Source organism: Aythya fuligula, chromosome 18, assembly GCF_009819795.1.
Source record: "Aythya fuligula isolate bAytFul2 chromosome 18, bAytFul2.pri, whole genome shotgun sequence".
Classification (NCBI taxonomy): Eukaryota; Metazoa; Chordata; class Aves; order Anseriformes; family Anatidae; genus Aythya; species Aythya fuligula.
Genome location: NC_045576.1, coordinates 3,214,367 through 3,356,429, shown reverse-complemented (window position 1 = coordinate 3,356,429; position 142,063 = coordinate 3,214,367). Strand labels below are relative to the sequence as shown.

The following is a 142,063-nucleotide window of genomic DNA, read 5'->3' as shown; positions in this document are numbered from 1 at the left end:
GAGGTATCCAAGAAATAAATGTGCTTTTAAACAAGTGGAAAAAAGTGGTGGCAGAGCCCAGGGAGCTGCCTCACCGATGCGCAGACTGACAAGGGACATGTGGTGAGCATGGCGCTCTGCCTGCATCCAGTCTCAGTTGCCTCCTTTGGCTGAAGAGACTGCGTACGTGTCCTGTGTGCATCAGCTGAAGTTGCAGCCAGGTACCTAAGAGCAGTGTGATGGGGTAAAGGATCATGGAGAAAGGCATTAGCGTGATGCTGTGCTTGCTAAACAGGCTTTGGTGTTCTTTCTTCTGCTGCTCTACCCCTCTGCTCTTTCTCTCTGTAGTTCTGTTTCTCAGTCTTGGTTGAAAAAAAGCAGTATTGGAAAAGAAACAGCATCTCACAAGCATCTCATCTGATTGCTTATAGACACTTCTGGCTGTAAACAAAACTTTGCTGAGGAAGACTTGCAGAGTGTGTGCCATCCCTGTTGGAGTGTGGAATAACTCTAAAGTCCCCACTCAGTGCAGACATTGTGGAAAAAGAGGCCAGAGTCTTGAAGAAATAGTGCTGGTCAGAGTCCTTTGGGACAAAAGAGTCAATACCCCTTTCAGGGCTTGCTGTGTACATTTTCCCTCTCCCCATGCCCCTTACATTCCTATGCCACATACTGTCCTCAAGACAGGTTGACAGAGGAGATTTTTATTCCCAGGTAGGTTGCCTTTTCCTTTGGTTTCCTTTGTTCTCCTGACAAGCAAAGCCAGTAATCTCTGCAGCGTTTGCTCTTTTGAGTTGGGAAACAGTGAGTTGGAGCAGATCCCTCTTATCTTGTCGTAATTAATCTGCTGCTGTCTTCTGCCCTAGTTGTCAGGTATTAAACAGCAGCATGGCTGTGACTGTGGATTAGGTGAGCAAGCTGACTGCAACCGCATCTCCTGCTCCTGCTGGTGCTCCAGTGAAATTCCAGGTGCTCTTGCCATGGCCTGGCTCATCTCGCAGGGAGTGAACATCAGCCTTCAGAGAGCCTGTCCTACTGGCATCCTGTTCAGGCACCTTGACATCTCTTAAAAGACCCACACCCAGAGGGGTAAGTTTTCTTCTGCCAACATGAAATATGTGCATTTCTCATCTGCCTCCCCACCATGGGGCACCCCCAGGTCTCCCCTGGGGGACAAGCTCCCACTGCTTTGCAGCTGGGGTGCTGCTGCCCTTGGGGAGAGGAAGGTTATTGCCTGTCTCAGGGATGTAGGTTTCTGGGTTGCAGTTCAGTGCTATGTTATCCCCTCAGCACATGCCCTGGGTCTGCCTGCCTCTTGTGACCCTCTGGGTCTGTCACACAAGTACTGCTTGTTACGTCCCCAGGCTGTGGGTTGTCACACACTGACTGACATCCAGGTACTCCAGGAGTTACTCTGGTTACCCTGTGTGTGTAATGCTATAAAATACAGCCTGTCTGGGCCCCGACTTTACCTTGGGTTCCTTTTCCCAATGTCTCACATTTTTATAGTTTTTAGAAACGTTAGGCTGGGGAGGGGTCCTCTCATTAACCCCACACCCCACACTGAGACATGTTCGCATATAACCACTACTAGGCTCTGCTTTAGGGAGAATTCAGCTCAACCCCCCAACGTGAAGCAGATCAAACCTCTGAATTTCGGTTATGTTAGCCAGAACCCTACCCCAAAGAGGGCAATAACAGTGAATCTGCCTTTACATGCCTTGGGAGCATCCCTAACCGGGATGGCAGAGCTGTCGACCAGCCAAGAGAGGGTTAAGGGGCAGCTTGGCCCCCACAAGGGTTTGGGGTTTAAAGGCAGGGGCGGGCAATATTTCCTTTCTCCCAGGTGGAGGGGAAGGCTGGGAGGTGTCCGAGGCTGCGCAGGGCTGGAGGGAAGCCATGTTTTTTTTTTTTTTTTTTTACCTCCATGCTGAAGTTCAAGCAAACTGCAGTCAGGAGAGCTGTGAAGCCCTGGTTTGAGGCCCAGGTAGTGCTCCCGTCCTTGTCTCTTTTCCTGGAAGATCAAGCTTGCAAAAAGCTTGTTTTTCTCTCCTTTTTCTGCCCCGGGAAGGCTGGTTTCAAGTAGATAAGGTGATGGTGACTGTTTGGGGTAAATATGCATATGTATGCCACGTGCAAACTGCCTGCTCTTCTTCAAGGCCCAGGGGAGCTGCTGATGTAGGCTGGGAGGTTTGGGAATAGGTCTGGCTGAAAATTCGTTTCAATTTTGTCTTTTTTTTTCTCTTTTTTGTACATGTGTGTAAGTGGCTGATACCTATGCCTAGGAGTGGGCTGACTTTACTGTTGGTGTAAAAGGGAGGAAAAAAAGCTTCTCTGGAGACCGTGCAGTAACTCCACTTAGACTAGCAGCAAATTGGATCTTTCAAGACTTGCTATCTGCCTTTCAGCTTTACACCTTTATGTGTTTTGTTTCATTTTCTGTTGAAAATCTCAGTTCAGTGAATTTGGGTAGAAAATCGTGCTTTTTCTTCTCTATAATAGCTTGCAAAGCATAAAAATCCTCAAATGCCAGCAGTGTTGGAGCCCCACTCAATTATTGCACATCTCCTGAAGTGATTTCCTCCTCCAAAGAACTCTTCTGCTCTCAAGTATGATTATGTGGTGTCACATTAGTGAGAGCTTTGCAGCTGTGACTCCAGCTGCTCTTTCCTGGGCTGTGTCCTGTCTGAATAATTAAAAAAATATATGGAGCAACAAGCAGATTTGTTCACAGATATGTGGTATCCCCATCCAACAGATTGAGAGGTGGAGAAGGCTTTACAGGGAGCATTTTAGAACGTGTTTCAAGGATCTGTGGAAACTGATGAAAGAGAATTATATTCATACGCTGTCGTAAAATGTTGTATATCATTTTAAAATGCAAAACCAAACAAACTAATAATCCCTTGAAATGTTTCAAGTTTTATAACTACATGTTGTCATTTTGCTTCCAGGTCTGGTTCGAGGCTGAGACTTTCCTCTCTGAAGCTCTGGATGACCTGGGACCCAAGGTAGGCTTGTGAAGGGGTTAGGTTTTTCTTTCAATTTGTGCTGGTACTGACAACTTGTAAATCATGGCTCAGTGCAGTCATGGTTAATTAAAGGCAGTCACTTAATGAGGAAATAGGAAACACCATTGTCTCAGAGTGTGGGGATTACCGTGCTTGTTTCTGTTTTACACTGCTTCCCTACACCTCAAATTTTGAAGAAAAGAGCAGTGTTTCATGCCATTTTGAGTCAAAGCTTTGTCTGGGCTTGGAAGTAGGTAGCATAGTCTGGATGGTGTGGTGTCTTGCATGCGTCTTTGGGCTGTCACAGGGTGCAGGCTCTCACCTCTTAGCTGCCTCAACTTGTGGCATGTGGACATAAAGGAGGGATGATGTCTGAGTACAGGATGGTGTATTATTGCTGCTCTGGCTGAATGAATGGAAAACTTGTAGGGTACCCAGTGGAAGCCGGCACTTGCAATCCAGCAGTCTTGTTATTCCTTGTGTGGATATGCTTGGGTGTTTCAAAACCCCCCCAAGGGCTTATTGCAGTTATGGATGTCCCAGTTCTCACAGGTGATGGATATGATGGCAACACAAACCACAGAATGAGGACCATGTGTCTAAAGCCTGTTTTACCTTGCAGTTGCCCCTCAACCAGAAGAGACAGATTCTGATACTCCATTGACGCAGTTTTCCTTTCGAATGAATATTTATCTGCGTCTAATCTGCCTGTTAAGAGGTTGGAAGTTCTGGAGAGGTTGTGTTGTAATTGTTTTGGTATTGCTTAAAACAGAACAGGGTGAGGCTCACTCATTCACCCCATCAGTCACACCCAGATTTTGGAACAGCTGTACTGGGATTAGAAGGTGCTAGAGATTACGAAGGCACTGCAGGGTTTAGTTCAGGGCTGCTGACCTAGAATGTCTCCTGTGTTGGTGAGAAGGCTTACTGGATAGCTAACGTTGGTGAAATAAGTGCACAGAGAACTGAGTGACTGAGAGCTTTGAAATGTTATTTCCTTTGCAGAGGACTAGGGAGTTGTACTTTGAGAGACCACATGTGCTTTGTGCCATGGGACTGGTCCTGGGGACCTGTGGCTTCAGGCTGTTTCAGTTACTGTTTTTTTTTTTTTTTTTTTTTTTTTTTTTTTTTTTTTTTTTTTTTCCTGCATTTTGTCAGTGCTATGTATTTTCCCTCCCTCCCCAATTTGTTACTCCTTTTCTTTGTCACCTCCCACCATGCAGATTCTCTTCACACTAAGCATCCTCTGTGTAATATATCCTCCTGAAGAGCTTGAAGGTATTAGGGCAGTTTGACCAGAGAGATGTAAAACTTTTGATACAAGTTGACTCAGCAGAATAGTTTCAGGTATCAAATTAGTTGAATTAGTTAATGAAAAGCTACCTGTGCCATTGCAATTTAGTCAGAATGCTGTATTTGAGCATTGAATTCAGCAGCTTTGATGGTGAAAATGTTGGCAAGATACTGCTGAGTATTCAAAGTAGAACAGAGACAAATTTAGAAGTCTTGTTTCACTGAGGATGATAGTTTTTTTCATCAGTTATGAGCTATCCAAGTTTTTGCCAGATTTACTTTCTGGTTGAAGTGAGATGCTCTAGTAAATGAATACTGTATGTAAATGAATATAGTATATTACTGAAGTTTGCAAAATCAGAGTTGTTACATTTAAATTAATTTAAGGGAAGGCCTTGGTCATAAAATCCAGTCAAATTAACAAAAAGAATTGAAATCTTACTCATTCCCTGAATGCTGCTGCCAATTCCCTGCATGTTTGCAGATATAATTTCTTAAAAATATTTTTTTCTCCTTGGAAGAGGCATACAATTTTTATCAGTTAAGGAAGTTGAAATTACCTCTTTGGAAAGCATTCTCTAATGGATTTTCATAGCATGCTGTTCTTCCTTTCTCTGATTCTTTTCAGTTGCAAAAATATTTTAACAGTTGTCTCTGACAATTGTGGGCAAATATTTGCAGATCTGCATGCTATCTATGGTGGATGGTCTTTCTAATCCTAAACAAAGCTCTTAAGACTCCGGGCTTTGGGCTTTCATGAAAGTTACTGTTCATTGTATTTTATTTCTCTTTAATTTAAGAGCAAGCCCTGTTAATCCATACTTAAGAAGCTGATGCTCTATCTTTTAAGAAATACGTGATGGCTGTGATAGATCAACCTGTGTAATTAAGCAACAGCGGCAGAATGATGCTGGGCTCTGCTCTGGGTTCCCAAAGTATAACCTTGTACAGCAGAGCACTTAAGCATGTGCTTAAATTTAAACACATGAATAGTTGGGCTGAATTCAATACATCTACTGTGGGTTTGAAGTAAAGCACTTGCTTAAGTGCTTTGTGTGGCTGGAGCTTATAAGATTTCCATAAATCAGAAATGTCTGCATTCCACCTTTCAGCCCTGCAGAAATCCATTTTAAGTCCTCTAACGTATGCGTTTTGCTACATCATATGTGCCACTGAGCTGTCCTGAAGGCACGCTTGCTGAGGTTGTCTCGTAATCATCCTCAGCAGACCACGGGGATGGTGAAGAAGTTGAGATTTAAATTAGTTATCTATGCTGCTTCTGTGTGCAGTTGTATGTGAACCCTCAATAAGGACTGCCAATTAGGGAAGCAAGGAAATTGTCTGTGAAGCCCTTTTCTGGGAAAAGCGTGTTCTGCCTCAAAGCAGCATTGCGCTATACTGCTTTATAAATGTTTATAAAAACATCTTTCACATATTCCTGCATGTTGCGCTGGGAGATGTGAAATCCTTTTCCTTTCATGAAAAGAAATGGTGCAGGGGGAGCGGGAGGTAACTGGTTAGCTTTGCAGCTCAGCTGGTAGACTGCCTGGAAAGGAGCCAAGGGGCCTGGGTTCAGTCCTCTGATAAGTCATCAATTTCTTTCTCACCAAAAACATCTGGTTTTGGATGCTGAGTTATGAGCTAATATTAAATACAAAAGTTTATAGCATCACATATATAATATTGTTGATTAGAAGCATCAAGTAAAGTAATTGACCAGAGGGGACTTGGTGTGAGCAGCTGGTAGAGCATCTGGAGGGGAGCCAAGGGGCCTGGGTTTAATTCTCAGGTCATCTATTTCTTTCTCACCAGAAACATCTGGATTTGGATGCTGCAAAGCTACAGACTATTGTCTCATGCAAATGTTTCTGGGATCACACGTTTTCATGGAAATGTGATTCCAGGAACATTTCCATTAAGTGTTTACACCCAGGGAATCCTGTAAGGCTGATAAGACAAAAGGCGCGTTTCTGCATCCCGTTAAAATCAAAAGCAAAGCGCAGTCCTGTGATGGGTGCCTGGGCTCTGTACAGACACAATTTCGAGCAGCCTGAAGCTTGCATCTGACATCTACAGGGGTGACTCTGGGAAAGTGGCACTGCTCCAGAGCCCAGAATTTGGGTGCAGGGGGTGCCCGTGGCGGTCACAGTGCCCCGTAAGGGGTGTGGGGCTGGAGGTGTCCCAGCCTGGTGCTGCTAGGGGCTGGCCCAGGCTCTGAGCTCTCTGGGCACTAGGTGTCAGAAGAGGCTCATGCTTGTGCTGCCTGAAGCCTGGTGGCGGTCTCGAAGCCCACCGAGCTGTCAGCGGCCCCAGGGGCTGCAGGAGACCGCAGCCTGCAGCACAGGGTGCGGGGATCCCCCAGTGCGGGGACTTGCTTTCGGTGCTGTTCGCAGGAGATGCATTTCTCAGCTCTTTGAAGATGCTTCAGTAGAGTCTGTCGTGCTGGATGAGCAAAACGTGAGCTTGGGATTAGAGCAGGCTTTCACTGCTTGTTCTCTGCTCCTTTCCTCATGTTTGCTCTGTGACAGCGGGAGGAGGGAGGTCCTGATCACTCTGGGGAACAGAGGGTGAACCCCCCGAAGGGAAAGGGGGCCAGTTCCTAAAAACAGCCCTTTACCTGTACTGCAAATCTTTGAGCAGGTTTCCCAGACTGTTGTTGCTGTTGGCAGGCGGTGGTTTGGACCTCACCTGAGGCAGGTTTGATCCCATCTGCTCACCGCAGCCAAGTGACACTGCAGAGTGTGAGCTGAAGGCGTGGGCTCTGGATTAAATCAAGCAGTTATCGATAGCTCAGCAGCGAGTGGCAGGTGATCCACCAGAACGGTGGCACTGTGTGCAGCTCTGAAAACAGCGATTGTCCACTGTTCTGCGGCCGGTCAGCCTCTGGAGACGGTTTCTGGTGACTGTATCCCTGCGTGAGCTGCCAAGGTGCCTCTGAAGCCTGTCTCTCCAGCCATCCAAAAATGTCTCTGGGCTGATCTGTTCCTTGGAGGTGCTCATGGCTGAGAACTATTTTTTGGCTTGCTCATACTGGAGTTCAGGTCATCTCTTGTTTGGCTGCCCTTCTTTAGCTGTTTAGTACTAAAGTGAAAAGACATGGAGGGTTGGAAATGCTCCAGTCCTTTGGCATTTTGGCCTCTTAATTTATGGTGAAGAGGCACAGCCATCTCTAATTATTTTGCCAGAATTCTCACAAGAGTCTCATCTTAGTTTTGGTTAAAGGAATTAAGTGGCCAAATGGAAATAAAATATTAGCCTACTTGAGTTTACCAGCTGAAATGGTTTAGAACATCGTTACTAGGCTAATTCCACCATTCCTGCCCTGTCCCCTGAATAAAATACCATTAAAAAGAGGGAACAGAATGGTACATTTCCAGAGGAATATTACATTTCCTAGTTATGGATTTTAACAGCCAATCTCAACCAAACAATGCACTATATAGTGCCAGAAATAATAAATCAGCGTAGCCCTCAGGACTGAAACGGAGAATTCCCTCTCCCCTTGTAGCTCCTTGGAACTTTAATCTGAAATATGCCACGAATCAAAGGCAAACTTATTGGTACACAGGAATTCCCATGCTTGGTCAAACCTGATTTCCACAGAGTCTAGCACTTTGCTGCTGGCGGTGGCCAGAACCAGATGCTAGGGAAAAGGCTGAAAAGAGTTGTTGGGGGGAGAAATGTTTGCAGTAACATGTCAGCAGAGAGCACTTGATTTTGTTAGCTTCCTTTATTTGCAAAGGATGTCAGAGCACCTGACCCCAGCCAGCAGAAATTACGCTCTGGTCCTGTAGACATCCTTGTTAGTGGAGAGATGTGGGAGTCTCCAGAAGGTAATTCACCCTGTTAAGATGTATTAAGACCTGTTATTGCTTTGATTATGGAGAAACCTTTAGAGAGCATGAAGGCTAAGTGCCTAAGCTAAGGCAAAGTTGGTTGAGAAGAGTCATGGTGAATGTTTTCTGCCCAGGAATGTGGACACTTCTGTTGTAGTGTCCTTTAGAGGTCCTGCCTATGGTGGGACATACTCACCTGCAGGTGGTTTCATTGTACCGTGAGGGCTTAAGGGAAGTGATCCAGTGGCTACTGCCCCGGACTGGCAATGTTTGTGATCCCTTTTGTAACAGAAGGGAGGTGATGAAAAGGGTTGCACACGAAGCACTTCTTTGTCATGAAGATTCTGCAGGAGGGGCAATACCCTTCTCCTGTCCGGTCCACCTGCCTGCCCCATGAAAGGATGTTCTAAGGGCTTTTCCCCTAGCAATTTACCTGGTATCCCCTGATCCAACCCTGGCTGTGGTTCTGAGGTTGAGCAGTGGAGGTAGCCAGTGAATTTGGTCTCGGGGCTGCTCTTTCAGGTGTGCCATGTCTCGGTTCCTCTAAAAGACCCATTTTCTGCCTGATGAGAAAATTCAGATAGGATGGTGGAATTAATCTTTGCTCTGTATCATTCTGTGTACAGCTTTTAAGGTGTTTTATAACCACGAGATCTTGAAATGAAAGAATTGTTACTTTTTGGATCTGTCCTTATGTGGTGATCCAGCCAGAACTGAAGGCAGTCGTGCTGTCGGTTACCTCTGAGCCTGTTCCCTTTCAGCCTTGGCTGAACCAGGGCAGACAGGGTGCTGCAGGGCAGGGGGTGCACAGAGTGCATCTCAGACTTCGTGCTGCTCACTCAGATGGCATGGAATTCATGTAGTTTGCTGATTTTTGACCACTGGGCAGTAATTTTTTAGAGCTGCCTGCAACAACTGCAGGTTTTCTGTCACATATAATTCACCCAGGACTACTTTACTTCCTATTTTTTTTCTCCTGTGCTGTATTTGTCAGAGTGAAATTTGTTCTTTGTGAAAGAGGGAGGTTATTTTCTCCTGACTCACCTTCCTGTATAATTATCTAGCTTTGATGTGCCCCAGGCCATGTAGGATCTCAATATTATTGTTATTAATAGCACTCCCCCATCCCGAGCATGTGCATTTGCAGGAACTTCCCAGCATATGTGAGCAAGGCCAACCACAGAGTCAACAGGAGGACTCTATTATACATGTGCTTAAGTGTTTGCAGGCACCGAAGCTTAGATTTTCACAAGCAATTAGTGATGTTGTGTGCCTCAGCTTTGATGCCTCATTCAACACATTTTAGAGGGGGCTGTTTATTGCAGCGCGCTGAGCTCTTGCCCTTTGAATATCGGGCCCCTTTCAGGTGTCTGGCTGGGCAGGCAGAAGTGGAGGAGCCTGCTGGTCAGTCAGCTCTTGGATTAAGAGCTCCGGCGGGCAGCTTGTCAAATGCCTTGGATGGATGGAATGCTAAATGAATTATTATCCACGCTCTCCCCCTCCCTTTTCCCACAGTACGCATCCTCAGTCCTTCTCTCTGCCCTAATGCAGGCTGTTCTATGCTCCCGTTTGCTTCCATGGGAAAGAGTTCTCAGCATATGCAGTGGGCTGTTAGCCTGTTCCTGTCTGTACAATACAGTGCGTGGCTGTAGATATCTATCCCTATTTAATATATATATATATATATACTTTAAAAGCAGTCATGTGGAAATAAAATATGGAGTTTATTCTTTTTCTTTTATAGCATAGAAGTATCACCTAATTTATCTTAGCAAAACGCTGCTTGCTGGCTGGCCTGGAGAGAATAACTGTTTAGACAAATAAATAAAATACCTTTCCTTTCAGTGTATATCCTGCAGGTACGTCTTAACAGGAATTTCTGTGATAGCATTGCCAGGCTTGTCTAAGCTCATGTTTGGGGCAAGATGCCCGAACGGTTTTGAAATAAGCATATCCTTGTTCAGTTAGTATGAGTTTTAAACTTAGTTCTTTGTTCTTTTAAGTGAAGTCTTGGGTTAAGCTTAGAGTTGGAGAATAAAATTGGCTTTTGAAGAGGGGAGTGGCAGCCTGCTGGGAAAGGCAGCATAAAAGCAAGGCATGGGCTTGAGTTCTGTTTTGGTCAAGAGCCAGTTTCAGGTGCTGGTGAATAGGATTTGAAAATGGAGCTGGTACAGCTGATTGCATGGTCTGCGCAGCTGAAGCTAAAATAAAGCCCAGGATCATGCAAGGATTTCAGTGGGAGCTGGAAATCTGAGCTGGGTCTAGGTCCTGAGCTGGGGCTGGGAGCTGGGGCTGCCTTGTAGGCAAATGCCGGGAGCCCATCAGGGAGCTGCGTTAGAAATATAATGAGCTTTGTTTGGTTCTGGATTACCCTGGGCTGGCAGTTAACACGTGAGGCATTTTGGCAAGGTGAATTCCGATCCTTTTCTGCAGCCCCTCTCCTTAGGGCAGGTTTCAACAAAAAGTGAATTCTTTGGATTAGCTGAACTCTCTGGAAGAGTTAAGGGCCTGTGGTTCAGACGCAACTTTCCCATCAGTGCCCAACAGATGTGCTATGAAGTGCTCATGAAATACGTAGGAGTGCTGCTGTTCTGAACCCCTGCAAACAGTCAACAGATTCACATGGGAAATTAGATGAGTGTAATTTTGTGGAGAGATGCTGAATGCGGCTGCTAAATGAGCACCATGAAAATAAAACAAACCCAACAAGGGGTGTTTGCCGGAGCAGCTGGGAAGGGGCATAAATGACAACTGAAGGATGTGATGACTTGTAAACTGGCTATTCTGATTGCTAAAAACTTGTCTTCATTTTACAGAAGCCTTGGTATGTAGTGGAGGGCTGCGGGGAAGCCTTTGGGGTGTGGAGTCATGGGGAGAAAACCCTACAGAGAGAGAGGCTGTATGAAGGACTGGTGAAGGAATAGCACGGGCCAGGGAGATGTGAAGGGAATAAAAATCTAGAGGCTTGGGAGGGCTGAGGCATGCTGCAGGGAGGCAGGGGGGCTGTGTAATTGAATGTGATATCCAGAGCTACTGCTGTTGGTGCATGGCTATGTCTCTAGGTCATGGCATCTGTTAGGGCCCCAGCCAGCATATGTATACATCCAGCCACGTCCTTTACTGCTTCTCACTGTGGAAGGGTGCCAAATGGTTCCCACTATGAACTCTCAGAGTTTTGTGGCATCGTTGTGGTACTGCAGGAAGCACAGGCAGTGTCCAAGGTTGTATAGCCTCAGCCTCTGCCTGGTTTTGAACCTCGTCTTCATCTATAATGCCCAATTAATCTTCTGAATTTCTTAATGTTCTAGGGGGCAGGGACTTCCAGGCTGTTGAAAAATACCTTTTAAAAAAAGGTATTTATCTTTTCAAGATATCTTTTTAAAATACCTTTTTAAAAAATACTGTTTACAGATGTTTCATCTGGAAGTCCATTTAAACTTGAAAAAAACAATCTGCATCTGAACCAACTAAACAGTATTGAAACGACTATTCACCTGTAATGAGACCAAATCAGTCTTTGATCCTCTCAATATCAGTTTTTTTATCAGCAATTTTAATAAATACTGAAAGTTAAGAAATAAGAACACCTGGGGAAAGAAGTGAAATGGCACTGCTTACAATATACTGACATGAAAACAGTTTTGAAGGCAATTTGGACTTCAGTTTTGGCTGTTCATGGTCCACCCCTGTTTTTTGAAAGGGCAAGTCAACATTTGACGTAGGGCTCCAAAGCTCAGATGTATTTGTGCCACCGACACTTCAGTCACAATCTTTTATTCCCCTCTAACAGTTAACACAACCACAAATTTCTGTGGCTTCCAGTACAGCTACTCCTGGCCTTTCTTCATGTGTAAGAGAAGAGCTGTGTCCACAGAGCACAGGGCATTCCCTGAAGACACAAACAATTGCTGCCCTTTGTTATACGGGCTCCTTTTCATCCACATCACATAGAAACGTGTTTTCTACCTTGCTGGGAAGACCCGCATGACCATCTGGTTTCTTTGCTTTCCTCCTGCCGACAAGGAGAGCGTTTTGGGAGGGCTGTGGAGCTGGCAGGGTCTTGCAGGAGCCCTGTTCCTCAGGTAAGTGGAGCCCACTCAGCAGCACCCGGGGTCCTGGGGGTGCTTCACTAACCTCGCGTGGCCTCTCCTTGCAGGAGCGATGCAGCAGCCACAGCATGAAGGACCGCGGTACGCACCGGCCGAACATCTGCTGGCGGTATGGGCTGTGTCACGACAAGGAGCGCTTTAATCACGTAATGAAAGCCACATTCCTGTAATTGTGTAATATATGGACACAGCTCCATAACATCACTTGTCTGAATGCGGTACAAATTGGATGCAGAAGCGTGGTCTCTTTGGGAACAGCTCGTTGGAGGATTATTATTTTTATTTATAATACAACTTCAGTTGACTCCCTCCTCACTTTATGTCCATGTATTTTACCTTGACGTTGCCTTGGGATGAACCCCCCCAAAGCTCTGCTTAGTTTGACCCTCTCTAGCATCCAGGTGATGGCACAGCTTGTGGGCTGGCTGAGTCTTGATTCAATGGTATCCACAACTGGGTGGGGAATAACCAGCTGCAGCAGTTTCAGATGGCACAAACCCTTGTTCTTCAGAGCGTGAAGCAACCACGGGTTGATATGGATTAAAAAAGGGTAGCACAGATCTTGTAACATTTCCAGAAATAAATACTGCTGGTCAGAAAAACGAAATGGGCAGTGGATGTGTGGAGGACCTGCTCCCTGGCAGCAGAGCTCACCGGGAATCGGAGGCCCAACCTGCTGCTTTGTCTTTACCTGGCTGCCAGATCAGGAGGAGCTTTGGGGTGTGCTTTTCTCCAGGAGGAAAACAGCCAGTCCTGCCACAGCATGACCCAGCTGAAGCCTCATCCAAGCCAAAGCAACAGCAGCTTTCCTTCTTAGCACTGTTGTGGAACAAAATTGGGTAAAAGTCTTTAAGTAGCAGCTGATGCTCAGACTCCAGTGTTGCAATATTGAATTGTTTTGAAGCTCCTTTTTTTTCTTTTTTAGGATGCAGGGTTTGGTTTCAAACCAATTCTTTCTTTGCCTTCTATGAAATGTCTTTCCTTGCTAGCAGCCTTAATTGAAATGGGATGGTATGAACTAGGTCTGCTGTGAGGCTTTTGTTTTCAAGCTGTGGTGAACTTGAACTGCAGTAAGATTCATATCTGAGGAGAGAAGTGAAGGAAGACCCTTGATTACAACAAGAATCAATTTCCTCTACTTGCATTCCTGGCTATTTTTTCTCTCCCCTGATGGTTACAGGTGCTGTGTTTCTAGTTTAATTGGGGATTTTCCCACCCCGTGTTGAAGCAGAGTGAAGTTGTGCAACCTTTTCCCCTCATGTAATCACCATTGGGATTTTCCAAGGCATTTTGGCTGACTTCTCCTTGCATCATCATCTCATTTGAGGTGTAAGAAGATATTAATTTCTTGAAGTTCACCAAGGTGTCTGCTTGAGTTTCCTATTCCTCAGCTGAAGCCCTGTCTTCAGATGGGCCCCATCTTTGACCTTTTGAATTTGTAGGCTCGAGCAGCTCTTAACTTCCCACCAAAGATTTTAGAAATGCAAAGCTGCATGTCCTGCGGTGTTTGGTTTGTGCTGGTGGTGATACTTCAAGACAGCCTTTCCGTGGAGATCTCAAAAAATGAAGCAAACGCTGAAGGATCTATTTCATAGTCATGATTTTAAGGCATAGAGAGGTACCTTGCAGAGGGTCTTAAGCTAGAAAGTGAGTCCCATAACAACAGAAATGATCAGCAAGTGCCCTAAATGAGTGGTGTGTGTTAGAGATGGGTGCCTCCTCTACCAAAAAGTCTTCTCTGAGGGGGACCAGAGGAAGCGGGAGGGCTTAGCTGGCCCACCAGACTGGTACAGCTGAAAGCAGGTGACTCTAACGCCTTTATGATGTAATTGTAGGACTACCTGCGTGCCTGGTTGCACGTCCACATGCTGTGTGCACCTGTGCCAGAGTGCATGGGTGTACACCCAGACACGTGTATGTATAGCTGCAGACTTCTTCAGAGTCATTTCCAGGAAGCAAGGGTGGCTAGATGGGGGAGAGAAAACATGCTGAGGAGTACGGAAGTGATAAGAGGCAGACTGCATGAGAGGTAAGTGGCCTGAATATGAGATTTCACCCTTCAGGAAAGCTGTGGACAGGTGAGAAACAGGATTGCCGTAGGGAATACTTCCAGTGCAGGTCCTGTTGAAGTCAGGGGGCTCAGAAGCCCCTGACTGCGATGCCTGTCTTGTGACAGAGTCTTCCTGACGTCTGCAGGATCCCCCTGGAAGCCAGATGCCTTCACTGCTGCTGTCTGCCTGGTATGGCACAAGTAGCATCTGCTGGCAGTCCCGTAGCACATCTGCCTGTGGGTACAGCCCTGCCACCAGTGCAGCTGAGACCAAGTGAGGACCCCTGTGAGCCATGGGAAGCATTTGTCCTAGGGGAGGTGGGGCTGATGTGTTGCCTTGTGCCCAGCTGGAAGCTGTGGCTGGCACATTTTGCAGCTGACAGCCCCTCAGAAAGCGTAGCCTAAGAGGGCGAGACTGCATTTTGGGGTGCATTAATGACTTCTGCTCTCTGGTAACTGAGGACAGGACATGCAGAAACAGCACAGAGCTGTGCCGGGGAGGTTCAGGCTGGACACTATGAAAAATGCTTGCTGTGAGGGTGGTCAAATGCTGGAAAAGGCATCCTAGAGAGGCATACGATGCCCTGTGCCTGTCAGTGTTGAAGAGGCACTTGGATGATGCTCTTAGCAATATGCTTTCCCTTTTTGAAGTGGTCAGGCAGTCAGATTTGGTCTTTATAGGCTTCTTCCCACTGCACTATTCTATCGTTACCTATAGCATCAGTCGAGCCTGAACAGATTCCCATTGGTAATGATGTCAATTAGCGAGAGAGCTCAGCTGCTGCTGCACAGTGGCTTCAGCAGGAAGCTCCACCTGATCTCCCTCTGGTTCCTGCGTGGGCCTTGCAGATGTTTGAAGGTGATGGAGATAAGTGGGGGGCTCCAGGCAGAGCCCAGCCTGCTCCCTGCTGGGGGCTGAGCGTCCGGTGAGCTCCCTGAGGGCAGGGAGGGAGCAGTGGCTGCGTGGTGGCAGCTTGTGCCTGCTGCAGCCGTGGTGTCTTGTGTGTGGGAAGGTGATGCCATGGGTGTGAGGACTCCTCCGCCCACCTCCTGCTGCTCACCTTCACCCTGTTGTTTCTTCCTTTGGGAGCTGGAGCAATTCAACGTGCTCAAGTAACAGATCCCACCGGCAGATGAAGTTTCTTGCCTGGTTTGCAGCAGCAGCTGTCGTGCAAGCAGCCTTGCTCCACGTCAACGCCTCGCGTGCTGCTCTGCTCAGTCTCACATCTTGTTTGTTGGTGTGTGGTGTGGGGTCCTCACAGTTCCTCATTAAAGGTCTGTTCGTCTCCATCTACTTCCCTCTTGTGCCAAGGACTCCTGGATGCATCCTGGAGGAGGCATGTTGTTCCTCCTGCATGCCAGAAGGGAGATGAGCTGGGGTATGTCTGAGAGGAGGGGTGTGGATGTACACAGGGACAGTGCCTTTCTGTGTAAGTGGCTGGGGATGTGGTTTGTGATTTGCAAAATTGATTTTCTTGTCAGTTGTGGTGCAGAAACACGGAGGAAACCCTTTGTTTTGGTGTGGCCCATAGTGCTTTTTATCCTTATCAAAAAAGTAAATAAATATTTTTGCCAACTATGCTTCAACTCTTGGATAAACACTCTGGTTTAAAAAATATATTAAAAAAAGTTCTTGTGAAAATTTAGCATGGCTCCACTTGGCACCTGTTCCTCATCTAGAAACGAATTATTCAGAGTTTAACTTCATTTTCTTCCCTTGATGGAACTGTTAGAGGCATTTGACCTGAACTTGTGAAGGGCTTAAATGAACCTGAAACACCAAACTGCTCAGAAGCAGGATTTCATCCCGAGCCAATACTTGCTTGGCCGCTGTAGCAGCCTGTCCAGCAATGTAGCAAAAGGTCTGAGTCTGGACCAGGAACCAGTTGTATTCAGGTAAAAACTCAATTTTCCCTCAAGATAATCTCTTCTTTTGTGTCGTTCTCCCAGCCTTTGAGGATGCTGTGGGAAGGAGGCATGCTGTGCCTGGCTGGCCCTCCCACACTGCGACCATCGTGCTCCCAAATTACACAGACGTTGGCATAGCCTCCATGTGGAGCATGGCTTTGGAGGTGCTGCAAATAATCCCAGCTAGTATGTGGAGATCCCTATCTTATTCTTAGCCCCTAAGGGTGTGTTAAATCTCAGCCCAAGTTTACTTTCTTGCTCCTGAAATCATTTCTATTGTTCCTGCTGGGGAAAAGCAAAAGGGAGGAGGGGGAGAAGAGGAGGCCAGTTGCAAACACTTGTGAAGATGGAGATAACGTGAATTTGTATTCTAATCGGGGGAATTTGGCTGTGGGACGTCTGAACGAATACAATCTGATGAGTTTCATTAAGGCTACACCTCATTCTTTTAATTAACTTCTTGTTCTTGTCCTTGGTGAAGTAGTAATTATTTTTTAATTAGCCCAACACTGCATTGCAGAGCTAGCCAACCCTAGCCTCATCTCACTGAGAGGTGTCATAAGAATTAAGTTAATTAGCTTGTCACCATCCCTGTAAAATATGGCTGTGTTTGGCAAAAAGAAAAAAAAAAAAAGCCCCCTTTGCTGTTCCAAGGTTAATTAAAAACAGGGAGCACAAGGGTGTCAGATCGTCTGCGGAGAGGCAGGTCCTGAGCTCTGGCTGCTGCTGCAGTTTGCATCAGGAGAGGGCTTGGGGGCAGAAAACCAGCATATCACTGGCATTGCTCACCGGTTCCTCGTGGACCCAGCTCAGCAGTGAGGCCTTGGGGGCACGCGGTGTGCGGCGTGGTGTTTGCTGCTGCTGGTGGTGGTGAGTGTGTGCAGAAGCTGAAGGCGGCCAAACCCCAGTCGCTGTGGTTCTGGAGGTTGAAAGGGACCTGAGGCTCTCACTGTATTCTTTTCTGTGCAATTTCTGCTGTTTTGACTGGTAAACAAACACTTTCCTGACGTTAGCATCTCACGCAGTTTGAGTTTTAGACCGGTGGGGAAAAAAACATTTCAGAACTTGTAACTGCTAGAACCGATTCATTCCCCCAGTTGTTTTGATTAAACTGAAAAGAGTTCTGTGAAAATGAACTTCAGGGGTTGAACGCTTCTATTTGGAAAGCTATTTCCTCTGTCAAAATCCATCTCCGAGAGATTTTCCACCACCTCCAAGAGCAGCACGCCCTGGCTGAGCCCCGTGTCTGCACGCGGCGGGTCCAGGCGCTGCGGCTGCTCTTCCCTTCGTGGTGAGCCCGGAGAAACGAGGCTTTTTATTCAGCCTCATCGCGTGTTTATTTGACAGCTCAGCATTAATTTTTTTTTTTTTTTTCAAAGGCAATTTCTAGCTCTCTTGATTGAAGAGATGAACTTGAATATATGAGCCCCGTGGGACTTGGAGCTGTCTCCTAAATCTCCCCAGATGCTGATGGCGGCTCCGCTCTTTGCTCCCAGGGATTTCTCTTCTCTGGCTGCTGCCTCTCCTGGCTGCACTCAGGCTGCTCACTGATATGCTCCTGTGTGCTGTCCTGGGACAGGAGAGGTGGTGCTGACCCCTGGCAGCAATGGGCAGAGGTTAAGGCCGTGCAGCTGGTTGTGAAGTTGGTTGATAAGTGATTTTTCTGTCTGCACGGTGCCCTACCCATGGTGAAGCAACTCTGGCAGCTGGGGGAAGAGGCATGAGGCAGCTGGTTCAGAGTGGTGTGGCTGATGCTGCAGCAGCTGATTGTGACTTACATTGGCGTAAAGGACACCGGGTATTTGACCAGCTTGAGTCCAGATCTGGTGTCGCAGAAGTTGCCCGTTAACAGAGGGAAGGAAGGGCAGGAAGCTCTGAGGAGTTCTTGGTGTGGGGTAGAAGTACCCATGGACAGGAAGGCCTCAGAACAGCAGCTCCCTGGTTTCAGTGGGACTTTGATGTCATAGACCAGTGTCACAGTGTCATAGATGCAAAGTGTGGGGCTGAACAGAGCAGGACACAATGTGGGATTAAGGAACATCGGTCCTGGCATGTGCAGTGATGGGGAAAGAAAGCGTGAGAAGAGAGCTGGGCACCTGGAGCTGCCTGGGAGAGCTCGGTAACTCCCTCTTGGTGTTCGTGGGCTCCTCCAAAACTGCCTGTCGGGTGGCAGAGAGGTGAGCCTTATGCTCAGCCATCCCCACCAGGACCCCACCAACAGCCCCTGTTGGGTCCTGAGGGTGGTGGGGTGGGAAGCGCTCCCCCAGAGCATCGCCTGGGCTGGTAGCGCTCGGTTTGGGGCAGGCCGTGGGCAGAACTCGTGCTGAGAGCTCTGTGTTTGTCCCACGATTACATCTTTGTCTTTGAGTCAGTTTAGAAAAGGCTAATAACGCACAAAAATTCATTCTTCCATATAGTGTAGTCATTTGTTTTCTAGGGGTTAGAAGAAACACTGTGGAGAAAATTGCACCATAACTTTCTATTTGACAATTCTTGAAGCTTTCTCCAGATCAGAGTTGACGATATTTTGGGAATTTTTTGTGCAAATCATTCAGGTTAGAGAGCTCTGTTATTTCATTGCGGAATCACCATTTTCTGTAGGAAGCTGGCTGCTTTTTTTGTGAAGAATGTTATGTGCTGAAAAAAAAAATGCATCAGTGACATTTTGACAGAAAACTTATGACCAGTCCTACTCCAGAGCAGCTGGCCACCATCAGAGACAGGATACCGAGTAGACAAGCCTCTGTTCTGATCCAGCAGAGTAATTTTTATATTCCAATGTAAATAATCATTTAAGAGTTAACTGTTTGGGGCTCCCTTAAGCTTTCAGCTGGGGGTCTGCAGGGTCTGTGTTTCTAACTTAGCAGAAAAGGCTCTTGGTTTAAAAAAAAAAATAAAAGAAGGGGGAAAAATAATTCTAACAACCCCAGTGGCCTCCTTCAGAGAATAAGGATATTAACTTCGGCTTTAATAAAAACATAATGTTAACTAATCTACTGTGAAGAGCTTCAACTGCAAACTGTAGCAATTTACCAGTGAAAAATTGGAAGTGGACTGAGAATTGGAAGGAACCTGTGGTCATTAGCTGCAGATTAAAGATGAATTAAATCCTTTCTGATTGTGTCAATCCATCCGTCGTGAGGATTGTGCCTTTCCAGCATTCCTCCGCTGAAGGGAGGAGGAAGACCTTTTGGCAGGATTTGATGCCTTGCCGTGGTGGCGATGATGTGTGGAGGTGGGACGTGGGGTGCTGGCTGTGTGCAGGTATTCTGCAGTGATCTTCTGGTGTCTCCAGTGCTGCTTTGCAAAAAGAGCTTTTAAAATGACACTTATTTTTGGATCCCAAGGTACCTGCTGTGGCTGCGTATCTCCAGGGTACGTATGATGTGGGAAGTGTTTCTGGCAGTAAGGTGGGATAATGCTGTGTCCCCAGGCTGGGGGGCAGAGGCATCTGTTCCAGCTGTGCTTCCAGAATGAGATGAATATCAGCCACGGGACTGTGTTTGGGATCTGTTCTGCTCAAGGCATGTGGATTTGTATACTTCTTTTCCATGCCTGTGCCCTGGTGTGGAGCTGTCTGAGTCCTGTGGATGCCTTGGTGGTGTGTTGGGGAACGGCTGCTTGTGGCTTGCTCAAGTCTGCTCATGGAAGAGTCACAGCCCCCTGAAAAAGACCTGTTCCTCTGGCATCTCGTAAAATACATGCATTTATTTGGTACAACCGGTCACATTTATTAACCACATGGATCCTGTTGCAATGCAGAGGAACACATAATCAGAAATGACTAGAGAGGTGAACTAAATGCCTGTGTCCCAGTTCTGAGGGAATCTGGACCTTTTGAATGGTCTTTGCCTGGAACTGTGTTAGTTATGGATAACCCAATTCTGAATTTTTTTCACTGCTGAAATTGGAGGGAGGTTTGGATTCAGCATCTATTCCACTCAAATCTAAGGCTTTCTTTCTCCCTCCGGGTTGTTTACTCATAATCTTGCAGTCTTGCCTGAAGATTCAGAAAAATGTCAGCAACCTGCAAGCACCCAGAAGACCATTCCAAATTGTGTGAACAATAAGCAGAAATGAAATCCAAATTGCGTGGCATATGGCTCATCCCTACAAACCTTTGCATTCAAAAGGCTGGGGGGTAGTAACGATTCAAACAAAGTGGAGGACGTGTTAAGGCGATGCCTGTCGGAGCTATCAAGCCTTATTGCTTGCGAGAAACACATAATCCCTTTTAATCTCATTCCTTGCATTCCATGTAGCTGTAAGGCTGCGTTTCAGTAAAACTGATTTTCTAGTTGATGAGCAAAATTGTTGAGGAGCTCTGAAGATGCTCACAGCTCACTGCAGGGCACGGCAGCCTTGCTGCGGTGGCTGCTGCAGGAGCAGGGAGGAGGAGGAGCAGTGTTACAGCCCAGGTCCAGCCCGCTGGTGTAGTTTTAGTGGGCAGGAGCGGCTGTGTCCAGGCTTACCTTGTTAAAAAGCTGAATTTAAAGCTGGAGGCTTTTTAACAGAAGGAAGTGGGAGTTGTCTTCTCCCTGTGGGTTTAGACCAAGGTGCTGCCTGTGGCATGTGGCCAGGTGAAATGGGTGGTGGTTTGTGTAACTGCAAACTGTGTGCTCACTCCACATCCCCCCTGTATTTCTTAAAATCCTCTGGCAGGTTTGCTAACACTTCCCTCTGTTCCTCTGGCTTTCAGACTGGTCAGTGCGCTGAAGGCACGTCTGATACGGAGGAGTAGGAGTCCATATGAAAAGTGTATTTTAGTGTGGTAAGGCATAAAGCTTTTTCTCTGGGAAGTGCGTATCACACTGTATGACATAAGGAGCCAACTGGGGCAGTGGGGGGAAGAAAAACTAGAAATTGGGATGTACCTTTCAGAATGCTGTGCTATTCCCTAAGACCTAGAGCAATGAGCAGTGTGGACTCTGCTGGGGAGGTGGCTGTGTTGCTGGATTAGCCTAGATTTGACTGGGGAATACACTGAATCCTGCCACATCAGTGTTAGCATCCATGTTTGTTTTCATCCAGGAGGTGCTGAGGCTGCGGACGAGGCTGTCCTGGTGAGCAGAACCCGCTCCCAAGTGCAGCTTTGGCCTGCTTGGGGTGAGCACATGGAAGCCAACTGCTGCCTCCATCCAGACTTGATGGGTCACCCTGTGTGAATGCTTTAAAGACAGCAATTGTAATACTTTTTTGCTAAAATTTGATCATTTTGGTCTGTCCCAGCCCATCCACCGCTGAGCCCTGCAGATGGGATCCAGCTGAGTCAACCCACGGGGCTGTCACAGAGATCCCGTGCACACTGACGGGCTCGGCTTAATGACACTGCTCTGGGGAGGGCCACGTCTGGTGGAGTCTCCAGCTACTGACTGCAGTTGTTGGAGGTTTCTCTTGGTGGGCTTTGCACCCTGTGAGACAAAGCTGAAGAGGGGAAGCAGCCTGGGGCAGAAGCTGAGGGTTTGGGTAGTGGAGGGCTGGCCTTTGGCTGTGGCGGGGCTGCAGCGCTGGTCCCCGCTGGCACACGTCGTCTTCGGGCTCTGCCCCAGTGTACCTTCAGCTGTGCTTTGGTCTCCAGGTCCCTGTAAAGGGGACCACCTGTTTCAAGCTTCAGTGAAGGCTTTTCTTTGCCTTGGGCAGTGGATTGGAACAAGGAGCAGAGGCCAGAGGAGCAGACAGTGACCTCTGCTTGGAGGGAGCCGCAGAGCCAGGTGAGCAATTTCCTGTTGTAGAAGCGAACGGAGCTGGGTCTCCGGTGGGGATAATCCCACTGCTTTCACCCCAGGAGCTGGCTCTGCAGTGGTGGCTAGCGTGCCTTTAGATGGAGTGAAGTCTGGGAAGTGTAAATCACAGCTGTGGAATATTGCTTTAACAAGTCCCCTGCTCTGTTTTCATGGATGGGGGGAGGAAAAGGGGAGCGTTCCCCCTCCTCATCATAGGATATTGCAGCAGACATCACTGACGGTCTGGATGGAGAGAACAATATGAAGATAACGATACCTCTCTCCCCCATCAGCACCTCCCTCCTTTTTTTGTCTCTTCCCCCCTTTGTCTCATGTTTCCGTGTTAAGAGGATTTTTTCGGCACAGTAACGAGCTCTTGCTTTGAACTTGGAATATGTATGCTGCAAAGAAAGCCCCTGGACTGTCCTTACTTAATATGCCCAAATATGATTAGTGTCAGACTGTGAAATATCACTTCCTTATCTCTAGGAGCCAGCAGACAGGAACATTTCAAGGGATCAGGGTCTTTTTTGGCAAAACAGACTTTGAGAAGGAGATGGTTTGTGTGTACAGTCTCTTCGCTGGCGTGATTCTCGTAAGCCTCCGGAGAATCTCCTCTTCTTCCTCTCTGCTTCCTTCCCTCCCTCCCTCCCTCCCTGCTCTTCTGCTCATTCATTCTTTGCTTCATCCCTCGTCTGTATTGACATTAATTCATGATCAAGGGACATCACTTGCACAATGGCAGAGGACTTAAAGTCAAGTTTCCTTCTCAGCCGTGTCAGTGCCGTGCCCGCAGCGGAGGAGCGGCACCTTCTCCCTTGAGTGGTGTCCAAGTTAGACCTCAAGGATAGTGTTTCAAAAGGATGATCTGGTTGCAGGAATTAATAATTTGGGCCATCTCATAGGCCACATTGCTGCTGTTTCTGTTGAGCAATACTGCTCTGGCAGGAAAAAAAAAGGCCACCCCAGTTTATTTACATATGAAGGGTCTTGCGTGTCAACAACTGCAAGCTGTGGATAAAGGATTTGTATCTCCTGTAATTTCATGGATCTATTCAGTGCTTTTTGAGCAGAAAGGGGAAGAGAGGGAAGGAAACTACTATTAAAATGTCTTTCCATTCTCAGTTCTTAACTGGCTGCCAAAATCTTCCTTCCTCCCCCCCTGAAAAATCCCAGCCAGTGTGGAATAATAGAAGAAACTCATTGCAAATGTATCACTTCAATGCCTTGGAATGCTTTTGTTTCTAATTCTCTTTGATCTTCAGATGGGCTAAAGATAAGGACTGAAGTTGCTATTCAACATCTCCAGTCTAGATCTGGAACTCATGATCTCTGGAAAGGAGCTGTGCTGAAATCAGACCCTGGATTTTGAGCTCATTTAAGTAAGCATATTTGAATTGTGGGCTTTGATTGTGATCTATTTCTGCTTGCAACTTGGAAATGTTTAGGATTTAATGTATACCGAGTTTAATACTCTTACATGCACCATTGGCCTCTACTGGAAAGGATTAGAGCTCCTCAGCTCTAAGACCTAAACCTTAATACCGCTCTGAAAGAGACTTCCATTTAAGTATTGGCGTACAGCACGGAGCCATAAGCTGCAGGCTCACTGATCCCGCTGCCATAGTTCCAGGCCTGGATGGTTTTGTGCTGACCAAAGTTTTATGCAAACACATGAAACATTTAGACTGTATCAGAAACGTCCTTGCTATTTTAGATGAAATCATGAAACTGCGGGTTCCAGGCTAAACAGGCCCATTTTTGCTGAGACAGTTTAAATTGCAGAAGATACTGAGATTTGTTTTGAGAGGGGTCATGCACAGACTTGAGCTCAATGAACCCTGGAAATCAAGAGGAATGCTGGTGTTGGGAGTTTGGAATTGCCTGGCTTTGAACACTGAGGTCTACGTCCGTGCAAGTGTTGATGGTCAGGACTTCAGGGAAGGTTTGGTCCTACAGAAGGGTCTGCAGCTGAGCCCTTAGACCTGGAAAAAAGGGGCATAAAAGAAAAGAAATTCTCGTGTTTTAATTTAGAGATGAGAAGATTGAGAGGAAGGCAGGCGGAACAGGCTTCATGAGTGCAAAAGCTATTGTAAAGAGGAGCAGGAGGACTTCTGAACTGACATCCTAGGCTTGTAGGCAGGAGCAGCCATACCTGTCAGCACAGAGGAGAGGAGAGGAGCGTCCCCCTGCCCCTCTGATGGTAGCAAAGCTCTGGAGAGGTTCCACTGGAAGAGGCTTGGAAGGTGTTTAACAGTGGCTTGGGGCACATCTAGCAGGAAGGATTGATCCTGCTTTGGGGTACAGGGTGGAGATAACAGCCTTATGCTGTCCTATTCATCACTGTTCTTCTGTAGATATTCAGAAATACTGCTTTAATTCTTGGTTCACTTAACAGGCGCCTTAAACCATCCGAATTTCATCACAACAAACTGCCACAGGCTGTAGGGAACATGTTACATTATAGTATTATTGTTAGTTTTTTCTTTGGGGATCATTTACCAGCCTGCTCTGTTCATAGTGGGTCTCTTGTTTGACGTATTCATTGATAACTCAAGTGCTATTTTCTTGGCTGGAAAATATTGACTTTGAGGTTAGGGTCTTCAAATGTGTTCAGCATTTGCCAGCCCTTCTGTCGAAGCCTGTGGCAATAATCCTATTGATCGCAGTGGGAGTGGAATTCATGAGAACAGAAAATAAAGGGAAGGCTTGGAAATCCTGCTCTGAGCATTTTGTGACTCAGATGTCAGAGGAAACATGATGTAATCCAGTGTCAAAGGCACTCTGAAACCTTTCATAAAGAATTTTTTAAAATAAATTGACCTTTTAAATAGATTAACATTTTTTGAAGCAAAAAAAATCTATTACCATGAAAATGTGGGGAGTTGAATCGCTCCTCCAAGGTGTTGAAACAAACCCCAGAATGTTTTCTTTTCTTGCTGGGGGTAAAAAAAAGACTTCTCTAAAGCGAATTGTGAAATACGGAACAGCCTTCTTGTTACCTTTGTTACCATCAGCAGGGAAGGAAACTTGCAGTGGAGAACAGGAGGAACAGGGTGAGCTTGAGCAGAAAGTTTTCCACCGTGGAGCGGTACCGATGGTGTCAGAGGAGCATCTCCTGCACAGTGCTCTTGGCTTTGTGTCCTTGCCTGCCCGGGGTGGGGATGTTCCACAGTCCTGGCCCTGCTGGTTTCCCGGTCCTCGGGCACTCATGGCCCTGATGGGTTCCTCCTGCAGCTCCATGGCCTCGTCTACCCCTGGAGGTGGTGGCCAGGTGCTGAGATAACAAGTGGCTTTCTTTGCATTCAGATGTATCAATGGGAAGAATTGCTTACCTGGAGGACATCGCCAATGTAAGCGTCCAGTAGTCTTATTGTGAGATCTGACCTTTTTAATCGTGAAGCTGAAAGATGCCCCTCTCAGGGGAAAAGGAAGCTGTTTCCTGGTCTCTGTGTGAAGGAGAATCCTATGGATCCTCTGGGTTCACAGCCCTTCTTCAGTATTCCCCTCCCGTTGTAAAATGCCTGGCTGGGTAAAATCACAGACTAAAAGATCCCTACTGTGCCTTGGGTCAGCATATATCCAAAGAATTTATTTCTATTCACAAAACTTGCTCTGTATTTTTTTTTTTAATTTTATAGTAAAACTTTCTGTGGAAATCTTCAAAGATTTTACTTCTCCCTGCTTGATCTATGACCACAAAAAAAGCTACTTATAAATTCAAATGCTTGGATTTGTGGCTGCAATTAATTCTGGTATGTATACTTCGCTCTTAGATTTCTGGCTTGCAAAACACCAACTGGAATCATATCCCTGATGTGATTTCTGTAATCTTCCACTTGTGTTTATGGGCAGCAATCTCTGGATGTATCGGAGCTGCTCCTGTTTAAGTACAGCAGAAGGCAGTAGCTCTCCCCTCTGCTTTTAGCTCTGTGGTTCAGCTCTCACCTCCAGCCTGGGTTTTGCTTGTGTCGGGGCAGGTTTGCACCACTGTGTGCAGGGCTTTTGGGTTCTGTGCTTGGCTTCGCAACAGCCTCTGGTGCTGCCTGAGGCTGAAAGGAGACAAAGACAATAAGCTGTGCTGGGCCATAGATGGGCTTTTTTTTATCCAGAGGGCTGCATGCTGGGACTTTTCTTTTTTTTTTTTTTTTCTTTCTTTGAGAGCTGCCTGGAACTGGAAGAGTCATATATCAAATAGGGTCAGTGCTTCTGGTCCCATGGCTGGGATCAAGAATCCTGTGGTTAAGGGATCCTGTGTAAGGCTTCCAGCCCAGAGCTGCTTTGTGCAAATGGATGCTCGTGGTCTGTTCTCAGCCTCCCCATAGATTCACCCTGGCCTTTCTGCCACCTTTCTGCCACATTGGAGCATTTCCTTTTATACCCAGCATCTGTGAAGTTCAGAGAGGCTTCCTTTATCCATTTCTCCACCCAAGGGGACTCAGCCCATCTCTTCCACAGCCAGGGCAAGCCCCAAGTGCTGCAATATTTAAGTGACTGCATTGGATCCAAGTTGTTCAGAGAACTTGGAAAGTCTTATCAGCATTTTCTTAAATTTAACTTTGTACTGAAGAAAGAGGTATGTATCCAGGGATGTAGGCAGGTGTCCTTGCAGTAATTTACACCAAAAATGTGAAGCGCTCTGCAAGTGCTAAGTAGATGTTCTTGTCTCCTGCTTAGACTTGCTATAGCAGTGCAAAGCTTTACAGTCTAAAAACAAAGAAAAGCTTACTTGGGATCTTAGAAATGTTTCTCTCCTGAAGGCAGATGGGTGTGAAGGATGAAGTCTTCATGGGAACAAAGGACAGAGTGGCAGAGTGAAAGGTTTCCATGTAGGCAGGTGTGAAGAGAGAAAATCCTATGGATGCTTCCCAAAAATCTAATATAGAATTGGGGAAGTCTTTGCTTTGCCAGTGAATGGATCCCACGAAGGCAATGATTAGGATTTTATGTGCAGGAAATATTATGAGCTACCATTCTTGGGTTGTTTTCTGACAGCAGAAACAATTAAAAACTGCAACACACTGCATGCTTTCCATTTCCAGCTGTCTCGCTGCACTAACTGCTCCCTTCATGCCCTGCTAAATTCCTGCCTTAGCTTCAAGCGAATTTGCCAGTGTGTCCAAGGAGACAAAAGAGCAAGCAGAGTGGTGAGAATCATTGTTCGAGGCTCAACCCAAAATTGCTTTCACCAAAGCCAAATGTCAGGATAAAGGTGATGGCTTGCAGGGAAGCCTCCCCCTTCCCCTAGAAACAGGCAAGCAAATAAAATAGTAAGCACACAGCTCCCTGTATGTGTGAGTGCAGCACATTGTAGGGAAGCCTCATGCTGCATCGAGCTCGTGCCGCAGCTTGGGGCGATCTGGCCTGTGCTGCACTGATCAGTGCCCGTTTGCCCCTGACGTGGTGATGTGAGGCTCCTGCTTGGGTCTCCTGTAAGGAATTATAGTGGCTTTGTACAGAGTTATTACCTGGGTTTATCCACAGTTTCCAGTCAAAATGGTGAGGTGTTAACACAGGAGCAGTGTGTGGTTCCTGTGGTGTTCTTCAGCTGTCGTGTAAGTAACGTGTGCTGCTGGGATCCAAGCGTTTCTCCTGGCTAATTCTCCTGGATAACAGCTGGGATGGGGTTTGCTCAGCGCTGGAATCGTGTCCTGGGCCTGATCTGTGCTGGGGACTTGTGGTGGTGGTTGTCTTATGGGAATGGCAAGGAGTTGTAATCCTCTCCAGTCTGGGGCTGAATTACTTTTGTTTGTTGTGTTTCTGAGCTTTCCTGTCTTCAAGACAGAGACTTAGCTGCGGTCAGTGTTAGGGCTTTTATTACAGGTGGCAAAACAGCTCCGGTGCGTCGCTGCTGCAGGAGCCTGGGCTGTGGCAGGGGAGCCCGGCCACTGCACCGGTTGGTCGGGGATGCTGGCCCAGCACAGGTGAAACCCAACAACTTATTTTTTCTCATCTGTAGCTGGCCTGTGCACCTCCAGCTGAGTGGGCCTGTCCGTGGGAGGTAGGAGCAGCTTGGCCGGAGACAGATGAACAAGGGAGGGAGCAGGGAGGCTGCGCCTGCTTGCCTGGACAGCCCGTGTCACTCTGCACTCATGTCTGTCACTTTGGGTTAGTAAAGAGGAGAATTAAGATTCTTTGGAATCGACAGAATTTACACAAAAACAGTGGGTTCTGCTACTTGTCTTTTAGATGTCAAATGTTCTTTGTGTTTGCTTCGAAACCAAGAGAACAAAACTTTAATTCTTAAAGTGAATATTAGTGAGTTCTCACAGCCTGTTCCAGCCCTCCCAGATACTGTGAGTTTTTGGGTTTGGACAGATACTTTGCCATCAGTACCTCACAGCATTCCTGTACTGGAAGCCCTCTGTGCTTTGGCAGTGTTGGATTTCTGGGTACCCAGGTGTTTGTGCCTCGTGGTGGCCGAATTGGGAAGGCTGTGGGTTAACCCTACAGGTACGCAGGGAGATCACCTCCCTGCATGGCGAGGGACGGGCAGGTAACAGCAGGACCAGACAAATGATGCAACTGCAGAGGCTTGCTACCAAAACCTGCATGAAGGGCCACATTTGTCATTAACAGTTTCTAATCTGTCTTCTCTTTCTCTGCTTGTTAATTTAGAAATACCAAACCGAAAGCCCCTTTATAGCTCTAGGGCAGGTGGCTAGCTTAAATCCACCTCATTACTTTTAATGAATAAGATTTTTTTTCACTTTTCTGGACAGGTGGCTAGTACGAGAGTCTATAGTTGTATTTTGAGGCCAGGAATGTGCTCTGGCTGAGTGTCAAACCAGCAACCCTTTGTGCCAAAGGGCTCTAAATTCACCGATGTGACATTGCAATAGATGAAGAAAACAAAACCACAAATGATGACAAACCGGGTGCTGTGTAATGGGCACTGACAGCGTTTGCAGCATGTAGCATGAGCTGTCCCTTCTATGTTATCTAGCATGTTAAAGGGGAGGTGAGAAATTAAATGCAAGGGGTGGTTGTGAAGTGTTAGAATTTCTTCAGCAGGATATTTCAGTTTGTTGTTCCAGTTAATGTGATTAAAAATGATGGCCTGATGCTAAACTGTCCCAGACAGATGCTATGTAGAGCAGTCTGTGTACACAACAAATGAAGGAATTTAAGAACCCATATGATGCTCTCCTGCTTCCTCACCGAGTAGCAAGGTTTCAGAATCTTTGAGAGATGCTGGAAGACCCCTTATTTACCAGAATTGCAGGTAAGAGGGGTCTTCTTGCTATGAAAACCTACTTGTATGAGCCCATGAGACTGACCTGACTCGCTTAGTGTGAGCCTGAATTCAGCCTTTTACAATGTTCAAAAAATGTTGTTAGCTCTCCTCTTTCATTGCCTTTGGCCTTCCTGGGTTTGACCATACTGGAAATTGCAACGCCAAATAGCGGCAATAAAACTAAGCCCTCTTGTGATACTTCCAAGCAGAACAGGAACTTCCAGAAATCTCCCGAGAAGGGTTTAACTCCTGAGGTCTGTAGCCCTGTTCAGCCTGAATTGAGGAGCTTGGAGAAAGTTCAGAGAAACACCCAAGCTTTTGAGCACTTCATCATACTGAGCCCTCGTAGGCTGTGCCATTACCCACGTCTGGTTACACAGTGTTCCTCATCAGAGGCTCAGTGTGTCTCTGTCCCAAATGAGCAGTGTTCAGCCCTCCTTCTCTGTCGCATGCTCTTCTCCAAGCTGTTTCCTTTTAATTGTCTCTGAAGAAAAGTTACTTGCAGACATAATTTTCTCCTGGAATGATATTACAGCTTCTAAACCAAGCCTGGGTCAGCAGTATCACATGGATAAGAGGCTCTTTCCCTCTCATGTGATACCGTTTTAGCAGAAGATTAAGCTTTTAACCCTGAAATAAAAGCAGCTTTCCCTCTTCTCCCTCCCTCTCTTGTTATCGCTCCTGCTCTTTTTTTCCTCACTCCCATCATCTCGATACGACATCAATTCTGGCTGCTGGTCTAGTGAGCAATCCATCCTGAGACTTGATCCGGGGACTTAATTAAGTGTGAAATTGAAGGGAGAATCGGATGGGGTCCTGCGAGGCAGAAATTTTATAAGTCGCTGGAAAGCAAAGTGCAGATGGATATTCTCCAAGATGCCGGCAAGTTATTGACTGTTATTGCTCAACACCACGATGATGAAAGATAGTTAGGTACCTAGAGAATGCTGTCAGGGACTAGATATTTTCCAGTGGGCTCCTGCGTTTAAGTGAATACCACTGCTGGCTTTATGCCTGGGTGGACACAGCCACCTACCTGTGGCCTCAGATTTCTGGCTCCTCTTGCGTAAGGCTTCACAAGGCAAGAATCAGCCCCAGAAATGAATGCTGTGGTTTGAGCTGATGCTCAAAGCTGCACAAAGACAATGCTTTGTGGCAGGGGGGACTGGCTGGTCCCTCCCTCTCTGTCCCCAGAAGGATGTGAGCTCAGAGCATCGTGTCCTGGGGTGCTGCAGTGCTGGTCCTGATGCTGCAGTGCTGAGGGCTCCTCTCTGTGCCTTTGCTCTCCTGGGCTGGCCCTTGCTCTGTGTTTGCACCAGGACATAGGGATGCTCGGCAGGGCTGTAGTGACTTGCTCCTGTGGTGTTGGAGCCCTGCAGCGCTCTGGCAGCTCTCTGGCTTCGGGGCTTTCTCAGGGGAGATTTATTGAAAGAAATTTTGTTGTAGGTGGGTTTTGGCCTCTCCTGGCTTCTGGACCCAGGCACTTGTGTTTATGTTTGGAAAGTTGGATGCTTGAGGGTTTTATTGTTGCATGAGCTGTTACTGGGGGCCTTTGAGGACTGGGAAAATGAGCAGGGGTTGAGCATCAGCTGCCATATTCAGGAGGTGATGAACACCACAGGCAGTAACAGTGCTCCTCTACTCTAATCTTTCAGAGAGCTGTGCCAGTGATCTCCAGCCCCCTTCACGCTGCTGGCAGGGTTGCAGAGGAAAAAAGGGGTTTAGTATTGAATAGTGGCCAGAGTTCATACCTGAGTGAGGTCCTCAGTGGGGTCTGGAGAGCCAAGTGACATTTGCACTCCAGCAGCAGATCCCCAGTGCTTGCAGGGAAGCACGGTCAGTCTGTTTTCCCTGTGTGCTTGGTCTGGAGGAGCCCAGAGCTCAAGGAAAGCTGTCAGTCTTTCTGTGGAAGAGAGTTACAGCCCTGCCCTGGGGTGTTTTCTGTTCTGCCTGCAGGGCTTGGCTTCGGGTCATGTGTGGTGAGATGCTCCTGCAAAAAGTGGCTCTGGGGATGCTGCTCAGTGCTCTGGAGATGCTGAAGTGTTTTTAAGGTGAAAATCTCCTAGGAGAGGCCATCCTGTAGATGCAGATTGAGCTCATGAGAGCAGGTCAGAGCCTTGCAGCCATGCCTTGGGCATAATTTCCTTTTTGTTGATTGAAAATTGGCTAAAGAGTAATAACGGCAGTCAGTGAAATCACTGGTGCTCTGGTATTTTACATCACTCGAGGATCTAGCCTCAAGCACTGATGATAATTGCCTTCTGAGATGACACAGCAGTAAATATTAAGCCTCAATTTAATGTTGTATTTATGTACAATAGAAGCTAACAAAGCTTCCCTTCAATAAATCGCTTTTCTTATAAGCTCTCTAGAAACGCTGCGGTCTATCTACCCTCCTCAGCAAAGATTTAGTAACAGATGCTATAGCCATGTCTAATGTTAGCAAGATTTCATTAGCTATATATAGCATGCTCCTCTCGTCTCGGTGCACCATGATACTTGCTCAGAGATCGCTATTTGAAATTCAAAAGGAGAGCGTTCTGCGATGCGTTTATTTGTAGTTAACTTACTCACTTCACTCTGAAATAGTCGATGTGGTTTCCTCACCCTTAGCGTGAATTAGGGAGGTATTGTTGTATTAATCTCCTCTGGGCTCGATTCCAGCTTTCTTATTTGCACCAGCAAGGATCTGACTCCAAATGTGGCTTCCACAGGACCATTTGTGGATTAAGATACTGTTCCGCATAAGCGTGCTGTAATCCAGCTTTAATTGTGTTTTTATAGCGACCGTAACAAAAGCCTTAGTGGTAATGGGTAGCTACAGACCTTTGAATTTGACCTGAATAGCAGGAAAAGCCTTACAATGAATCTTGGGGAAAAGATCATTAATGACACAGGGTAGAGAAAGCAGGATGGGATACAACTTCAATTTAGGTGTATTGGATTGGTTAAACATTATTACTTTGTAAGCTATCTGCCTTTTTTGTTTGGAGATGGGGAAGTAGCATTAGTGCACCCCAGGCAATCATTAGCTTAGCTGTAGAAGGTAGGCATTAAGGGAAGGTTTTTGTGTTGGTCTAAAAGAAACTGCTTAAAGGGCATGTGACAGATCTTGATAGAGGAGCTGTCAGGACCAAAGATGTTGTGAGGTGGTGTCCTATAGAGTGGTCGTATGGCTACTTTTATTAAATATTGCCTTTTCAGAGTAGGCACGTGCTGCTGGTGCACTGCTGGGAGGCGTCGATAGGAGGAGAACTGGAGAAGCTGTACGATAGGAGTGATTTGACATTTAAGTGCAAGGTGATGAATTTATGGGTTACGATGAGGAAATTTTAATATAAATTGGAGGCTCACTCGCTGCCAGGTAAGTAAGTGAACAAACTGTGCATGTGAATCATCCGGGTGCCCTCAAGACATGAACATAACAGGAGATGTACCGTGCAGGCTGTCACCAGCAGGGGTAGGGAAGCACTGGTGTCACAGTACACGGTGGCCATGCAATTGGGGAATCCCACATGCAGTCCTGCTTGCAGACTTTACAAAAAGAAAAGCTCCCAGTGGAGCAGCTGCAGGGATGCTGGGCGAGGTTAGGAGCAGGGTTATTGTGTGCATGGCAGGGAGCTGCGTTCTTTCATGCCACAGGATTTTGACCCCAAGTTTGTGTCATGCCTGGGCTAGTCTGCACTGTAAATATTCAACTGTCTGCCCTGCTGTTATGGATAAGGGCTGTGCATTGTGAGTTATGTTTGTATTTGAGCCTAAAAGGGGAAATATTACAGCTTGATAAGAGGTAGAGGAGCGGATATGTTTTAAATTTGATAACTATCCCCAACAGGCTTCCTTGTAGCTTCCAGTGAAGCATCTGGATGTGGTTACGATGGGAGCAACTGGACAAGGTGTGCTGCTGATTTATCTGGTTGCCTTTTCTTTTTGTTTGGTGGGGCAACCTGCAGGTGAGGGAGGGAATGGGGTTACACAGCCCCACAGGAGTGGGGAGAAGAGTCAAAGCAGACCTCAGGGCCATCAAATCAGCATCAACCTTCTGAAGAGGAGCACAAAATGTAGATGAGGTGCTGTGCAAGATCCCTATCCCCTGCCTGCTGAGGAGCAGGGTGGGCAGTGACACCAGAGGCATTTACGAAGCAAGCAGAGCTGGAGGTGGGCCAGCAAGGACCTGCCCTGGCACAGAGGATCCAGTCAAGTCAGCTTCTTTGAGCTTTGTGGTTTTGCTATTAAATTTGCAGGAGGAAGGACCAAACACCTGGTGTCTTTTCCACATCAGTTTTCTACATCTTTGTACCCAGATAACAAATCCCTCAAACTTGGAGGCGTGACAGTATCGCACCTCATCCTCAGTTCCTCGAGCTTGGACCAGTTCTGTGCGAGCAAACAGTGCTTGCTGGGCCAAAACAAGAAGTGCAGAGGGAAACCAGAGGCTGAGCTTGATCTGAAAGACAGCCGGTGCCAGGAGTTTCATGCTCTTTCACAGAGCACCCAGGCTGCTGCAGGGGCTGCCTGCTCGGAGGCTTCAGCATCTGTGTGCTCACTGACACGGGTGGTGGCGAGGAGATGGGATGGAGCTCTCCTGCAGGGCTTATCCTCCTGGGCTCGAGATGAGTCTGTGTACGGAGAGGGGTTTGTGGTGCAGGGCTATGCCTGCATGGGAAATGCCATACAGGAGCAGTTGTTCGCTTGTACAGCCCTTGGAAGTCACCAGAGTAGCCCCAGATGTGTGTTGGGTGTTTCTTCCTCAGAAGGGCTCTCCTCAGCTCACTGTGTGTGTGTGTCAGTGGCTGTGCCGAGGAGTGAGGCAGTTGGGGTTTATACCTGTGTCTGTGGAGTGGTGTACATCACCGCTGAGCCTCTGCTCCGTGTAATCTGTTCTCCTGCCAGTTGGGAGGGGAAAATCCAGGGAAAGGTGATGGCAACCAGCAAGAACTTGAAGGAGTATGAAAGGGAGGAACTCTCCCTGGGTGAGTAGTGTCTGCTTCTTCCCGATGCGTTGGTCAGAGGTTCTCAGCACGCCATCCAAACTATTTCTTGTAAAACTAAGTGGGTTTTGATCAAAAACATTTAGCATGTATCAACATCAGGGATTTTTTTTAATTGCCAATCCAAGAAGAGAGGTAAGTCCCACCAAGGTGTGAGATTGGTGACTGTAGCCAAGGCAGCGAAAGCTTTGCTGTTCAAAGAGCCAAGTTAAACAAGACACAATTAGGACTAACGTGCCCCCCACAGCTCCCAGAGGCGGCTTTATGGATCCTGAGGGGGCCACAACTGGATCTTGCTGTGTCTTGTTTGCCTTGGCTACGTAACACAGCAAACCCATGTGCCTCTTGCTTGGCGTCCTAGGCACAAATCACACCTGCAGGAGGCTCATGCACCAAGTCTTTCTTTTTTTTCCTTTCTGCTTCTCTAAGTTGTTTAGCTCTGATAAAATGCAACGTAAATCTGATGGCATTGTGCTGGCTTTTCCGAGGAAGAAGGCTGTGTGACTGATAATGACATGGGCTCCAACTTCTTACAAGCAGCTTTTAGGATTTGCCCATGTTTTGTGTATCGTCTGTGGCTGGCAGTTCGCTTTGCTCTGGTTAGAAATTGAGAAGCGTGCAGATTGCATAGGTGGCTAAAAAGGATCCTGAAATGCTTCTTTCAAATACTTGACCATGGCAAATACTGGAAATGGAGCAGTAGGTTACAGCTGCATTTCCATATCAGAGGATCAGTCAAACCATTTGGTGCTGCAGATCCTGCTCTCCTGAGCTCAGGGGAATTTTTGGTCCATTACAGTCTTCCCTGGGAAGTCACAGTTCCAGCTCTGTTGCTCATGTGTTTAAACTTAGACAGCATCCTGCTCGAGACAGAGGGTTTTTGAGGAACATGCTGCTGTAAATGCTGGTTTTCCAAGGCTTCTTGGGACACATGTCGTGCACAGACTCATTTATGGGTTTTGGCTGCAGAAGATTGTTTCCTATTGGAAACCCCTTTCTGCATGCACAGAGATGTTCTCCAGCCACTACAGGAAGAGGATGGAGAAGGAGGTAGGCAGGAAGAAGCCTCCTGACCTACTGGTGAGGCTGAGCTCAGGCTGGAGACACAGGCAATACTGTATTTGTCCAGCTGATGTGGCTGGAGAATGCGACCAAGTTTTCATCCATGTGAACCCTCCTGCAGAGATGCTGCTTGCCTTGCTTGTGTCTTGAGGCCATATGGTTACAACCTCACTATGTTAAGAAAAGATGCCAGTCCCCATAAAGGCAGTGATGTGTGGCTGCAGAGGTCTCTACATCAAGCAGTCGTGGTTGCTTTAGTCCTGGAAAGAGCTTGGAGGGGCCAAGGAGCCTCTGGTCTCAGTATTTCGTAAGCTGAGCCTGCAGGCAGCCTTCAGTGGGACTGAGACAATCCTAAGTTGAGGAAGTTTGTGTAAGCCTTATGTTAGCTCACTGTTCTCCAGCTTCTTGTTTGGCATCTGTACCGTGTTGGCTCGGGGACAGCTCTGAGGGTGTTCATGTCCTGGGGACCCGGAGGCAGTGGCGGGGCAGTGGCCGGGTGTTTGCGTGGCTGAGCGGGACACGGAGCGCTGACCGATGCGATTTCAAGGAGGTGCCTCCCTGCAGCCAGCTCTTCACGAGGCCATTATATCACCCAGAAATTAAAAAAGCAGCAGCAAGAGGCATTTAACAGCTCCCTGGTGAGGGTGAGCGGGAGGGAGGGGCACTGCTCTGCTTTCCCACCGTTTTGATGTGTGCTGCTGTCCCGAGGGACGTGCCCTGGGTGCCTGCTCGTTTCAAAGGCGCAGACGGGGCCTGTCGGAGGAGATCTTAGCCCAGTTACAGCCCCTCTGGGGGCAGTTGTGTATTTCTCACACTTCCACGCTGAGCGAGGTTTCCCATAGACTGAGATGCAGGGATGATGGCAAAGGCACAGATCGTTTCTTGGTGTCCCTTTGCTCCATCACTGGCTCATCCAAGGCCGGGCAGGGCCGTGTAGTGAGCGCTGCCCTTCCCCTCCCAGGGAGGTGAGGGGATGGGGGCAGTACAGGTTCAGCCCCCTCCTGCAGTGAATGAACCCATTATGTTTTCACGGCCTTCAATAAAAAAACGAAGTTGTGAATCTTAATTAAAAGCACAATTGTCTGCATTTATGGCGACATTGTTTTGGGCTGTTTCTTTAGCTGTTAACAGGTTGTAAAACACTTAAAAGTCTGGATTTTTGGGGGGGATTACTATGTAGGCTGTTCAAAAAGGAAAAGGCTTTTTACACAAAAACTGAAGGAAGATTTAGTGGTTGCAATTGCTGGGACTTGAACAGACTGAAGTGAGGAACACAACAGCAGTGAACGGAGTTTGCACGCAGCAGCTTTGACCATGGACGAGGCTGGTGGCACCCCGTGTTCTGCGCTCACCCCGGGCTGTGACTTCCCTCTGCTCCTTGTGCAGACCCCCTGCCAGTGCTCCCAGCATCTTCCTGCTCCGTGTGCGTGGCTCTGGGTCCTCACTGACAGCACGGGTCAGGGAACTGCTGCTGGACCTGCTCGTCCAGCCCTGGCAGGAGATGCCACTCGCAGTGTCTCTCACAAGTGACTGCTGTCTCAGGGCTTCCACCTCCAGCACCTGGAAAGCAGGTGGCTTCAATATTTGGGGTTATGGAAATGGGACTTAGAAGTGCACATATAGTCAAAGCAGTGTGTAGGGGGTGGCCTGATTTTAATTTTCCCCCATAGTGGTTTTCCCATGTCAAGTTGCTTCCTTACCTGAGGGAGAAGTGGTCATTATGCCAGGAGTTCTGCGCAGTGCCCTGAAGTCTGCAAAAGGCAGCAGGTTGCAGAGCCTCAGACCTATGAAGTCTTCATGTGCATCACTCCTCTGTTGTAACACATCTGTAGGGATGAAATCCCTGCTGGATTCCTTTTCTCAGAGGAAGAGGCAGAAATCTCATGTCAGCCAGGGGCTTTGCGAGTGAGCATTTTTGCAAGGAACATAGAAGTTGTTAGGTGGTTGTGTGTGTGAAATTCAGAGAAGATGACAAGCTTTCTCTTTTTTTAAATTATATACAAAGTTTTTACATTGTTTAAAAAAAAAAATCCCTCTCTTCTACCTATATTGAACTGCACATTTGTGCTGCTTTTGATTCCCTATTGGAAACATGAAGTTTGTTCATGAAAATGGATATGAGAAGAGCAATCCTGTTCATTGAAAGCTGTCCTATCTGTTGCAAAAATATTTTGATAAGCTTTCCCCCCACCCTCCCGTCATAGTATCATTAACCACGATGAACAAAACCCTGTTGTTGTGTGCAGGTTTCCTGTGGAATGACCTTGCTCAAGTCTGCAGCCTCAACGTGTTACAGTGGAGCAGCGCAACGATATGATCTTATAACAACTGAATGTTCACTCGGGGTGAAATTTCATGGCAGGTGATATTTCCCCCACAACAATACCATCTGCAATTATTTCCCTACATCCAGTGTCACTGAGAGGTCTGTCCCAGTGAAAGGCTCTCAATGGTCTGTTTTCACTTTCAACACTCAAACTTTCACTTGGAGGTGAAAGTTCGCTTGAACCACGTCTTGGTGAAATACCATAATATCCAATTCCACAGCAGGTTCAGAGAGTGTTTCATAACATTTTTGAACCAGATGTCAAGCTGATCTAAGAGGAAAAATGGGGGCATCTTTAATGTGTCACCGTGCTTTATTTTAGAACAAATAAACCTTCTAATTTGGCGAGGGGAGGTCGTGGTGAGGAAAGGAACTCAACCCCTTGTTTTAGCGTGCCAATGACATCAGTCTGCCAGGGAAGTCAAAACATCTGGAGCCCAATCCTGTAGTTGTTACTTGGGCAACACTCCCAGTGATGCTGGGGTATTCTTGTCTGAATTACTCCAGGATTGGGGCTCTATTTGGAGAAGGATCCTATCTCTGCAAGATCAGCGTTTAAAAATAAAAAGGATGTTTTGCTTTTGCTTGTAAGGTGCATGTTTAGGTATTGGGGTGATGGGGAGTGACAGCTGTGGTCCACTAGCAGCCTCTCGCCTCTGGTCTCGAGGTCTGTGGTGCTCCTGTGGGGTCAGAGTACCCAGCTCCTCGTGCAGGACCTCCAGGTCTGTGGGCTCGTCATCTGACGGCTGCTTTGGGGCTCACTGGGGACAGAGCCGCTACGCTTTCTGCTTTCATCTTCTGCTGTTCTTTTTGTTCGTCCCCAAAGGAAACAGAGGTGATGTCGTCGCATGTCTGCAGCTCTGCTGCTATCTACTCACAGCTCTTTAAAACAGCCCTTGAGCTGCAGACCAATTGCAGCAAGACTTGACAAGGAAAGAGATCCCAAAGCTGCTCACCTCGTGGCACTTTGACCACAGCAGGTGACGGGGCAGTAGAAAGACATGGCTGCAAGAAGATGTGATGTGTGTTCAGGCTTCAGTAGGCATCAGAGAATATACAGGGGAGAGCAGGTCTGTGGGCAGGTAGGACTAACTGGGTACGAAGCAGTGCTCGGAGAGCTGAGGCAGCTGTGCAGGCAGACTTGGCAGCAGGGAGTGCAGCGTCGTGCCTTAGGGCATCTCTGCTCAGGTTTGTGGTCTGACATCTCTGCTCTCCGTGCCATTTGCTGCTTGAACATCTCCGGGGCCCAGCCATGCATGCTGCCAACCCTACTGTCCTCTGTCCCTCCATCACAGCTCTTCAGGGCCGAGGCATCCTCACTGCTGCTTGCCCTGCCCATCCCCAGTCCCCTCCAGCTTCTGCAGCCTTGGTGCTCAGGGTGTTTTCCCCAGCCATGTGAAGAGCAGCATCCTGTGCTCTGGCTGATCAACCCCCAATCCCTCCCCTTCCTCACCCCCAAGATGGAGCTGCTCCAGCTGCGATTAAGACAATCAAGCACATTGTAGGACAAATAAGGGATGCTTTGGGTGCGAGGCTGCGGTGCTCAGGTTAGCTGGAAGCCCTGGCCTGTGCCCCGGTGGAGGAGGTGGGGGCCTTTCCCTGCTGTCAGTTTAAAGCAATTTTTCCTAATCCGATTAGTGGCTAATTCAGTGCCAGTCTGCATTAAAGTGGCCTGGCTTGTGGGGGCGAAGGAGCTGGTGCTCACACTTCAAGTGCGGGGTCTTTGTCCTCTCGAGGGGGCCGGCTCCAGGAAGCCGACAGCGGCTTTGTGCCCGCGTGTGCGGGATTATAAATAATAATAACGCCGGTTCAAAGCGCTCGGGATGGAGGCGGGGGCTCTGGGTTGTGCTGCCTCACGGCTTTGTCTGAGCTCTCGGCTCCTCTGGCAGCAGCAGACGAGCCCGGGGGGCTGCTTCCCTTCAGTGGAGCTGGGGGGGGTTAGGGCTGAGTGAATGCCTTGTTTCGTTTGGATGTCCCCCTTCGGAGACCTTCTACGTGAATAAATTTGTTGCCCTCTCTTTAACCCCTTTTTGAGCCCAGCCCTTCTTTTTGAAATGTCCCCAGGGATTCGCCTGGCTTTCCAGGTTGTTTGCTTGCAGGGAGAACGCTGAGCTGACCTGATGGACCACGGGCTGTATCCGCTTACCTTCCAGCTGGGGAGCTGCCCCTGGCCCCCAGTACCAGCAGCTGCAGATCCCAGTGGTGGTGGAGCTGCCTCGTGCCCATCACGGGCACTGGGGGGCCCAGCTCAGCAGCTGGGCTTGTGCTGAGCTGTGGGATGCAGGACACCAAGCACTGTACGCATGCAAAGCTCATCGCATCCCTGCCAGTGTGATGTCTGCTTTAGGCAAATGCCCTTTGATCCCCTGCTGTGTGTGGTTTTTTTTTTTTTTTTTTTTTTTTTTTTTTTTTTTTCTTTTTGCACGGGCTGGTAACACTCAGCAGGGCATTGGGAAAGACTTCAGGGTGCTCCAGGGCCTGTCGCCGGGGTGTGAGCCTGTGCAGGCAGATCCATCCCCTCGCGTGCTGTCGCCTGCGAAGGGCAGAGCTTGATCCTTGCTGAGACAGGTGACTGCTTCCACCTGGTAGCAAACACACATGCAAACCCCGGTGGAGGCAGGGCACCATGCATGTTTCACTCCTGTTAAATGAATTTTAGGTTTCCTATGAAGGCTGTTATGACCTCAGCTTGCCCAGTCTGCCCCAAAATCTTCCCCTGACCGTCCTCTTAGCCCTCACACCCATGGAAGGTGCCTGTTTCCCTGCTGGGGGCAGGACCCCCGGCTCTGCTCCTCACCCAGCACTTCAGGAGCTTTGTGCTCGTGTTCTGCGAAGTGTCTGGCACGGGGGCAGGTCTGCCACAATCTGGCCACCCAGGATATGCTGATGTACAGGCGTGGGGTTTGGACCTTGTGAAGTATCCCTGTCCAGCAGTTTGAGTGCGCCTAGACTTCAGGAATGCTTGTAGCAGAACAATTTACTGCTGGGTTCGGATCTAATGGGTCGGTTTCCTTCCTTCTTGTGCTGGTGAAACCCTGGAGGTTGTTCTTAGAAGCTGGTTGCGTAATAAAGAGGTAAGTGTAGGATCAGGTCTGCTATTTCGAGGTTTGATAGGAATGATTTTGTCTTTTTGAGCCTTCAGGTGCGTTTGTACCAATGAAGTTAGCATTTTTTTTCTGTAGTCCTTTAAAAAGTGACAGATCTTTACTATATTCAGTTTCCCATTTTTCTTAATGTAACAAATGTTCATCGATTTTAGAGATGAGGTCAGGTGGAAGAAGGAGCTCTCAGGCCGGGAAGCTTGCTTAGCACAGTAAATTTGATGACCTTTAGATGTCAGTATAATCAAGGAAGAACGGAAAACGTGGGGCAGATTTGGAAATCCTGCGGGTGGAATTTGGGTAGAGCCTTTCCTTGCACTGATTTGTTGGGCAGTGGCTCCTGTTTGTCCCATGTGCTGCTAACAAAGGGTCGGTGTGTGCGAGGCTTAGCGCCACGAGGCCTCGCTCAGAGCTTCCCCGAGGCTGCTGCCGGCGGATTTTCGGCTCTGCTGTCCTGTGGAGCCGCCGAGCTCCGGGTCGGTCGCTCAAAGGGGAGGGGGTGGGAAATGACTTCACTGGTGTTCTGTTCTCTGCCAAATCCCTGTAATAATACGGGCCCATCAAAGTGGTATTTTGCAGTAACAATCGAGGTAAATGCTTGTTGGGGAACGAACTGTGCAATTTTCTCTCTCTGTATTGCTCCACCAGTGCTGGGACTTCCCAAAGCCCTTGGACGCTGAGCGGGGTTCTGTTCCTGCGGGTTATTTTCCTCGGGGGCTTGCTTTATTGCTGCTGCCGCGCTGGGTGTGCTACTCTGCTGTTCCACATTCGTACTGAAGTGTTGAGTTGTGTGCAGCTCAGTATCGGTGTACTCACCCATGGGTGCTGGGCTATGCGTGCTGTGCTGCTTCGGCCCTGTGCCTTGGGGCACCCCGCTCCTGGTGGACAGAGCTGCCGGAGTCCGGGTGGTGGCTACATATGGGTTATTCCCGAGATGACATCTGCACAGGAGGCTTTTGTATTTTCATTTACTTTTCGTATTTTAAAAGCTTAATTAAAAAAAAAATAAAAATTGCAAAAAGCCAGAACTGGAGACCATTTCACCGCTCTCTCCTATCTACTCTAATGCCTGTCCTATTGTTTTGAAACACTTCAATTGCAATCTTCCAAGGCATTATTTCAAGGAACTGACAGGACCCCATTAATTCAAACTTGGCCCCTAAATTATATTCTGTATAAAAAAAAATAAAAATCCAGCACCCCCTCTACTTGTACAAAACCAAAGAACAACAGAATGTTTCCATTAAAAGGAAATCCAAATGGAAACAGCTTTTAAATCTATCAAATATGTTCCTTTTTCTTTATTTCCCTGTCAGACTTTGTATGTGCATGAAGGCCAGACAGTGAATTGACTTGAAACGTATTATTACCTAAAACGATATTGACATCAGAAATGCAAAAGCACTGGTGCAATAAGGTGGCCAGAGCTGGAAAATCCAGCTCCGGGCTTGGGTCCAGCTTTTGAAAACCTGCTGCCTGTGTTTTAGGCTGGGGCTTGGGATACAGGGCTTGCATGTGAGCCTGGCTTGGGCCATAAACAGTGAGATTTCACTGCTGAAGAGCCCCGAGCTGCCTGGTCTGTGGCTCACGAGCTGCATCTGGCTCTCCAGGACGGTTCTGCTGCCACAGCCCCTTCCCAGCTCCTGCATCCCTGGGGTCTCTCCTCCACGGGTAGGGAGCGGGCTGCAAACACCCTATGGGCTGGCCTCTGCTAATTCGTAGCTGCCTTTCTCATGACATCCTCCTTTTCCCTGTCATCAGGCTGGGAATGGGCCCCTTGTGTAGAAGAGCAGAGCTCAGCACCGCTTCTGCAGTCAGCGTGTGGGCACGGGGTGACCCTGCTGGGGGGGGACAACGACGGCTGTGTTTTTGGCTGTGCTGAGGGAGGTGGGCTTCCAAACCAGCAGCGGGGTCGATAACTTCAGCTCAAGGAGGGGGACGTGTCAGGCAGCAGGGTCTTCAAGCTCCCCAAGTCCCCATTTTTGAAGGCTTTCAGACTTTGACTGAGCAGGGCTGTGAGCAGCATTGCCTGCTTTTGGAAACAGCCCTGCTTGGGTTCAGGCTTGAGATCTTCGGGGGTCCCTCCTGGCTTAATTTTTTCTTTGCTTTATCTGATTGTAAGGACCGGCTGATTTGTATATCTGGACGTGCAGTGCCAAGCACGTGGCACCCGAGTCCTCGCTTGGGTGGCACAGCAGCGGTGACCGCGATGCTGGAACCCTTGTGCTGGGTATGGAGTGGGTGGGGGGTGGTGGGCCAGCCAGCGTGAGCCACCTCCTCCAGCTCAAAGCCAGGCCGTGACAGATTGAGCACTCATTAAGGTTCAGTACGGCCCCGGGAGGAAGCCTTGCCCGGTGTGAAGGTATCCATCGAGGGTTTGGAAGGTCAGCATTCAAGATGTTGGTTTGTGTTGAGCACACATTCTTCTTGTCTCAGTTCCCTCATCAGAGCAGTGGGGATAACAGCTCTTACCTGTCTCCCAGGGTTATTGATGGTGTTGATATATGAAAGGTTACAAGGTGCACAGAAATTTTAAGTGAGAACCACCTAATCCATGTGGATCAATGTCCCCTTGAGTTTTGCCTTTTTTTTTTTTTTTTTGGAGGCTTTCTGAAATGTCTGATTTATTCTCCCTTGAACACAGTGAGCGCACTGTCTGCCAGGCAGCGCGGATGTTCTTGTTTATAACTATAATATCCCTTACTCAAATTCCTGAGAACATGTTCCAGAAACATATGCAATTTGCCAGGTGAGGGTCTATAAAGATGGGATGGGTGAAAGAATACAGATGGAAGAGCAGCGCTCCTACCTCCCTGAAGAGTCTTTGAGAAAACCTAAGTGCAAAAAAAAAGTTTGCTCTTCTCATTACTTCCTCTATAATTCCAAGTTCCAGGCCAAAAGCAAAATGAGTGACATGGCCCATTGTCATCAGAATATATCATTATGCTCTTGTGCTCTCTCTTATTGGTCCAGAAGCAGGAAATTCCAGAAATCTCCCAAGCAAGCCCTCTCCTCTGGGATTCGCAGTCAGTGCTGGCATCCCCGTCAGGTTTGGATCAGTTTTCATTTAAAAAATGATTACACTTCTAATTGTTGCTCTACCAAAGAGTCTTCCTACTGTAAATCAGTGCGCAGCTGTCCCGCGGAGCGGCCCTGCTGGGATCTCTGCAGCAGGAGTGCAGCGAGGGGAGATGGAGTCACCGTCCTGGGGCACGGGGCTGGGCTCGGTGGAGCTGGAGAAGTCCCAGGACCAGCTCCAGGCTGCTGCGGGGCTCGGTTGAGTTTGTTCCTTCTCCGTGTGCTTTCAAAGACATCTCAGCATGTGCTGGCAGAGCTGCTTGGCCCTGTCACCTCTGTCTCTACAGAAAAGCAGTAAGGAAAGAGTAAATCAGTCCGAGAAGCAGAGTGCTCCTATTCTGCCCAGCTGCATCTTGGGTTCTTTGCTGTCTAATGCAGGAAATGTTTCCTGTTGGGAATATTCAAAATCCTACTGTAGTTGGATTCCTGGGTGCCTGTTAACGATAGGCTGTATACAGCATAAGCCCATTCTCCTGGGGTTTCCCACGCCTCTTTTCATGTCTGTGGTGCTTTTTAAGGCTCTGCCCTGCTGTTGGGTCTGGGGGGATCAGGCTGCAGGGCTCAGACGTTACTGGGCTGTGTGGCACAGGGCTGTGATCCTGCAGCAAGGTCCTGTGAGCTGCATAAGCTAGGTCATTGTTAGTACTCTGACTTCATGCTGAAGACCAAGCGATTCCCCAGAGTAATTCTGCTCCATGCACTGGCATTCTCCTTTCAGTGACTGTGTGTGTTTAGTTATTACTCTTTGAAGTGTTTTCAAGTGTTAAGGGACACTACAAGTAACAGTTGTTATAGGACTGAGATTTTTGCACATTTTATATTCACAATCTTTGACAGCATTAAAAAAAAAGCACAAGTATACTTCCAGTAATAGCACTCTTTTCCAAAGGCCTCTTTGTAGAGGCAGCAAAAGACTTGGAGGAAACAACACAGCAATAATTTCCAGTGATTCCAGCGGCAATGGTACGTTTTTGTTCTGATTTACAGCAACCTCCTTCCCCTTATCAAAAGGTTTTCCCACTCTGAACATCACTGTCTGACATGGTCCTTGCACCCTGAAAATCACTTCCCCAGTGAAGGAAATCTGATTGAATTAAACCACATGTGTATCAGAGCAGGGGCTGGGGGTTTAAAGACTAGTCACAGAATACCAAATGTAAGATAATGCATGCAGAGCTCTTTCCAGATGGTACACGTTTCTCATAGCTTCTGGGCTGATCGATCTGTCGGTCTCTACAGGAAAGTTTTGTAGCCTCATCACCATCATATTCAAGCCTGGCAGTCTCAAGAGGAGCTTAAAAGAGTTAATCCCTCCAAGCCAGTGGGATACAAGCTCCTTATTCTCTTAATATCCCACTTGTCCACAAACTCTGAGTTGGTGTTTGCTTTGCTGGATTCCTCCGACATTGTCTTAACAAAGTAGTTAAACCTGGCTTAAATTCATTGCCAACTGCTGGGCACATTCCTGTCCTTGTCAGCCAACTTGAGTGCCAAGGAAGGCAACAGCGAGAGCTCCCAGAAAGCTGTGTTTAGGCAGGGGTTGATCTGCATTCATCAGGACACAGCTTTGTTGGTGTGTGCCTGCTGCTGGCGGTGCAGACAGGACCCAGGAGGCTGAATGCAAGGGCCACGGGAAGGGGAATACCCTACTGCAGGGTGAGTCTCTAACTACAGTGTTAGAGTGGAATCACGTCTGGAATCTTTTCCTTCCTTGAAGGATGTGTGTAGCCAGGGTATTGATGAAGCTCTGTCTGTAGGGTGTTGGGTGCGTATCTAAATACAGCTGCAGATTACACAGTAATGAACAGAGGCATTCAGCTGGTCAAAAAGAGGGGTTTCAATGTCTTTGACTGTGTAGTCATTAAAAGTGAATGTCATCTCTTGCAGTGTCATTAACCTACGTGATGAAAGTGGGAATTTTTTTCTAACAGGCTTCTGGGAATGATTATTCAGTGGGGAAAAATATATAATTCCTTGGTAATCTAGAGCTGTTGGAGCTTTCAGTGAAATCTCTGAAGTATTGGCACAATGATGAATTGCCTCTTCTGGAATACAGAAATGTATGAGACACGAAATAAATCCTTCATGCATTGCAGGGCTTTGCCAAAGTGCTGCTTATCGTAAGGGTATTATGCAAATCTGGGGCCTATTTAAATCTTGCTGCTCTCATCTGGAGCAGGTGTATTAGAAACTCACTTTTCTCTGAGAAGGTTAATTTGTCAAATATTGACTGCTGGGTACATCTCAAATAACTCATGGCTCCCATGAGTTACAGTCTGGTTTCTGGCTGGGGTTCCTTCTAGCTCTGCTGTAGGTCCCCAGGATTGGTGTTTTAACGTCAGGTTTCAAATCATGAGCCCTTCTAGGTGGTGATGGGAGATTCAGCTTTTGATACCTGGAAGCTGACAAAGATGACACTTCCCAAGGACAGAAAATCCAGTAAGAGAGCTGTTGGGGACAAACATATGAGTGCCAAGAGCTGTTGAAATCCTTGCAATGGGACGAGCTCAGAGGATGCTCTTTGGCTTGCAGCAGGGAAATACAAAAGGTGCATCCTGTATTAAACCCCCTGGGTTAAAGATCCTGCCTAGCTGTTGAGTGTTTGGGGTGATAATCTGATGTTAACGACTGTGTACACTGTATCTTGGGCATTTTCATGGTAGTGTTGGAGTCCTTTCACCTTGGGTGTTCCATGTTGGATACCTTGGGCTGTTTGTGTTGTATTTAGGTGAGTTTCTCACTGTCACAAGGCAGTGTTGATGACTGCATCTCCCTTCTCCAGTAATGACATCAGTTGTGCTGCCTAGGGCTGATCCTGCTAATTTTCTGTGGCCATTCAAGCAGCCTGAGAATGTTTTCCTATTTGTATGCCTTGTTTGAAGAGGGGCTTTGTTCTTCTCATCCTCTGAAAGGACAAGAGCACTTGTGCGTGAACAGAAGGATTCTGTTTCCTCCCTTCTGCCTCCACAAAGTTTGTTATCCACAGAGGAGGTAGAAATGACATTGTGCAACTTGTGCGAGCGGTCTCACACCATGGGTAATGAAGAGCAAACACTGCAGCCGACAGTCCATGGGATGAAAATAATTCATTCCAGCTCGGGGGTGAACAGCTTTGAGTAATGAAGTCATGGGTTGGCTCACAAAACTCATGGACTGCTTCGCAGATGAAGATTGAAGCCACAGACTGCTACTTGCAGTTAATTGTTTAACAAATCTAGGGGATAAAGTGAGGAATGGTGATGGAGTTTGTGTTCTTCCATTGGTGCTCGTGAAGAAAAGGATAGTCAGTTTGATTTGATGGCTGCTCTTCAAATACCTTCTGTCAGATGTTTTAAATGGGTAGATAGGGCTGACAGCACTGTCCTTTAAAGCTGCTGCTCAGTAGAAGGTTGGTTGTGCTGAACTAAAATTTTGCTGGGACATGTTAGCTTTCTATTGCAAAAACTTATTTTTCCTTGGAAAATTGGATCTTTTTTTTTTTTCCATACTACTTTAACTTCCATCCATGTCCTCCCAGTGATGCCTTCTCCCCATTGTGCCTCTGGATCTTTCCCCACAGCTGGATGTGGAGTGATGCTCTTTCCTGGCTGCCCTGCTTTGGGGTGGGCACCCCCAGCCCTCTGCCAGCGACCGAATGTCCTCTGCAGGACGTGGTCATGGAATCCTAGAATCATTAAGGTTGGAGAAGACCTTCAAGATCATCTGGTCCAACCATCACCCTGCTACCAATGTCTCTCACTAAACCATGTCCCCAGGCACCATAGCACTCCCCAGGGCTTTGGTTCCCAGCTCTTTGGAAGGACAGAGCTCTGAGAGCTCAGCCCCTGTCCCAAGCTGTGCCTCCAGGCACCACATCCCTTGCGGATGGATGCTCAGTGGCAGCAGTGCCAGATCCTTCCCTGGCCAGCACGCTGAAGTGCTGAGGAAGCAGTGATTATTTTCTAGTGATGCTTCATAGCGACAGGGAGCGGTGGTGGGGTGTGTGTGCTGCCATAACCCATCCTGGTGGCTGGTCCCTGGCACGCAGCGGCTGTTCCCCAGCTCTCCTTGGCTGCTGGAGGCTGCACCGCTGTGTGCTGTGATCCTGGGGGCTTTGTCCTGGCTGCTCATGCCTCAGGCTGAGTGCTGAAATGACAAAGCGGGATTTCTGCCCGGGGAGTCGCTGGGGATCTCTGTGAGCCAGGAAAACGAGCCCCACGTTGCCAAGATGACCCAGCGTAACCCGCGGCCCGGGACGTCAGCTGCCTCGGACCCCTGGTTTGGTGCAGCGCAGCTGCGTGGCCTTGGCTCAGTTCTGCTGAGAAAATTGCCTCTGAGCTGTGAGAAAGTCCGTCAGCTCAGGGCGTGCGAGATAGGAAAAGAAAAAGCAGAGTGTAATTGTTGAGATAATGACTGGAGGGTTCAGGAGGGAAACTGCTGACATGGAAAGGTGTAAAGCTCGAAGGGAAATGCAGAAAAATGAGACAGCTCTCAGGATTGAGAACCAGCCCGTTCCAAGAAGGCCAGCACATCCCAACGTAACCGATGATTGCTTGGCTTGCTGGATGTGCTAGTATTAAATCTGGTAGCATCTAACTCCTATAGACAGCTCCTGGGCCTGTTCACCAATAACTCATTATTCTGTACCCATGAATTTTGTATATCCTGCTTGCAGAGCTCTGTGCACGAGGTGGAAGGCACCTGAACAGAAGTGGCTCAGGAGGGGTTACCCCAGCCATACGTTAATGGTGCACTCATTAGAAAGTGTAACTTCCTTATTTTTTTATTTATTAAAATCATCAAGGATGTCCTCAGTCGCAGAGAGGGACACTTCAAGAGGGGATTTCAGATATCTTCCAGAATCTGTTCTTGCTTTCAGCCTACCATTGCTGGTCACTACGGCATGGGTACAGTTGAAGTGACTTCTTTGATGTGATACGTAGGAATATCCTTCTGTAGAACGTATGCTAGAAATTGCATCCCTTCTTGAATGAAGGCTGTGACAGTCATTGCTGAATATAACCTGGACTAGTGGTCCATCCCATAAAAACGCTCAGGATGCTGCAGGCTTCTTGGAAATGCACTGGAGACCCCAAAGAATTGGAAGAGGAATAGTCTGTGGCTGAGGACTGCACCATGAATATCATCCCCCAACACCTTCAGTTTAACAACAGCCAAGTTTTATTGTAGAGGGTCTGAAAAATAGAAGGCAAAAAAAGATTCTGATAGGAATAATGTGCGGAATATTTCACTGATCACAGCAGGGTACTTGATAATTAGTAATGGATTATTAGACCCTAATGACTGATCCCCAGCTCCACATGACGAGCTCTGGCTATGCTGCCAGCCTCCTCCTGGCCCTCCTTTGACAGGTTAAAGGATGGGCTGGAGGAAATGTGGAACTCCTGAACGTGACAGCGTTATGTGGCTGAGGTGTTTTTGGCCTGCTGTCTGTTTTTTTTTTTTTTTTTTTTTCCTCAGCGTTGTGCTGGTGCCTGTGACCCGCGGCACTCCCAGCTGTTACCAACAACTGGGGGGGGGCCCGTGTCACCAGGTCCATCCCTGCAGGCTGTGAGCGCAGCTGAGTCAACAAATGGAAAGAGAAGGAAAATGGACTGGGAAGATCTTAAAAAAAAGATCTGAAATGATGCAGGTGGCAAGGTGTGTTCCACCCTGGCTGTGTGCTTGGGCCCTTATAAGCCAGGGTGTAAAATCCGGCATCCCCCGAGCGCAGCCCCGCTGGAGCAGGTGACTTGGATGAAGGGGAACAAGCCCATGTGGTTGCCATTGCTCCACTTCATCAAAAACCCTTCGTGTGAGGGGACGTGAGCTCAGCGTGCCGGGAGGGTGTCGTACCAGGGGCTGGGGGGACGGATGGAGGGTGAAGGAGACTTGACACAAACCAGCTGGCGCAGGGGTGTGCGTGGTCACATCGCTCTGAGGGACGGGATGGATCCTGCCAAGGCTGGGTGTGCTCCAGATCATGCCGAGACCTCCTTGTCTCCTAGTAAGGGCTTTGCCTAAGAACTGTTGCTCCGTGTTTTCTGCCTCTCCCCATGAATCACTCCTTCGTAGCCTTACGTGGCTTTTGCAGTTAATGTGAACCAAGTGGCTCGTGTAGGAAGGGGAGAGGATTTGCCATCAGAGGTGCTGTGGGAGCTGTTTCAGGTGCAAGGGAAGGCAGGGGGAGGCTTCCTGATCGTGTTGCTGGGCTTCAACTGCAAAGGGCTTGAGGAACGTGGGGACACCGACTACTGTAATCCCACTGTGCCAAACTGTGCCCCTGTTCACTTGCTTCTGGGCAGATCGGACAAGTCAGATGTGTGGAGTTCTGTGTCCCATCCCTGGGCCTTGTACTTCAGGCTTCCCAAGGTGTTAAGGCTGGGTATTAGCAGGGTTTTACTCTGATTTATTTTGGATATTCATAAGTAATATGAAATACTGTATCAATTGCTGCTGAGGCTGTAGCTTTGAGAAGTCCTTGTGATTAGTGAATTCTGGGGTTCCTTTGGATCTGGATTTCTCAGCTTGTGACACCCTGGGATACTGCCCCTAAAAAGTGATAGGACCGATGTATCGCTTTTCCTTTTGACTGAGGACAGTCTTCCTTGATGACTGAGCTACTAATTTTCACCACCATTCTTCCTCTCCTGGTTCGTCCGCTTGTGTTGTGTTGTGGGGTGCCAGGTTGGGCCGTGGTGGTACCTGTAGGGTTTTGGTGACTGCTAGAAGCGACTTGGAGGCACTGGATTTGTGCTCCTATCTGTCTGGGTCTGGGCTGTTAGGCTGCCTCTGACTGAAATCAATTGGAGCCCTGAAACCAGTCACTGCGATGAAGTATTTAAGAGGCAGGATAGGCAGCACAGAGGAATGACATGTTACAAAAGCCTTGTGTGACGAGCACTGCTCGCCTCTGGCATTCTGCAGTTAAGCATTACGCTTATTGAAGTTGCATCTCTAGCCGATATTTGAAGCAAAACTTACCACAAGGCATTACCTCCTTGGATTTTTAAGAAAGGCTAGAAAACAAGGCCCTTTCAGATGTTTTTTAAGCTTAATGAAAAACCTCAAGGCTTTACCGATATGCTAAAAGCTAAGAGGTCAGCTTCATATTCAGAATTTATTTACCCAAGAGGTCTGGGTGATTTCATAGATCATAAAAACACAACTTCAAAAGTCATATTTTATTTCACAGTGGTGGTCTCTGCTGTAAGGTAGGGTTGGGTCAGGAATCTATTCCCGTGAGACAGCAGCCCTGGAAGATCTGCTTTCAGATCTGCGGGGGAATGCCCCGACGTGCCCCGAGTGCTCTCCGCGAGGCAGCAGAGCCAGCTCCGTGGTGCCTCGTGCTCAGCTCCCCGCAGGGTCAGGGAACTCGGCCGCTGTTGCCTCTGGGAATGTGTAAATGGATCTTCCACATCTTCTGGTGTGCGTCTGGACTGCAGGTACCTGGGGCTGCCGTCAGGAGTGATGGGAGCGTGGCTCAGATCCTTGTCTGTGTCGGAAAGCTTCAGAGGTGAGAGCTCTTCAGAGAAGGAAAGGATAATGTTGGTAACGGTGGATAAGATGGTCACTGAAGACAAGTTCCACAATGCCATTCTCTTCCAGCCCCCAGCTGTCCCCTGTTCTAATACCAGCCTCTACACGGAGAAGCTGTGGGCTGGGCCGGAGGCATTTACTTGGCTGTGGATGAAGGCGAACTGCAACGATCGGAAATATCCTTACAGCAAGGGGCTGACAGACGGCTAACGGGATGCCTGAAGGAATGTCCTGGGGGTGAGGGGATGTGAACAGTATCTGAGCTTGGCCCAGGGCTAAACTACTGAGTTTAAACTACTGTTCTAGCAGGAAGCTGGAGTGGCGAAGTGTAGAGTCAGAGGGGCCTTTGGCATGCTGAAACTCGGACTGATGCCAGGCTTTGATGCAGGAACTCCGTCTGTTCAGTGGGTGATCGGAGGGCCTGCTGCTGCTCTTTCAGCAGAGCCTGCTGTCCAGGCTGAGGGCTGCCCTACAAACACCCTCCCTCTTGGCCGAGTTCCTTCCCACCGCCAGCAGGCTGGGTCTCCCCCGAGCAGCCTGGTGATGGGGGCCCGAGGGTGGGCTTGAAAAAGAAGCAACTGTGCAGGGGATGTGGGGGGCGATGGGCGATTAACTGAGCACTCAGCACGGCTGCTGCCCCATGGAAATAACAACAACTGGAATGAATCCCTACAGAACTGGTTTTGGTCTGAAAATGAAAAGAGATTGATTGTGAGGGAAAAGGTAAACGAGAAGGAAAATCGCACTGTAAGGAAGGACCAGGGACCAGAGGTGGCTTTCTCTTGCTGCTCTACAAAGTCCTCAGGTCTCGTTTTCTTCTGTCTTGCTGAGCAGTGGCTGCTCAAAGCCAGCACTGAAAGCTGTCAGTCCACCTCTTCTGAGGAAAACTTTCAGCATCCACAACCTCCTTTAAAAGTGAGGCTTAGTATATGCAGGGTGGAGCCGTCTTCTTCACTGCTGATGCTCTTTCCAAACCCTTGCATTGGAAGAGGGAATCAACAGTATCCACCTTTCTGTGTTGCTCATGGTTTCGTCCTTTCCTTCTATAACTTTTGTCCTTTCCTTCCATAACTAACTTTTCTTGGCTGGAGAGTCATAGCTTGATTGACCCTTCCCGTATGGGAGCTGCAGCGACCTCTGGTCAGCCTTCTCGCCTGTCGCTGGCCCTTTTGCTCTGCCTCGTCCTCATGAAGACGAGGGAACGTCTGCATGCAGTGATCAGGATGCAAGTGGCACACAGACTGTGTGTTGTTGTACTGTGGTATTAATGTTATTCTCTGGTTTGTTCTTTAATAACTTCTAACGAAGGATTTTCTTAATTGCTACTGCGTAATGTGCTGATGTTTCACAGGTCTACCTGCCACAACCCCAAGGTATTGCTCCTGTGTGGTAACGGTCAGCTCAGAGCACATCGTTTTATTTAGGAAGTTTAGATGGTGTTTTTTTTTTTTTTTTTTTTCCCCATGCGAGTCCCTTTACATTTATCTGCATTGAATTTCATCTGCTGTTTTATTACCTGTCACTGTATCGTAAAGTTGTTTTGCAGTTCATCACGGTGCTCTCAAAATTAGTGTTGTCAGCAAACTTTCTCACCTCACTGCTCACGCCCTTTTCCAGGTCATTTATGAACATGCATTTTTAATGGCACTGATCTCTCCAGGGCTCCCGTGCTGACTTTGCTCCCTTGCAGGAACTGACCATTTATCCCCACATTTCTTGCTTTTAACCAGGATATATCCTTGCAAGGACTTCACTTCTCCTGCGTTTGCTTAGCTTCCTAAATGGCCTGAGTCAACGGTTTCTGAAATAGATTTCAAGAAGCTGCTGTTGGCTGAAATTTGCATCTTGCCTAAAACCAAACCCCACAAAGATTTAAAATAAATCCTCCCATTTTTATTCATCCAATGAAGTTTCCCCTCTCCTTCCTGTGTTTCATCACCTGAAGGTTTTCGAGAGTAACTTTTCCTCTCATTCTGTGTGGAAATCTCAAACTCTTCTGGGAAGGGAAAATTGTTTCCTGGCCGCTTTTCTGCTGGTGGATAAATATGCTCAAATTGAGCTGTGCTTCCTCTCTCCTCCTTCATTGCTCAGTTGATTGCCTGATGTTTGATATGGTCACACTGGATAAAACTGATTTTTCTTAACTTATACAACTGTGTGAACATTCAGAATTGTGTTGGCATAATTATAATAGTGTAAAGACTTGCACTGGTACAGCTTACTTTACCCATAAGGGGATAACTCGGTATAAAATACCTAGAAATAAACATTTATAACTGTATTCACATCAGGAGGTTCATCAACGCGCCATTAAGCTAATGTGATGTTGCTTCCTAATGGAGGACAAGAGATTAAAGACCTTTTGAGCTGGGGGGAGACCCGTGCCATTCTGCAGATGCTGTAGAAATGCCCCCATACCACTGAGGAGTCCTGTCTGCCCACTAAAGTCTCTGGGCCTGAAAAATGCATGGGGTTTGTGCGTATTTTCTTCAATTTTTTCCAAAAAATGTTCTCCAGAGCTCTGCTGAATTATCAATGCCAAGTTTCAGCAAGAAGGGAAAACTTTTATTGCCATTATAAACCTTGAAAATATGTTTTTTATAAAGCAAGTGCCAGCATAACCTTCAGTCCAGCTGCGGTAACAACCCTACCTGATTTCCAGGGCACGTCTAAATGAGAAACTCCCAAACAGTGAAAAGAAAACAACTGAGAATTTACAGTGTAAAACCAGCCTGGTAATTGTATTAGCAGTCCCTTCTAAGCAGAATCAGGCTCCCAGCTGTAGCTGAAAGCCATAAAAAGCACGCCATTAATTTTATGAAGAGAAGTAGCCATTTTAGTCCTCTGGAAGCTCTGGAGTCTGTAAAGATAAGGTGATGGACTTTTCTCACAGCTGCGAGAGCTACATCTGGAAAACAGGTCTGTATTGCACAGCGAAGCTGCAGGAAGCCCAGCGAGGAGGTCCCCGGCTGCAGCACGGTCACTGCGGTGAGGTCCCGGGGCCAGAAATGCGCCCGTGTTCGCCTGGGTGCCCAGTGCCTGCTGCTGGCATCGTGCTCCACAAAGCAACACTTTCCTCCAAAAAGAGGGCAATCCTCAGTCCTCTACTGTCTTGAGCAACACCAGAAAGGCCCTCGATGAAAAAAGAGAAAATCCGAATCCAACTTCTTAATTACCTGCTCTTGATCTGTCTTTGCAAGCTGGCTAGCTGTCTAGATTTCATAAACACTACTAAGTTGCTGTTAAATTAGCCATTTATGTGATCCTAGATGATTTGTTAGGCCTTATTGAACAGCAAAGAATTTTCTCTTTTTTTTCTTGGAGATGACTTTTCACACCATCAAGGCCACTTTCTCAACGTATTGACAGCTTTATGAGCGCTGTTGGAAAAGCACCAGCTTCCTTCGTTTCACTGCGCTCCGGCTTTCCGTCGAGTGAAAAGGCAGCTTTTTAATTAGGGCCTGAGAGCCTTTGCTTTGCTCCAGCGTTCCCCAGGTACAAAGCAATACACTGGCCTTTCTCTAGCTAATCACTTTTCCAGACTTCAGCCCGCTAAAATGAGGTGGGCTTTTCGGTCAAATGTTGACCTGGCTGAGCGCCAGCTGACGAGCTTTGGGCTGACACGTCTGCATTTGGCACGTCTGCATTCGGGCTTTGCTCACCAATTAACGAGCGCAAAATAAATAAAATGATAAAATAAAATCAATCTTGTGCTACTCATTAGGAAAAAGACCTATTTTTAAACTAATTCCTGCAAACACGCACCAAAAACCAAAACTCTTCACTGATTTCTCTTCTTCCTCCTTGCCCGGGTTTATAGCTGTTTCTGTTGTTACTTCGTACCGGAGCAGTTCACGTTCACACCAGTTCCTCTGGCTCGCATTCAAATCTGTTTATGAGAGTTTTAAAATTTTATATTTGTGGTTACGTTTAAACTCCTCATTATCATTACAGTCCTAGGAAGATGGCACCTTCCTCTTCCCCAGGGATGCTTGCTGCTTTGCTTTGCTGAAGGAAAAGGCAGAAGAGTTGCAGTGATGCCGTGGGTTCGGTGGCAGCTCCCTGCTCTGCAGTCAGGTGGGTGTGTTATTGTCGCAGTGATTGCTCTGCTCGAAGCCCCCTGGGTTGGGGCAGCCGAGCTCAGAGAGGTGCTGCATTCCCTCGGTGCCTCTGGCCAGTGAGGGCACCTGAGCAGGAGCCTCTGGCAGAGCAGCCAAGGTTTGCTGGCTGACAAGGCACAGTCAGAGTGCATCAGATTTTGTGTCCGTATCCTAAACCAGGGGGTGTTTATATGGCTGGGACTTGTCCTCAGGCTGCAGCTGTTCTGGCTGCAGGGACTGCAGTTCCCAGCTGCCTGTCCATCCTTCCTGCCAAGTCCACCGGCAGAGCTGCTCTGGTAATTGCTCTCTAACCTGTCCCTTTCCGTGCGGGTCTGACCAGGAAGGAATCGCTGTTTGTACTGGTTGTGGTGTTGAAGTCAGGGAGGGGAGCGTGGCTGAGGAGCAGCTGGAGGTGGGATCTCAAGGGGGAGCAAGGCTGCGGCAGGAGGAAGTGAGATGGGTGCAGAGCCATGAGCCGGGCTGGTCCTGTCCATTTTGTCAGTGCTTCCACGGAGGGACATGTTGCACTGTGTGCTCTGCCCTGTGGGCTTCATGGGATGCCAGGAATTTTCCCAACGAGTTTCATATCTGTGTCTAAGCGAAGCTGCGTGCTTCAGAGAGAGCTGTATGGGGAGGGATGGGGTGGGAGATGCCCTTTGTGCAGAGCCATTGCATTAAGCCTAGAAAAATGTGTTTTTAGATCCTTTCCAAAACTTTTTTTGTTGTTGTTAAAGTACTAACTGCTGTGAATATTATCTGGTTCACCTGGAGCCTGGAACAGACCTACCACAGCGATGGGCAAAGGATGAGCATCTGCAGAGCTCATCTTGCCCTCAGGGCCCGGCGCAGCAGTCAGGTGGTAGCAGGCTTTGAGTACATGCTGGAGCTGGGCCACCCCTGTCCAACTCATCATGTCGGTGATCTGAATTCCTAACCACATAATAATCCCGCTCCTTGTAACCCAGAAAAGAGCTGGTCAGAAAGGGCTGGGAAATGGAAGTCTCAAAAGAATCCTTTTTTTTTTTTTTTTTTTTTTTTTTTTATGTAGTTATTAATGAAAAAGGATAATTTCAAGGGATAATCTGATTTTCACATTGTTGCAGCTCCTGTAATGACTCCTTTCATGCAAATGCTGTGTTGTGTTGGAATTATCGGTTATTCACAGGAAAACTCAAACAAGTTAATTGGTCTCTTTATCTTATTTCAAAAACAAAAGCCGATGGAGAAGCAAACTCATTTGATTTTAGCTGAGCAAAATATTGACACCTGATCTCTTCATTTGGTGTTGGCTCATGCAGTATTGTCAACTTCTTTTTTGTAGTTTTAAGATAGGAAGGAAAATATTCCATGCTGAAGAGTGTCAGGAGCTGGGAAAAGTCCTACCCAGCTGTCATCCTCTTTTTCCCTTTGGCTCCCTGTCCCATTGCTCTGCAAGTGAAGGGATGCTTCTCTGATCCGTGCTAATAGCCAGTAAGAAAAGTAGAGCTGGCAAAGTGGGATAAAGGAGAAAAAGATTGTAGAAGGGGAAGAGAAAGAGAGCTGGCTTGCTTTGGGATTATTTGCACTGATTCTTCAAAACTAATTGCAGATGTTGGGCCATAAAATCTTCCAAACTATCTATTTCCCTGAAGTTGACTCACCAGTTTCCTCCTATTCCCAGGGAATGGTGTTAAAGGAGGCTTTTTTTTTCCACTGGGGACAGGTTGAGTGCAAAGCAATCATAGGAGCTCAGCTCTCTGAAACCCTGCCTGTGCTCTGCATGCAGCAGCATGAGAATGATATGTCTCAGTAATGCCAGGGAGTGTTTAATGGCATTAAATGTGTTTGTTTAGGGATTAGAGCAAAAATCCCTTCATCTTCCAATAGGGGGGGAAAACTCTTTTTTTTTTTTTTTTTTTTCTCCTTTAGAGGTTGCTTTGTGCCTGGTAGGCTGGAGCCGAGTGAATAAGCCACGGTTACTGACAGCTGAACTCTACCTCCCAGGGAACAACCATCCCGCTGGGTTATCCGAGCTGCCCTGGGGATGCACAGGCTGCCTGGCTGCCCCTGCCCCGCTCCTGGTGCTGGTGATAACCCCGCTGCTTCCACGGCACCCATTTCTCTTTTCTCAGCCCCTGCCTGCTTGATCCATCAGCTGCTGAGCAACTTCCCACTGTTGTTTTTTTTTTTTTTTCCCCAGCTCTTCACCATCCTCAGCTGGGCTGGGGATGAGCTGGAAGCTCCCTTGAGGACCGATCCCTCCAGGGGCTGCGTCCCCCCGGCTGTTAGCTAGGGAGGGATTATGTTCACCCCAGTGGCTTGGAGCAGCTTTACTGAAAATCCCAGCTTGGATCAAAGGATATCTTTGTGCCCAAATGTAGCTGAAAAACACCTGTCTGAAATGCAGTGCTCTGCTCTCTGCCTCCCAGTGGGGTTTAAAGCAGGAGGCAAAGAGGGGAAGTTTTTCCTTAATTTTAGAGCTACGGAGAGCTCAGTTTATCGGAGGAATCCATGAGTTTGCCAGAGAGATAGGATTCTTTCTCTCCCCTAAGCCACCCAGTCTGTGGTATGCAGAGAAAAATGTTCTTGGGGCAGAGGGAGTAAGAAATTCCCTGGGTCCGTGACTTTATGGGAGTGGTGGAGGCTGAAGCTTCAGCGGGTGCTTCCAGGAGGGGACATGGGCACTGGCTGCGTCCCCAGCTGGGCTGCAGCAACCGGGTGGCTCTGGGCATGGAGAGCTGCACAAAAAATGGCTTGTTTCTGCAGGAAAAATGTGAGCAGAACTCGGAGATTATCAGTTTTGTCAACAGAGCTGACACTCCCTCCCCCAGCTGGGAGATCCTTGGAGGCCTTTGGGGTTGCTCTGATTGAGTTGGAAGCGTTTAGGTTGTTCTTCTGTAAAAAGAAAATATAAAAATAGCTTCCAGATTTTTGGTGGCGTGTCAAAAAAGGGCTTTCCCACCAAAATTAGTTTGCTGACAAAAAAAAAAAAAAAAAAGCTGTTTCCTTAATAGCAATCTCTGCTCACGTTCCATCCGTCACCCACGTGCGGTGCTGCCACTGGCTCCTGCCTGGGCTCCCATCAGTTTCCCTGCACGGTTCTCCTGTTGTATTTCTTGTCAGGTTTAGATCGTGCCTTGGGCGGTTTAGCTGAGGATTGAGTACATTTGGGGACGTGTCTGTGTCACTGCGTGATGGAGAACCGGGATTAGTTTGTAGTGATATCCCCGCTATTGATTCGCTACGGAGCTGGGACCTGCTTTGGTACAGGCGAGCAGGAGACAGCAGTACCTTATGTTGGTGTGTCCTCATACAAGCACCTGACAGCCAGCTGGGAAATTTTGGCTGGTTTGGTGGCTTGGATAGAGCTGGGTAACCAGGCTTGACCCTAATCAGAGCCGTCTCTACCCATCAGGGAGGGCAGCAGTGGGGAGAGGCCAGATGTGTCCTCCTCTGGGAGATCGTGGTGTCGTCCTCCCTCTGGGAGGAGAGGAGGAGCAAGGGTGGGACTGCAGCCTCCCAGGTCCAGGGATGCTCCAGGTGACCCCATGGAAAGAGGTACAACTCTGACCGGCTTGGGGCCGTCCAAACCTGGCACCCTCGTGTTGGGCCAAGTGGGACTGGGCCCCAAAGCTTCCAGTTCTCTGGAAATGCAATTCCAGCCGTGCTCTGGAGTGTCCAGCACCATTTTCATACCAGCCACAGGACAGCGTGAGACGTGTGGCTGCGTAGGATGGCACAGCAGCCCTGGCAAAGCATCCTGCGCCAACTGGGAGCTAATTGCCTGCAGGTTCCAAACGCCGGCCCTAATTCCGTCGTTACAATTCACCCTCCGCAGTAATTGTTGCGTGCAGAAAAAAGAGACCTCTCATTTTATTCTGAGCGTACTATTAACGGGAAGGGGATTTTGTGTTGTGTTTTGTTTCGCCAACATCTCTAATGAATGTGTAAACACCTCCTGGCATAGATTTTCCAGTTTACTGAGGTTGGAGTTCGCGCTGCTAACACGCCTCCCTGCATGAAGCGCTCCGTTCGTTAACCTTGTGCATCCACTAATTAGCGGGTCACTTGCAGGTCAGAGGTGTGCTTGTGCTGTGCTTCTTGGCTGTCTGTCGTGTTATTACAGCAACTGTAAATGCCACATGCGGCAGACTTGGAGAGTGTGTTTGGACGGCTCGCTATGTAATTAGAGTGCATTATCCCAAGGCAGAGCACGCCAGCTGACATTCAAGAGGCAATAAAAACAATGATTTTTTTCCTACTTCCTTTGCAACAAATTGACTGTCAATGAGGTTCAGCGGTTCAAAGCATTGAGCCGTTGCCGTTTTTTAGCAAATTTTGGGGTGTTTGCTCCAGGAGCAGTAGCTCGGCAGCCCCACCATCCATCCATCATGCCCTTGAGTTGGCCACAACTGCACGGCGTATGCAGCTGGTGCATGGTGGAGACTTGGAATACGTGAATAGGGCCCTCCTTTGTGAAAACATAATGAGTTTAGTTGAGTAATGAGTTCTTAAAAAATATTTTGGTTTCCTTTCACATGCCATCATTTTTTTTCAGTATTTACTGTCTTTGTTCCCAGCCTCCTTCCCCATGCACTCTTTTGCAGGAAGGCCTGTGGAGGTGTTTGCTGCTTGGCTGGGCTCTGAGAGCGGCGTTTTTCCTCACCCCATCGCGTGACTCCTTGTACTGGGGCTCTAAGTCAGTCATTAAACACGTCGAGTGCTCTGCCTTTGCTCTTGACACAACATTAAGAATGTGATGAAACTGCTTGGAAACAATTAGATTGTAAATAAGCTTGTTCAGTAAATATGCACAAACGGGTCTGGCTCCATCCAGATGTTCCTGCTCTGTCAGACTCCGGCAGTTCAGGACCAGGAGGTCTCCGAGAGTCATCGTAGCTGAACGCGTGTTACCTGTCACCTGTTTCTTCCCCACCCTTGAGATGTGTGGTCAAGAGATCTTCAGGAGAACTGGTCAGAATAGAGTAGCATTTTTTGCTCTCCTTCACTTCGCAGAAAGTGAGTATAAATCAGAAATAGTGACATTTTATTTTGCTCATCAGTAATGGAAGTGACTGCAAAAACTGCATAGCACTGACTGGAGAACAGGGCTCTTCATGTTTTACCTGCAGCCTCTATGTGCCTCTTAAAAAAAAAACAAAAACAAACAAACAAACAAACAAAAAAAAAATCCTCCTAAAAGCAGGGAAGAGTGAGAAGAGGGAGTTCAAAACTTTTGGAGTAAGAATGCGTAAAATGCAGACAGAAAGGAGGTTGAAATGTGACCATATGAGACGCTCCAGGGAGTCCCCAAGGTAGCTCAGGAAAGCTACGGATCCTGTTTAGCTTGTGAAATGAATTAGAAGAGGAAAGAAGTTTATATTCTCTGCTGCCCCCATGTTGTTCTGTGCTTAGCAAAATACATTAAGAAAAAAAAAACCAAAAAACACAAAGAAAAGACCTGAAAAAATGAAATTCCCCATTCCAGTTGTCTCCAGGCCTCAGTGAGGAACTTGCAAACTGCCCTGGTCCCAGAGGGCTGTGTGGGCTCACGTGCACGGTGCCGGGCAGGAGGGATGCTCCTTGCAAAATGGGGGGAATTACTGTGCTGGAAACAGGGGACAAAGGAGTGATTCAAAAGGATAGGAAGAAAAAGGCACCTCACAGCATGGAGACACTTGCTCTGTCTCTAGTCGATGTGTTGAGGAACAGAAGCAGCCGAACAATGAGGAACAGGCTGTTCCCATGTCGGGCGGGAAGTGCATGAAATCCCATGAGCGAGTCTGTGCTTTCTAATGATTTCCAGATGGCATCCTAGCCCGAAAGCGTTGTGGTTGTCTGGATACACATTCACACATTGCAAGGCTTCTACAGAAAATCAGAGGATCTCCGTTAAAGTCATACCTTGGCCCGAAGCAAGAGCCTTGGATGCAGAGATCCACGTGGTAGGTTTGGCTTTCCCTCTACCAAGGGACGTTCATGCTCAACCTATGGAAAATGTACTTTAGATGATTGCACAGAATTTGCATTTTTGGCCGTTTTCCACCAGGAGCTCTATCCAGAGCGTACTTGAATTTCCAGAAAGCTTTTGTCGAGTTCTCTCATCAAAGGCCCTTGCTCTAAGCTACAGCAGGAGGTGAAGGCGAGTCCTCTCGTGGGCTTGTTGCTGGCTGGCGGGTGGGACTCGTGTAAGCCTTCCTGGTGGAGAGGAGATAGTAGTGGAGTCCCCCAGGGGCAAAGCCCATGAATTGACATAGTTTGCAGATGATGGATGTGTTTAGGATGGCAGAAACTGAAATCACTTGGACCATGTTGCAGGTGGGTATGATGGTGAGGAAGAAGGGAGCCTGCCTCCACCCAGCCATGTAGACGTTGCAGTGTGAGACCTGACTCTGCCCCGGTTACCTGGGCTATCCAACAGCAGCTGGGGCAGGCTCTTCCTCTGCCCTGGTGCAGCTCTGGCTGCTTCCAGCGATGACTTGAACAGTTGAGCCTGTGTCTGTGGGTCAGTCCGTCCATCCGTCCACCCCCACTTCAGGTTCAGTGTAGCACTGCACTTTTGGTGTGCTCCCTGCACATGTTCTAGTAGAAATCCTCCTGAAAGGAAGACACAGCAGTGTAGGATCCTCAGGAGAGGAGATGAGAGCAGCTTTCTCTGTGCTGCATTAAACCGGCCTTTTGTGCAGGTAGAATAATCTGGGGAGTAAAAATCCACGCGTGGTGTGCTGTTAGGTGCTACCTGTTCACCATTGCTGCTGCTGCCATAGCACTAGATACAAACTGCGAAAGGCCAAACGCAGATCTCAGAGTCCTAATGTGTCAATTATCTTTCTGACAATTACATATGGATTTCATTAGCTAGCTAAATGGTACCTATTACAGCATCTCACCAGCTGGAGGGATTTCCAGTAGGAAACGTGAGATGGGAAATGCCGACAAATCTCCTATTCCCAGAGGCTCTCTGGAATTCATGCAGATTAAGTGCGATAAGGGCGGCCTCGAGCACCTCGCCCTGGCTCCGTGCGATCCCATCTCCTTGGGGCCAGGAGCAGCAGCCGGGTGGCTGGGCAGTGGGATGTGCACGTCTGGCACCTCGCAGTTAATGCGGAGTGGGGAGGACGGAGCAGGGCGGGAGGTTATCCTGGGGCAATCCAACGATGCTTGCCTTCTCTGAAGAGCTTTGGCACTATATTTTCCTGTAGCTTCAGCGTTATAAATTGTAACTTGAGCTTGTAGGTGATGGGGTAATCCCCGCAAGGAACGTTATTTGAGCAAATGCTGATCCAGATGGTGAAAATGCCCAGGATGGATTTGATCTTAGCCGTCTTTCTGCCACGCAAGCTCTTCACAACATCTCCCTCAATGCAAGTATTTACTGCTTTCTTCATCTTTGACCTTGCTCTTTCCAGGGACCCATCAAATTGGAGTGGTGAAAGAAAAGAAGGGAAGCTAATGATTTGGAGAGGGCTTTCAGGATGATTCCTGTGGTGCACCTTTGCCATCTAGCCTCATCCTGCTGAGCTCTGCTGGATGCTCAGATGCTTCCAGGGGCGACCCTACAAGCTCAGAGGTGTGCCCTCGTGTCGGGATGCATGCCGCCTCCCGTGCTACAGCCCCCGTACACCTAGCAGCACAGGGACTCAATGGGAAGCTGTGGTTGGCCACCAGCACGGCTGGATCCTGCAGGAACACACCAGGGTTTCTTTCCAGTTGGGTGAGCCATCTCTACATAACTGCGGGTGCTCGGCACTGCTTTTCCAGCTGCCTCTTGGAAACCACCTCCCCCAGATGGCTGCGTAGAGCAGGGAGTTGAAGGCTCCAGCTGGGGTGCTCTGGATAGAGCCCCTCCAGCAGGAGGTGAAATGAGCTGGGAGCAGGAGCTTGCAGATCAGCGCGGGCAGGGAGGGTTCTGCAGCAGCAGCGGGTGAGCTGCCAGCCTCAGGGCATGTGGCTCTGCTCAGCCCTCAGAAACCGCAGCGGGGAGCGGGCAGGGTGTGTGCGGGTGTGTTTCGGAGATGATCAGCATCAGTCAAGGGCAAAGGCTTGCCCCCCCACACAGTGTGCTTTTGGTAAAAAGCCTGGGGATTTATTACACACTTTTGGTTGTCAGACGTCAGGTCTCACTACCCGCTCTTGTAAGGCTCAGAAAAAGGACTGCTGTCTTTGGGATGTGACCACAGAAGAGCCTGGGCCCCCTTTTTCCACTGTCCTTGACCATGTTCCCTTTCCCCATGAAATGTTCTGCTGTGATTTCCATGCTTGCAGAGTTTCTCCTGTGCATTGAGTAACGTGTGTGAGCTTGGCTTTCCTCTGGGCAGTTCATCATAGGGGCAAATTAAGGGTGTTTGACGAAAAAGACCTGGAAGAAACATTCCTTTACCTGTGACGCTTCCACCAGGAGAAGTGAAAGCAATAGGGATACTGACTCTGAGGAAGTGCTTTTAGTTTTGCTGTACAAAAAACCTGACTTGCAGGGTTTGGGAGGAAAGCACAAATGCAACGTGACTTCTGTTCGTACTTCCACAGCAATAAGGGCAGCCTCGAGCTCCTCGCCGGGGGTGAGCCAGTTCCCCTCTGGAGCTGTGAGAGGGAAAAGGGGCTGAGGCTGGGATGGAGAAGGACACCTTGAGGGCACCTTCGGTTGTTTCATGGAGTGCTGCTGCCAGCTGGGACTTGTGCCCTGTGGCAGTTTTGGTGTGTGTGTGAGATTCCTTTCTCCTCTAGGGTTTGTTCTGTCAGTGGCTGGAAGTTTTTCAGCTCTCGATCTGTAGGTGTTGCCATTCAGCTTGGAGCGGGCTCTGGCTTGGAGGGGATACTCCAGGCTCTGAAGCCCCTGGGGAATCCCTGCTGGCAGGACCATGCTCCAGGCTCTCACCTCCTCAAGTGTCCAAGCCAAAAGGCCTGGGAAACCCCCTGAAACTCTGAGTTTCAGAAGACCTGAGGGCTTTGCTGAAATAATGCCTCAGGGGCAAGTAAATGTGGTTGTGTTCTGATGAGAATGAGCATGGATGGCTGCAGGGGCTGTTGTCCCTTTGTATCCAGGTACCAAGCCATCTTCACGCACAGACAGCGCCAGCACCCTGAGCTGCAGCTAACACAAGTTAAAGAAATCAAGTAGTACGTTGAGGAAAACAACCTGTACAAGTGAGTGGCCATCCCTTTGTATCAGAAGCATTTACTGTTTGGCAGTAAATGCTTACTGTAAGCTCAAACAGCTCTATGGATCTGATGCTGGTTTTATGCACAGCTGTGAGCTTCCCTGTGTCAGACCTCATCGTGTCTCTGCGGGGTATCTCCCGTCCGAGGGGTCAGGTATCTCGGTGTTAATTGTCTGGAAAATCAAACTAAAAGCTGCCTTTCACACTTACAAGGCACAAATGCTTCAGTGGCAGCTGGCTGGGGTGGGGGCAGAAGGTGGAGCTGTTTCTTCCTCATGCGTCCCGCTCAGAAGGGTGCGAACAACAGCTTAGGACAACACCACAGGACATTAAAATCTTGTTTTACATGTGCACAGATCAGCATCAGAAGGAGCTGTGAAATAAGCTGCAGCAAGGCAGGAGGAAGGTGTTGTGCTGTCCCAGGCGTGCAGGCACTGTGGTATGTTCAGGCAGATCTTAAAGTTGAAATTTAACATCCTTTAACGGGAATTTACGCCTGTAAAATTTCCATCGAAGCCTCGTGCACGCAGTGTGTTCACATTTTGGTTTGTGCTTAGAGAGGATGTTTAGTGGGCATATCCCATGGGTAGCTTTCAAACAATCATCAGCTGATGCACTGAAATCTGAGGGGCCTGGACTGCAAAATGGTGAGTGTTTGGTTGTGTCACCCCTCCCCTATTTAAGAGTGACGATTCAGAGGCTAAATAGAATGAAAAAGGAAAAACTTAATCAAATTACATTTGGACTTTGAAACATAGATGATCTTGTATCTACCTCTCTAGGATTAAATACATGGTTTCCAGTCTTGTTGCGTGGCATAAATATGTTGTTTCAGAGTTAGATATTAAAATTACAGTATAGAGATATTAATATTACAGATTTAGGGGCTGTAGATGTAGAACATGCATCTCAGGTGTCTGATCTTAAAACTGGGGCATTGCTGCAAGGAAAGCCTGGTAGGTAATTGTCAGCAGTCTCTGCTTTGTATTTTCTGTGTATCTCACTTCCTTGTGGGAATGCAGTCGTAGTGGACAGACAAAACAGCAGAAGAAAGGGGATTGCATCGCTCACATGGCATGGTTGTGTTGCTTGTGAAAGTTGTGAGGATCCAACCTGTTTTCACATGCTTTTCACATGCTCTGTCTCTGTATGCCGACCCACACCACGTGTGTGAGAGTGGTAACCGTACAGCACACTGCGGACAAAACACGACAATCCCTAAGGTGATTTATCCCGTCCTTTTGATCCCATCAGTGACCCTTTGCATGCCAAGACCTTTTTACAGGCACTGCTTGTACTGATGCAGACCTGCACGGCAGCTTCAAACCTCTGCCATTTCCAGAGCAAAACCGTCCAGGGAATCCTGCTTCTACCATGGCTCCAAAGAAAAACGTCTTCTCCGCATTACATTGATTTAAACTGCACATGCAGTTTTTGGCTTTGGTTCAATGCCAGACTAAAGGTCCTCTACATTATAAACTATCAGGGCTAGAAAGATTTGCTCTATAAATGGCTCCGTATGCGTATGCAGTGTATATATATTATGGATCTGCTTATGTCATGGAGCACTTCAAATATCCCTTAATAAAATAATAGACCCCTAGGTAGCTGTATGTACTGGCAGAAAGTTGCTCAGCCCTTCGGAGCCATGGAAAAAGTTAGTGCTCCAAAACGTTTCTTCTTTTTCCTCCGGCTGCTTTCCACTGCGGGTAATTAAAACCGCAACGTCCTGGAGCCCAGCGCGGGGAGGGGTGCGGGCAGCGGCCTCTGAACCTGATGGGAGCGCCTCGTGGCAGCGATGGAAACTGCTTGAAGAGGGTGAGATGTGCTCGTTGGTCTCCTGGCTGGACCTGGAGGTTGGTGGGCAGCACTGGGAGGATCTGCAGCGAGCAGAGGGAAATTGTTTCCGAGCTTTGCTTACAAGGGCTGGGACACGAGATGTCACCAGCAGTTTCGCAGCTTTTTCAGTCTTTCCAGCTGGGAGGTTGACCCCCTGGTGCTTTGCTTTGTGCTGTGTCACCTCTGACAGCCAGCGAGGATGAGGGACGTGGCTGAGCACGGAGGCTCCATTTTTCCATGGGGGTTTGTTGGCTACAACCCGAGCACTGTGCTCCGAGGTGGGACCCTTGTCTTGGTCCAGGCTGTGGCTGGTCTCTGCAGGAGTGTCCTAGGGGAGGAGGGCTCTGTGAGCACACTCGCCCTGCTCCCAGTGACCTGGGAAAAGGAAATAAAGGGGAGTAACAAGGGGAAAATGGGGCTGGGGCTGTGCCCTGGGGCTGCTCCCTGCAGCACCTGCCCTGGAGCACTGCTGGTGACTGTGTCTCACACCTTGGTGGAGGATGTTTTTAGTGCTACCCCTGCAAACCAAGCTGGGAGAATCACGGTTTGCCTTCCTTCGGGCCATCCTGGCTCCAGTTTGCTTTTGGGATGGGGTCCTTTGGGTCCTTCCCACGAGGCTGGAGGGCAGGGAGGGTGTCAGGGGAAAGCCTGTGCCTGACTCATCCAACCTTCTGTCTCTGCTGGCTAAATCCAGGCAATAAATATTTGGCTGATTTTGTCACAACAAGCAAAAACAAAGATTGACTGCCAAGCTCTGAGCACCTTTCCACTCTGAATTTAGCTTTCAATTCTCCCTTAATTTATTATTTGCAGTTAATTTAATCCATATTGAGCTGCCTCAAAGAGAAAAAAGCCCTAGATTTGGTGAAAAATAATCTATTTTTAATTATTTCTGATGTAGAACACTAGCCCATAAATAAATTCCACTGCTACCCAGTGGTTTTTTTGCCGTCAGAACTGTCTTGCTGGAATCAATAAACAGTTGATTAAAAACCTTGTTATTTAATATATTCAGTAACCCTAATCTATTCATTAGAAACTTAATCACTTTCATGTCACCAGCTGCTGTGATGGAGAAAAGAGCTGTAGCTAATTATTAGCAATTTTACAAAGCTAATATTGAATTTCTAATGGGTCCTCTGTGGCCTCTATTTCAAGCGGTTTGTATATCCCACAAACATGTGTTCTGGCTCTGGGCAGGGCCAAGCATCTCAACCTCGCAGCCTCGCGGATCAGCTCGAGCCCTACCAACCAAACCTCCCGTCGGCTTGCGAAATCCACACGTGTGAGGTGCTGGCCCTGGCCAGCTTCACCCCGGGAGCCTCCGGATGCTCCTCTTTGAAGCTCCAGATGCTCCTCCACAGCTCCAGATCCTCCTCTGGCGAGGGGACCAGCAGCCACTGTCTCCAGCGCCCTTGGCCACCAGCATCGGGGATCGACTGGGCTCTGTGAGCAGGCACCGCGGGGGCACGGGTGGGCGTTTGGTGCCATGCGTGTCGCTGGCCCCTCTGCTAAGAGCTTGGTTTTATTCCTCTTTGGTTGATTTTGGGCTTTTGTCTTAGAGCCACTGGTTTGGCTAACGTGGCCTTGGGAAGCAGCGAGGGCACTCTGGGTGATGCTGAGCTGGGATGTTCCTTCGGGCTGGTGAACTCAAAAGCCGCCCATTGGTCTGGGTTGGATGCATGCGCTTTGCTGGAATTTCATCCTTATTATCCGTGTTGCTAGGAGCACTACTCTTACTTCTGTTGGACAGCAGCTCAGGTGCTTTTTGTCCTACCAGGCAGGGCCTGGGCACACAGTGAGAAGATGACATCTCCCCTGGGTGCTTGTGTGGGATGCGGGGTGCAGAGCCTGGGTCAGGGAGAGCTTTGGTGCAGCTTCAGTGCGAGGCTAGAGCAGGCATGGCTGCAGGGGGTTGTGCTGCTCTGAGCTGGTTGAGTTGTTAAAAAATAAATGAAAGTCATGAAATGTTTGTTGAACCAGCCAGAGCTTCCTGTAGATGATAGGAATAAGTCCTTGGCTGGGTTTGTGCAGGGATGAGTGTCGCTGTACTCAGTGCTGGGGTGGGACACGTCAGAGCAAGCGACAGGCTCAGGCATGGGGTGCTTAGGAGGCTTTTTCCTGGGAAAAAAAAAAAAAAAAAGTGGTTACAGAGCTGATACATGGGCTGGGTTGGGCCCTGGCCATCCGCCAGTCTGGCTGCTTCTGGTGTAGCTGCTCTTGGTACCTCCTTGGATTTTCCAAGTTTCTCATCTTTGCAGCACTTTCTCCATCATGTCATAATTAAGCACGCTCTAGGGTTATAGCTTGAGACATTTAATACGCTGTCGTCCTTTGCCTTCCTCTTCATGCCCTGTTTTGCCATGGGATGACTGCCCATGAAATCTCTTGACCAGGTTCAGTTCAGCATGTAGAGCACCAGCACGGGGCTCGGGGCGTCCTGAGGCTCGGGACATCATGGCTAAGGGCACGTCCTGTGTTGCCTTTCTGGTACCTCCAACCTCAAGCTCTGCACGTGGAGGGGCTCTGCCCTGCGAGGCACCTTGCTGAGGTGCTCAGGTCTGGAAGGGTTACAGGTGTGTTTGGGGGGCAGGAGCCTGCGGTGTTACCCTTCCTCTGCAGAGCTCCTTCAAGCAGCCTTAAGGGGAGAGAAAGGCTTGAAACGTGCTGGGGTTTTAGCACCCTGAAAGCCTGCAAAGCTGCCTCTGCGGTATGCTGGAACCAGTCACCGCTGAGGCCTGCACCCAGCAGACAGCTCAAGGTCCTGTTTTCCTCTGGGTGCCATCAAAAGCAACAGCATCATCTCCGCAGTGAGAAGCGATGCGTGAATGTGCTCTAGCCAGGGGGGACCGACAGCAATCCTGCAATCCTGCTCCGGGAGGGCGTTGCTGAGAGGTGGCTGCATGCAAAAGCTTCCTCCCTTGGGCATCAGCTCTCCGCCTTGGGAGGGAGTTGGCCAGATGGAAGGAAACAAATGCACAAACATATACGTAAACTCTTCCAAAATGGCTTCATGTTCTCGTTTTCAAAAATATGTGATTGAGCTTGTTTTATGGGCTTGGCGAACTTCTGGCGGCATCTGGCTGAGCTAAATATTATACTTAATAGCCCAAGACAGCAGTGATTGCAGAGAGCTGTCTGCTTTTCATGTGTGTTTACAAATGTGCCATAGTAATTCCAGGGAAATTAGCATAGAGCCTTAACAACAGAACGGGGGATGGAGAACAAAGGGAAATGTCTCCCTGCCTCTCTCCTGGCTATGTGCGAATCGGTCCATGGGCCGGTGTCCTTGTGCACAGCACAATCTCTGCAGGTCTGCCTGTTATCGGTGATTTTTCCACCCCAGCCTCCCCAAACGGCTTTTTCGTACGCATCAGATATTGGCCAGAAGCAGCTTTGGCAAAGAGGCCGTACCTGGTTTCTTTTAAGGAGTCTGTAACACGAGGTTTTTTACCCTCCTGTATGACATTGATCTATGGAGCCGCTTAGTAGTAACACTTAAAAAAATATTTAGGGGATGGAATTTGCCATTTTGCCAAAGAGTCTGGTTAGTGAGGATGTTTCTGATTTCAGAGGTCTGAGGGAACCTCTTGAGGTCCTCGCAGTCTCTGCCCGGAGCCTGGGGCTGTTGGGCCCATGGCTGCAGCCCGCAGCAGCTCTCCTGCACTGCCGCTGTCCTCTTGGGCAGGGAATTTCAGCCACCTGAGTTGTTTGCCTGAGTCTGAAGGAAATGAAGGAAAGGAGGACTGAAACCCTCCACGAAACAAAGTTGCTTTCCTCTAGACAGCTCTGCTCAATGTAATGTGAAGGGAGATTTGCCCTCGGTGTGAAATGCCCCCCGGCATCGGCTGCAGCAGAGCTGGGCTCTGACCTGCTTTGTGCGGGGCCGGGAGCAGCTTCAGGGGCTGGGGGATCTGAGCATTTTGCAGGGCTGCCTGTGGCAGGAGGGCTGGGTTCTGATACGGGGAAACTTCTTCCTACAACGTGGCCCATGCCGAGCCCAAAGGGGTGGTGGAAACGCGCCACCGCAGCAGGCCGTGTTTTCCCAGCTGGGGTTTTCTGCCAGGAGCCATAGGGCTGTTTTGGGGTTATTTTAAGTGCTCTGCAGCGTGACACAGACATTCAGGGCACCCTGTGGTGTGACGCAGGGAGCATGGCAGTGTCACCAGCTGACCTCGGGCTCCCAGCCTCCGTGATCCCCAAGCAATGGGCTGTGCCTGGGCAGCACCGGGCCATAGGGACGGTGGCAGCGGGCCAGCGTGCCCTGTTCAGGCAGGTGGGCTGCCTCAGCTGCCCCGGGCCGATGGCACGGAGAAGCTCGGAGGCTGTTCAGTGCTGTGCTGGAAGCTGTCCCAGATCCCAGCTAGCCCAAAGCTGGGGAGGAGCCACCAGAGGAGTTATTTAGGTGTGCACCCACACCCCGTGCGCAATTAAATGCACCTGGCCCAGATCATCAGCTCATGTAAATAGGCAAAGCTCCATACCAATCTTCTGAGTCTTTGCATCTGCAGATGATGTATTATTGAATTATGCTTGATTAGCTGTTTTTCTGTTGCTTAACAGAAAGCAAATCTCAGCATAAATGAGATTAGTATGTGCCCTCCATGTATGGCAGCTCTTGCTCCCAAGAATTTTAACATTCTTAATAGAATGATTTTTTTAAAGGAAGAGGGGAAAAAGGACTCTTTGAGGCTCCTGTTTCATTTGTCAGATTATCCGAACATTAAATTAAGCAAGTATGGAAATTCAAAATATAGCTGTTCTACAACATGTGCTGACACTGGCACAACAATATCAGTAATCCCCCTTGACAGCCATTACAGCTTAATGCTCTAAGAAAATGAACTACTTATTTTCTTTACCCCACATACACAGTGTCTCAAAATCTTTCCCTGTCTCCCAGCCAAGATGACTCTTTGAATTAATCTCCTCCAGGTACCAGCTGTGTTTGTCTCATCCTGCTGAGCAGCACCGATTGCTTTGAGGCTGTGTCACCTTGACAGCTCCGAAAATCCCCGGCTGCTCTTGAGGACTTCATTGCACCGGGTGTTGTCGTGTGAGAGAGGTTCACAGACACCCTGAACTCTGGTTCGTGCTAGGGGTACCCACCGCATCTTGGAGGTCTTGCCCCATCGTCTCCTTGTGCTGCAGTGCAGCTGAAGGAGGTGTGGAATCCACAGTCAAAAAGCTCGTAGGCATTTTCAAGCCTAGAAGTGCTCCTCTTCTGCCTGTTTTAAAGTTGTACCCTTCAAGAAACCACAGGATTTGGTCTCTGAGTGATGTTAATCTGCAGCTGTGATCGTGAAAGCCTTCTGTTGAGCTGGGTGTTGAAAGCAGCATTGCGTAAGGGTTGGGGAAAAGACAACATGTGTTCGTTGGAGGTGGCAGCTGAACCTGTTCCTTGTGCTGAAGTTTGTATCCTTGTCTTTTTGTCTCTTCTTCAGTAAAAAAAAGGCTGTACTTCCTTCCAGCACCTCATCCTGGGTGCCTGTGGGAAGGATTTGGAGGACTTGCTTAGAGGCCTCTTTTGGATTTGTAAGGGCAGTTCAGCAGTTTCTTAGCCAGGTCTCTGGATCCCAGCAGGTCTTTGGCCCTCTGTATTGGGATAGGTCTGGGAAAGCCTGGGAACTTCTGTTAGGAAGTGAACAGCCCAAAGAGGTCACTTGAGAGCCTTAAGGGCTTCTAGGAGTAAGCGGCTGTGGATGCAGTGACTTTCAGATGTGCTTTCATGAGAGGAGGTGCTGAAATTCCCCCAAAGTCCAGTTTGTGATGCCAAATGTGCTTTTCCAGCACACACCACTAGGCTCAGATTTGCCAAGACATTTAGGCACCTGAAGGCCAGCTGGGCACCGGCTGGGCTTCCTGAAAGCCTCCTGGGGAGCTGGGCTCCAACAGTGGCCCAGGGCATTTGGAGCAGCCTGTGAACACAGGTTATACGGAGACTCAACTTTGAGCCATATTAGACCATAAAAGGACCTCAATAATCTTCTTTTCTATCAAAATTTTACTCAAGAGCATCGCTTCTCAGCAAAAGACTGTCTATTGGAGTTGAAGGCGGCACGTCAGCTTTAATGGGCCTGATCTCAGCCAGTGTAAACTAATTTCCCTCCTTTGAATAAGGCAGAGCCCTGGTGATGTGCACGAGGACTTACCCCTTTATCATCAGGTGCGCTTCACAGCTAATTCATAACGAGAAGAGAATTTCCACTGTCAGATCATTGTACCGCTGAGCAAAATTGGAGCAGCTGCCTTGTAAAATGTGAAATGGCATCAATATACTGCGCTGCGTCTCGGAGCATGTGACTGGGAAGGTGATTGCGCTCGTTAATAATGAGCCACTAAATTGGATGCAATTGCAATAGCTCATCATCGGTATAGAAATATTATGCTTTATAGGTACATTACTGGGCTGTATTTTATAAGGCTGTTAAGCTTACGCACTTTCTCTTGCAGTAAATGTCAGCAAGGTTACAATAAAATTTAATACAATATTATTAAAGCTGAAGTGCATCAGTATGGAATGATCATGTACACACACTAAAAATTCTTTATTATTGCTTCCTTAACCTTCTTAAGGAACTGCTTGTTTTAAAATACAGCCGTGAAAAGGATCAAAGCTTGGAGGTCTCTCTGTCCATCCAAATGTTCATTAGTATTTCCAGCGTAGATGGGAATTTTGTGACCCATTAGTTCAAGTAAATTAAACATTAAAATTTCAGCTCTGCCAGGAAAATTTCAATACAGCTGCATATTATAATACAGGTGGCGAGGTCTCCTCGCGTTCACCTTAGCTTTCACGGGGTGGAACTGACTGGCAGGTCGCTGCCCTGCGCAGCAGCAAGGCATGCCCTCGATGGCGCAGTGGTGGCCAGGGCTGGCACGCCTAACGGGCTGCTGGGCTTTTGGGGTCTGCCATTACCATGACAATGCCAGTGTCCCTCCCCTTCAGCAGAAATCGATAGGCTGCGGGTCTCCGAAAACAATTTCCCTGACCCCCCAAGGTTGCCAAAAGCAAGGTCAGGGAGCAAAGATCAAAGGCCCAGTGGAAACAGGCGTCCCCCCCGACCTGCTGGATTGGGAGAGGGATCAGCCGTACCTTGAATTATTTTCTTAATTTAAGAAGGTGGTGGTGTTTGCACGCACTCTAGCCAGAGGAAATCAGAATTAATCCGGTAAAATCTGCGGCATTGTTTCCCAGCTGATTGGGTTCTGAGTCATGTTTTAGGGTGGCTCTCTTGGCGAGAAGCAGCGTGCGGCACCAAAGGGCGGCACGGCTCTGGTTGGGTTTTGGTGCAGGAGAGGAATGCAAAGGCTCAGCTGGGGAGGTCTGAGAAAGCACGAGCGCTTAAAGCCATTCTTTTGGTGCTTGCAAAGCTAATCCATAAGTATTTGGAGAGAGCAAAATAGACTTTGACTACGTGAATTTTGCTGACAGCTTCTTCAGACTTGTCTGGTACAAGTAGCTGATGTAAAAAATAGATTGTCAGATAGTCTTATCTGGTGTCTTATCTGTAATCCCCAGGCAGATGGATCTCAGGGACTCCTCCAGCAATCACCCTGCTCCTGAGCTGCACCAGCGCTGGGACTGGCTCGGGCGGCCTGCGGTGTGTTTGCCTCTCATTAGGCGCTCTCAGTCTCAAAAATTGCTTCTTAATTTCCTTTGTCATGAAATGGGTTTGGATTCCTGTCAAAGTATATTTGCAGCTCACAGATACTCTCGAGCACTGATCATTTGAGAGATTATTAGTGGGCTGTAAGGCTCTGGCTGAGGTGGGTGGAAGGGATCTAGCACTAGGTTGGGTGTTCCCATGGCCTGGTCGGCTTTGTGCAGCGGGGCAGCACCACGACTCTCCCTGGTCCTTGGGAGCGTGTCCGTGACCCATCCTTGCTGCAGAAGGGCCTCACCATGCCTGGGGGTGGTGGCCCAGCACCTGTGGCCGTGCTGGGTTGGGGCCAGCTCTGCAGAATGCCTTGCTGCTTCCAGGCAGCTCTGATGAACTGCCAAGGGTGAGCGGCGTCTGTGTCTCCAAGGGCCTTGTGCCGGGTATGTGACTCTGTGCCGGTGCCATTCACCGTTCAAAGGGAAAATGGGGACTTTTGGTGCTTGAGAGCTCCCAAAGAGGGTGGATTTCAGGGAAGTACATACTTGGGTGCTTGCTGGAAATCTGGTCCTTGCAGAGGTCTCAAAGCAGCAGCCCTGGAAATGCTGTTTGGATTCATGGGCTTCCTTCCTTTCCAAGCTGCCTCTCCCAACTCCTGGACGTGGCAGTTTACTTGGGTGAGTTAGGTTCTCATCTCTGCCATTTCTGCTTTCAGCCATGCTTTTAAATCACAGTTTAATAGTCGGAGACTTCATCTCCAGAAATGTATGAGGTGCTGCTGCCTTCCACGTGGACACAATTTTGCCATGACCCCGCTGCAGAGCCCTGTCCCTCCAGCAGCCCTGTGCTGCAGCAGGCTCTGCTGAGTCCCCACAGCTGCAGACGATGCTGGAGGAGAGCCACAGACCTGGAAAGAAGCAGTGACAGCTTCATGTGGAGGTGAAGGGACCTGTGCCTGTGCTGTGAGGCCAGCAGGCAGCGGAAGGAAGGCAGGAGGTGTCACAATGGGGCGGTGAGACCTCGGTGCCACGTGTCACAGTGTGTGCACGTCCCACTCATGCACCCGAGGTGTCTGCGCATACAGATGAGTGTGTGCACTTGGACGTGGAAGCACGTGTAACACTCGCTCCCTCTAGCAGTGCTGTTTCAGATACTTGTGCCGGCCTTCTCAGCTTTTGGAGTGCAAACCTCCCGGAGGACACCTGGGTATGTAGCTGCTGCCCTTCCTGGTGTGGGCTGTGCGTTGTGGAAGGGCTCCCTTGGAAGACAAGCGCGGGTTTGGATGCCCTGCCAAGTCCATCAGTCCTCCCTGTGCGCAGAGCTCGTGCTAGCGGCCACCTTGTGTTGGTGGCATCAGCGCGTGGTGGTGATGGGAGGGTCGGAGGGGCACGGTGGGCAGACTGGGGAAGGGCCTCGCTTTCCAAACAAAACCTTTTGTTTTTTCTTTTTCTTTTGGTTTTGATCTTTGAAAAATGGTCAAAGAAAAAAAAAAAAGAAAAAAAAAAAAAAGGAACATACTTGTGTGAGATCTAGCCCAGAAATGTTACTGTAGATGGATGCAGAGCATCCGGCAGCCTTTTATCTCTCCACCTTGCTTGCCTGTGCTGGCCGCTTTCCCCTCCTCCCCTCCCAGTCCCTGCTTTCTCCTTTCCAGGTCACCTCATCAATGTGTTGTGGTACCAGCGAAGCACATCCCTTTCTTCCCCGTTTGTGTGTTGGTGTTGGTGTGGCAGGGCCATTCAGTGTGCAGTCAGCTGCTGCCCCGAGCCTCCCTCCAGCTCCTCGCTGCTCCTGCTCTCCTGCAGTGACCCTCCGCGTTCCCGCCCGTAATTACTTTCTTGAGGTTTATTTTCATCTCGGTGCGTGATGTGACCAAAGTACATAAGTCTGTGTCTATTGATTTCTGACAGCAGAGTCTGCGTGTTCTCCACTAATATTTCTAGCATCAGCATTCGTCTTCCCTTCCATCTAACAGATCTGTCAGTACCACATCACTACGGCCTCAGCTTTTCCCTCTGTCAGCACCATTCTTCCCCTGATTCATATCCATAAGTTGCTATGGGAAAAAACTAAGCTTTTTGTCAAACCCTTGAACATTTTCAGTTCTTCCACGCTTTCAGGAGGGAGACCACGGCCAAGGAAGCTGTTCCTAGTGATCTTTGTGAGATTTGGGTGGTGCCTCTTTGGGCTGGTGTCTGTGCTCCCGTACGGTCGGTCATTAATTCCTTCAGTGTATGGACAGCTTGCATCCGTAGGCACGGTTTGTTTTTGCTGTGCCTGAAGGCAGCCCGTGCTCACTGATAGCGTTTTTCTTTCTTTATACTAAGTGACATTTCTGGAGGTCGTAGCAAGGAGCCTCATGTCTGTCATTGTCATGTCTGGTGTAGGCTAAAAGGTGCCCGTCAGTGCCAGCTGCTTGCGCTCCAGCCGGGGTTGTTGCAGGACGCATTCAGTGTTGGTGCTGCAGAGGCCTTGTGGCAGGGCACATGTCACCTCTACCCAGCGCAAAACCCCTTGTTCACTGCCGCTGTTCATGCTGCTGGTTTCTGTTTACAATGAAAAATCACAATGAATTTGGTGAGATGCTCCCGGAGTTCCTTTATCTGCTGGCAGACAGGGATGTATCAGGTACTTGGAGCAGCTCGTGAAATGCACAACCAGTTGGAACTCTTATTTTTCCGGTGACATGAAGGATGTTTTTAATTTCCCCGTAGGTGCCTTTTCCATCTCAGGAACCAGCTGATGGTGGCATTAGTTCTGCTCCTATCATTTACTTCACACGCCTTGAATTACGCCACGCTTGACCATCAGAGGGATGCTGCGGTACTTACACCGCTTCACGTGCCCCTGCTCCGGAACAGACTCACTGAATTGGCTGGCTGCTTTCCAACGTGCATCTTTACAAATGTTTCGTCTGAGAGAGTACCACGATCACTGAGCACTTCAAACAATGCTGCTGACTGGCCTTGGTGCTCGGTGCCTTCCCAGGGCTCTTGTTCAAACTGGAGCAGTTTTTCCCGTACAGCTGCTGGCTCTGAGATCTCCGCTTTGGGAGGTGACCGCTGCATGTACCTGCTGGGTCAGGGGCATCTCAGGTGGTGGTCAGGTCCTGATTTTATGATCTTTTACTATTTTAAATTGGAGAATACTTGTAGTAAGAAATCTGAGCGGTGTGACAAACCCCAAGTGGAATGGCACAAAGGGGCAGCAGTGAGACTCTGACCTTCTCCCGTGGGGAAGCAGGGAAGTACCACAGCAGAGCACGGGTAAAAGTAACCCCTGTAAAACATTTTATAGGGGACTTTCAGGTAATGAAGTAGGGCAGCGGGCAGGCACTGCCTGGTAAGGAGCACAGCTGTGCTTTGGTGGTGCTGGACTGAACTTTGGAATTACGTGTGTGGTGGGGAAGGCAAATTGGATTTGAAGCTCTGTAACTGGGTACTTGGAGTACCTGGGAAAATGATGAAGGGACGCTTGCTCCCTGTCCCTTTTCCCAGTGCTGTGTGAGCACTAAGCCCTGCACACAGCCAGGAGAGCCTTGAAGCAATGCGTGGATGTTTGGTGTCACCCTGCTGAAGCCCACACAGAGGTCGCAGCCCCATCCCCGTGATGGAGCTGAGCGGCTGGAGGTGCAGGCAGCCTGCGGGGATTTTGTCGGTTCTGATGCATTTGACTGCAGGCTTCAGGAGTCTTAAAGGTCTGAAAGAAAATCCCAGAAAGTCATTGATTGAAGAAAGCCATGAAGACCCTGATGTGTCGTGCTGTGCAGCAGCTCGGGGCTCTTTGCAGGGTCTCCAGAAGGGCACCGGGAAATCACCGACCACTTCCTAAACCCCGCAACAGGCATCTGCAGGGAACGTGCACCCAACTGCAGAGTCATTGCCATGGAAAGGAAATTGTTCCCCTTTATTCGAGGGATATAGCTGCAGGACAAATAAAAAGTGAGTGCAAGTTTTAAGTGCTTGCACGGGGAGGGGTTAGAGGGGTCACTTGCATTTGCGAAATGTCCAGAGCCTCTCGTCCTCCCTGCAGCCAACAGATGGAAATCATTTCAGCTCCGGGAGCACGAGCTGGGGTCAGCGAGGGAGAGAGGCAGAGCCCGTAAGGAACAACTCATTAATACCCCGGGGCCACAGAACCACCTTCCTGAGCTGTTTTCTTTGTGTTGGTGTAAAACACAAAGGCGAGCAGGCGGACCCGTGAGCTGTAGGAGTTTAAATCAATGTGACAAAGCCATAATTACACAGCGACTTGGGAAGTGAGAACATCATGGGCTTCTAAGGAAAAACAAATGCTGGCGCAAAGATGCAAAGGTATAGATACAATCCAGGTATATCTTTCTGGACGTAAAAGCATATTTATCTTATTTTGGGTATTGTGTACGTGAGCGGTTTTTTTAATGCCTCTGATCATTCTGCCTAATTCATAAATCATAACGGGAGACGCAATGAAACGAATTAGGTGATCATTAAAGTGGCATGCACTGGATATATTTTTTCTTTCCTGTTTTGGTCTGAGAGCTCATTAAAAGCTCACTTGCCTCTTGAAGTATCTTGACACTGAAGATGATGATGAATAGAGCTACAAAGAGTGTTAATAATTTGAAGTGCATTGTTAGAATCGCACGATGATGCTACAGGAGTGTGTTACAGTGGAGTTATTTGTTTGTTTTATTCAGTTATCCTCAGATCGACCAAGATTACAAACAGAGCATTAAGCTGAGCAAGTATTTATTTTCTTTCTTGAAGGACGTTTTAATTAAAAATAAGCCACTAAAAAGAAGTCTAGGCAGGTGAAAATTACCAGAATGACAGCATCGTGGCCAAGTTCACCAAACCATGCTTAATTTCAATCCCTTGCCAGAGTCTCCTTTGCTTCCCATGCTTAAGTGCTTTGTTGGCTGGGGGACAGCTCCTAGCATGCTGAAACTTAAGTGTGTGCTTAAGCGCTTTGCTGAGTCCGTCCCTCCATGGCTGGAGCCATCTGCTTGTCCTTGGCATGGGGGGCAGCGGGCGGACACCCCCACTCCTTGCTGCTCTGCTCAGCGCTCCGGTAGCACCGTTGGCAGGGCCCTTACCGCAGGGAGCAGCTCGTTTGCTTTCCTTGTAATAAAAATTAAAAAAAAGAATCTCAGTGAATGCTGATGGAAGGAGCATCTTCTGCTGATGGGAGGGGATTTCTCCTCCAGTTGGATGGGTGGAGTTTGGCCCATCGCAGTGGCATTTCAAAGGAGCCAGGACAATGAGGGTCCCCGTGGACTGGTGTCATCTCCCCCTGTTTGAACCACTGAGACTCATCCTAATGGGGTTGTTTGATGTATTTAGGAGGCCTTGTCCTGGGGAGAGGCGGTGTTTGCTCCAGGGAGCACAGAGGAACCTGCATCCCTGCGTAGAGGTGGCTGTGGTTCAGCCTCATGCACCCCAGCAATAGCCTGGGACTTTGTCCCCTGGGGTTGGGCTGTGCAGGGGTCCAGACCATTTAAACTCCTTAGGGTGCTCATTTCTAAGAGCTCCTGATGATGGGAAACGTGCCTAAATCCCCAGTGCTCTGACTTTCAGCAGATTTGGGGTACTCCAAGAAGCAGCCGTGCTGCCCTTTGGGTGCTGTTCTTCCTCTCCCTTCCAGCCTCGTGTCCTGCAGCAGGGAGCTGGCGGCTGCCTCCCCCAAGCACATTATTCATGCCAGGCCAGCTCTTCATTTTCCTCCATCGCTTGATGCTCTCAGATAGAGCATCCTGTAAATCATATTTAAAAATACATTAGTGTAATGTTTCTGGAGTTGATATTAAGCGAGCTTTGGGGACCCTGCTGGCTCCAAATTCCCCTGTCTCAGACTAATTTACAGTATATTTCACCAGGACAGGCATTTCCATGCCCAAGGACCCGCCCCGACCCTTTTCTCTCTCTCTCTTTCTCTTTTTGTTCTATTATTCAGCTGTTTTTAGAGGATGATTGATGGCTTCTGATGTCGATGAAAGATTGCTCTGCTCTTTTCCCACCTACCACTGTAAAAGGGGAGGGAAAGAATAAAAGGGGAATGCATTGCACAGGGCGGGCGAACGCGCCAGCTGATCCCCACCCCACGGTAGCTCCTTTGGGGAAGCGCTGCTCACGCAAAGGGCATGAAGCATTTGGCAGGTGGGATGTTTGGGGCTCGGGGCTGCTGTTTGCTGCTGCGTGGCAAAACTCTGTGTTGGCAAGGATGGTTCGCCCGCTCTGCGCCCCAGCACTGGGAGCTGAACCAGAGCTTGTGGGCAGCCAGGGGCTTCAGGATGTGGGTACCAGCGGGGAGAGCTTGGCAATTCTGGGTCATGTTGTCAGGCAGGGATGTTGTTGGGCAGTTTCTGCATCCAGATGAAAGCCGTTTCAGCAAGAAAGTTAAAGCAATTTGGTTAGGGAGACAAGATTTCCCCCTCTGACGTGTGTGTGTGAGGAGTCAACACCCACGAGTCTGGCTAGAAATGCTGAAAGCTTAGGAAAGGTAACACAATAATACTGCTTTGCATTTATATAAAGCCTTCGCAGAATGGTTTCAAAGCGCTTTGCAAATAATACTGCCCTGAGCCTTGCAATTCCCCTGTGGGACAGGATAGAAATTCATCGGGGCTTGGTGCTGTTAAGAGAAGCCTGCAGCAGGATGGGGGCTGTGCTGCTCCGTCCCCTCTCCCAAAGGTGTGCTCCGCTCCCTGGTGCAGGAGAGGGCAGCTAAGTTTCTGAATGTTCAGGCTGATCTTCAGCAGCAAGCATTAATCGGCCTGTCAGATGCTCAGACCATGCATCTGGGCAGAGCAAACGCAGCCGTTCTTCAGGAGAAATCCTTTTAAAGCACACAAGGTATTGGTGGACAGGCCGAAGGCTGAAGCCTTGTTTGCGAAATGTGCTTGCAAGTTGGTCACAGTCATTGCCTCACCGAGTGCACGGATATCAGGCGTAATAGTGGTTCATGTCCCTCATCCCTTCATCCCTCTTGACTATCATGCTATGCATTATTTAGAGAAAATACTTCAATATAGGTGAAAATCATGGTGAATTTGGACTCTTTTTGATTTTCCTGGCTGGCCTTCCATAAGGACAAACTTGGAACTGTGGTCCTGGTGCTCCACGGTACTTTTGGGCAAAGATGTGTTTTGGGGAGAAACGACAGCATGGTGCGTGCCCAGGTGGTCAGTCCCCCTCACACCTCATCTCACTTCTCCTGCCCTATTGAATGTGAAGTCAGTCCAGAACACACTGGGAGCCTGGGACGGTCGCATTGGTTCCAGTCTGGTTTGGGGGCTGGCAGTAGAAGTCCTGTCATCCGAGGATGCTCTCCAGAGACAGAAAGCTGGCAAACCAGCCAAGCTCCCTGCTGACAGGGCTCAAATACTGCTGCTTTTGCTTGGTCCCCACTGAGAGTGATTGACTTTGAGTGAACGATTGCTGCAGACTGCAACTTGATCCTGGAGGTTATGCACTCTGCGAGTAACCTTGAGATAGGGGTAACTCGTAACCTTTACCTGACCCTGGCTGTGCATCTCCTGCGAACAGGAGCTCTTTGTCTGAGGTTTTGGAGCCATGGGAGGTGTATTTAGCTTCCAGTCATGAATTGACACTAAGCATATGTGCCCGGAAGGCTGCTCCTTCGTTTAATCTATGAATAAATATTGATTAATAGAAGTATAAATTTCTGCATGTATTGAATTGTTCTGTTGAGTTGGTACCATACCATCAATAGGTCGTCGTGGTCGTCTTTAATAAAGTGAAATGCTTGTTCAGAGGGAAGAGGCACTTTGGCTACTGGCAGATGAGTGACGCAGCAAAGAAAACCAAGCACAGCCCATGTGCTATGTGTTGTGAAAGCGTCAACAGATGGGCATTCGTTTGGCACGTTTTAGACTTCTGAAACACCATCCAGATGAGGAATGCTTTGGTGATGAGGTGTGCCATGCCCATTGTGCATGGCCAGGCTGTGGCAGGGTAGTGTCAAACCTGTTGGGAACCACAGCAGTGTTAGGAGGTCAATGCTGCTCTCCCAGATGATCACCCAGCTCCTGTGGGAGCAGCATTGATGGGCTTCCTTAAAACATTTGGTTGTACTCCAATTTAATCCAAATTTGATCTAATCAGGGCACGAGGACAAAGCCTTTATGATTTGAAATTCATCTGGGATCCTGGAGTTTCTCAGCGGGAGTGACTTCCTTAGCAGTGTCTGTGACAAATTCAGCTTCAGTGGCTCTTTGCCCGGCAGTCTGAGCTCTTGAGCTTCTTTTCTGGAGGCACAGCTTTGGGACTCCCTGCTTCACGGGCAGCCTTGAAAGCCCCAGAGCATGCCGAGGGTGTCCTGGCCTTGGGCAAGGCCTTGGCCTGTCACTGTGGTGGGTCGTTTTCTGGGCTGAGGATGGTGTGGCAGGAGGTAGTGCTGTGAGAGACACAACTGTATTGCTGGCTAAGGAAAACCTCAGTGCAAGATGTGAGTAAATGATGGCATGAGCTGTGTTCCTGCTCACCTGGACCAAAATGCACAGAGAGTGCATATCCATGGCCTGGGCCTGAGCTGAGCACGCAGGCATTGGGAGGACACAAACCGACTTGTCTAGAACTATAGGGAATGGCCTCAAGCTGCACCAGGGGAGGGTCAGGATGGAAATGAGGAGACATTTCTTCTCAGAAGGGGCAGTCAGGCATTGGGATGGGTTATCCAGGGAGGTGGTGGAGTCACCGTCCCTGGGGGTGTTCAAGGAAAGGCTGGACATGGTGCTTGGGGACATGGTTTGGTGGGTGACAGTGGTGGTAGGGGGATGGTTGGACCAGATGATCTTGCAGGGCTTTCCCAAATTTAGTGATTCTAGGATTAATGATTGTATGATCTATGGTCTGACTTAGCATGGTTGCATGCATGCGCCCACATCGCTCTCTCTACAGCCACTGCAAACCAGCTGGCAAGGAAAGAAGCCAATATTGTTAAACTAAATATCAAAACCAATATTAATTGGAGTAAAATTTAGAAACTGCCTCTTTTTTTTTTTTTCTTTTTTTTTTTTTTTCGTTGACGGTTCACATTGCAGTCAGTTCAGGTCTCGTAACACCTATCAGTTTCAGTTTCTGAGCTCCCAGACTGAAGGCCTGATGGTGTGCTGGTAGGGTAAAAATGGATTTTCATGGGTTTGTCTGTGTGATTTCCACATGTTGATACTTTTAATCCTTTGCATCAGCCAACGGAATAGAAGAAGGGAAAGAAAAACAATTTACATGAGCAAATACTGGAACTATATCCTATCCTATTATTTTAAAACATCTCTGGGGAACGCAGTGTTTTCTATAAAAGGCAGGGTGCCTGGCTTCATAAACCCTGCTAAACTGCAACTGCACAACAGTCTTCAGCAGCTGTCCTAGTTCCCCAATTCTTCCATTTTATTTATTTATTTATTTATTTTTATTTTATTTGAGAATTAACAAAATATAAAAGGCCAAGCTCCCAGTAAATCCCACGCCATGGGGAGGGGACACCCACCTTCTTCTGCCTAGGGAAAAGCTGACATCAGCCAGCCCTGGCAAGGAACAATAGGATTTGGGGAAGAGGGATTTGTTAAAGCAGCTTTAACTTGTGGAACCTGTGTGTATGTGCATTTGCTTCCAGTGGAAACCAGTGGTGATACTAATGGAAAAAAAGCTAGCTTTAAAAGTAGTCTAATGCTATCCACATAGGAGAAATACAGGAGGGGGATTAATGCAGAAGCAGGGAAATAGGCATGCAAAACGCCTCTCTTCTGCCAGCAATATTCTGTATTTCTCTCTGTCCTTTACTGAGTTTTGTCTGGGGAAAAAAGCTTAGCCTCTTCTACAAGTGGAAGCGTGATGGTGGGCATGCATCAGGAGCCTCGCAAGTGTGGTTGTTTTCCAGCTCAATACATAATAGGCCTGGCTCATATCTTTACTTTGGATGAAACACAGAAGAGGTGTAGGAGATGCGCAGGTGCCTTCGTCTACTTTCCAGCAATCCGTAAAAATCGAGCCTTTAAAAATTCATCTCGTTTGCATGGTAACACGAAGTCATTTGGGAACGTTAGGATCATTAATGAGGTTTAGCTATAGCATTTCTCTAATACTGCTTCACTGGTGCTGCTCATAGGAGTTAGCCTTTATTTTTTAAAGTTGCTGTTTAGTTTCTGATTGTAGTTTTGCTTTTACTTGTGTGCTTCTTTGTAGGTATCGTCCCACCTGCCCGTATGGTGTCTAAGGGAGACTGCACCCTTTACAGTTGCGGATGTTGGTTGCCTCTAGTCTAACATAAAAGTTCATCACGTTGAATATAGAGATGTAATGAAAAACATGACTGATTATCCAAGAAATAGAAAAGCTTGGTCTATGCTGAATTCTGTATTAAAATGTATGAGTTCAGCTTTCCCATTAGAACAGGTCTCGTGTGCGGCCTGTGTTGGAGTTTCTGCGCTCCTTCCTGGTTTCCCTGTCATTAGCACTATAATTAGCTGGCTCAGAAGCTTAAATGTTCCCTGTATGGTTACTGCCCGTAGTCCTTATGTAAGTTCTCTTGTATTTAGCACCAACAGTATAGTTTTTCAACAAATCACTGATGTTGAAAAACATCCTTTCCTAACAGCAGCTCCGGTAACCGACTGTGAGCAGTAATTGATTGCAGTGGGTCTCTGATGCCCGTAAGTATTTAGTCACTCACACTGTGCTCCTTGAATCAATAACCTCCTTTGGTCTGTAGCCTAATAGAATTGCTTAATGGGTAAAATTTTGTTTGTGTTTCAGCCAGTTATCTTTTTTTTGCTCTTTTGATAGATTTGCTCCATCAAAATAACTACTGAAAATGATCATGCACTTGTCGTGTGCTTGTGACAATGCACATCGTCATATTTTCCCACACATATTTCAGGGCGCTTGCATCCTTTATTATAACCCAAGCTGGGATAAATATTCCCTCTGCAGAAAACCAGGGTCAGGTGGAAATCAGCAGCTGCTGCTGGGGGTGTGGAAGCGGGGCTGGGAATGTCAGGTGCAGGAGAGCTGCTGGGTAAACCTCTCCATGTCTGTACAGGCACAAACCTGCCCTGCTCCGATGCACGGCTTGATGGGACTGGACAGCCCGGTGTCTGTGCACCAAACGAGGTTATTCTCAATTATCAGGCACATCACAGCAGAGCCCAAAGCTCCGTGCAGCACTGAGAGCATCCAGCTTGTGGAACTGAGGGGATGGTTGTGTGCATAGGTACTAACGGAGGAGGGCAGACGTGAAGATGTAGGAAGCTGAATTTGGAGGAAATGAGAAAAAGAATGGGGTTTAGGCCTTGCCAAGGGCTGTTTTTGATGAAAAGGAGCCATAGGACTAGATTCTGCTGATGTGGATGTTGGATACCTGGGCACAAATGTGGATGTTCAGGCATGAAGAGGTTAACCTGCTGCTCTTTTGTTTTGCTCTGCCTCTCCTTTCAGAAGAAGAATTGCCTATAAAGTTATTTTTAGATGCCTTGTGAGCAAGTTTTGTGGGAATAGAAGCAGCCAGCAGCCCCCGGCGAGCTGCTAAGCCCACCCCTCTCAGCTTACAGCATGTAATTAGCAGATAATCATGCCAAAATCACAGACTCCAACAGGCTAATTTTATCACATGTGCTGACATCGGTACGCTTGTTGAGAGTAAGTTGTGGGTTGTTGGTTAAATGTGTTTCCTCGCTTGTTTATGAGCTTGTGTTCCTGCATTTACTGCATAAGGGTGAGATCAAATGCAGGTCTTGTCATTTAGCAGCCACTGGTGTTTTGATTAGGTTGGGTAACAAGGGGCTTTGCCCAGCATTAAAACAGCGTTTTATTAAGCCGTGGTCACTGCTAATCGCAATTCCAATAACGCTGTTGTGTTTTGCTGCAGGGGAGGCATGGAGAGTGCTTGAGCTTTGGTTCAGCGATATATTCAAGCACGTGCTTTGAGGTGTGCTTATCCAGATAACATGTAATCATATAGTTATGAATGTATATATAAAAGACCGTAAGTGCCTGCTGGAATTGAACTGTAATTTCCCATGATCCGATCGGGACCCGAGCATGTACTCTTAAGCTGCGTTTATACTCGTGAGTTTCCCTTATTTAGGGCCCTAGTAACTCTGGCAGTTTTCTTCAGTGAAGAAAAATATTGTGTGTCTGATGGTTGGGCTGAACAGACTTCAGGACCTGCATACCTCTCTTATTGATGTGATAAAATAAAGATACTTCTTAATAGAAAACACAGCCCAGAGTCATCCATCTGGGTGCAATAAATCTGGGACAGGTAGATACAATAAAAACCGTCACTGTTTCCTTCTGATAGTAGGAAGATTAAGTTGGCTGAGGTTATGGGGTCAAAAATAGGCTCAGTAACAGAATCTGTGGGAAGGATGGCCTGAAGAATGTGAGAAATGGGGCAGACCTGCTGCTGACGGGTTCCCTCCCCTGGGCGGTGTTGGGGTTGGAAAAGGCTTTGGGAGAGGTGCCAGTGCGCTCCGGTCAGCTGGGTTCCCTGGGTTCACAGCACTGCCTCTCGTAGGATGGGTTTTCCTACCTGAGAGTGTTCTAAATAGCTGTGGACAGCTGAAGGTGGCCAGAGGAAAGGTGGGGGACCTAAGAGGTCCCTTCCATTTAGGGGTGCCTCTGGTTTTGCATCAGGATTCTTCAGGACTGGCATCACCCACAGTTCATGCCCAGGCCTCTTCCCTGTGACTTTTTGTATCTGGCTTTATTGACGCAGGTGTCAGGAGGAGGAATCGGCCTCCCTCAGGTTTTAGTGTTTTATAGGACAGAATAGACCTTTTGTAACCTGTTTTCATTTTCTGGGCACTTACGGTGACAAAAAGTGTTTGTAGCTGAATTGGACAGACCTTGAGGATTTGCTGCGATATTTATCCACGTCTGCATGGCTCTTGGCTATAAGGTCTCGTATATAGTCTCACCTGTGAGCTCCGGATCTTTGTGGTTGTGTCTTGTGCTTTCGGGCTCTGTAGGAAAAGCACTGGGGCCGTAATAGCTCAAGCTGAAGCAATAAAAACCCAAAGTGACCCTTTGCTGATAGGCCCGCAAATAAATGTTTGCCTAGGAGATAAACTTGATTCCTTTCTTTCTTTTTCGTAATGGAAGCTGCATGCATAGAGGAACTAATGAAAGCAAGCCAAAGTCACTGGGCTCCAGGCGCATTCGAGTAGTTTGTCTGCCTGTCATATGGCAAATTAATTCAATGGCAGAATATGGCACCGTTGCCTCAAGCAGGCAAGTGCCATTCTGCGGGAAGCGTAGTTCATCCTAATAGCTGCCTCGTGAGCAGCGTGTTGTAGCAGCAGTGAGGTAACACCCTGCATGCAGGAGCTGGGGCAGTAGCTCCAACAACGAGATTTGAGGGTCTGCTTCCATTGCCAGTCCCTGTTTTCCTACGCGTCCATCTGAAGTTCACCTGAAAGCAATCGGACTGCTCCATCTACTCAGACTCAGGCAGTTTGTTTTCATGAAACTCATCCAAGTCTCCTTAGACACTGGTTTTGTTTTCTAAAAAGCTGCTAGCTGCTCTCTAAAGAGAGACAAAGCCCCGACAGTGGAAGCTCATCTCCTTCTCTTCATTTGGGCAGGGCACGTGAACAGGGTGGGACAGCTACCAGGCAGGGCGCCTGTCCCATAGCACTGTGGTGTGATGTCATTTTCCTCTTTATTTGAACATACAGATTTATTTTTTTTCCAGTTCCCTGTCAAAAAATTGACTTCTTCCATGGAAGAGGAAGGAGGGAAATGAGAGGAGAAAATCTGCTGGGTGCGGATGACGTGATCCTATGGGGTCCAGGGCAAGCTTTGGGGCAGAACCTGTTCAGTGGGGCACAGTGGGAGCCTTCGCTGCCATCCTTCGCTGAAGCCTCCCTGTTTGAAGAAAACGGAGGATTGTGGTAAGGAACAAGACTGATTAGAATTTTTCCAACCAGATCTCTTTATTGCCCAGCTCTGTCAAGAATCACTAATTATTAAAAATTAATTACATTCACCCTTTTGACTTGGCTTCTAAGTCAGATCTGAAGACAGACAGCGAAGCTACTGTTGGTGGTTCAGATCCTGCCAAAATCCTCATGAGAACCAGCTACTGAGATTTCTGTGTCTGAGCACTGACAGATGGAAATGGTATTTGATGCTTTCACATTCTTTAATTGAGCACTCAAAGGCATGACAAGGTCCAATGGCTGGAAACCGAAGCCAGAAAAAATCAAATTGGAAATAAGGTACAAATTTTTAACAGGGAGAGTAATTAACCTCTGGAACAGTTTACCGGGGAATGCGATGGATTCTCCATGGTTTGATCTCTTCAAATCAAGAATGCGTGTCTTCCTCAGAAATACCCCTAGCTCCAGCAGCAGTCAAGGGGCTCGATACAGACTTTTATTGCCGTTGTGTGACCCGTGCTGCACCAGAGGTCAGACTATTGTATCCGAAGAGATAAGAATCTGTGAATCTGAACCCAAACACGATCCCTTGATTCCAAGCCCTGCATTTAAACTTAATCCGGACCTGAATTCTCCCCCCTTCATCCCGTCTGCTCCCAGAACAGAGGGAATTTTCTAAGGCAGTGATGTGGAGGGTTTAAGGCAACCCTTTCTTCTCAGCCCAGGAAGGTCTGTGGGGATTTGAGCGGAGACTGAAGAGCCTGAGCAACTTCGGGCTGTACAGAACAGCTCTTTCTCAGCCCAGACCTCGGGTGGTTGTTAAAGACCCAGCTTTATGGGGTTATCCTAGAGCCGCCCCATTGCCAGAGGTGTTGCTGAGCAGTTGGGCTTTTGGGAGCCAGGTATTCACTCTCCATTTCCTCGTGGTTCCAGGAACACCCCCCTCCCCTGTTTGTAATTATGGGGTTGTGCTCATCCTCCGAGTTACATTTATCTCCGTGCCGTGAAGCCCCTGTGCACTCAGGAGTCAATTAGTGGCACCGCGTCAATTAGTGGAGCTGCGTCATTAGGAGGGGTGCACAGGTTGGAAATGGATGTGTCCGGCAGTGTTTCAGGCCGCTCCTTTTTGCTGAGGTTACACGTGCTATTTCCCTGGTTCCACTATTTAATGGCACGCTGTAACGACCGGTGTCTCAGCCACGGGGACGGGATGCTGCTGCCAAGAAAAACTGGCAGGACAGGAGGTGGAGGAGGTCCATTAATTGGCTCCAAGTACCAATTTCTCTAGAGGGGCTTCTCTTAACAGAAAGAAACTGTTCGGCACTGCAGGGGCAAAGCATACCTGCAGAGCAAATGGCTTTTCTGGGTCTGAAGACATCTACAGACTGTGGTAATAATGCAGTAGAAATATCAGAGCTTGATTTTAAGGGACACCTGAGAATGCAAAGGAATTGCTCTTTTATTAAAAAGCGCGGACCAGAGTCTCTCCCGGTGCATATTGAATACAGATTCTTTCACAAGGATCCTTTCGCTGGAGTGGGGAGGAGGAGGCAGGGAGGGAATTTAACCCTTAAGGACCTTCCCGTGGAAGTCCTGCGTTATGGGGAAGTCACTGCCGGGGAAATTTCCTTGTACCCCAGCGGGTCTTTTGCAGGGTCTGTCGGGTGAGCCCTTTGCTGTCTGTGTTCCTGCAGAAGAGCTGTGTGCCTCCCGTTGGCGTGGGTCACCCTGTGGGTTGTGGGCTGGAGGGAGATGGTGTGGGACCCCACTGAAGTGGGTCATCCTGTGGGATTTGGGCTGGAGGGAGATGGTGTGGGACCCTGCTGGGCTCGGTCCTACAGGGCAGCCTGGGGACTGGTCGTGTGTCACCTGCTTCTTGCCATGCCCAGAAGTACCTTACCTGGGGGGGTCAATGCCTTCAGAGCTGCTTCCCTAGGACTGCAGGTCCTCGTTCCTTTGGATGGTAGCCCAAACGTTGGACAAGCCTTTGGGTTTGGCCAAGCCACTGCCCATGCTACTGTGAGCAGGGCAGAGGGGCCTCAGGGCAGCACCAGGGGATGCCCAGCCCCATTAGGTCTCCTTCTGGGGGATGCTCACTGAGTGCAGACACACTTTTGGACATTCTTGGTCTGAGCAGGACGGCAAAGGGTTGGAAGAACTTAATTTTCTTTTTTTTATTATTCTTATGCTTCGGCTTTCACTTGCCCTCCTCGCCAGAGCTGCTTTCAGGCAGCGCAGCCGCCCCTCGTTCTGTGGGATTGCGGTTCTCCTGCGAGCCAGCGAAACGATCTTGAATGGTTCCCAATTATCATTCACAAATTCCTGCTCAAATTCTTTCTCCCAATTGTTTTGCTTTGTAATTATTTTCAGCTTTGTTAAGCTGGCACTTTAAATCATCAAGTAGATACATTACTCGTTTGGACTTTATTCTATTTGCACATAACAAATGTAATCAAATCAGTCTCTTGTACCTAAGCTGCTACTATATTTTTACATTCTGTCATCAGTTCCCCTTGATCTGTAAAAATGAGGCCTAATATAGAATTTCTTCTGTGTTAGATGCGATTGTTTTTGTGTCTGGATATTTTCAAGCATAATTTTAGGAATTCCAAGCACATTTTTAGTATTTGCAGCACAAGGCTCCAACATATGGCTTTCAAAATGAAATCCCCATAGAAATGCAGCTCTCTTTCTTGAGTGATATAATTAAGTTTACAATAGATCACTGCTATGTGAAAACGATAGCGCTGTTAGTAATACTGTACAGAATTTTGAAGAGTTCAATAAGTATTCCAATTTCTTACTTATGGGGAAAAACAAGGTTATGTGATCATATAACAATTGTGTGATTTTATAACAATTAAAAAAGCACCACTTTTATATTGAAAGAATATTATATAGCAGCTCTTAATTAGAGATAATGAATACCAGCAAGTTCCAGCTGTGTGGAAGAAGTTTAGTTTAGTGCTGTTATTTTTTTAGGGGTAAACAAGGTGGCTCACATAACTATAGATTTTTCTGCCTGACATTAATCCTAGACAAAATAATGGAATTGCTGATAGTACATGTAATTAGTAAAGAATTAGAGGGATTAATGTAAGTAGCGTCAATCAATGTGGGCTTGTGGAATATGGTTCTTGTCTAATTAGATATATTTTTTTTCAGGGAGATTACAAGTTGCATCGATAAACATAATAGTAGTGAGGTGACGAGCTTCTGTAGGGTCCTGAGTATCCTGGTCCAGCCTTGTAGCTGACCCCGCTCTGGGCAGCGCATTGGACTTGGAGGCCTCCTGAGGCCCCTTCCAGCCTGAATTACCCCCTGATCCTGAGGAAGTATTGGCTATGAGTAACATTTTATGTAGAACACGAATGATAGAAAACCAATTAGGCACTTCTGAAATTGATAAAAAACCTGCTGTCATCTCAAATTTTAAATGGGAATTCATCAGCGAGTAGACATGTTTCTAATGGCGTCCAGCAGTTATTGCTGATCTATCTCTGAGGTGAGGTCAAAACACGAAGAAGAGATAAATAAATTAAAAGGCAGATCTCTGGTGCAGAATGATTTAGATTCCATTAGTAACCTGGATGAAAACAAGTGATGTGTTTTAATAGGGCCCGTATAATGCTGGGCTGTATCCTGAGAGCCGATGGTTCTGAAAAAGATGTGTGAAGCTGTGGGGACCCTTGGCCAAGCAGCAACCCTGTCCAGGAGTGTGCCAACCAAGAGAAGTGTCCTCTTTGGCTGGATAAAAGTGAGGAATATTTGAGATGAGGAGAAAGGTGCTGCTCCTGCCAACTCCGGTTGTGTCTGGTAGTTTGGGAAAGATGTTGATAAATTGGAGAGAATCGAGAAAAAGGTTTTAAGAATTATTCAGTGATTGGAAAGCACGTCGTCCCACTGGAGGCTGCAGGAGCCTGGTTTGCATCGTCTAGCAAAGAGAGGAGGGTGGCGGTGAGACTTGAACGCTCTGGTGGAGAGACATAAAACCGGTAAAAAAGTTGACTTCAGTCCAGCAGACAAACATGTAATAAAATCCAGTAGAGAGATACTGAAGGTACGTAAATTCAGACGAGAAATAAAACACATTTTCAACAGTGAGAGCAACGAGCCACTCACAACAGCACACCAAGAAACATGAACCTTTCTGTTTCACTGGAAACTTTTACATGTTTTTCTTTTCCTAAAATATCTGCGCTAGTTTTAGGAGGAATCAGTTCTGGGAAGTCTTACGGCTTGGGTTATCCAGGGGGTCAGGAGTGAAAATCACAGCGGTCTCTTCTGGTTTTGTAATCGATTAATCCAACAAGCCCTGACATTATGAGTGCTACCAGCACAGCTGCCTGCATTTCGCAGCGTAACACAAGAGGTGGTTTTGCAAAACTAGGCTGATCTAGAAGCGAATTAGGAGCTGGATTTATTTCTTACCAGCTTAGATCAGGGGTTCCAGAAGAACCAATGAACCCAGGAGTGAATTTTCTGAAAACCTTGCTATTTATTAAGGTGTTCTAGATCCAGATTAATTCACTTGGCTTCATATTGATTCCTTCACCTGCCTGGAAATGAGAAAGGCAGATGCAGACGAACGGCTCGGTGGGCTGCCGTGCGCCATGGCCTCTGCTGGGAGCCCCTTGTAGGGGAGATCTCCCAGCCATTTCTGCAGCATCTTAACTCCGTTTAGAAACACTGGGGGGATAAATCAACCCAAATCCCACCAGTGTGGACATCTTAAAATCAAGTTACGTGTCTTAAATCACTTGGGGCTGTATCTCCTCATGATGTGGCTGGTTGCAGCAGTGTGCTGGGAGCAGTGGGGACTCCCATGGCACACCTACCCGTGAGGTTTGAGCTCAGCTGTGCAGTGCAGATTTGCCTCTTGTCCACCCACACAGTCACCTGGAGACAGCAATGCTTTCCCCTGATTAAGGAGACACCTGAGACTATTCAGAAGATTAAGTCAGGAGAGACGAACCCCTCCTGGGATGCGTGCCTGTGGGATGCTGAGCTGATGAGTCCCCACTGGTGAGCTGATGTCCTCAGGGACCACCGTGGCTTTCCCTTTCCGCCCCTAGGTGGCTGTTAGTTTGTGTTGTGATTTGGCCTGAAAGCCCAATGTGCTTTTATGCTCCTGAATAATTTGAAGTATTCATCTAGACACTTGGAAACGGTAGGGAAAAAAACAGGAGTGTGTGAGTGAATGGGATTAAGAGGTCATGGTTGTTCACAGATCCTTCTCTTAAATATAATTATTTCATTACAATACGTCCATGGTACAGAACTTCTATAAACAAGCCTTAAAGTCTGTCTACTCAGACTCTTTAAAGTGCAGATCTTGGAGGGGAAAAAAGATTTGGGATGGAGAAAAAATAGCAATTAGAGTTAAACGGCAAAATGGGGAGTTAATTAGTAGTGAGCACAACTCCTTTCGTGGAAAATGTTTTTTTTATGTTAACTTTCGTAAGAAAACAGTTTTCCATACTTGTCAGGCCTGACAGTTAAAGTTAATGGTGTTAAAAAACAGAGTACTGAAAAATGTTCCCTTCAGTGTAAAAGATTTATTCAATAAGAATTTGCTTGAAAAATTATTTTGGCTAACAGTGCTGGCTTTTGCCTGGCGCTGGGAACAAAGATCCTTGCTGTGTTACCAGGATGAGGACAGCCCCAAATTCATGATTCCCCAATTAAGATGACATGACCTATTTTCTTGTATCGTTGACCTACTGTTGACCCCTTTTTAAAAAGAATGCCACCCTTCAAATGATTTTTTTTAATCCCCTTCTGGAAAAACACAGAGCGAGCCCTGATCTTGCTTCTGCTTGGAGCAGCGCTTGGTACATGCTGGGATGCTCGGGGACTGAAACTGCGAGTTAAACTGCCCAGCAAGTTGGCTGAAAAAAGTGCGTTGAACGTCTTTTACCTATTCCATGCTATTTTGTGAGGTCATTATTGAATGGAATTTCTTGTGCTGTATTTGCACCAGAAGTGTTGACTGAGAGCAGAGCTGGCTGTCCCTGGGCACCAGGGTGGGCTCAGGCAGGAGTGGCAGCGGGGCTCTGCTCGGGGTTTGGGGGCTCTGTGGCCACATGCTGGGCCCCACCTTGTGCAGGGAGGGGATTTTCACAGCTGCCCACCCAATGTGGAGGTGCGAAGCTGTCTGAACTGACAACCAAGCTGTTTCTTACCCACCTCATGACTTGCTAAAAAAAAAAAAATAGATTGACCCGTATTATTGTAAAGCCTGACCCAAAGTGGCTAGAAGTCAGGGGTAACTTTTCTCTTCCCCCTGGATGGCTTTCTCCTAAAGCTTTTGCTGGATTTAAACCTATTTATGACAGTGATAAACCATGCAATGAAGTGATATCAGTGTTCCTGGCACTGGGCTGCAGGGCCGTGCGTGTGGGTCTGGCCTCAGCCCACATTCTTCTGGAGGTAAAGCTCCAAAATTGGTCTCTTGAAATGTCTGCCTGTCACCCCCTTTACTCACCCTCCTGATTTAGTGCTGCTTTTTATAATCTGGAGAGATTGAATGCACGTTAAACGCTTTGACCTCTCAAAATCTCTAAATTCTACCTATTTGAAAATCCTTGTAAATACAGAGTTCGTATGGATTGGCAGAGCTCCACTGGCCTCCATGAAACCTGGTTGGCACCATATGGGAATCTAACCTGGTGCTTCGAATAAATCCATGAAGGCTTGCTCCATAGAGGCAGTGATTGGAATCAGTAGTGTTAAAGAGCTGGTTTGGAGCCCACCCACGTCAGCAATTATATTTTCTTGTGCTACCATGGAGCAAGGCTTCCTTGCATATCTTTTTCAGAATAAAGGCAAACGCTTCCTGAGATTTTTGGGCTTCCTGACATTTTTGTGCTCCCTAGGCACACACGAGCACAAAAGCACGCCCACTTCTGGAACTGCTGCTCCCTCCAGCTCACCCATTTGCTCCTGGAAACCTTGTTCTGTGTGCTGGGTGTTACAGAAATGACTCCTTGCTGCAGGATGGTCCTCGCTGCCTGATGTTCAGGCAGAGGATGCTGCCAAGTGCTGGCTGCTCTCTTGCCCCTGAGGCCTTTGCTCTTTTCCCACCTATGCTCCGGCTCTTGCTGGCTCCTCCAGCTGCCCGGTGCTGGGATAGCACTGGTGTGGCTGCAGGTCTCTCGCTAGGAAAGGGTGAAAACAGAAAATAGATCCTGGAGTCCTCCCTGTAGAGCATCTGGGAACGCAGTGTGCGCTTGGCTGAAAGGTTTCTCAGCGATGTCTTCAATCCTTCAGTAAATCAAACCCCAAACGCCACCCCTGTGACCCTGGTGCTGTTGAGGGGAAGCAATACCCCGCAGCTTCTGGATCTGGGGAGGTTAGGAATGGGCGTTTGCCTCTTCAGTGGCAGGTCTGTAAAGCAGAGTTGGAGCCTCCACCCCTCCTCCAGCTACGCCTCCTTGGAGGCATTGTGATGCTGCTGCCGGGATGGATTCTGGGCTCCGCACCAGAGCAGCACAAGATTAGACCTGGGGAAGAGTGGTGATTATGTCCCCTTCTTCACTTCTGTCCAAAAAGGGCTTTGCTAGCGTTACAACTGAGTCAGATCTCCCTGACCTGGGAGCTGCAGTTGTTTTTTCTGGAGGACATTCAGCATTCCTCGTGCTGTGAGCTCTGAGCCATGCTTAGCGCTATGGGGAGCACGGAGCAGTGAGATCCACGCGGGTGGAGGCGTTGCATTGCTGTTCTGACACATGCTGCCTGGAGAGCGGTGGGAGATCATCAGATGGACAGAGGATTGAGGCAAAAAGGTTCACAGCGTGGTTCCTCAATGGCTCCTAAGCCTACCTTTAGATCCTGTACGAGCGAAGCCCGATTTGTGCTGGCAATGAACCCTGCGCCTTTGGGTTGCTTCTGGTGCAGGGAGCCTGAATGCCCAGAGATGGAGTCAGAGCCTCGCTTTGTGCTCCTATAACTCACAGCCAGGCACCAGATGATCGTTTGCTGCAAACTACTTTGCGCGTGGATGTTTTTGCTGGGATGAAGCCTTGCTAGCAAGATTGATTTCAAGTTACCCTCCTACTTCTCCTCGGTGCCAGTAGCCCTCAGGACAAATAAAACAAACCCCGAAATGAACTAACTTCCTTGCCCATGCAGACCTTTCAATTCGGTTCAATTTATGATTAGGGATTTTGACTGATTATTATTGTGCCTGACTGGGTACGGAGCCATCTGCCTTGGATTGGGTTTCCACAGGCTGCCTCCTCAGACAGACTTCAGATGGCCGTTCTGGCAGGAGGAGACCAGGTTCTCAGTTACATGCTAGCACCAAATGGATTTTTAAATGGAAGGAAATTTTATTGTTATCTATTTGGAAGCAACACTGCAGTGCCCTGTGTGGGAAGGAAGAAGGTGCCCAACATGTTTATCTTTATTATTATTATAACCTCCCATTTTCTGCTGAAAGTAGAGGTGGCCTCTAAGGAGTCCAAACTGCAGGGAATTCAGCTTTTTTTTCCTCTCTCCTAGAAATATGTTTGCTTTTAATGACATTTTCATCTATAAAAGTTAAAAATAACATGCCTCATTAAGTTCAAAGCACTCTGGGACCCAGTTTGCACGTTTTGGCTGAAAAGTTGAAATTTCCCCCGGAGAGGATCACGTTTTCTGTTGGGCTCGGTGTTTTGTCTGCCTGCCTGCCACAATTCTGCATGGCTGTGGAAAAGGCAGGGGAGCTGTGGAGCACCTTTCCCAAACCTTGGGCATTACAGGAGCTGGAGTTTCATTCCCAAGTGGAGAGGAGTTGTTTCTGTCTGCTCTGCTTGCCAAGAGGAGGGTGAGTGATGCCAGCGTGGCCGATAGGAGCACTCGTGCCAGTCACACCAGTCCATACCTGGGCTGTGTCCAAGCCTTTGCTTTCATCAGGAGATGCTTGTACCTGCAGTCTAACAGACGCCGCATTGCAAACGTCAGCACGAAAGCCTTTTCTTCTTGTTTTGATTTGGGAAGGGAGGGAATGGCTAAAAATACAGCTTTATCAAACGCCTGTGGCACTTCACTGCACAAAGCTGCCATTTGGTCCTCGGTACAGGCAAGAAGTGTCATTTCCTCTCTATATGATCTCATCCAGATTGCTCCTAGAACTATATCTGAATAGGAAAAGAGATACTGTGCAGCCCAGCGTGCTACGGCTTAGTGAAAGGCGTTGCTTAATAAATGATGTCAGCTGTGCGGGTGCAGGGAAGCCAGGACAGTGGTGAGCGGCACCAGGGCGCCTGAGCAGCGGGCTGAGCAGGGGGCTGGGGGCTCGGAGAAGGGGTGATGGATTGAGCCTGCGAGGCTCCTACCGAGAGCAGGAATGGATGAGCTGGTGGCCTGCAGAAAGGGCTCGGGCTGCGGGGCTCAGTGAGCTGGAGGCGAGGTTTTGTGTTGGCACTGGGGGAGTAGGTCAGCAGCAAGAACCACACCGCCCTGCTGCTGCCTCCTGCCTCGGGAAGGGCTGAAAACTTACCAAAAGCAGTGACAGCTGAGTGGGAAGGCTTGTGCAATGCTGGTAACGAGTTCTGCTGTGGCATTGTGTGTGTGATGTTTCCAAGCAGGAGGTGAAAGCCACTGTGCTTAATGCTGTGTGTGCAGGTAGCAAGAGACATCATCCATCCTGAGAAGTTCACAGTCTAAGTGAAGCTTACATCCTTCAATGCTCAATAATAGCTTTAGATTCATTGCAGCCAGTGATACACTTGGGACCTGAGCTGGTGGCACAACAACACTCTAGAAATTGATGTATTTTGTGCTGGGGCACTGCTGGAGCTAGCACGTCCTGAGTAGGACCATGGTGCCTGGCCACGTCGATGCAGCTCCTCCAGATAAAGGCTTCTGCTTTTGTCCAGCTAGCATGGGGCTTGGGCAGAGGGCATGCAATCTGCTGGCAGTGCCTGCAGGACATGGAGCCAGGACAAGCCCCTGCTGGGTGCCTTCATCTCATCCTGAGCGGCACTGCGGAGCCCCAGCTGGCTGCCACGCAGGTGCAAAGGCGTGCACGTGCCTGTGCTGTGCAGCAGGCTGCTGCCAGGAGCTGTTCCTTCGCTGTAATTTGCAGGGAACGTATTTGCAAGATCTGCAGCGAGACAGTGGGAGCTGCAACAGGCAGGACGTAGTGCACATATGCAGTAGTAGTGCCTACGCGCTTAGTTTTGAATGCTCTTGTGCGGTTCGCTCCCGTGGCCTTTGAAAACGGATCACAAAAAAAAGGGGATAGAAGGAATCTCACTGGAGGGCTGCTCCAAGCAGATGGTACCAGGGAACCACACCTGCGGTTCTGGGGCCTGAAGACATCCTCTGTGTGTTTTATTCCCGTGTGATACTGGCTTTCTTTCCTCTTTTATTTATTTATTTATTTTTCTGGGTGTGACTTTAACCAAAACCCTTTGCTAATGTTGGAAAATGTCACGCCCACATCCAGAGAAGGGCTGTGCTGAGCTGACCACATCAGTTTAAATCCCCACCAGTTTCCATCAGGAAGCTTTGTCGCACACAGCTGGGCTTGGCCCACTGCAGACCAGGTGCTCCCACGTTACCGAGATGCAGTCGTGTCCATTTCCCAGTCTCCTTGTGACTTTTTGAAGACCCTCAGACACAGCCCAGCACGTCACCCGTCTGCTGGACAGCAGGAAAAAGAGCTGTGCAGACGCTGCGTCAGGGGATGTTCAGGCTGGATATTAGGAAAAATGTCTTTACATTTTGGGTGGTCAGGCACTGGAACAGGCTTCCTAGCAAGGTGCCCTAAGCCTGTCGGTGTTCAGGAGACGTTTGGATAATGCCCTCAATAATGTGCTTAACTGTTATTAACTATTATGTAACTTTCATTAATGCTATTAATTAACTTCTGATTAGCCCTGAAGTGGTCTGGCGGTGGGACTCGATGATCTCTGTAGGCCTCTTCCACCTGAGCTCTTCTGCTCTGTTTGCCGGTGAACTCAGCCCTTCCTTTCCCAGTGCAACAACCGAATGAGTTTTTAGGAAGCTGTCTGAAGTCAAATAGTAATCACAATGAGGTTATTTTGCTATCGATGTGATCTCTGAAATACCCTTCCAGGATTTTCTCTGCTTTCAGTGTTTCTTGCTACATTTTTTCCTGCCGCACGGTGAACTCGAGTCTTTCTCAGCACTGCCCTGGAGCAGTGAGGTGTCTACATGCCGATCTGATGTAGGCTGCACGCGGTGACTAGACAGAGAAATGCCAAATAAACAGCTGGGGAGGTTTGTGAGGGACATCTACCAGGTGGCAGGTGGCTGCTGGTGGCGTTGTGTGACACCTCCACTGGTGTAACTGGGCACTTGTTGGCCCGGCGAGCCCCGCAGCCCTTTCCCCTTTTTCTGGAAGGCCGTGCTTGGGTTTGCAGTGTTTTTGCAGCTCACCTAGCTGCAATACCATCAGGTTAAGGGAAAAGAAAAGCCGTGTTTGTTGGTTTATGGTTCCCAGGTCCTCTATCTTCTGGAGCAGGTAGGGAGGGGAAGGGAGAGGGGATTGTGACCGGAGCAATCCATCACGCCGCGGCTCGGGCACCGTCATCGCCGGGTGGCAGTGAGCTATGAACGGGGCTTTAATATTTTTCTACTCTCTTGTGCAGGAGCAGAGACAGATCTTCCTTGCAATAAACTGTCATTGTTCCGTGGGAGCTGATGGTCTATCGGCCTTTCTGTGTTGTCTCTGGGTGCCGTGAGTAATGGTGCGGTGGCAGGAGGGTGCTGGGCAGGAGGTGCACAGCAAGGTCCAGAGTCATCCTCACCGCTGGATACCTATGAGCAGGAGGCTGAGCTGAAGTCACTGAGGTTCCTCTTGTGAGTTCATGGTTGAGCTGTGGAGAAAAGCACGTTGAGCTGTACAAAGCCACAGCTGTTCCCCAAGAAGCAGGGTCCTTCCCTGCCTGCTCCGCGTGGCATCGGATGACTGTCCCGGCCTGCTGCCAGATGGCAGGAGCCGAGGAAGGAAACCCTCAGGCTGCTTCCTCCCAACCTGCACATACGTTCCCACTGCTGCACAACTCTTTAAATCAAATATTTGCTGCATGTTTGGCCTATGATTCACGTTACCTTCATGGTCAACTGAGCTCTGACAGGTGCTGGTCAGCCATGCAGAAGGGCTTCTCATGGTCCTCTTAATTTTGGTAGGGTAGGTTGTTGTGTTGGATGGGGTTGTGAAGAGAGCTGAGGTTGGAGGCTGTGTGAATGGATGTACCCATCAGTGGCAGGGACAGGAGCTGCTGGAGCCTCCAGAAACACCACGTGGGTGTTGGGCAGCCAGCCTCCTGCTGCCAGGGAAGAGGTTGATGAGTTACATCAGACCTCATCTATAGCCATGCAGTGCTTCGGGAGGATTTTTACCCCATTCAGGGTGAATATTACACTGTCGTTCAGTTTGCAAGTAGGTGGAGGAGAAAATTATGTTCGTGGTGCTGAGGGTTGAACAGTAGATCTGATTGTTCAGCTGGGTCTCATTCCTCGCCTGTCTCTAAATGTGGGTGGTTCGAGCTTTCCCCTGTTTGGCCTGTCTCTGCTGCAGCGTGATGGCATCTGCTCAAACGCCACCCTCTTCAGCCATCCCACAATTCAAGATTGCTGATGCCTGCTGCTAAAATATAAGCTGCCTCCTTTCCTCTAATCTTCTTCGCCCCCTGAAGCTGCCCCTATCTCCAGCTTTCATCCAAACCCAGACAAAACCTTCTACAAGGTCTTAAGCAGCCTTGGGAATGTTCCTCCAGGTGATTTTCATTTCCACTTGCCTCTGCTCTTCTCCAATCTAACCAGGAGCTGAAGTTTCAAAATACCTTGAGGAAAAGCTATTTTTGTGGTTTTTCTACATGCTGCGGAGAAAGAAGTATGGAATGTTTCTTGAGGGCCTGGCTTTTGGGGGATTTTGTCTCATTTTCTAGATCTTGCGGCTTTAGATAAATTATCAAAATGTAGATGCTGAACTGAATCAGAGACAGTTTTGAAGTTTCCTGTCACTAATAATACACTTGGGCATCAAACTTGGGATTGGTTTTTATTTATTTATTTTTCTTTTTGAAGCCTGTTTCTGGGTTACACGTTTCTGTAACACCACGGGGTGGTCATGGCTCGAGGTGGCGGTGAGCACGGGGTGAGCAAGCAGCCTCAGCTCCGGTTGCAAGCAGCTGCCCCTCCAAGCCAGGGGACAGATGTCATTCAGAGGTGAGCTCAAGTCAGTCCCGGGCACATTCAAAGCTCCTAACCACAGCTAAGCCAGCTGTAACATTCGTGCCAAAACTTTTCTTTGATTTAAAACAAATTTAAAAAAATAATAATGAAATACAAATTTCTCTGGAATGTGTCTGCTGTTTTCTAAAGCCGTCCATGCTGTATCAGTAACTCGAAGCCGGGCCATCATGGCTGAACAAAACTATTTACATTTGAAAGCTTTTCAGCTGAAAATGTGTGTGTTTTGGAATTGAAAGTCCCTTTTTATGGCTTTCATTTTTATGGGAACACTGGAAAATTTCTGCTTTGGGAAGGACTATTCTGACTGGTAAGCATTTTATTCTCAGAAGCCAGGTAGTATTTTCTCAAACAGACATTTCTACAATTTTTTTTTCCTCTTTTTTTTGCTGCTCAGACCTTTTCCCACAACTTGCCTAACTCCCCTTGCAAACCAACAATGAGCAATGAGGCTTTGTGCTGCAGGCCTTGTCACCTGGCTCCTCGTCCTGGGCCTGCTCAACTCATCCTGGATGGCACTCGGGACTGATTGCCGCCACAAAAATGCGAGTATTACATGGAAAGCTATTTGAAGGGTTATTTTTCAGGCCTGAGATACATGCCAGCACTTCATCCACCTGAGCCTAGCCTCAGCTGAGTGATAAGGTGCTGTGGGCAGGGCAAGCCCCAGTGATTTTAATCTAAGCGGGCACGAAAAGATGAGAAGCCAAATGCCGAGTGGGTTTAATCATCTGACAAGCGCAATGAATAACCTTAAAGGTTTTCTATTCAGTCCCAGGAAGGAATTTCTGCATAGAAATAAGGTGATCAGCCATGGGCACGTATTCGCTGGCTGCCATAGCCGTGATGTGAGCAGGCAGTGGGGAAGTTCTGGCCATGTGTAAAGCTGTGAGGGGTGACAGATGATGAGTTGTTAAAGAGCTGCACAACTCGTCAGGCAAGGGAAGGTGCTTCCAGCATGAAGTGTGACTTCCCTGTCCCTGGAGTGGGCTGGGGACACGACTGCTCTCCAGGAATTGTGCGATTTCACGTGGCGGTGTTGCCGCATCCACACATCCACAGCCTGCCTTGCCCTTGACAAGCCAGGGGGACCTGTGCAGCGAAGGAAAGGCTCAAGGTGAGAAGGCAGAACCAGACTGCGCCCTGGTGCGGGGCGTTTGGGTCCTGGATCCGTTGCATTTCCCACACAGCTGAACTTCCAACGCAGAGCAGGGGCGAGCTCAATTCCCAGGTGACTTCAGTAGTGTCACACAGCCTCATCTCCCAGCCTGAGCTGGACAGCGAGAGGCTTCCAGTTGTGCTGGAGGGGGGACTGGGATGGGACACGTCCTCGCAGCGGGAGGGCTCGGTTTCAGGAGGCTGGTGTGGGGAGGAGGGCTTGGGCATGGGGTTTGATGGGTGATGGTTCCTGCCTCTGCTCTCTTTTCACTGGGTTTAAGCTGTGTGCGCTGGGTCTGATGCAAGTGTGAAGGTGCGGCTTCAAATTTCTACCGAAGGTGTTGTTTTGATGCCGTTGACACAGCGGATCCTGCTCGCCTTGGATGCCAAGGCAATTTAGAAGTGGCTCCAGAGAAGGAGAGGTGAGCTTGTACGAGCTGGCTGCCAGCAAGGGGAGAACAGGCTCCAAGGCTGTGTTAAGCTTCTAGGGTCACAAATGATGCCAAATGCAGCAAGAAAATAGTGTGTGATTAGCTGATGAGGTGGCATGGCTATTGCCTTGCGTTTGAATGCTCGATGTTTTAAGCTTAATGATGGTATTCTAATGTACACTTTCTGTGAAGGAAATATATTATTTGTGTATGCACCTCACAGCTTAAAATTTAGTGTGGGAAAGGTATTTCTTCTCTCCACCTCTGGATGGGTAGCTGTTTAATAATAATAGTTAGCATTAAAAGTTCATAACATTTTATCTTTAATAGCAAGACATTTACCTTTTACCTGGAACACACTGCTAAAATTGCACATTTCATACCCGAGTGCCATGCTGATGATGTTAGAAAATGCTGGCCTAGCTTGAACCAAATTATACACTTCTCCTCAAGCCTTTAGCTAGTTTCCTCTCCATCAGGGATGGCAAAAAGTAACAGAAACACAGGAGAAAGAGAAGAAAGAACAGATACAGACTTCAGAGGCAACATACAGTACGTAAGTTTGTGTGAAATACTGGTATTCAAGCTACAGCAGTTTAATGGATGTTAATTCGGTTTCTGTATTAACCCAGTAACTCGTTAGTGTTAATCAAATCTGTCTCATGTTGAGCTTCTACAGGTGTGGATGTGAGGAGGTGTCGGTGTGGGGACGAGGAGCTCCATGGGTGAGGGCGGTTGTCCTGGCACAGCGCTGCTCAGCAAGCACCTGCACCTCGGCCGGTGCTCAGCGTTTGGCAGACAAAGCTCGACCAGCGTGGTTTGTTGGAGCAGGAACTGCAGAAAATCTGAGCCACAAAAAGTTTAAGCCTCATGCTGATTCTTGATGGTGTGCAGGGATTTCCTGGTGGGTCATTTCAGGAGTGTTGTGTGAGCTGCCTCGGTGAAAGACCTTCACACAGCAGCATCAATGCTCTAAATCAATCCTCTAAATCCTGAGGAGGATGAAAAAATCTGAACTCTGATGGTGCCGTGGAGGCTGGGCTTGCATCCCCTGGCCTGGGGACCATGTCCCGGTCCAGAGCTGGGGAAAGGAAGACTGCCAGCGCGAGGCAGGCTCTGCCACCATGCAGTGGAATAGAAGGGTGGAAATGGCTTTATTTAAAAGATAAAGCACATTGTCTAAATCTTAAAAAATAAAAATAAAAATGGTTAAGTATGGTGCCAAATCTGTGCTGGCCATATTGAGCCTCGAAACCTGGCTGCAGCCATCCTGAACTGAGTTCCTCGAATGCCTCTCCTCGATGGCTGGGCTCGAGCATCCCTGTAAGGAGCCCGCGGGGCCGTGGATGCGCTGGGCTCTCCCTGCCTGAGCACAAAATGCTCCTCTTCACCCCCTCCCTGAGAACCAGCCGTCACTGCCTCTACGTGACAGGAGGAAAGTATGTTTTAAAGAGCAATATTAATAATAATAGCAACATTAAAGTGTGCGGAAGGATTACAAAAGTAATTCTGAGATCTCGCTCACTAATGCAGGCTATTAACAAAAGATAATCACCTTTAAGTCAGTCACCTTTAGCCCTGGAGTAAAATGGAGGCGCAATTATTCAATTCAGTACAAAAGACATTTAAATAGAGATGGATGAACCTCTGGCTCTCACGTCTTGCTTGGGAAGCCAGCCAGGGCCAGGTTCTAAGGGAGGAAAACGTGATGTGAAAAGGGCAGCAATAAGTGAAAAACTCCTGGTGTTCTCTCCCTTTTTCCACCACACCCCAGATCATTCACCCTTTGGAGTGTGAAAAAGGGAAAGGGAGTAAAAAAAAAAACAGGACAAACATGTTGGAAGGCAGCTCTTCGTGTAGCTTTTATGAGTAGCATTCGGAGGCTCTTATGCTCCGGGCTGCCCGAGTCAGAGTGCGTTTTTGCCGTCGCTCTGTGCCTGGGGAGCAGCCTGGGCATGGCCCCGGGGTTTATTTATGTGCCTAGGAAACCTTTCTCTGCTGAAAACTGAAGTCTCTTTTTTTGCTGCAAGTGCTTTGTAATCCCTTCCCTTGTGCTCTGAGCCCACTCTCTTCCCTGAAAGCAGCCTGTGGTTGCTGGAGCACAGGGCTTATTTTTGTAAGGTTGCTTCTGAGTGCTGCCTTGCTGGTTTTGTTGTTTAGAAGGGTCATTGGTGTATTAGATTGGGAAGGAGGAGAGAACGGGAACTCTGGAAGCTTGTGTGAGATTGCAGAAGTGCCTTTGAAAGCCTTTTGAGCTGCACAGATGAGCAGTTGGGGCTCTTGGAAATGCCACACTGACTTACCAGCTCAGCTGCATTCAGCATCCTCCTAAAACGCCCAGTGCTTTTTCTCCCCCCTGAAGCACTGGAGCCGAAGCATCCAAACACCATTGCCCTTGCCTCATCCCTGTGAGCGTCGTCGTTGCTGGCAGCAGGGAGCCAGGCACACAGCAGCTCCACAAGCCTCGCGGAGCATGGTTTGGGACGTCCGTGAGAGATCAGCAGGTATGAGGAATTACAAACAGGAACAAGTTTTTGGAAACAAAACTGAGAGTTGTCGAGAGAGGCGTCGTTAGTGGCTGCTAATCCACTGGGTGGGGAGAGGAGAAGCCCCAGTCCAGCCCAGTGCAGAGTGGAATAAATTCCCTGTCTCTGTTTTACGTCCTGTCTGTGCAAGCGAGGGGCCTCGTGCGCGCCTTCCTGCTCCGCTCCCGTGTGGCTCCGTCTGGATGGCTGCCTGCTTGGCTCTATAAACAACATGGTAGGAGCTCGGTGTGTGATTATCCTCAGAGATACAACCGCAGCGTTCACTCCAGTTGCTCGTTTTCCACTGCACAGCTCATGCACAGGCTTCTATGGTGGTGGCTTGCCTGGATCTAACCCGCATGGTTGGGCAGCCCCAAATCTTGGTTTGTAGGGTGCCGCTTCAGGGGGCAGCCCGCTGTGTCCCAAGGCTCGTGTGGGAGCAGCAGCCTTAAAGGAAGACCTTTAAGGCTGTGGGAGGGCCCATGAACACCCACCAAGGGGCTCCTCGTGTCACAATGGGGGCTGTCACAAACAAGACCTCGCCCTGCAGCGGGGAGTGGGGAGCAGGGGGAGGCAGCGAGCTGCGAGCATCTCCTTCACCTCTGAGGGCAGTGCTGCCTCTGGGTTTCCTCCGTGTGTTTGGAGGCCTCTGGGTGAGACCGGAGGCTAGCGAGGGGTAAGGCTGCAGGCGGAGGGAGGCTGGGCTCTGTCTGCCTGCTGCACGGCTCCGTAAATCAGGGCGGGCTGTGCTGCCGCCGGGATTCCTGCGCCGTCTGGAAATTCTCCGTGCGTCCATCAGCACCTGCACCGTCGGGGAGGCTGAACCTCGGGCTCCGAGCGGAGAGGTAAACATTTCGGACCCCAACCCAGGATGACAATAACCAGAGCAGAAACCTTTCCGTCCCGTTGCAGGTCAAACCCGGTTTAGGCATTTCAACCCAGAATTTCTCTCCAGGGTTAATTGGAGAGAGCTGCCTGCTCGTGGCCCTTCACTTAGCCCCATAAAACCCTGCTCACGCACTCTGTCTCTGTCCACCCCCTCCTTCAGATTCACATTCGAGACCCTGGTGGAGAACATCTTGAAAAGGTAGACAAATTAGCCTTGTGAAAGCCAGACTAAATTGACAGTGTGTTTATTGCAGTGCTCTGGTGTTAACCCCTGCTGAGCTGTGCTGGGACAAGCTTCGTGCTCCAGCGATGTGTTGTAGCGGCGGTGGAGCAGATGGCACTGGTTTGTGCTGGGCACTGCGTTGGGGAGCCCTGCTGGTCCCTGGGGGTGGAGGAGCTGAACCAGTGCCTGGACGGCTGGTGTCAGCCTTCCTGCTGGGGGAACACCAAGGGCTGGAGGTCTGGGCAGAGCCTCGAGGGTGCCTAGGGGCTGTTTGGGTACCACATCCCTGTTGAGACCAGTACGGGTTTGGGGAAGGAAGAAAGGTGAAACAGCTGCAAATCAACTCCTTGTGCTTTGTTCATCTGAAGCCCTGAGTAATTTGTGACTTCTGTTTCAGTTTCTGTCCATTAAAGCAGACCTTTTCCCATAGAAACTACTCACACGTTCTTCATCAGCTCAGATAGGCACTCCTTCCCTTGTCAGATAGCCCCTCTTTGGCTTAAACCTGATGCTGGGAACGGAGGAAGGAGGCTTCTCCCCTGCTTTTCAGCAGCACAGGGAGAGGAGAGCGACCCTGGGGAGCGCTGAGCCTGGCCCTGCTCTACCACCCACTCGCCCATGCAAGCACTGGGTGGGTATTCCCTGCCTCTCCGGGGCAGGTTTGTCCTTCAAGTTCCCGTTTGTTTTGTGGTGGATGAGCCAAAGGAGCTGCAGACTGAACAGGAGCCTAGGAGGAGTTTAGCTCTTCTGCATTCAGCTGAGCCGAATGAGATAAGCACATCCCGCATCGCTCACGTTTTAGTGGAGGAAAAAGTGTTTTCCCCTTCCAAACGCCCTGGAGGAGTTGGGGCGGTGTCTGCCCTGTGCAAGGTGCAGACGGGTTGGTGTTAACAAGTCCTGGCCACTGCCTGCCCCTCCTGGTCTGGGAGCCTGGACTGTTTTTAAACCTGCTCAGGGCTGGCTCACAGCATTCATTCTTTCCCATGACAGATTGAGCATCACCAACTGCTGGTGACCAAAACACCATGAATCAAGGCCTCAGCTCAAGAGGCAGCTTAGAGGAAAAAGTTAAAAAAATATTAACGCTGAACTTTTTGTTCTGCTTTTGCTAGCCGTACAATTCTTGTTTTCAAGCCTTCCTCTGCAACCACAACATTTAAAAGAGCATTTAAAAAAAAATCAGAGCTGAGATACTCTTAAAATCACATGTTTCCAGACACTGGGGACTCGAGAGTAGAGCTGCAGATATAATCCTGAGATTTGGCAGTGCTCTTTGTATCATATTAAGTGATGGTCTACAGCACTCGTTAATTACTGCGGGCTGAAAAACAATTCTGCCTCCCGACAGAGGTCTTCTGCTCATTCTCAGCATAGAAGTTTTTCCAGTTCTCATGGGTCAGAGGGAAATATCACTTTCTAAAAGGCGTAGGTACAAAATTATGCAGTGAGGTAACCTTCTGAGTTGGGATTTAACAGTGTTTTTATACTTCAACAGAATAAAGCAGCATCGATTTTATTCAAAGAGAGAAATTTGAGCATATTGGACTGAAATGATCTCCCTTCAAAGCTATTTCTGAATAATCGTGCAGGTAATTTTGTATTTCTAAGCTCCCGTGTCTAATCCAAAGCCTCTTGAAGGCCAGCAGAGGAGGGTGGGCTGCCGCTTGGAGCAGGCGGCAGGGGCAGCGATCTGGGCTTTACGGACAGACACATCCAGGATCGATCAGCCCTTCCCCTGCCAAACCCAGGCTTTGTGCAGGTGCCCGGGAGGTGTGGCATTCCCTGGCAGCTCTCCTCATGCAGCAAGGTAAAGCTGGACTCTGCTCCTTCCCCAGCCAGCTCCCAGCCTCCAAACCCTGTGTGTTTTATGAGCATCCTCCACCTGCTCCTGGCCTGGCTCCGCATTTCCAGGGATCTGCACTTGCCAACCTTCGTAGCTGAGCATCGGTCCCTGCCCGTAGTTTGTTGCCTTCTGCTTTTAGGCAGCACCTGAGGGAGCAGCAAGCTCAAAGCAAAGGCAAGAAGCCTTTTGGTCCCAGGGCTGATGCACTGGGGGAGCATCAGAGGCCACCTCTGCTCCCCTGGATCATCCCTGGAGCTTTTATCGCTGGAGAAGCAGCAGCGGCAGCTCACTGCGGTGCTGGGGGTGCACATGGGGTGAGCCCCTTTGAAAAAGCTGCAGAAAAAAGGCTGATTTTCTCGAATGGGGCTGGGATGAGAGCTGGGGACCTGTCCCCGTTCATCGTTCCTGCCCTTGTGCCCTGGCAGCGGGCGGGTTCGGGGCTTTGTCTCTGAGCGCTGAGCTCCAGCAAGCTGCCGCACAAACACAAACATCAAAGCGCTGGCATGTGTGCTTTCTGAAGCAGCTTTCTAGGTTTTACTGGGCTATAAAATACGGCGACGAGGATATAAAAACAAAGCTGTGATGGACTTAGCAGAGAGCCAAAGCAAGCGGGGAGAGAAATGATGAAAATGAGAAAAAGGGTTATGAGCAAGGAATGATGTATCAGCTCCGTGTCAGGAGGAACAGATTTTGGAATAGCTGTGAAGAGCATAAAACTGGTTTAGTCGTTAAGGAAAAAAAAAAAAAAGAAAGAAAAAAATAAAAAAAGAAAAAAAAAAGGAAAGGAGAAAAAAGCCTGATAAAAATGAATAAAGGAGGGAACTTCAAAGCATAAATTTTCTGACTGCATGACACTGATGTTTTGAACAGTTGTTCTGTGTGAGATAGCAGCAGTGATTTTAATGAACTTTAAAGAGCAGTATAAATAGGAACAAACAATGAAAGGCGATCGCATTAGCACACAGCTAGGCAGTGAGCTAATTGCCTGAACAGGATTTAAATGGCAGGTTATTATTTTTTTATTTATGTGTATAAACCTATTTTTCTATTTGAGCTTAAGAAAATAGAATGAAATAAACTCGAGCATCTCAATTTGGATTTTCAAGGGAACCAAATGCAGGCTTTATTTCCGTGAAGTTCTTGAGCTGCTGAGCCAAAGGGCAGCGAAATGGGTGCAGCAGAGAAAGGGGAAGTCTTTTGTCAGCCTATAAGGGGGTGGGTGGGAAGAAGAATTTATTTTAGTTTGATGCACAAGCTCTCTCTGATGTTTCAAATGGATTTCACAGTGCAGCTGCACAGGGACTCAGAGGATCAGAACCATCAGAAATGGGAAAGAACAGGGCACCTTGTAGCTGCACTGGGTCACCTTATTCTCACCGTGGGCTACAGCGGTTTTTCTTATGGTTTGGATTTTCAGATTAGAGCATTTGTTTGTACTCGGTCCTGCTTCTTGCTTTTCTGCGTGCTGCAGCACAGGGCTGGATGCAGCCGGCAGCGGTTGTGCAGCAGGGCCTTCATGGGGCCACGCTTGCTTTGCTGGGGAACCACTGTATTTGGAGGGTATAGGAAGACGTTTGTGGGGTCAAATAGTGAGCCCCAGAATACCAATTTCTGGTTCCTGGCCTGACTGGCATCTTTTTTTGGTATGTTCAAAATCTACTGTGATTAACGGGACAATCTGCAAACGCAGCAAAATCCCGTATAAAGCTTGCAGGAACTCTGTTGTGATAACATGGCTGTAGGAGACACGAGATAATATCATCAATGCCTCCTTTCCTTGCTTGATACACTCACCTGTAAGAAATTCAGCTGTGCCATGGATTGGATTCACTTTCAGGCCACACATTTCTGGTTGAACCTCTCTCACCTCTTCTGTGCTTGGCGGACAAAGCCACTGCTGTGGTCTGTGCAGCTGGGCAAAGGGAGCCAGCCCTGCATGTCTGCTATGTGGAAAGCCTCCCGACCTGTATAATAAGTGGGTTGTCTTGTTAGAGAAATTTGTGGTCCTTCAAGAACTGCTAAGGAAGTTAATTAAAAATTCTAATCTCTAATTGGGTACATGACTGGAAAGCCAATGTCCCGTGTACCAGAGGGGTAGAGTAATACAAATTCAGATTGCAATCACTGCTTTCTAATTCCCATCCTCACTTCCCCCGCGAAGACTTCAACGTTGTGACCCACCTCAGGCATTAATGAGCTCATCAGCTCTCCCCGAGGCCCATCATCACCCCGCTGCGTATGAACCAGATTGTGTCAGAACGGGGAAGGAGCTCGTACACCGCGGCCACCGCTCGCAGCGCCGCGCGTCGCCCTGCAGTGCAGCCAGCCTGCCCTTCACGTGCCACCTCTGCCTGGGAGGGGTACTTGCCATGCAGGGTGTTGCTGGGCTGACCTGACCCCCTGTGGTCCTTAGATTATTTGCCAAAGCACCGCAGCAGAAGGAGGAATTGTCTCACTGATACGGGGAGAGCCCAGCCTGGCCCTGTCAGCTCTCCCCACCACCTCCATCGGCGCTCTGCTCATCAGGTTAAAGAGCAACGTGGGTTCAGATCCCCCCACCAAACCCAGCCTTCGTTGGAAAGGTGATTAATTCTCACTCGACTCCTTCCTTGTTTTAAATTAAAATTATGGGGCAGTCTGCATGCTTCTTCTCTGTTCTGCCTCGCCGCAATGGGACTGGCCCAGGATGGGCATTTCTGAGCTGCTCAGGTGGCCACAGATTAGCACAATTACATTAAGGGGTCTGGGTTAAGAAAAGAGGGAACGGGGGAAGAAAAAAGCAGGAGCAGGGTAGAGGGAGAAGGGAGAAATGCTTCAGTACGTTCCCTTGCAGCCAGAAGCAGCTTGCCCTTTGCACTCCATTAGCTCCTTTGCCTGCCTTATTTCCAGAGCCCATCAACTCCGAGACAACAAGGAGCCCTCCAAAGTGCACACAGGGTTGGAGAAACGAGCTGGTTTAATGCAGAAGGGAGGGAGGCCCCCCAGTTTTGCCAACTTGTAGAAGGCAGCCTCAACTGAGTGCTTGCTGGAGGTTGCCGAGGGTTCAGGGAATGTGAAGGCTCCGGCGGTGCAGTTTGCAGAGCTTTAACGGGCCGGGCTGTGCATTTTGGCTGGCTGCAAGGCGCTTTCCTGAGCCAGGTGCTTCGACTTCTTTAGTGCCAGACTCCTGATCCAGTCAATGGGGCTGACTTTTGGGAAGTGTCTGGCCTTGCCTGGCTTCAAGCTGTTGATTCCCCTCCGAATGTTTCGGGAGGGTCACAGAGGATGGGGACATCGCGGATTCCTTTGGGGACCTGAGCCTGGGCACGCTTTTGCCTGTGGAGCCTGGCAGCTCCCTGCTGTGGGTCCTTGTTCCAGCCCATGCTGCACCTCAGTGCTTGTGCCCTGGGTTTTCTCATTCGTGCCAGGATCAGTCTGATACAGGTTTGTTCACCAGGACTGAATGCCTTTCCTCCATGCGCCTGCCTGGTGGTGCTTAGCCTTTTCTCTTACCTGATCTTGGTGCCAGTGTAGCTCCTAGCTCCCTATTCAAAGCTCCCTAGCTCTTGCCTCTCCTGTATTAGCAGGGCACAAAGGTCTTTTTACGTTGAGCTGATTGGCAGCGAGTTGCAGCCGAGTGGTTTGTACCAGGAGCTCCCATCCACCCTGTGCTGGCCGTGCCGTCCTGCTGTGCGCCCAGCTGGGGAAGGGCCAGCTCCATGCACTGAAGTTTCTGCAAGCGGAGGCATTTCTGAGCCTCTGCAAACTCTGATTTTACAAAAGCTTGTAAATTTGCCCACATTTTCTCAAGGACAACCGCAGGGATACCCCCAATAAAATGCCTGCTCCGAAGTGTGAAAGGCGGTGAGGAATTTTTAAGGGAAATGTTGCTCAAACAGTTTAACTTAGCTGGAGAATGTTATTTTTGTTTCTGTCCTCATCTCAGAAAGGGGCAGGTCATTTGAGATATAAATTAAAGAAAAAATGTTGCTGGAGTCAGGTTATTCACCTGTAAAATCCCATCTCAAATCGTTAAAGTTTGGCAAAGTTGTGTAACCAAGTGAGAGCAAAAAGCATTCAGCAGCTTTAAAACTTGATAGTGTATTGCAAATATTCACAGGCAATTACATCAAAATAACAAGTTTCAAAGATATTAAGAAAATTTATGATTAAAACAGGCCAGAACTTAAGTCCTTGCCTTGTACATGATTGCCTTTCTTTTCATGGTCACCCACTATTTTTTTCAGATACCCCATCAGAATATTGTCAGCTATTCCATGGTTAGACGTGGCCAGCCTGGGTGAAGGATGTGCTATCGGATGTTTGTGCTGCTCCTAGAAACAGTCAATCGTTCACTGACTGTAGTATCTTGGGACTCTTTATCAGAAATGTAATAAGCCAGGTATATGGCAAAATTCAAAACATATTTGGTTTGGACCTCTGAGATCTGGAGCTCTGCTATTCACTGCCGAGGCAAAGCTGTCCCAAAATTGACCTGAAGAAACTCTGCGCATTCTGGTGAAGTCCTGGAGGTTCAGAAGATCAGAGGTGACAAGTTTTCATTTGCTAAATGGCTTGGGCTTTCCTCCCTTCCTCCCCTTCCTCTCCTCTCCCCAACCAAAAAAAAAAAAAAAAGCAAACTGTGAAATGAATACTGAACCCGATGAATTCTGAACTACTTCATTGTTTCTTGCTCTTTTTTTTATTCCTTTCCACTCATTATGATCCTTTTTGTCCCATGAAAACTGGGTCTGTTCCATTGGTCAAAACAAAGCAGTTCTGCATTATTTTGACAGCAAAAACATAATAATGAAGTGAACTGAAGTCAGATTTTCTTCAGTGGATTACCAAGAGGCAAATTTAAAATGATATTACAAATAATACCTCGTAATTACAATGGGAATGATGAGCACCCTTAATCATGCCTCGCAGATATGTTTGTTAATAAGAAAGCAATGTAGAGCAGTGTTGTGACATTTTTCTTATTATTTTTAATGTAGTCTTCGGTTTTCAGGCCAGATTTTAAGATGGAGCAAGTAGCCTTCATTGCCTCCAATACAAATAGGCTGCTTTACCCTGGCCAAGTCTCTGACTTTGTTTTGCTTTAAAAAAAGCTCTTTATGCCCCAGAAGTCTTGCAGTGGGGAAGGAGAAGCGGATCTGCAGAATTCTGGTTCATTTCAATTAAAACTCCGTGCATTAATCATATGTTTGACACACTAAATGTTTCCAATTAACATCCAGCTTAAAACCACATGTGCTCCTGCCCATGTTCAAACGATCGAGCTGCACAGGTAACCTCAGGAAAACCATTAACAGATGGCAGGGCATGGCCGCACCAGAAATCAGGCGAGGTTTTTGTCTGTGTCAGGCAAAGCAGAAGCCCGAGTAGCAGCTGTGACTGAAGGCTGCTGGCAGGGCCCTGTCCTGGCGCTCTGGGGACAGCCAACTGCATCCCGATGGGCATGAGGGCCACCGTGGACCTCTCCCCTTGCCTGGATGCTTGGCTGGAGGAGGGGTGCACGTGGCCAACACGGCTTGAACTGCTGCATTGGCCAGCCCTGAGTTTTCTGGGAGGATGGGAGGTGTTACAGTAGCCTGCAATGGGATGAGTGACATCAGCAAGGGTGGATTTGTGAACATTTTATTAGAAGCTGCCAAAAGTTTCCCTCTCTCTGCTTTCTAAAATAGAGTTTGCTTGCAGTCAGGCTCGTAGCTTTGCTGGGCATTGCCTCCTCCAGTAGCAAAGTCTGCCTTGCATCCTTTTAATGCTTTTAGTGCTGTTCCTGGAACTGCAGCGTCTGGGGAAAAGCATTTGAAAATTGCACATCATTAGCATGCTGAAGAGGAGGTAATGTATGTAAAGCATTTGACCTCCCTCTGGCTCCTGTGGCTGGGACAAATTCTGATCTCATTTGCAGCAACGCAAATCCAGAGTATCTACATTAAGCACATTAAGTTTAGTGGAGTTACTCTGAATTTATACTACCGCACCTGGTAAATGGAAGATGTCACTAACAGCCTTTTTGTGACCCAAGGGAAGGAAGTAATGAAGGCAACCTGCAAACGCAAGGATGAAAACAGTTCCCGACAACAGGACTTTTGCAGGGGTGTGAAATTTATTGGGAGCTGCTGCGTGCTCAGCATTTTTTAAAACCAGCTCACGTTTTTTGGTGCTTAAGCATGGAATTAGGAGCCTTACTCTAGGCATCGAGTTTTTAAAACATGTCAAAGGCTACCTGGGGCCTACCTGGAGGAGATTATGGATTGACAGAGCGGTCTGAAGAAAATTACAGTATGGGGAAGGGTGAATTCTTCACTTCTCATTTCCCCTCCTTTTTCCAAGAAGGAAGAGAAGAGGATGGAGAAGAGTTTAAAAAGAAAACCAGAAAAAGAGGAGGGAATGAAAACTAAAGCCAGTTTCACGCAAAATTAGTTGGAGGAATTAAATATCCCACAAAATAACGATTGCCACATTTTTTATTCTCTCCCTGGATGAGTAAAACACCCGTGAAACATCCACCATGCATTTCCGCTTGGCTAATCCCCCCCATACACACTCCAAATCCAATATCACCGACTATTCTCGGTGTTAAAGAGTCGTTTTACTTTTTCCAAATACATGGAAAATTCAAAACATCTGGGAACGAAGGGTTTCTTTGTGTGCGAGTCCGAGTCCCAGCGAACTGGGGAGCCTGGCGGTGGACGCGGTGCAGGGAGCCGATGAATGCGGCGGGGGAGCCGGGCGCGGTGCTGGATGCACCTCGGAGCCACTTGTTGCTTCCTCACTTTTCCATGGGAGAGGACGAACTGTGCTGTGCCAGCTTTCTCAGAAGAAACATGCTCGGTCTGTTGCCTGCACGTGGTGGATGTTAATATGTAGATGATCGGCTGTGAAAATATTTCAGGTTCCAGCGCGGGCCCTTATCATTAGGAGCACTGTGGAGAAGGAGTTGAGGGTCCTGGTGGATGACAGGTAGGCTGTGAGCCAGCAGGGTGCCCTGGTGGCCAAGAAGGCCAATGGGATCCTGGGGTGCATTAAAAGGAGTGTGGCCAGCAGGTCAAGGGAGGTGATCCTCCCCCTCTACTCTGCCCTGATCAGGCCTCACGTGGAGCACTGTGTCCAGTTCTGGGCTCCCCAGCACAAAAAAGACAGGGAGCTGCTGGAAAGAGTCCAGTGAAAGGCCACAAAGATGATCCGGGGCCTGGAGCATCTTCCCTATGAGGAGAGGCTGAGAGACCTGGGTCTGTTCAGCCTGGAGAGGACTGAGGGGGGATCTTACCAATGTTTACAAATATCGTAAGTGTGGGAGACAGAGGGGTTTGGGCAACCTTTTTTCAGTGGTTTGTGGGGACAGGACAAGGGGCAATGGTCAAAAAAATGGAGCCCAGGAAGCTCCGCACCAACATGTGAAAGAACTCGGTGAGGGTGACGGAGTACTGGGACAGGCTGCCCAGGGAGGCTGTGGAGTCTCCTTCTCTGGAGATATTCGAGGCCTGTCTGGATGCCTACCTGTGCAGCCTGCTCTAGGGAACCTGCTTTGGCAGGGGGGTTGGACCTGATGATCTCTTGAGGTCCCTACTGACCCCTACAATTCTGTGATTCCGTGATCATCCATGCAGAGAGGCGAGAAGAGACCTGTGGCTCCTGGGCAGGGTTTGTCCATCCCGCTGGATCCCAGCCAACTCATGGGGAGGACGAGGGAAGAGCTGCTGAGTGGGGTGGTGGGGCAGAGGCAGCTCCTCTCTCTTCGTGGGGTCCCTCTGGCTCGGGCCCAGACGGCCGGACACTTGCAGATCCTTAACCACGTCCCTGGGCAGCCCTGCCTCTGCCAGGCACACATGGAGTGGCATAAGAAATTGGCTTTTAATTTGTGATGGGAGGATGTGGTTCCTCATCTCCTAAGGTGGATGCCCGAAGTAAGCAGATATCAGTCCTTAAAGTGCCCATTTTTCAGTTTCATGGCTCTGTTTTCTTCCAGGCGGTGCCAGTGGCTCAGGGCTGTGTGTTGCTTTTCTCTTCTGCTTGTCATCCTGGGGGGTTTGGTGTCGGGGCAGGCTGACACCTACACTCCCTCTGCATGCTGTCTCATTCCACAGGTGCGTAACGCCCCACGTTTGTTGTTACTAGACTTAATTTGAACAAAAACCCCACAGATTGGATCTTCCTCACAGGACCCAGTCATCACGTAGTTTTAACTCACAAAGCAGTAAGCTTTCTTGGGACTCTTAGAAAATCCATACTGTGCCTTACCATTTGGTAAGTTGGGAACATGCACTGGGATTTTCATGTGTTTTTCATTCTTTTTCTCATGCATTTTTCATTCTTGCTTTCTCTGCAGGAGAAAGTGGGTGAAAGTCTGTAGTGGGTGAAAATCAGAGGTTACATTTATGAGGAGGCTCTGCAGCTCTGCCTGTGTTTCCTTGCAGTGGCCGCAGGTAAGAAGGGTCCAGCTGAAAGCGATGCAGGTGTGGGGAGAGAAAAGGGGGGTGACTGAAAATAATTCCTGAGTGCAAATATAGAAATGGTTCACACTGAGCAGCACGATTCTGTGTCCCATGGGATGCCTCGCCATGGGCTAGTGGAGCACTCTTTGGCATGTACAGTGATGGGAGAAGCTGACCCCATGAAGGAGGGAAATCGCATTAATTTGCAATAATCAAGTGTATGAAAATTAGTAGGCGTTTATTGTACAAGTGTTGTTTGACTGAATTTCCTCTACAAGTGAACTCGATGTCCTGGTTTCAGTTAGCACAGAATTAATTTTCTTCCTAGTAGCTGGTGGAATGCTGTGTTTTGGCTTAGAATGAGAAGAGTGCTGATAACACCCCGATGCTTTAATTGTTGCAGAGCAGTGCTTATACTAAGCCAAGGACATCTCACCTGTCCTGGGTCTGTCCCCTCCCAGCTCTTACTGCACCCCCCAGCCTGCCCGTTGGCAGGACAGAGCAAAGGCTGAGATGTCCTTGGCTTAGTATAAGCACTGCTCTGCAACAATTAAAGCATCGGGGTGTTATCAGCACTCTTCTCATTCTAAGCCAAAACACAGCATTCCACCAGCTACTAGGAAGAAAATTAATTCTGTGCTAACTGAAACCAGGACACTCGACAAGCCTGAAAGACAGTATTACACAGAAGTGCTTCTGTTTGCTCCCTGCGCAGCTATTTGCAGCAGCTGCCAGAGACCTGCCAAGCTCTGGGCATGGCTAAATTTCTTCCACGTGCTGGTTTGTCAGGTCTCATACTGCGAGACGTGTCAGGAACCAGTGGCTGCCCACTGGAGAAGGGGCTTGGTGGCTTCTGTGTGCCATCAATGGGCATTTAATGTAATGCTCAGAGAAGTGAGGTGTGTCTAGGCTGGCCCTCCTGTGACCAGTTCTTTGTATTTTTTTACCAGGTTGATGTAATGCAACTCCCACTCCCTAATTCATTGAGACGGTCATGTTTCCTTACAAAGAAACAAAAGAAAACAGTCAGTAGAGCTGAATAAAGGACAATTTACCAACAGCCTTCTAATGTTTAGCTGTTCCATCCCAGAGGTCTGGAGCAGATCTATAACACCGAGCCTGTGGGCTCTTAAAAGAGGAGAGAAAGTTCTTCATCGGAAGGTGGGGCTGTCTGCTGCCCCAGGGGCATGGCTGAGGACCCGGCCTCATTAACAACTACCTGCCTGTGACAAACAGGGAACAACTCTGCAGGTTGGAGACAGATACAGGCCAGGCTGTACCCGCAGGCTCTGTAATTTTAGGAACTGAATTTATCACCAGATGTTTTAATGCAAGCTGTGTAAGGAAGAAGCAAGTCTGAGATCTTGGAACGGGTTGCCCAGGAAGGTGGTGGGGTCACCATCCTGGGGTGTTCAAGGAAAGGTTGGATGTGGTGCTTGGGAACATGGTTTAGTGGTGACATTTTTGGTAGGGGATGGTTGGACCAGATGGTCTTGGAGGGCTTTTCCAACCTTTATGATTCTAGGATTCTGTGATTCTAGGATTTTATGATCTTGCTGCACTGCTGCCAGGAGGTCCCAAGTTACTTTTGAGCTTCTGTGAAAGCCTCAGCCACCAGGACTTGGTTTAAGCAGTTACGTGAAGGAAGTCATTGGCTCTTTCCTACCTGTGTCTGGCCCAAACTCACAAAGGAGGATGAAGAGGTGGGTGATTGTGACTTTTTATTATCTCTCCCTTTTTGTACTCCTTGTGGATTAGCCTGGGTTAGACAAAGTGGCACGAGGGACCGAGCCTCTCCCTGCGTGCAGAAGGCATTGTTAGGAGGGGCTCCAACACTGACTAGCAGCAGACTGAAGAGGCTGAGCTTCTGCTGATACCCAATTAGCTGATTATCCCAAAGGGAATTGGAAATGAAGGTTATCTTTCAACTTGTGATGAGCTTCCAAATAAATATTCAACATGCATTTAATAAGACAGTTTTATGCATTATTTAAGTATCAGTTGATGGGTAGGAGACAAAACACTAGTGATGCTGAGGTCTGAAAGGCAAGGGCAGAAATCTGGTGAATGAGTCATTAAAGGAGATTTGTATCACTCATTTTACTGGATTATTATTTATACAGTAATCATGAAGAGAATGTTAGCAAGAGTTCATTTCTGCCTTTCGGTTGTTTTGGGGATCTTTTGTTTTTGTTTTTAAAGCATGAGATAAGGAAGGATACAAAACGAATGAGAGGATTAGGAAAAAAGGATGTCAAGAAACGGGCGGTCGAGTCTCCAGCTGGGGCAAGATTAGCTTTCCTTAAAACACCCACTGAAGTCTATGGCACCAGGGAGTAACTTTGTCCCTTGGTGGGGTTTTGTACCTGCTTCAGAGAGAGTAACTATTTCGTGTAAAGGGCTAAATCTCTTTCCTTGAACTAAGAGGGTTTGTTCTCCTCTTTATCTCACTTCTGGCCCATTTCAGGATGGACTTTGCTGGGGGCAAGAACCCTCTCTGAGATGTGAATTTGCTACTGAAGGATAGTTGAGCTCCACGTGCCCAGTGGGCATTTTTAATGCTGTAGAGACTCAAGGGAAGTCTTGACTGTTACCTCGTTCAACCTCTTGCTGGGTTGATCTTCCAAGGTTCAGAGCAATAACGTGCCCAGTTCATGCCAGAGGAATCCGGAGCGTGCAGCCCCAAGGTCTGGTCTCTGTTAGGGAGGATCCAGTGAGCAACAAGTTGAGTGTAGTCACTGGAAACCTTCATAACAGTTCTTCATTTTCTCAGGACTAGGAAGGACGTGGATGGAGTTCAATGGAGATTTATGCCAGGTTCCCCCCTGTGGTACTGGGTCTCCATGGGCACGGTGCTGGGCTGGCAGCTCCCTGCCTTCTTGTAACCTTCCCTGGGATCTAGGCTAGAAGCTGCTTTGATCCATCCCACCGTAGTCATTCTTGTATGGGCAGAGGTATAAATGACTCTAAAACATCCTGATCCCTATATACAGCCTGTGCAACCCCCAAATCCCCAAATAGGACAATTCAGAATCCAGCCCCAAACCTGACAGCAGTGCCTATTTTTAACCCATACTTTTCCCTTCCTAATATTTTCACTCCTCCAGGTTCCCTGAAACCTTTGTCCCATTCCTGCCAGAAACACAGGACTGGGGCAGTGCCATTGAATCTCCTTTGGTGTGATAACCGAGAGCAGAATGAGTACTGGGATACACCACTTGGTTAATTAAATAAACCAGCGACCTCTGAGCCAGGAGTGAAAACAAGAAGGAAAGGAGGAGAGTGGGTTTTCTCCCCGCCACACCTCTGCTCTCCGGTGCTTTGGTCCTTCAGCTGCTCAGCAGGGCTGATCTCCTCGCGGCAGCTTGGGGTAGGCTCTGTTTTCCCTAACACCCAGTGGTATTCCAAATATTATTTTTTGCATTTCTTTTACTTAAAGAAAAGGTGCTAAAATAAAAACAGTGCTAAAATAAAAACACAGGGTCTGTCCTGATTTGTGGTACTTCCTTTTTCAGCTCTCTCTGTTAACAAATTTATTAATCTAGTTGGGATTATTTGTCTTTCCTCTTATAAAATGCCTTTCCTCCAAAAGGAAAAACTGCCAATGTATTATTAAAGGAAGGTCAAATCCCAGTGCCCTTTTCCCTGTTGATTCAGTGTTTGGAAAGGAAACTTAACGGGTATTTTTTTTTTTTAAAGGACGCTGTTGAGAAATAAGAACTGGAGTTCAATTTGCCTTTTGCTTTTAATTTTCCACTTTTCCTTCTCTCTTTCATTCAGTAGAACATGACCTATTTTCTGTATATACGTGGTTTCCCAGCCTGGTTTCTCTAGTACTGAGTATTTGCACTTGCTATACTTTTAAGAAAGATTGCATCTCTGTTATAATTGAAAAAAATCACTTGTTTTATTAGAAATATAAACAATCGTTAAATGTTTTCACTGATTTTTATGGAGATTTGTTTTAAGCACAGCCTTCATTTTGCATCTATTATTTTGATGCTCCCTTTAATTTAGTGCACACGGCCATGCTTCTTAATATCTTTAAAAGATCTCAAGCGTATCAAAAAGGTAGATTTTTCAAAAGAGCTCAGCACTAGATCTCTGAATAATTGATTTTTTTACTTTTGGTTGTTAAACTAAAAAATGTTTCTTTCTGATCATGCTAAGAGGAAGATTATTTAGCAATATAAATAGAATACCCTAAATGTTTAGTTTGATTCATTTTTGCTTCAACTGCATACTCTAAAACCATTTAAAACCCTCTTTAAAAATTAAATGTTGATGATTTTTTGAAACAGATGTACTTAGGAAGGAGAACTAAACATTTCAAAACATCTTCAAAATGTTGAGTAGCAGCATTATTTCTTTTCCCAGATAAACACATTTTTTCTGCCTTAAAGAAGCCCTGGCCTCACTCTTACCATACAGTAGCTGCTATGGGATGGCTCCTTCCCTAGTTCCTGTAGGCTCCCTAAAAATCAGCAGAGAAAAAGGGACACTTCTGCAAGGTGATTCAACCCTCCTACCTTTTTCTAATAGCTATAGGGGTAGCACTCCTAAATTACGTTCTTTGATGTGTTTAAGGTCAGAGGGGACAAACCTGAACCCGTGGATGTAGTAGGTTAAGTGCCACATATATTGTGAAATGCTTCAACAGGCTCCCCTGCAAGTTTGGGTTGTAAAGCCGTTGTGATATACTGCAGAGGCATTGCAAAATGGTGGGGTTCATAAGCGAAGGGCATTAACATCCTGAGTGATATGCAGATTAGTCTATATTAGCAACCACATTCATTTCAGAGAGGTTGATGAGCCAGCCTAGGAGATTCCTCTGCGGAGCGAGCGTTGCACCAGTGACCTTGGTGGGGGCAGGAGAGGTCATGCTGTGAAATATGTCCTACTGCTAAGGGCTCTCAGTGCACCTAAGGTGATACAGGTATATATTAAAACCAATGCTTCATTACAGTCTGAGCAGGGTTATTCCAGCCTTCGTACCTCAATGCCTTTTGTTGTTTCCCCTGGGCACCCTAAAATAGCGTTGTGTTTGGTGCAGGCAGTTTAGGAGGGGGCGAACTGATTCTTTTAGGGAATATTTAGCCCTGAGGATACTCCAAGGCACTATGGAAAGTATTTAAACCCAAGGTGTCGTATTTTTATCGCGGGATCTTTGTGTAAGTGTCTGAAAAATGCGAGCTTGCTGCTTATTTTGGGAGGAGGGCTAACAGTGTTTTTGTTATCTCTGAGCATGCTAAGCTGAGTCAGTGCAATGTAATTAATGAGGCCATCTCCCATTAGAGGACAGTGGTAGGAGCTATTGCTAATTACTTTGCAGGCATCAAAGAAACAGTGCTGAAAGAGGAGCTCTCAGTGCCCAGAAGATGGTGTAGGAAGATGCTGATTCTTCGCAGGTGGCCGGCTGGAGCATCGCCTGCTCCCAGTGCTGCTGTGGAAACTGCACTTTGCTGGTGATTGAGCGAGCACAAAGTGAACACAAAGCCAGCAGCTGAAGCCACGGCCACCTGCATGGATGTGGGACCCAAAGGACTTCAGTGGCTCAAGGAGCAGATAGGTGCTCACCCCAATATAACCTCCCTCCACTGCCAGTGTTTCCTTCAAAGGGTACCTGGGCTGTGGGAGCAGCTTTTGCCATTCACAGAACCTGGGCTCAAGCCTTTGCTCCAAAGTAAAGATGTGTTTGGTGGGCAGGTTTGTTCTTTGTGAGGGAGACAGGGCGGTCAGCATTGATAACCTTATCCAGAATGTGCTGGGATGGCACTGAACACAGAGATTGGTACTGGCTTCCCTCCATGTCAAACGGAGGAGAAAACTCTACCGTTCTGTAAACTTTCCCATAATTGAGCTTATGAATAGAGTGGCCTGGAAGAGACTCTTTATTATTCCCTCGTCCATTTGTTCAGAGATGTGGACATATTAGTGCCGGAAACATCTAAGGCCTTATCTGGCCTGACCTTTCGAAGAGCAGACTATAAAATTTTGTCCATTAACCTCACCACTGAGCCCACTAACTCACTGCTGGCTAAAACATTTCTGCCATTCTTGGTCTGAGGAGAACACGTGGTGGATAATCCACCATTTCCCTTAATCGTTTCTTTTAATGGCCAGACTGTCTCTCCGTTTAAAGCAGTAATGATCCCTGCTGCTCCTGCAATGTTGCTGACTCACGGCTTGCTGGAGTTTGTGGTGTGCGTGCAGGAAGGCTGGGATGAAGTGGGGAGGTGGCTGTAGGTTAGGAGGGAGGTGACACGGAGGATTTGGGTAGAGGGACACGGTATCTGGGGAGAGTGAGGTCTAAGGTTCAGGTCTCAGGAGGCTGACTGTGTTTTGATGGTAGCCAAGGGGTTTAGGGGGTATTTGCTCTGGGTGTTGGCAGAGCTGGATGGGATCTCAGATGAATTGCTGGGGCCCACAGAGGACGTCTGCTTGCTGCTTCTGCTGTGCATGGCTCCAGGGCTGAATCAGCAGCTCCCTGCCGGGTTGCTTTGGTCAAACCAGATGAAAAACTCCAGTGTTCCCCCATGCCCTGTCTGTCTGCAGCACTTTTCCATCTTTGTTATCACAAGCCCTAAATTCACTCTAAAAATCACTCAGCTCCTTGTTTGTCTGCTTGCTTAGGTTCCATAATTACAGCTGCTGCTGAGAGAGCAAAGCCTGCTCCTGGAGACCACCGGCACAGCCCGCGGGGCGCATCGAGCCCCCTCTGTGTTGGGATGTGCTTGCCATGGGGAAGCAGTGTGAGTCGAGGGGTAGCTCTGCCTTTCTCCGGACTGAACAAATACAGCAAGGCACAGCCTGCTCCCCGCTTCTGTAGCGCTGCCTTCACAAGCAAGCAGCAGCCTGCTGGGTCCAGCAAGGTGAGCAATATTTTACTGGGGAAAAACTGGGGGCAAGTGTTGTGACAGGCAGCCTGGCAGCTGGAGTTTGCCTCCTGAGCGGCTTTGGATTGACCATCTCTGTTTGCAGAAAGCATTTTTTCAGGGCTTGTCATTTTTAAGGGCATTGATTTTAACATATTTTCTTTGGACAGAGGCTCAACAGTGGAGGAATTGGCTCCAGAAAGGAACAGCATCGGCTGGAATGCTTTGACTGGAAACTCTGCTTGTCAACGGTACCTGGAGCGGGGTTTGTTGATAAAAACCCTTCCTTGGATCCCTCCCCTGCATGTACCTAATGAATGAGCCATTTGTTTGCAGAGTTGTCGCCTTCCCTATGGACAGGTGCCATTTTCAGTGAAACCATCTCAAACAGCACGTGCGACTCATGGAAGTTACAGAGCACCAGGGCAGAGAACAGACTTGCAGGCTGATGAATCCCTAGCATCAGGAAATGTTTGCAACTGCTCGTGAAAGCCTCTGAGGAGCTCTGGAGCCTGTGCTTCCCTTCCTCCTGACACGTGCAGTTTGTGCAGGTAGGTGCTGGCAGCTGGCATGGTTCCACTGGGGGATGCTGGCTGGCAAAGGACAAAGCTCATGACCTTACAAATGGCATGTGATGGCTTTTGTTTTCTTCTTGAATACATGCTGAAGGATACCTCAACTGTAATGGGGTGAGCCAAGGTCTGGAGCTACAGGGGCAGGCAGGCTTCAGGAGCTCGGCCTGTTTGGCTCACTGAAGAGAAAGTTCAGAAGCAATGTGATCATGGTAGGTAATTCCCTGCACCAGGAGAGAATTTTGGATGTGTTACAGGATGGAAGTTGAACTCAGTTTGGAAAGAAGACAACCGGGGAATAACATGGTAATTACCCAGTGGAGCGGCTGACCAAGGCAAGGGGGAAGCTCGTTCTGGCTTGGATGCCTCACCTTGAACCTGGATATCCTCCTGGAAGGGATGCTCTAGTTCAGCCATGTGTGAGCTGGATAACGTTATCACTGGTGGGAAAAAGAAACTGAAAAAAATATATATATGGTGTCCTGGATCTTTTCACATACTGGGCAGCTTTCCCTTGTGTTACTGAGCTCGCTGCACAAATAGTTATTTCACCACTAAAAGGCAGTAGCTGCTCTGGGCTCCACACCTTTATAAAGGTGCTTTAATTGTGATGCAGAGGACTAGATCTTCAGACTTAAATGGGGAACGCTGCTTACCCATCACAAGGGCAATTCAGAATGCTTCAGTTTGATGCTATAAGTAGACACATTCAGCCTTTCCCCAACAAGTTACAGAATAGCTGTGGGAAGTACAGATATCTGAGGTAGTTGGCCAACTCGGAAATCGTTAAAGAAAGTGTGTTCATGCTAAACAGAAAACTTGCTGCTTTTTTTATCCTGGATAAAAATATAATACTGGGGCAACTGAAATCTTTCACTTTTCCTAAAAACAATTCAGCGGTTATTTCTGACATACATTCAACCATTTTTCTTTACAATATCAGTTTTTAGACAAGGAAACAAAAATGTCACTTTGAAACAAAGCAGTGGAAAGTCTGGTTCTGAAAACTGGCAAAGCGGTCTGGCTGTCAGCTCGGTGCCAGGGATCACCTTCTCTCTCCCCCAGCTGTCTGTACAGTGAAGGCTGCTTATGGCTGTTGATAAAGATGTCAGCACATCCAAGGCAGCGCTGCTCCCCAGGGGATTGATGCCGTGGTTTATGCTGCACACATTGCAAGGCTGTAGCAGAACTCGGGGAGCACAGGCAGCGTTGTGTGGCTGTGCAGGTACCATCAGTGCACCCCGTGGTTGTATCTGTACCTTCTTGGCGTCAGCAAGTGTTGGTTTGGTCAGGCTGGACTGCCTGAAAGCCCGTGTTGCAGCTGTATGAGGATGCAGAACTGCACACAATGTCCATTTCTATACAGCATGTGTAGTGTTCTCCTCCTGAGTGGCTGAGCTATGATAAGGCAAGGTGGAATGGGACATAAATCACAGTCAAATAGCTATGGTATGATGCTGGTTTTCCTCTTTCTCTTTGCGATATTCCTCTCAGTTCATCAGTTTTATAGCAGGGGCTTGGAACAGCTCTGTGCCTGATTCTTGTTAAAAGTTGCAGATATCTGTTAATGTGGGGCAGCTGCTGTGGCTGTCGTAGCATTTCTGGGCTGCAGGTCAGTGTAAAGGGATTTGGATAGCGCAGTTCCATCTGAAGGGCTGTCTTGTTAATTCGGGTGTGTTGGATGACTCCTGGAAGCAGTTTTCCTGAGCTATCATAAGGGTTTGTAATAAATCTTAATGAGACGCCCCTGCTATGATAAATCATTTGTTTCTCTAGCAGGAGCTTGGGTTATGGCCTCCAGGGAAAATGGGAGGAACCTCAAACCCTGCTTCAGGACGGTGTCAGCAGTTACCTGGCTGTTTACCATCCAGCCAGAAAACATTAGAGCAGTCACCCAAAAGCCTCAGAGCATTGTCTGCTGTTTGTAAAAGTCAATGCTTGCCTCCCAAGGCAAACAACCGCTCTCGAATTAGATGCTTTGTTTCCACCCAACCCCATGAGGTAGAGAGATGCTTCTCTCTCCCTACTTCTTGTGTTAAAAAGCATCCAGAAAGGATTTACACCAAATCAAGAGAAAAGAGGACCAAGCCAGAAGTAAATCCCACCAGTGAAACCACTTTATTGCTTTCATTTTGTTGGTGTCTAAATGCTCTACTTGAGCACTGGTGCCACTGGGGCGAGATTTGGAAAACACGTGGAAGGCAGTGGCCATCCTCTTGGGGGGCTCAAAGGCTGCACTAAAGACCACAGCAAACTGAAGGTCAGAGGGGACTAGCTTCCCAAAGATGCATGATAGCTTAGGCCAGCCATGAACCTTCACTACAGCCCCTTTCCCCTTCTGTTCCATGTTACATATTCTTTTGGGTATTTTCTTACATGTTTTTTGCTCTCAGCAGTAAGCAGATACTTGAAAACATCCTAATCTGGGGAGATTTCTAGGCGAGGAAGTACTGGAAGAAGGAGACAATGGGCATGTTCCAAGGGCACAGAGACATCCATAGGAGCTGTGAGAGGTGTGAATTAATATCTTTGCTAATTTGCCTTTCTCTCAACAGAGATGGCAAAATTCACCTTGTCAGTCACAGGTATGGTGGAAGACATCCTATCAGAAACGTCTCTACGTCACCTGGTTGGCCAAGACACCTGCAGGTTAGTTTTTAATTCAGTAATGCATGACCTCTTGATTAAAGCATTTATTTAGTTTGTAGCTAAAAAAGAGTCCTAAAGGATCAGATCTCAAATCTGCTGAAATGTACCTAAATCTTCAATTGTTTGCAGTAAGCTCTGGATCAAGTCTTGAATAACTGTTAATTAGGAATTCTCTAAAGTGATGGTGTAAGTGCTGTGCTGGTAAAATGCAGGTTGGACAAAGGTGATAGGGTGGTAAATCCCTAGGAGAAGTTAGGTTACAGTGATCTGCATTGCTTAGTGAAATGGATTCAAGCCAGGAAAATTGTCTTAATCCAGGCAATTACTTTTGTGTAATCCTGTAATTGGGTTAAACTTGTAGCCGGGGACACTCTGCGAAAGGTTCATCCTGTTCAACTTGGGGACTTAACTGTGATATGTAAGGTGGAGTGTCATCGCCCTCAACAGTGGGCAGCAATAGGGATGGCCTGAGGGTGACCCAGATCTTGGTGATCTTGCTGCCTTGGTGAGTGCTTTTTCTCTCTCTGGATGAAGAGAGCTGAGGGAAGTGCCTGCTGTTTGGTGGGGACAATCTGGATCTACAGCTTGGAGGGTTGGAAGCTGGAAAGAACCTGGGAAATACTGCAGACATTGCTGTTGGTAGGAATTCCCAGTGAATGGTGTCTACTGTGACTACAACGAACAGGGTTCCCTTGGAGACTGGTTAGGGGAGTTATTTTAAGATGAAGTCTGATAGGTTTGTGGAAGGAATTGCATGACAAATCAGCAATTCCTAGGACCTGAAAAAGCTTTGATATGAGTCCTTGCATAGCTAATCTGTTGATATCCCCAACGGGGATAAAAGAGATCAGATCACTCTTTATTTATACCGTACTTACACAAATTCAGTGTTCCGGGGCTGCTTCCATTCACCTTTGAGATCAGGAAGGAAGGTTTTTCTTCCTTGATGCATAATTTGGTTTCTGGTGGCTTGGGGGAGCTCTTCCAGGTCTCAGCAGCCTTGGAGCTTTCAGCACGGGAGGAGGTAAGCAGCTCCCTTCTGGTGGCATCTCATGCTCTCCAGTGCCTGATCGTTGCACTCAGTCTCCAGACCTGATGTCAAGAGGCAATTTTCCCTCCAGGTTCATTGGGTAAGGACCGCAGGAGGTTGTTGGGTGGTGGTAGTTACAGCATATCTTTCTTTTTGTTTGGTCATATTTGTTTTGCCCTTCTACACAACAAGATCTGCTTGCCATGTTCCCCTGGGAGTTATATTTAACAAATTCCCTGCTAATGTCCTCCTCGTGTTTCCTCAGTCTGAGGAGGAGCCTCAGGGGAGAGAACCTCTGCCATGCCATGTCTGCCAGACTTTGCGAAAGATAGGAAAAGAGATTGGGGGGGTGATGGTAAATAAGACCTATTTTGAGTGGGAAATGGAGTGCAGGCCTGGAGAGAGACAGACACAACTCATACTGCTGGAATGCAATTGCTGGTGGACCGGTTAAATTCAAAAGGCAATGGCCCAGGCCCAGATGTTTAAGAACTTCAGCATGGCTTGAAATTGGCATAACAATAAAAGGGCTCTTGTTTAGAAATAGTTTCTTTGAGGTTAAAAAAAATAAAGAAAAGAAAAAAAGCTCCTTAAAGAGAGCTGCTCCATCTGGCATTGAGATCCTCGTGTCCTGGACATGGAGATCCAGTGACATGGCTGTGGAGTGCCACCATCACTCACGAGTGCCAGGTCTCCTGCCACTGTCCAGCACCGAGGGGGATGCAGCTCCACCATGAATGGGGGCAGTGTAGGTGTGCTACTGTGGCCGTAGAGCAGCTTGTGAGGTGCTGCAGGAGAGGAAAGGGGAGCAGTGGTCCCATAGGGGTGTAGTTAATGGCGAGGGGTGGCAGAGAAAAGCTCTGGCACCCCTAACTCCAGGCATCCACCTGATGGACACGGAGAACCCGTGGCCATCCCGTCTGTACCCCTTGCTTGTTGTCAGGTCCAAACCACACCCTGGGAATGGTCCCGCAGGTGCCAGTGGAACATCTTTGGTGATACTGTAGTAGGGCTGTGGGACCAGGCTCGTGAATTTGCTTTCAGATGAATAAAACTGCAGATCGGCAGATCCGCTTCAGCAGTCAGCAAACTGCATTTTGAAACCGCAGCCTCACCACGGTGAGTGGCAATATTCCCCGGTCTTCTGGGGACAGCACTTTGCCCCCACGCTTTCTAACGTGCAGCTGGATCTTTCCCAGTGACCCCATTAAAGCTCTTCAGGGAACTGCAGGGAAATTATGTTAAGAAGATAATTATAGGGTAGCGTGGGTAAAAAGGCAGGTCAAGAACGATTTGAAGAGTTGGGGAATGAGTTCAGTTCGCTGAAGAAGTGTCGTGAGGTGTCCATTCCCTCTAAGACGTTTTCTCACTGCCTCAGATGAAACCTTGGTTGCAGCTTTGTAAATGCTCTTCTGGTTTGCAGAATTTCCCTGGCACAGAAAACTCTCCTTGCTGTATGGATACCAGGTACTGCCAGAGCTGGAGTTAGCTGAGAACAGTTGGATTATAGGATTTAGAGACAGATGGGACCTTTTTCATTATATTTTTTTATGATTAGCTCACAACATAACATGTGAGGCAGTCACGTATTTCATATTCACACAACAAATTATGCATCTAGTATGAAATAGCTCTCGTTTCCTTCTCTGAAATAGAGTACGAATTTCCATCTGGAATATATAATGTGGTTTCCATATGTAGAAACAGAGACTTGTAACAAGTATCAAAGCAGTAAGAACATTTTGGATGCTAATATGCTGTGGAAGTGTCTGTCCAGTGAATGTACGAGAGCTGTCGGTTGATTCATGAGTTCTAAGACAGATGTAACTCAGGAGTGGGGTTTAAGCCCAGTAGGATCTCTGAACGCAGTCTTCTGGTTAAGGATACTGAATTTAGGGCATCTGTGCTGGAGGGGGCTGCTGTGCTCTTGGTTCTGCCTGAAGGCCTACCTACCCTGACCACGTGAAGAAGAGGTCAAAGCAGCTTTCAGGTCAGGAAAATACTTGCTCCACAGTTTTCAGAGCTCAGCATAGGTGGGTGCTGGGTGCCTGCTTGCACGTAGATGCTAAGTGTGTCCTGGGGGGTGGACTTGGGTTCTTGCTCTCACCTTAACCTCCCGATGTACCCTTCCCATTCTAGGGTCAGTCCACCAGGACCATCCGGACCAAGCTGCTATGAAGTGCTGGGATCGGCCTGTTTTGGGCAAGACTCGTCTTGGGTTGACAACCATGAGATCTGGTGTTCTCAGTTTGCTGTGTGAAGGCTACTGAGGATTTCTGCTTTTGCTGCCTCCCCCGTGTCAGACAGGCAGTCTGGCCCCATGACAAGCCAAAGGTGCCCTGCTACCAATTCAACGTCTCAGTTTCTGGTTAGTTTCCATTACACATAGAACATGTCAGAGTTTTCACTTTTTTTTTTTTTTTCTCTTTTCTTTAACTTATCATATCCTCAAAGCCTGTTTCTGAAGGGTGAATGGATTATTTATTGCACAGTGCAGTTTGGTGAATATCGATGGAAGTGGCATCTGGTCTCCAAATGGAGACCTTCTCCCCCTCCAGGTCCTTAAGAGAACATGACAGTAATTGAGCAATAATGAAATGTTTCGGGAGGAGTGTTGGAAAGTTCAGAGTGGTATGGGGGAGTTATAAATCTGGGCTGCATTTGGCTTGAGGAAGAAACCCCGTTATAAACTTATTAGCTGCTGACACCGTGCTTCTCTCACCTTGCACAAGATGTAAAGCTCACCTCAACGCCGTCACACCACCTTTCACTTGCACCTGACTCAAGGTGCTGCCAGCTCAGGCACCACTCTTCACTTCCCAGGAGATCAGTAGCAGAGATCAGGCACACACTGATCTGATGCCTTCAAAATGCTCTTTCCAGACCCGTCTGTGGTGCTCCTACAGACCTTAGCCTGCTTCTCCACCACTCCTGCAGTTATCCACTCAGAATGGTTGCAGATACCCATAGCATCGCTGGGTCTGCCCAGGAGGTCTTCTGATTGCTCAGCACCAGGAGAAACCTTCTTGCCATGGAGGTAGAGCTTGGGTTGCTGATTCCTGCAGTAACAAAACGGGCCAAATAAGGGCTCTTTAAAGGTTCTGTCCATACATCTCCCTTCTTCAGTCATTTGTCCCAGCAAAATACTGAAGCCTTAGCTTCAGTTTTGTTCAGACTAGCTTTTGGGTACCTAAGTGGAGGCTTTTTTCAGCTTTGTAGTCTTCCATTAATTATTCATATTGTTTCTAATTTGTGTGTCTCAGACAAGATTGTTCTTTTCCTTTCCTCTCCAGAAAAATTGTTCCAAGTTCCAAGCTGGGATTCTTTTTAGCACTCAAAAGCTATTTCTGATGTGTCACATTCAGCTCTTAGCTTGGACTAAGTTGTCCCCAGCTTTCAATCTAAAATGTGCTGGGAAGAAGTAGGCACTTCCAGGGGGTAACTCATGTCACCTATTTCAGATACCTCTCAGGGTAGGATGAGGGTGGTTGACAGAGATGTCTGGGTGATGGGTTCATGTTAGACACCACTCTGAGACCACAAGGATGGACTTCACCTGAACAGATACAATGATTTGCAGCACAGACATGTGTACCTGAGCAGACATCAATCTCCCTATCACCCATACAGAGAAATAGGTACTTGTAAGGTACAATTTTTGAGGTTTCTTTAGCTCAGATGGAGAAGAGCATGCAAATATGTATTGACTGCTGTTGCTTAATAATGATTTTTTCTGACATTGTCTTGTGACATTGTCATTGGCTGAGGTTTGTGTCCTGATTATTTTTTGATGTCTATTGTGCAGTCATTTCTTGATCCAGGTGATGTGCTACGAGCTAGTGGATGACCCTTATCAGAATATTTTTAAGGAGTATATAAAATGGCTGGTAAAAGCCTATGTACCTGACAGCTTTGCAATCAATCAAAGCTGTGATCCTATCAAGGAATGGAATCAGGTCTCCTTGACATTAGAAGGAAATTAATATGGTGCATGGCTTCCTAACGGGTACTTATCTCGGCTGAATGCAGGATCGCTAACTCAGAGACGTGTACGGAAGGGAGCTAAAAATATTGAACTGACTGAAGAATATTTTTCACATCCGGCTTTGTGAATCTTGTGAACTCTTGTTCCTACAGTCAGTGGTTACAAAATACTGCTAAGTATCTTTTGGGGAGAGTTGTGAAAGGACTGCACATTTAATTAATAATGGTTGCATATGTCTAAATAAATTCCTGCAAAAAGTGACATTTTTAAGGAGATCTTATGATAAAACTGCTCTGGAGGCAAAGTTAGACTTTCCCAGTTTCACATTTAATTAACTTAGTCTGACTTTTATAGGGCTTTGTGTTATGCATTTCGTTCTTCAGTAAACAAATGGCAGAAAATTAAAGCAGAGCAACTGCCAATGAACAGTAAATTTAATTGAAAAATAATGAGTTGCCATGGGGTGCCGTAGGGTTCTGCAAAGATAACGTTATTTATCTTGGAAAACTTCCACTTGCATTTGTCAAAATGTGATATATAAAAGGAACAAAAGGAAGAAATATGACATTAGATAGGAAAGGGCTAAAGCCTGATTCCTCATGGTGAATTTGGGACTGGAGTTAGGTGGAGTGAAAAACTGATTTCCTGCGCTCCGCGGCAGCTCAGTGCAATTTCCATCTGATGCATCGCTAAGTGAAATGTTGTGTCAGGAGGAGAAGTCAAGTGGCTGGAATTCGTAAGGTCCAGATGAGCAGGAAGGAAGATGAGCATCAGTACACAGGAGGGGAGAAGCGTGTGACGTGATCTCAGTTCTTTCATGGTGAAACAAAGGCGAGCTCCGAATGCTCTCTGGCTTCACAGAGATTTCAAGGGAAATTAGTGTCTGGAAAACAGAAGTGAGCCCTTGAACAAAGGTGCTGGATTAAGACACACAATATGTCTTCTTTTTGGGTTAAAGTGGTAGATTTGCATCACTAGGATTGGCCCTCTTTGAGAGGTATTTGAAATTCATTCTGATTGAATAACTTCCAGGGCAGTGAGTAGCAAGAGCAAATTTGCAGACATCGACTGACAGTGAACTGTTAACCCAGTTGACAGAGTAAGCAGAGTTACTCTGAATTTGCAGCTGTGTAATAGGTCCACAGCCCTGGGTACCTCCCCGTGGGTGAAGGCAATGCCCTGGGCATGCCAAGCCCTTCCTGCTAGGCTGTGCTCTGCAGACGAGACCCCTTTCGCCCGACGCATGCCTCTTTGATTGCCAGCATATGAAATGCGACGTGTAGCAGTTCGTTTTTGCAACATCTGTTTTCCAAGCTCATCATTTCCCAGCAGTTCCCACTATGCAGCAAAACCCACCTTATTTACAGCCTCCACATTTGGAGGGCTCAGCAGAGCCCAGATTTGGCTGACATTTGCAAGGTTCCTGCTTTTCATTTTGACCCATTCTTGCTTTATTTTTAGCTGTTTTAAAATGACACATGTTTCCGTCTTTTAGGTAATGAGATGCTTTCCACTTAATTCAATCACTAGTTAATTTGATCCTCTATTTAATTTGTTCCAAACGTCTGGAAGCAAAATTCTGTACCGTAAGTATATGTATGTATTACATATATAGCTTCCACCCTTTGCTCTGATCATTCTGCTTGCTCTAAACAAGGCTTATAATTCAATCTTGGGCTATTGAAACCTGCCATTTAATTAATAAGAAAAGCCAAAATCAAAAGAAGACAGAAGGCAAAGAAAAGGTTTAAGGAGTCCTGGTAATAAAAGAGGACTATGACTGAAAGTTGCATCACGGGGTACCTGCTGTTGGCTAAGAGCTCAGCTATGGGCTATCAAATCTGTGAGCGCGGGGCTGAGGGTGGGGGAGAATTGATGGAGAGCGAAACCTTTCAGGGAAATGTTAGGAATAAATGTGAGTGGCCCCTTGCATGGAACAAGGTTCAGGGCTCGTTGTGATAAAACGGAACATAAAACCAAAAATGTTGCGTAGCAGAGTTTCATCAGTCACCCGGGGCCTTTGGAGCCTGGAAATCAGATGGCAAGGGAAGAACGCCGCCGCAGCCCGTGCCAAATCCGTGTCGTCTCCAGAGCTGTCAGGAGCACCCGCCAGCACTCCATAAAGCTTTCACTCCCATCTCCAACAGATCCCCCCCAAACCCTCACCGACCCGAGTTAATCAAACACTCACCTCGGTGCTCAGCCTCTCTGCTGACCTTTCTGGCTGCAGTATCAGCAGATCAGCCCGCGGGAGCGTTGCGTCCAGCTGGTGGTTGGGGAGTGGATTGTGTAATGCTTCCTGGGACCTTGCTCTTGTGATCTTCTTACGGGGTTTGCAAAGGCAGCGGAGAACAGGTGTGCTGGGAACCTGGGGCTTTGCAGCCTTTGGGCCATGTGGATGGTTGGCCTGGGGGATTTTTGCGTCCTGGTCCAAGCAGCATAGCTGTGGGCCAGCAGAAGTCTTTGTCAATCTCTCTGTGCAGCTCAGTTATTTCCATGGTGCTTTGGTTTTCAGAGGCACTGAGTTAGTGCCTAGGTGTGAGCTTGGCTTGGGTGTCCCGTCTGAGCAGTGGCCGGTGTCTGGGTGCCCCTGTGTAGAGCCAGCTCCCAGATTGCTGGAGGACATGGGATGAAGCCCGTGAGACACACCGAGCCTTGGCAGGGAACCCAGCTTTCGCTCATTTTCCATTGAGAGGTCAAGGCAAATAAAAGCCGAGTCAGCAGGCAGCCCTGCAAATACCAGGGGGATTGAATTAGGTGGAAAGCATCTCATTTCCTCATTTCCACTGCACGCCTGCCCCTCTACTGCTTTCTGCTGTAAAAGTGTGCTCTTCACCGAGGAGGCACAGCGGTGCTGTGAGGTCTGCGAGGGCGTTTCTGGCATGGAGAAGCTCCAGGGCTGGCTGCGGCAGGGCTCCTTGTGCAGGTGCTGCTGGTGCTGGCCGAGGAGGTTCGGTGCACGAAGCCCTGGGTGGCTTCCCCATGCTCACAGTCTGGTGCCGTGGGTGCTGTGCTACAGCACAGAAAGAAGCAGAGCACACAGATAGGAGAATTTCAGCGATGGTGGCAATGCCAGGAGAAGGTAAAAAGGGACATTGCGTGTGGTTGAGAGGTGTCCAACAGCCGGCCAAGATGTGGGGAGGCAGCGAGGCTGCAGATCGGTGCAGCGAGCAGTGACCAAGCCTTGGCTGGGCTTCAGTTCCCCCACGAGATGGAGACAGCGCTGCTGGTTTCAGTTACTTCCCAAATGTGGCGCAGGAACGATTTTTCTTAATAAATTGCAAGGAGTAATGAAATAAGACAGAGCTCTCGAGAGGGCGTGAGGATTTTTATGGGAGCTGCGGGGTGAGTATTAATGAGCAGCTCGTGTCATTAGTGCTTACTCTTGGATTGTGACCCGAGCACCATGGCCCTTTGTGACCTCTGTGCCCCAAGCTCCAGGCTGATGCCCTCAGATCTCTAAGGACCGTTTTCATCTGCAGTGTCCGTGGGTTACGTCAGGGATCCTTCCTCTCTCGGGTGTTGGGGTACGTCTTGCTGTAGCTTTGGTTATTGGGGCTGGGCTCCTCGTGGTGTGCAGCCCCCTGGAGGTCCTCACCGTGTCCCATCTCAGTGTGGAGGTGAGCTGATCCATCCTATCATGCAGTCACCTCGGGAAGAGTGCTGGAAGTGTGAGAATCAGTGCAACGTAACTCCTATCAGAGAGAGGAGGCTTTTTCCTCCTTGAAAGAAACAAAAGCATCGTTTGTGTTCTTTCCTGAAGCAAAATGCTCCAGCCTTTCTCCTGTGCCACTGCCAGATGCTGGGAGGGGGCTGTCAGGGGGAGGTTGTTCCTCCTTGCCCCAAGGCAGGACAGGGGGAGCAAATGCTCCCTGCTCTCTTGCTTGGTGCCTGTGTGCAAGGTCTCCTGCTGCAGCTGCAGCCCCACTCCTGTGACTCCAGGTAGGGAAATGGGTGTGTGAGCAGGGACCAGAGCAAAGCCAGGTGACTTGGGTCAAAAAACCCCTGGGTCCCACTTCCAGGAGCTGAGACCCTGAGGCTGGGGACATACCCTGCTGGGCCAGCTCAGGACAGCCTAGGGAGCACAGTCCTGAAAGCCCAGATGTTTTACCTGCCTCTGCCACTGCTCTCCCCTGTGGCCTTGGTCCTGTCGCTTCCCCCGTGCGGAGCGGGGCCGTGCCTTGCTGTGCTGCTCGGAGCAGCCCAGGGAGGCTGTCCTTGTAATGCAGCTGGTGGGGGACTGGGTTTGCTGCGTGCTTGGCATCACCTTCATGGGACAAGAGTCTGGAGAAGCTGGGAAGCATCAGAGGCATGGGATCAATGTCAAATGTTGCCTGCAGCAAAGGGCAGTGTGCTGAGACACACACACGAATGCCACCGCATCGGGCCTTTGTTCACAGCAGTGGCCAGTCGCAGTAACCAACTTGATCTCATTCTCGCCTGTTTGTTTCAATTTCAGTATTTTTTCTGCAAAAAATGTGTTGTGTACCTGAGAATCATAATGAGTAGCTCCTTGGGGACTAATCCTGCATCACCCATACCCATGGCTCTGAGTGTAATGGGTGCAAGAGGAGATCCCTCATAAATGCAGAGCCTTCTGGTCGTCACTCCTGGCTTCCAGACCAATCTCATCTGCTTTTACCTGAACCTGAATCTCCCTCTTCTTCCCATCCCTGATGGAAAGCAAGCCTTATAGAAAGAGTGGTGCTAATGATCACGACCCCACTACTATTTTATTTCCAATTGGCAGCCCATGCAAGCAGCCCTATTTTCTTTTCTAATAGGAAACTTTATGATGTACCAAATTACCCTGTAATAGTCTGTGCTGAGCTGCCTCCTGAAAGGTAAACGATTTTGATTTTTTATGATCGGTTATTATTACTTTTTTTTTTTTTTCTTTTTTTTTCTTTTTCTTTTGCCTATTCCATAAAAAGAGGGGGCTTGCATTAAAGAGCCCCCGGGTTGCAGAGCGGGGCCAGGTGGTGCCGTTGGAGCGCTGCAGGTGCAGGGCAGCGCGGGTGGGGACCTGCTGCAAGCACGGCTGCTGATGGCCCGCGGGGATGCTGCTGGGTGGCAGAAGCTGCTCACAGGCACACAAGGGAGGTCCTGGGGGCCTGCGAAGCCCAGGCACAATTCTGCATGATGTGGAGTGCCATCTCCTGGCTCGAGAGGAATTAACTGGGCTCTGGCAGCGCCGGCTGGTCCACGGGGCAGGGAGCCTGGGGCAGCTGCTCCCTTCAGGCTGGGGTCGGGAAATGATGCAGAGAGAATGGCAGCAGCAGGGGATGGGAACGCTTAATCCGGAGCTGCTCTCCCGAGCTAGTCGGGGAGAGCTCATTTCCTGATAACAGCTTCGTTTTAATTAGAGGAGCTGAGCCCTCACGCCACCCGAGCTGGAACTGAAGTTGACGCCGCTCTGGGAAGTCGTGGTGGTGTTTTCCTCCGCATTTTGCAGTAGAGAAGCAGCAGGGAGATGTGGGACGAGATCCAAGGAGTGATTAGGCAGGAAACGTCCCATAGGCATCGCTTTTATTTTAGCTGAAATGAGGTGCCTAAATATCTTCCTGGCTCTGCGGGAAGATGACTGCAAAGACCACACATAAATTGTTGTAATGTCTGCTTGTATTTGTGAAAATATGCGGCTGGGGCTTTTTGTAGCTGGATCTGGCTACAGATTTAGAAGAACTGGAGCACGAGATGTGAAGTCCTACCTGGTCGCAGTTTGTCCTGTCCCCTGGTACAGTAGGGCTGGGGAAGTGCTGTCACAGGTTGGTCTTTGTCAGGTGCTTTTAATTGCTGCCTGTACCCATCACGTTTCCATCAGTTGATGTCAATTCTGATAAATCTGACTGCGAAATAAGGAACCATTTATGTGAAAAAGATTTTAGCGCGGTCCAGCGAACACACTTTCCATTTTTTCAGTGTGCGTATGTTTCCAGTAGCTGTAAAAATTGTTTGAAAAAATCTGTATCTATTACCAGTGACTTCAGTAGAAAAAAGGAAATCTGTAATGGTGAAAAAGCAGCGATGATTTTGTGAACAAATAATCATGCACTTTCCACTAGAGTGCTCGGTGAAACCTGTGATTAAAAATACTCCATACAATTTGGCAGCAACATCTTTGGTTGAAAAATGACATTTAAACACGCCTATCTTTAGGAACTAAAACCATGTTTAGAAGTTTGAGCCTCATTGCCAGTTGCAGGTGGATGACATTGGGATTTCGGTGCTGGTGTTTGTTTTGCCCAGTTACAGCCCCAGACAGGGCAGCATCGGCTGGTGCCTGCTGCTCGACTCAGAGCCCCTCGTGCGCGCATCCGTGGAGGCGAGCGAGCTCCAAGCCAGCTCCAGACATTTGAATAAAGGGGGATTTAATGGAGCTGTGTGTGTATTTATAGCAGCTTCTGTCACTCGCCTGTCTCAATAGACTGTCGCTGCGATCCAACGGCAAATCAGGCTGCAGGTGTGCTTTTTGGCACAGAGGCACCCACGGGTCGGGTGCCCGCTGGGTTGCTGAGCGCAGCCGCCGGTGGCCTCCAGGCTGGGACAGGGACCTGGCAGTGCTGTGTCCAGGGGTGGTGGTGGCTGGGACATGGCTGCAGGGTGGGCTGAGAGCTGGACCCTGGGGGCTACCCGCAGGGTCTCCGGGAGGCAGCAGGGGACAGCTGGCCCGTTCCTGCCCTGCTTCCCAAGGGTGCCCACCTCTGCTCGGAAAGCCTTCGATGTGGCCAGTGGAAATATTTCTGAACCTTGGTGCCCGTGGGCTCCCAGGCTGGTTGCCCTGGTGCCTCTCAAGCGAGCATCCCTTTTCCATGTTCCACCTGCAGACTGCTTTGGTTTTGCTCTTCTTGAGACTGCGTGTGGAAGGTGAGGAGCTGCTTCTGTCTGACTAATCCCAAGGAGGCCCATGGAAACCAGTGCCCCTCAGAGAACCTGAGCATCCATTTCAGCTTCTCTGGCTTGAAAATCTCTGCCCTGGCTGGAGCCGCCAGCTTGTGCCTTCCTGCCTCACCTCGGTGGTTTTGGGGGGCTGTTGCCCACGGGGACATCCTCCTTCACCTCCGTCAAGGTGCATGCAGAGGCGAGGCAAGGTGCTCTCCTCCCCCAGGGAGACCAAAGGAGCCTCACAGCAGAAAGAAATAGGAAGCAGATTCTTGGACTTCTGCACTTTAGTGCTGATGGTGGTGAAAGAAAGGGCAATAATTCTTTTGGATTTATTTACTGCCCTACTCTCTGAGACAAGATTATGCACTCTTCCCCTGTAGAGAGCAGAAAGGAACAGCAGTTCAGGCAATTTCCACCCCGGCGTGGCTGTGTAACAGGAATGAGCATCTCTTTGCAGCTATGGCTGGGCATTTGTAAGACACATCTCCCTGGGTACAAAGACAGAGGGGCAGAAAGCAGAACAGGTTAGGAGCTGAGCCCCCTGCACTCAGCAGTACCTTCACCCACTTTTAACTCGTCTCTTTCCTTAGCTCTTTACACCTACCAACACCCTGCTTTGGTTTCTTTGAAAGCCGTCTGTTTATTATATGTGGGTGAAATCTGGTCGTGCTCTACTGTTTATTAGTCCAAAACTGAGGTCAGGCAGGTTGGATTTCTTTCCCGAGTGCTTTTATAATATTTGTGTTAGCCGGGCAGCTAAGTGCTGTCAGATGTAGCAGCAATGGAGCTTGCTGCTGTTGAAATTTTTATGGTTTCATGCATTTTACAGCATCACCTGTCAGACTCCAGCAATCATGATGTCACCTGTAGTGGAATATATAAATTTGAACAGTGGAGACTGGAGCTGGGGGAGTTCTTCAGTAATCTGTGCTCCCTTCTCCCCTCCTCCTCCGCAGGGGAGGCCGGGAGGTCTAAGGCATGGCGAAAGAAAAGGAGCAGACTTTTCTTCTCCCCTGGGCTTTCCCGCAGCCGTTCTGCATGATCTGGGCAAAATCGCTACCTTCGCTCCGGGCTGCAGTTTCCAAACTGCCTCTTTGTTTCGCTCGCTGCTCCTCTGGGGAGGAGATCTCCCGTATTCATCCCGAGGCATGGGAAAGGCTCAGGCGGTGCTGGGGAGTCTCGGTAGCTGTACAGGGTGCGATGCCCCGGGGGGTGGGACGGGGACGGCAGAGCTGGGGGCAGTTGCCATAGGGCTGGGAGTGCGGGGTGGCAGGAGGGGTGACCTACCCAGCACAGAGGTTTACTGGGTGCAGTTGGTTTATTGAGGGTGATCAGCACCGAGCACAGGCATGAGCTGTGTGGCAGGGGGCAGGAGTCACTGCTCTGCTCGTGGCACTGGGCTCCGGGGTGGACGTGGCTCCGTGAATCCCATGGTTGTATCCTCAGCTCACCCACGGTCCCCATGCTCCAGCCAAGCACATATTCAGAAATTAACTAAAGATTTGACAACACATCAAGTAGCAGTGCTCGTCTGTGTTTTTGGAAGCGGGGAAACGACTGTGTTTTGTCCTCCTTCTCATGGGTTGGTGTAACCTTTTCCCTGTAAACACTACCTAATCAAGTATCAAATGAGCATTAAGATGATATTCCGTGTGGCTTAGCAACCCTAAATGAAGACATGTAGCTCTACTGCTGGGCTGTAAACCTTCAGTAAAAATGGCTTAAGAACATACCGATCGGGTTTTAAGAGCTGTGTAACTGATACGCATCTTATGGTATCGTTAGGCCTCAATAAATGTGTTTCTAATAATCGCTATTTACTGAGGTTTCGCAACTATGCCAGAGGTACGTATCTGTTACCTTGTGGTCCAGCCTCAATAAATGTGTTTTTAATAATCAATTGGTACTTCAATAATAAACAATAATTGCTTTATTAAATATGAATTTGAACATGTTCTGCGTTTCAGTCGCACTGAATTCACCATCTATGTTTTGTTACTCTGAAGGAGCTTTTACTGACCGCCTGCTCGTCCTGGCATGCATCAGATATTGCTGCTCCCGTAGAGCATCGCTGACTTCTGATTTATAACTCATGACAAATATTTCACTGCTTTGTTTCTACTCTAGCCTAAGCAGTCTATCTGTTGCTTCCATGTAGTCTTCCTCTGAGAAATGTTGCGATCTCTCTTATGGATCATTAACTGGAAATGAACTCGGGACCCTCGGCTCTAAACACACAGCCTGCTGCCGTGCAGCCTAGCAGACCAGCACTGGTAGTTGGCAGTACAAGTAATAGCAGCTTGGGACTCCAATCTTTTACACAGTAACTGAAGAGGAAAGTTGGTTTCTTGCAGTGCCATTGAGAAGGCTTTATTGTTTTTCAGGGCATGAGTTTCAGCATGGATTTTCAGAGCCCAGTGCTCCCCATGGCACAGATGTCCCAGCTCACCTGCCACTGACTGCCCTCCTGTGCCACTTCTGCTTGGAAGGCTGGGTAGGTTTGTCTCCTTCCCATCAGTTTCTGAAAAAAGTTTTCTTCCCAGGGCTGGGTCAGCTGTTCTGGACTCTGCTGAGCACATCGAGCACCATGGTGTGTCCCCTGACCTAGCGGCCAGTCCTGGACAGGAGGTGAGGAACACAAGTGGTATCCGTGATTCACATCACTGCTCCCCGTAGGTTCATCTTGTTTCCTAAATCTTCTCTCATTTGAGATCTTTACAATCTTCTGTACCATCATACTTGGAAATATCCTGCGCTCCAGAGACACAGCAACTGGTTGTTCCTGTCCCTGCACAGCAGAGGGACTGTGAGACCTTTCCCCTTCCATTTCACTTGAGGAAAGCTCTGAGTCCCAGCCCCACCATCTCAAGTGACCTTTCAGCATTTCAGACCACACTCCTCTCCCCTAAACGGGACCTTCTGCACAACGCCTCTCCACGCAGAGCCGTGGGGCTGGCTGAGCAGTCATCCCCCACTTTGCCACCCCACGCAGCTCAGCCCAGCAGGACGAGCAGAGGAAGCGTGCTGCAGCTGGGACACCCCGCAGATGCCAAACCCCTCCGAGCAATGAGAACCGTATGTGCGCGTCTGCGTTCCTCGCCTATGTCGAATGTCACATTGGATTAAAGCACATCAAGCCATAACGGGTGCAGAGTTCGATGCCTTTAATTAGGCCAGTCAAAGGCAGGAATTCCCTTCTGCCGGGCGAGTCTGCTCCCATGACAAGAAGATTAGCGGCCTCAGTTTGTGATCGTCAAACTCGGAGGTTTCCACCCCCCTTTAAGTCATTTACAATTTTCTCTTCCCCACACTGGTAGTTTGGAGGGGCTGTTTTCATTCCAGGAGGGCAGGGGTCAAAGCATTTTGGTGAATGTCCCTGGCATGTGTTTGGGTAAATCTGCTCCATCCTGGACTGCATCTGGGCTAGACTTTTGTGTCTGTCTGGACCTAGCAGTAAGACCATCAGAGCACCAGGGCCTTGTTGGCACTGACAGTGGATGTCTGGTGGCCATCAACTGTCCCATGTTTTTGGGAGGTGTAATAAGGAACATGCCAAAGAATGGAAATCCTCCAAGCAATG

At 48.3% G+C, this 142,063-nt stretch overlaps 1 long non-coding RNA gene across 4 annotated transcripts; it reads left to right on the top strand.

Moving 5' to 3' along the window:
* The first annotated feature begins 66,041 nt into the window (after positions 1 to 66,041).
* On the top strand, positions 66,042 to 129,975 carry LOC116496707. Of its 4 annotated transcripts, none has more exons than XR_004254034.1 (10): positions 66,042 to 66,277; positions 91,560 to 91,566; positions 116,399 to 116,478; positions 118,029 to 118,190; positions 119,595 to 119,857; positions 121,820 to 122,056; positions 123,121 to 123,359; positions 123,533 to 123,913; positions 126,490 to 126,583; positions 129,753 to 129,975. It is a non-coding gene; the product is annotated as an uncharacterized LOC116496707 (long non-coding RNA). The 4 variants fall into 4 exon arrangements; XR_004254035.1 differs by lacking the exons at positions 126,490 to 126,583; positions 129,753 to 129,975 and adding an exon at positions 124,192 to 124,374 and having other exon boundaries at positions 123,533 to 123,613; positions 123,699 to 123,913; XR_004254033.1 differs by lacking the exons at positions 126,490 to 126,583; positions 129,753 to 129,975 and adding an exon at positions 124,192 to 124,374.
* The last annotated feature ends 12,088 nt before the right edge of the window (positions 129,976 to 142,063 follow it).